General features: G+C 57.9%; 6 protein-coding genes across 14 annotated transcripts; 1 reads left to right on the top strand and 5 right to left on the bottom strand.

The window, feature by feature from the left end:
- Window positions 1–11,862: 11,862 nt before the first annotated feature.
- MRPL23 (mitochondrial ribosomal protein L23) lies at window positions 11,863–17,444 on the bottom strand. 3 transcript variants are annotated; one of them, XM_075545196.1, is made up of 5 exons: window positions 17,384–17,444; window positions 15,842–15,964; window positions 15,000–15,082; window positions 14,180–14,253; window positions 11,863–12,073 (listed from the first exon to the last, which is right to left on the bottom strand). In XM_075545196.1, exons 1-5 carry the CDS (start codon window positions 17,398–17,400, stop codon window positions 11,909–11,911), a joined length of 462 nt encoding a protein of 153 aa, XP_075401311.1. In that variant the 5' UTR covers window positions 17,401–17,444; the 3' UTR covers window positions 11,863–11,908. The 3 variants fall into 3 exon arrangements, with proteins under 3 accessions (XP_075401311.1, XP_075401312.1, XP_075401309.1); XM_075545197.1 differs by lacking the exon at window positions 17,384–17,444 and adding an exon at window positions 17,032–17,336; XM_075545194.1 differs by lacking the exon at window positions 17,384–17,444 and adding an exon at window positions 16,920–17,021.
- A 13,290-nt stretch (window positions 17,445–30,734) lies between these two features.
- TNNT3 (troponin T3, fast skeletal type) lies at window positions 30,735–35,480 on the bottom strand. 2 transcript variants are annotated; one of them, XM_075547954.1, is made up of 7 exons: window positions 35,364–35,480; window positions 35,134–35,211; window positions 34,740–34,853; window positions 34,522–34,631; window positions 34,205–34,295; window positions 33,168–33,208; window positions 30,735–30,815 (listed from the first exon to the last, which is right to left on the bottom strand). In XM_075547954.1, exons 1-7 carry the CDS (start codon window positions 35,445–35,447, stop codon window positions 30,761–30,763), a joined length of 573 nt encoding a protein of 190 aa, XP_075404069.1. In that variant the 5' UTR covers window positions 35,448–35,480; the 3' UTR covers window positions 30,735–30,760. The 2 variants fall into 2 exon arrangements, with proteins under 2 accessions (XP_075404069.1, XP_075404068.1); XM_075547953.1 differs by lacking the exon at window positions 33,168–33,208 and adding an exon at window positions 32,040–32,080.
- Window positions 35,481–52,695: 17,215 nt separating this feature from the next.
- Window positions 52,696–89,266, bottom strand: LSP1 (lymphocyte specific protein 1). 6 transcript variants are annotated; one of them, XM_075545191.1, is made up of 12 exons: window positions 71,795–71,932; window positions 71,213–71,239; window positions 62,262–62,369; window positions 61,414–61,572; window positions 59,291–59,447; window positions 58,856–58,948; window positions 58,063–58,106; window positions 57,849–57,927; window positions 57,122–57,256; window positions 56,780–56,857; window positions 56,554–56,656; window positions 52,696–53,056 (listed from the first exon to the last, which is right to left on the bottom strand). In XM_075545191.1, the coding sequence occupies exons 3-11, from the start codon at window positions 62,348–62,350 to the stop codon at window positions 56,567–56,569; spliced, it is 924 nt and encodes a 307-aa protein (XP_075401306.1). In that variant the 5' UTR covers window positions 62,351–62,369; window positions 71,213–71,239; window positions 71,795–71,932; the 3' UTR covers window positions 52,696–53,056; window positions 56,554–56,566. The 6 variants fall into 6 exon arrangements, with proteins under 6 accessions (XP_075401306.1, XP_075401304.1, XP_075401305.1 ...); XM_075545189.1 differs by lacking the exons at window positions 71,213–71,239; window positions 71,795–71,932 and adding an exon at window positions 89,173–89,266; XM_075545190.1 differs by lacking the exon at window positions 71,795–71,932 and having other exon boundaries at window positions 71,213–71,393.
- PRR33 (proline rich 33) lies at window positions 53,908–55,257 on the top strand. Its single transcript, XM_075546792.1, has 2 exons — window positions 53,908–54,879; window positions 54,940–55,257. The coding sequence occupies exons 1-2, from the start codon at window positions 53,908–53,910 to the stop codon at window positions 55,255–55,257; spliced, it is 1,290 nt and encodes a 429-aa protein (XP_075402907.1).
- Window positions 89,267–98,696: 9,430 nt separating the features above from the next.
- Window positions 98,697–100,580, bottom strand: TNNI2 (troponin I2, fast skeletal type). Its single transcript, XM_075546791.1, has 7 exons — window positions 100,573–100,580; window positions 100,428–100,434; window positions 99,992–100,033; window positions 99,642–99,770; window positions 99,463–99,552; window positions 99,180–99,356; window positions 98,697–98,850 (listed from the first exon to the last, which is right to left on the bottom strand). The coding sequence occupies exons 1-7, from the start codon at window positions 100,578–100,580 to the stop codon at window positions 98,755–98,757; spliced, it is 549 nt and encodes a 182-aa protein (XP_075402906.1). The 3' UTR covers window positions 98,697–98,754.
- A 1,932-nt stretch (window positions 100,581–102,512) lies between these two features.
- Window positions 102,513–105,750, bottom strand: SYT8 (synaptotagmin 8). The gene is made up of 9 exons (XM_075546765.1): window positions 105,745–105,750; window positions 104,568–104,652; window positions 104,303–104,478; window positions 103,888–103,986; window positions 103,599–103,766; window positions 103,344–103,511; window positions 103,119–103,227; window positions 102,877–103,013; window positions 102,513–102,746 (listed from the first exon to the last, which is right to left on the bottom strand). Exons 1-9 carry the CDS (start codon window positions 105,748–105,750, stop codon window positions 102,513–102,515), a joined length of 1,182 nt encoding a protein of 393 aa, XP_075402880.1.
- Window positions 105,751–138,747: the final 32,997 nt, after the last annotated feature.

Below are 138,747 nucleotides of genomic sequence, written 5' to 3'. Positions count from 1 at the left end.
CAAATACTCGCAAATCTATGATAAGATCGGTAACACGCACATCTCACTCACACTCTCACAGACATTCACTGTTCAGTGAAAAGATGTCCAATACCCAAATCTCACTCACAGGGTCTCACAGACACTCACAGGTCAATGAGAAAATATCTAGCACTCACTGTCTCACTCACAGTGTCTAATAGACACTCACAGACCAATGAGAAGACCTAACACACCCATCTCACTTACAGTGATTGACAGAAATCCAGAGATCAACGAGAAGACCCCTAACACCCACATCTAACACACAGCATCTCACAAACACTTAAAGATCACTGAGAAGATATCTAGCCCTTATTGACTTACTCACAGGTTCCCACAGGTCAACGAGATGATCTCTAACACTCATCTCACTCACAGGGTCTCACAGACACTCAAGGAACAATGAGAAGACCTAACACACCCATCTCACTTAGAGTGATTCACAGTAACCCAGAGATCAAGAAAACCTCTAACACACAGATTCTCACAAACACTCAAAGATCACTGAGAAGATATCTAGCAACCATTGACTCACTCCAAGGGTCTCACCCAGATCAATGCAAGGATCTCTAACACCAACATCTAATTCCAGGTGTCTCAAAAACACTCACAGACCAATGAAAATATCCAACACTCATATCTCAGTCACAGGGGCTCCCAGATACTGACAGATCAAGGGGAAGACCTTTCACACTCACATCTCACTCACAGGTTCTCACAGATTCTCATAAATCAATGAAAAGATATCTTACCCCCAAAATTCACTCTCAGGGTCTCATAGACACTCACTGATCAATGACAAGGTCTCTACGACCCACATCTCACTCACAGGGTCTCACACACACTCACAGATCAATGAGAGGACATATTAATACCCACATCTCACTCACAGGGTCTCACAACAATCACAGATCAGTGAGACGATATCTAACACCCATATCTCCTTCAGGATATCTCAGACATTGATAGAATAATGAGACTTTTCTAACACTCACTCTCTCACTCACAGTGTCTCAAAGACACTCACAGATCAATGAGAAAATATCTCACACCCGCATATCACGCACAGGATCTCATACACACCCGCAGATCATTGAGAAGCTATCTAGTATGCACTGACTCACTCACAGGGTCTCACAGACACAGTTCAATGATAAAATATCTCACACCCGCATATCACTCACAGGGTCTCACAGATCCTCACTGATCAATGAGAAGAACTCTGCCACCAACATCTCTCACACAGGGAAGCGCAGACACACCGAGATCAATGAGAAGAACTCTAACATGCACATCTATTCAATTGGTCTCTTCGACACTCACAGATCAATGAGAAGATCTCTAAGACTCACATCTCACTCAAAGGATCTTACAGACACTCGCAGATCAGAGAAGATGTCTGATACACACATCTCACTCACAGGGTATAACACACCCTCATAGATTAATGAGAAGATCTCTATCAACCACTGTCTCACTCACAAGGTCTCACAGACACTCTCAGATCAATGAGATGGTCTCTAACAGACACTGTCTCCATCACTGAGTATAACACACCCTCACACATCAATGCGAAGATCTCAAAAATCCATATCTCACTCATAGGGTCTCACAGGCACTCACAGATCAATGGGAATGTCAAACACCCACATCTCACCCACAGTATCTCACAGACACTCACAGATCAATGAGAAGATCTCTAACACCTTCATATCACTCACAGGGTATAACACACATTTACAGATCAATGAGAAGGTCTCTAACACCTTCATATCACTCACAGGGTATAACACACATTTACAGATCAATGAGAAGGTCTCTAATACTGACTGTGTCATTCACAGTGTTTCACAGACACTCACAGGTCATTGGGGAGATCTCTCAAACCCAGTGTCTCACTCACAGGGTCTGACCAACACATACAGATCAATGAGAAGTTGAAACACCCCTATATTGCCCACAGCATATCATAGACACACATAGATCAATGTGAAGACCTCTAACACACATGTCTCACAGAAGAGGTCTCATACACACTTGCAGATCAATGAGGAGATATCTATAACACACGGACTCCCTCACAGTGTCTTACAGACTCTCACAGGTCAATGAGACGATCTCTAACACCCACATCTTACTCACAGAGCCTCATAAACACTCACAGGTCAATGAAAAAATCTCTAAAAACCACATATTGAACACAGGGCCTCACAGACACACACAGATTAAAGAGAAGACCTCTATCCTGAACATTTCAATTACAGGATGTCACTGTCTCTCAGAGATCAATGAGAAGACCTCCAATACCCACATCTGACTCACAGTGTCTCAGAGACACTCACAGGTCAGTGAGAACATCACTGACGCCCATATTTTATTAACTGGATATCACAGACACTGATAGAACAATGAGAAGTTTTCTAACACTCACTGTCTCACTCACAGTGTCTCAAAGACACTCCCAGATCAATGAGACGATGTCTAACATCCACATTCCACTCTCTGGGACGCACAGACAATCTGAGATCAATGAGAACAACTCGAAAACAAACATCTTACACACAGGGTCTCTCCGACATTCACAGATCAATCAGACGATCTCTAACACTCAGTGTCTCACTAACAGGCTCTCACAGTCACTCACAGATCAATGAGAAGATCAGTAAGATCCACATATCACTTATAGTGTCTCACAGACACTCACAGATCAATGAGAAGATCTCTAACACACACATGTCACTAACACTGTGTCACAGACACTCACTGTTCAGTAAAAACATCTCTAACAACCAAATCTCACTCACAGGGTCTCACAGTCACTCAAAGTTCAATGAGAAATTATCCAGCACTCACTGTCTCACTGACAGTGTCTCATAGACACTAAAAGATCAATGAGAACACCTAACACACCCATCTCTCATTTACAGTGATTCTCAGAAACCCAGAGATGAATGAGAAGAAATCTAACACCCACATCTAACACGCAGCATCTCACAAACACTCAAAGATCACTGAGAAGATATCTAGCACCCATTGACTCACTCCCAGGGTCTCACCCAGATCAATGCAAGGATCTCTAACACCCACATCTCATTCAAAGGGTCTCACAAGCACTCACAGACCAATGACAAGGCCCCAACACTCATATCTCACTCACAGGGGCTCGCAGATACTGACAGATCAATGGGAAGACCGCTCACACTCACATCTCACTCAAAGGGACTAACAGACACTCAGAGATCAATGACAAGATCTCTAACACCGACTGTTTCACTGACATGGCCTCACAGATACTCACAAATCAATTAGAAGATGTCTTACACCCACATTTCAACCACAGGGTCTCACACACACTCACAGATCAATGGGAGGACATGTTAATAACCACGTCTCACTCACAGGGTCTCATACACACCCGCAGATCAATGAGAAGCTATCTAGTATGCACTGACTCACTCACAGGGTCTCACAGACACTCACAGTAATTATGAGAAAATATCTCACACCTGCATATCACTCACAGGGTCTCACAGATCCTCACTGATCAAGGAGAAGAACTCTGCCACCGACATCTCTCACACAGGGAAGTGCAGACACACCGAGATCAATGAGAAGAACTCCAACATGCACATCTCATTCAATGGGTCTCTTCGACACTCACAGATCAATGAGAAGATCTCTAACACTCACATCTCACTCAAAGGATCTTACAGACACTCACAGATCAGAGAAGATCTCTAATACACACATTTCACTCACAGGGTATAACACACCCGCACAGATCAATGAGAACATTTCTAAAACCCCCACGTCCCTCACTATATCTCACAGACTCTCAAAGATCAATGAGAAGAACTCTAACAACCACATCTCACTCACAGGGCTCCAGAGACGCTCACTGATCAATGAGAAGATCTCTAACTCGCACATTTTAATTACAGGGTCTCACAGACACTCAGCGATCAGTGAGAAGACTTCTAACACCCACATCTCACTCACAATTCTCACAGACACTCACAGGTCAGTGAGAAAATCACTAACACCCACCTGTCGTTAGGATATCACAGACACTGTTAGAATAATGAAAAATGTTCTAACACTCACTGTCGCACTCACAGTTTCTCAGGTACACTCACAGATCAATGAGAAAGTATCTCACACCCTATATCACTCACAGGGCCTCACTGAACAATGAGAAGAAGCCTAACTCACATCCCACTCACAGGGACCAACAGACACTCTGAGATCAATGAGAAGAATTCTAACATGCTATTCTCATTCAAAGGGTCTCTTCAATAACCCCGATCAATGAGAAGATCAATAAAACTCACTGTCTCACTAACACGGTCTCACAGACACTCACTGATCAATGACAACATCTCTAACACTCACATCTCATTCAACGGATCTTACAGAGGCTAACAGATCAATGACAACATCTCTAACACCCACATCTCACTCACACTGTCTCACAGACACTCACAGAACTATGAGAAGACCTAACACACCCATCTCACTTAGAGTGATTCACAGTAACCCAGAGATCAAGGAGAAGACCTCTAACACCCCCACCTGACACACAGCATCTCACAAACACTCAAAGATCACTGAGAAGGTATCTAGCCCTCATTGACTCACTCACAGGGTCTCACAGATCAATGAGAGGATCTCTAACACCCACATCTCATTCAAAGGGTCTCACAAACACTCACAGCCCAAAGACAAGATCCCAACACTCACATCTCACTCACAGGGGCTCCCAGATACTAACAGATCAATGGGAAGATCTCTAACACTCACATCTCACTCAAAAAGACTCACAGACACTCACAGATCAATGAGAAGATCTCTAAAACCGACTGTTTCACTCACAGTGTCTCACAGACAAAGATCAATGAGAAGAGCTCCAACACTCACTTCTCACTGACAGGGCCTCACAGATACTCACAAATCAATGAAAAGATGTCTTACACCCACAGCTCAATCACAGGGTCTCACATACACTCACTGTTCAGTGAAAAGATCTCTAAGACCCACATCTCAATCAGAAGATCTCGAACACTCAGTGTCTCACTAACAGGTTCTCACAGACACTCACAGATCAATGATAATATCAATAACACCACATCTCACTCACACTGTCTCACAGACACTCACTGTTCAGTGAAAAGATCTCTAACAAGCAAATCTCACTCAGAGGGTCTCACAGACACTCACAGGTCAATGAGAAAATATCTAGCACTCACTGTCTCACTCACAGTGTCTCATAGACTCTCACAGATCATGAGAACACCTAACACACCCATCTCACTTACAGGGATTCACAGAAACCCAGAGATCAAAGAGAAGACCCCTAACACCGACATCTAACACACAGCATCTCACAAACACTCAAAGATCACTGATAAGATGTCTAGCCCTGATTGACTCACTTACAGTGTCTCACAGATCAATGAGAGGATCTCTAACACCCACATTTCAATCACAGGGTCTCACACACATTCTCAGGTCAGACTCAAAGATCAATGAGAAGAACTCTAACAACCACATCTCACTCACAGGGTCTCATACACACTCATAGATCAATGAGAAGATCTGTAACATTCATGTCTCTCACTGGGTCTCACAGACACTCACAGATCAATGGAAAGATCTCTCAAACCCAGGGTCTCACAGAAACTTACAGATCAACGAGAAGTTGAAACACAGCCATCTCACCCACAGCATCTCCCAGACACTTACAGATCAATGCGAAGATGTCTAACACCCATATCTCACACAAACGGTCTCATACACACTCACAGATCAATGAGAAGAAATCTATCACACATGGACTCACTCACAGTGTCTTACAGACCCTGACAGGTCAATGAGGAGACCTTGATGCCCACACCTCACTCACCATATCTCACAGACCCTCACACATCAATGAGGAGATCTCTAACACCCACATCTCAATCACAGGGCCTCCCAGACACTCACAGATCAAGGAGAAGACCTCTAACACTCACTGTCTCACTCACAGTGTCTCCCAGACACTCAGAGATCAATGAGAAGATCTCTAACACCCACATCTCACTCACAGTATCTCACAGACACTCACAGCTCAGTGAGAAAATCATTGACACCCATGTCTCATTAACAGGATATCACAGACACTGGTAGAATAATGAGAAGTATTCTAACACTCATTGTCTCCCTCACAGTGTCTCAAAGACCATCACAGATCAATGAGGCGACCTCTAACACACACATATCACTCAAATGGTCTCATACACATCCGCAGATCAATCAGAAGATATCTAGTACTCACTGACTCACTCACAGGGTCTCACAGACACTCACAGTTCAATGAGAAGATTTCTAACACCCACACCTCCCTCACAGTATCTCACAGACACTCAGATCAAAGAGAAGATCTCTCACAACCACATCTGACTCACAGGGTCTCACAGACACTCGTTGATCAATGACAAGATCTCTAATACTCACTCTCTCACTAACAGGGACTCACAGACACATACTGATCAAGGAGAAGATCTCTAACACTCACATCTCCTTCAACAGATCTTACACTCATAGGTCAGTGAGAAGATCTCTAAACCACACATCTTACTCACAGGATATAACACACACTCACAGATCAATGAAAAGATCTCTAACACCAACATCTCACTCAGTGTATAATTCACACTCAAAGATCAATGAAAAGATCTCTAATACCCACATCTCACTTCACAGGGTATAAAACACACTCAAAGATCAATGAGAATATCTCTAACACACACATCTCACTCACAGGATCGGACAAACAGACACATCAATGAGAAGATCTCAAAAGTTCACGTCTTACTCACAGGGTCTCAGAAACACTCACTGATCAATGGTAAGATCTCTCAAACCCAGTTCTTCACGCACAGGATCTCGCCAACACTCACAGATCAAATACAAGTTCAAACACTCCCAACTCACGCACAGTGTCTCACAGACCCTCACAGATCAATTAGAAGATCTCTAACACTCACATCTCACACAAACTGTCTCATACACACTCTCAGATCAATGAGAAGATATCTAGCACACACTGACTCCCTCACTGTGTCTTACAGACCCTCACAAATCAATGAGAAGATCTCTAACATGCACGCTCTCAGGCGCAGGTGCTGATAGACACTCACAGATCAAGGAGAAGAACTCTAACACCCCTATCTCACTTACAGGGTTCAGGGACACTCACAGATCAAAGAGAAGACCTCTAAGATGCACATTTCAATTAAAGGATCTCACAGACACTCAGAACTCAGAGATCAATGAGAAGAACTCTAACACCCACATCTCACTCACAGTATCTCACACACAATCACACTTCAGTGAGAAGATCTCTAACACCCATGTCTCATTAACAGGATATCACAGACACTGATAGAATAATGAGAAGTTTTCTAACACTCACTGTCTCACTCACAGTGTCTCAAAGACACTCCCAGATCAATGAGAAAGTATCTCACACACCCATATCACTCACAGGGTCTCACAGACACTCACTGATCAATGAGATGACGTCTAACACCTACATTCCACTCTCTGGGACGCACAGACAATCTGAGATCAATGAGAACAACTCAAAGATGCACATCTCACTCACAGTGTCTCTCCGACATTCACAGATCAACCAGAAGATCTCTAACACTCAGTGTCTCACTAACAGGGTCTCACAGTCACTCACTGGTCAGTGAAAAGATCTCTAACACCCACATCTCACTCAGAGGGTCTCACAGACACCCACAGGTCAATGAGAAAATATCTAGCACTCACTGTCTCACTCACAGTGTCTCATAGACTCTCACAGATCAATGAGAAGATCTCTAACACCGACTGTCTCATTCACAGGGTCTCACAGACACAGATCAATGAGAAGACCTCTAACACTCACATCGCACTCACAGACACTCACGGATCAATGAGAAGATCTCTAACACCCACGTCTCACTCGCATGGTCTCACAGACACTCAGATCAATGAGAAGATCTCTAACACCCACGTCTCACTCAAGAGTGTGTCACAGACACACACCGGTCAATGGCAAGATATCTGGTACCCATTGTCTCACTCACAGGGTCTCACAGACACCCCCAGATCAATGAGACGATCTCTAACACGCACATCTCTCTGAAAGGATCTTACCGACAATCAGAGATCGACGAGATCTCGAGCACTCCCTTGTCACTCACAATGTGTCACAGACACCCCCAGATCAGTGATAAATCCAACACCCGCTCTCTCACGCACAGGGGCACAGAGACACTCCCACATCAGTGAGAAGACCTCTAACACCCACCGTCTCACTCACAGCTCCCAGAAAACATTCACAGATGCACTCACGCACCAGGTCTCACACAACTTCTTCACAATGTCTCACAACATTCACAGACTCACACTCAAGTCTGAAACACCTACAGGCTTACTAAAGGGTCTCACTCACATCGACTCACTCACAAGGTCTCAAACACCCTGAGCTCACTCACGGGGTCTCAACACACACCCACAGACTCACTCGCAGGGCTAACACAAGAACACGCTCAATACCCAAGGCTAACACTCATTCTAAGGCTCACTCACAGGCCCCCAAAATGCCCCAGCTCACTCGCAGGGTCTCACTCACATCCACAGACTCACCCACAGGCTCATTCATAATGGTCGCACACATTCAGACTCACGCTTAGATTCTCCAACATCCAGGTTCACACACAGGGTCTCACAAACACCCACGGACTCACTGCCAAGGTCTCAGACACCCACAGGCTTATTCATAATGGTTGCACACATTCCCAGGCTCAGTCCCAGGTTTCAAACACCCACAACTTAATACAGGGTCTTACACTCATTCACAGATTCACTCCAAAGTTTCAAGCACCCCCATATCATGCACAAAATCTAACACCCATTGAAAGACTCGGTCACAACTGAAGCTCAACTGAAGGCTCTCACACGCATTTAGACTCATTCACATGTGTAAACCATTAAAAAGTTGAGGTCAGAGGTCTAACACGTATTTTCACACTCACAAGGTCCCAAATACCCACAACTCACCTTCAGGGTCTCACAAATGTTTACAGACTCACTCACAAGGTCTCAAACACCCATGAGCTCACTCATAATGTGTTGCACACATTCACTGTCTCACTCCAAAGGTCTCAAACATTCCCAGACTCACTCACCAGGTTTCAGTCACAAGCTTACCCACAAGGTCCCACTCACATCCACACACTGACCCCAAAGCTCCCCAACACCCTTAATTTCACGCAAAAATCTCACACATATTGAAAAAACCCACTCACAAGGTCTCAAACACCCACAAGTTCACACACGGCCTCACACACGTTCACAGACTCACTCACAGGTCTCAAACCAGAGTAAGTCTTGTCCAAATGTCTACCATACTGACAGACACACCGACATTCTCAAGCACCCACAAGCTCAGTCTCTCACAGTACAAGATCCACTAAGTTTCAAACACCCACAGGCTCACACGTCAGGTCTTACATACATTCACAGGCTTACTGACAGGTCCAAACACACGCACGTCCACAGATAATGTCTCTCACACATTCATTGACTTACTCAGAGATCTCAAACACCCCGAATCTGACACACAGGAACCGAAAACTGTTCACAAATCACTCCCACGGCCTCAAACACCCTCAGGCTCACGCGCCATGTCTCACATACACTGACAGACTCCCTCACAAGGTCCCCTCCATCCAGAAGCTCACACCCAGTGTTGCACACATGCTCACAACTCCCTCACAAGGTCTCAAACACCCACAAGCTCACACACTTGGGCTCACACACTCACACACTCCCCCTTTCTCACACACATTCACTCACTCAGCGTATCACATATCCTCTCAGGCTCCCCCACCATCTCTCCATCTCACGGATTTACTTGCTAACACCTATCCACCTGCACACACCTGTCAGTACACTCACACAGACATTTCACAACACCCTCTCACAGGGTGTCACACCCAGACTGCTTGCTCTCACACCCACGTGTGCCTTCCCATACAGCACACACCATCGGATCACTCCAGGGTCTCACCCCAATCCCAAGCCCACTCACGGGGCTCACACCGCCCCTCGCCTCGCAGGGCTGCCACCCACCCACCCACAGACACACGCACAGCGCCTCACACGTGCCCACGCTCACTATCCCATGTCCACACCCATTCAGTCACACTAACAATTCACACTCACCCACACCTTCACCCACTCACACTCATGTTCCCTATGTACCACGACTCACACTCATGCATGTGCAGTGTGCACAGGCTCGCACATACATTCATGCGCCCTGTGTGCACAGGCACGTGCTCATTCACACTCACACACACATGCAGAACCCTGTATCAATGTTCTTGTCCTTGGGTGGACGGTCTGGCAGGCCACGCATGCGGGTAGCTCAGCGAGTCCCCAGTCCCCCGAGGGCACGACTCTGGTGGCCCTGGAGTAGCCCCCAAGCCCCTCTCCACTTCTAGGGGTGGCCCTGCACCCAAAGGGGCCGCACAGCCCCCTCCCCCTCCCACAGGGTGTTTTCTAGCCCAGAGGGGTCCCCAGCATATGTGCCTGCACCTCCACTAGGCCCTGTGGACCGGCCACGACCCCGCCGCAGCCGCGCCTGGCGCCACGGGGGCAGGGGCAGGGCTGGGCCCGGCGTCCTGGTGCCGGGACAAAAATCCCTCAGGAAGAAATCCGTCTTCCCTGTCCGCCCGCGGCCCCCCGGCCCCCTGGCTGTGGCTGCGCCTGAGGGGCCCTGTCCCCGGCCCAGCGGCCGCCAGAACCCTCTCTCCCACAGCCGACAAGCCCAAGCCTGCACTGCTCTCAGGCCGGGCTCTGCTGCGCCGCCGCCCGACTGGGAGGACCCCCACCCCCAGCTGGCAGGGCTCCCCAACCCACCTGGAGAGCTGTGGGACCACTGTGGTCTCGGGGAGGGGGTGTCTGAGCCCTCCCCAGCTGGGGGTGGGGCAGTGGGGGAGCCTCGGGACTCAAGGTGGCGGGAGAGGACCCAGTGCGCACTGTTCTGCTCCAGGGCCAGGAGAGTCTGGGAAAGACCAGGGCAGAGGGACAGAAGGACGTGGTCAGCAGGGCCAGGGGGCTGTTGGGGCCCCCCAGGCCGGCAGCAGGCAGTCGTGGCGCAAGGACGCCAGTTCATGATGATGTCCCGGTACCGTACCCGGCGGGTCCAGAGCGCCATGTGCTAGTGGCAGGGGGCACGAGCTCTGTCCTCCCGCAGTGCCGTTTCCCTGCAAACCCAAGTCTGCTTAAAAACCCAGCACCTGAAAGCCGACAAAGCAGAGCGAGCGGCGGCAGCAGGGATGGGCTGCGTGTGGAGGGGCTGGGACCCAGGTGGAGGGAGCAATGGGGCGGCCCACTCAGTCCCTTGAGAAAGCTGATGGGCACTTGGAGTGGGGGCGGGCCAGGTGATTGTGGGTGGCTCGCTGTCCCAGGGACCCCAGGAGGTGGCAATTCCACACACGGCCTGGCGGCTGGGGTGGCGGGTTGTGGCTCCCAGCAAGGTCCAGCTCCTCTGGGTGCAGGACCCGTGGACGTGTCCATCATGACAAAGCAGTATAGTGCTGGCCACACTCTCTGGCCTGGACAGTCAGGCCCCCACTGACCACTCCTCTCCAATAGATGCTGGAGCTCCACAGGGCCAGGATAGGTGCTGCCCCAAGCCCCCTTTGCTCTGCGAGCCAGGTGCTCATGCAGATCAGAACCCCCACGCTGGCCCTGGGCTCCGGGCGGGTACGGACGCTGGCCACAGAGAGGAGCTAGCCTTGGTCTGCACAGCACGGCTTTTATTGGGTCGAGGCACGCCGTGTCCCTCTCACAGGCTGAACCAGGAGGGGACCCCGCCGCGCCGAGGGTCACTGATCTGTCTCTGCTGCTCCTGCTCCAGGAGGTAGTCCTGGAGGTCCGAGTCCGCGCTGCCCTCGGTGTCCGGCGGCTTCTCAGGAAACAGGTCTGGGAACGTGAAGGTCTGTCCGTGAGCCTGTGGAGGAGACCGGCGACGCTCGGGCTGGGCCTTGGTGCTGACCCCGCAGTCCTGCCCGGGGCCCTCTGGGAATGCCCCCAGCCCCTGCTCCCAAGCCTTCAGGAACCCTCTATGGTGAGGCCGGTTGCCCCCCTGCCCACCCCCCATCCCTTTAGAAGTGCCCTGTGGGGCGGGGGTGGCCTGTCACCCTCTGATAACAACAGGCCAAAACACAGACAGACGGACAACACTGCTCTCCCTCGCCTCCGTTGCCAGGCAGCCGGCTGGGCCCGGCCCCTATCTGCCTGGGAAACAAACAGCTCAGCTCTTATCTGGAGGCAGGAAGAGGGGCCTCAACGCCACCCCACCACACGGACCACCGCAGTGCAGCCTGCTCAAGTCTCCAGAGGGCTGCCTCCCCCTCTCCCCCAGCGCCGAGGCCCCCACAGCCCGGGAGCCAGGAAGCTGATCGGCAAAGAGGTCCACAGCACCCATGTGGGTCTTGGCAGCAGCCTGGCCACCGGCCCTCACAGACACAAGTGGGCCCAGCCGCTCAGGCAACTGGCGTGGGGGCGAGCTGTGGCAGGGGAGACCTCGGGGGCTAGGGGTGTTCAATGAGTCCGCTGGACCACATGGCCGGCCCTTGGAGAACCCCCATCGGTGGGGAAGGGCGGGTAGCCATGGCCAAGGTAGCAGGGCCCAGGTGGGTGGGTAGGATCTGTCAAACCCTCCCCATGGCCAGGGGCCCCTGAAAGGCAAAGTCTGTGGGCTCAGGGGGGCTGACGAGGGATTGGGCACATGGGGGGGGGCCTGTCCTCCAGAAAATCAGACAGGCTCTCTGCACACATCACCGGGCTGCCCAGGCAGGGGTGCATTTACTGCAGGGAGCTGGCTCTTATCTGTGGACCTAGGGACAGGCTAAGCATGACAACCTGTGACAATGGGACTCTGGGGGGTTCGGGGAGGGCCTGGGCTTCTCGCTGCAGGGGGGAGTTGTTTGTGGCCACCTAGGGGCTCATGGCGACCCCTTGCTTCTGGCAAAAGAAACCTTGGCCCCAACACAACGGCACTCACTGTGCGCCCTCGGGCTGGGCCCCCCAGGAAAGGGCGGAAACACCCCGTGGAAACAGGCCCGTCTCTGCACCCCCGCCTCTGCACGGCCACCCGCGGCTGGGGGCCACCCGCGGTCGGGGGGTCAGAGCTTCAAGGTCCCCAGTGGAGGCGGCTCGGGCCGGAGATGTTTATCAGAAAGACTGGAGGCTTCCAGGGCCTGGGAGCCAGCTCAAAATAAACGCACTAATTGAGTGTGTGCCCCGATGGCCCCTGCATGTGGGAGACAGCAAGCTGTTGTTGGAAGCGCAGTTGGGGGGCAAGAGGGGCCTCCAGCCCGATGTCCCCTTTGTCAGCAGGGAAGGGACCAACCACTTGCTCCCCTGCTTGGAGACAAGTTTGGCAACTGTGGGGGCAGTTCAAAGGTGGTCGGGGCTGTGGGGGGCCCCCTCCAGCAGGCCAGCTTCCCCACGGTTGGGGGGAGGCTGAGCAAATGCAGGGGGTTCAGATAACTGAAAAGTGACTTGTCACTGTGGCCTGCCTCCTGCTAGGTCATAAGGGCCTCTCAAAAGCAGGGGCCATGCAGGGCGCCCCGATGGGCCCGCTGGATGCACAGCAAATATTAGGCCAGGCACTTAGGGGTCCCCGCTCGGAACAAGGGGCCTTTCTCTCGGAAAGGCGCCTTCCCCACGTCTTGCCCAAAAGCCGTTTCAGACCAGGTGGCCGCCTGAGGTTCCCAATAGCGCTACTGCCATCTAGTGGCCGCCCGCCGCCACCCGCACACGCAGGACCGCAGGCCCCGCCAGAGGGTCTTGGGGTCTGAGCACACGGAATTACTGGGTGTGGCACGGGGGTCTTTAGAGAGCAGAGGCATTTGTGTGGACACCCACTGGACCGCAGGGCCCCTACACAGGCTTGGTCATGCGTGTTGGCCACACCCATGGCTTCTCTGGGCTTCCATGAAGGTCGGCCCGTAGTGCCAGACCTATGCGGGGCAGAGACCACGGGGGGCTGAGGGCCTTGAGCTCTACCAGGGGGGCCCAGTCCTGCACGCGCCCCTGGCCCTGGGCTCACCAGCTGCACGTAGGCCACCTTGAAGTCAGGTTTCTTCACTCTCACATGTCTGTGATCCCGCTTCCTGTTCGAGCCTGGGATGGGAGACGGGAGGGAAGCCGACACTCAGCCCCCAGCACCCAGGTGGCAGCCCCCCTTCCAATAAACAGGACCCAGTGTGCCTAATGGGGGGGTCACCCGACCAGGAGCCTGGACACTGAGTTCTCAGGGCATCTCGTGGGACAGTCCTGCCTACTGTCTCTCAGCTTGGATTCCCGAGGACCCTGGGGCAGGGACGTGAGGTGCTCAGGTCACCAGGAGCCTGCTCCTAGGGGAGCCAGGGCCCCAGCCTGGAGAGGGGGCACAGGACACAGCGGGGTTTGGGGGGGTGGGGGAGGTTTGCTGGGAACCAGGAAGGAACAGGCTGAGCTGAGAGCTCAGCTGCTGGGCGGGCGGGCCCCCACCTCCTCCCCCTCGAGGCCCTGGGGCTGGCTGCCTGCCAGGGTTGCAGGCTGAGAAGGATGTCGGGATGTGGGGGCTGTGCAGGGAGGAGGGCTGGGGGCCGTGGGGGTTGTAGAGGACCAGGGGCTGTGTGAGAAACTGCAGGCTCCCAGGGGTGGGGGGCCAAGGGGTGCTTCCCAAGGGCAGAGCAGCACTTGCAAGTGAGGGGGGCAAAAATGACACAGCAGCAGGGTACTGGGTGTACAGGCACCAGGTGCTGTGCAAGGCCATGTGGGCACTGGGTCTGTGGGTCGGGGACGCGGGGGCTGGGGCCGTGCAGGGGCTGTACAAAGTGTCAGGGCCATGTGGGGGCCGCACAGGCAGGCAGCTGTGCACTTACCGTGCTGTACCCTGGTCCGCACGGCCGCCACAGGCACCCCGTAGATGCTCTGCAGGTAGTTCCTAAGGTCCAACCTGGTCATCCTAAGGAGAGAGGAGCCTGAGTCGGGATCAGACAGCACCTCCTTCCTTTCCCAAGGTCACTGGGACCACACAGCCACCCCCACCCCCCAACCCCATCATCTCAGCCTGGACCCTGTGAGGCTCAGGGCACCTGGAAAGAGGAGTGACCCTCCAGACCTGGCCCTGCCCAATGTCCCTGCCCATTGGAGCCCCAGTCATTGAGTCCATGCTGACTCAAGAGCGACCCAGTAGGACAGGGTAGAACTGCCTCCGTGGGCTTCCCAGACGAGCTCTGTACAGTAGAACGCCTGTCTTTTTCTCATGGAGTGGTGGGTGGTGTTTAACATCGCGGTTAGCGACCCATCATGCCCCCAGCCCTCATTAAATCTTGGGTCTCAACGGCTCTGGTCCTAGATGGACACAAGGCCTGGGCCCTCTTCTGCAGGCGATGCCACAGCACCCCTCCCTGGAGGAGGTTGGGGCTCCCTGTGGCCCTGCAATGCTGGCCCAGGTGGACAGCCGAGGACGTGGACTGGAGCCTGACAGGTCCATTGGAAGGACAGGTTCCCCCGGAAGCTGACCGGGATGCTGTGTGAGAGAGAAGTGGCTGGAAGGTTCCAGAAGACACGAATGCTTTGCTGGTTCTATGGGAATGCCCAAGGGGGTGCTCTGAGGCCACACCTAGTTGGGTCTGCTGAGCAGGCTGCTCCCAGCTCCCACCTGAGGAACCCACCCAGTGAATTGCACTACACACACACACACACACACACACACACTTACTGCATGGGAATTCGGAACTGCACTGTGTCCTCAGGCTGGGCCCTGCCGGGCCGCACCAGCTGGATGAAGAAGTTGGTCCGGAATACACGGAGCTGGGGGCCGCCCAGCTGGTACAGCGGGTACCTGTGAGTGCAGGTGTGCGTATGACACTCGGAGTGCTGTCCCCCATCAGCAGAGCTCTCACTGGGCACCAGTCTTGCTAGCTTGGGGCCCAAGGCCGTGACTAAGGGGGGGCACACCTTGGGGGTAGGCGGGGGCTCCCAGTGGGACTGAGCCTGATTTCTCCGGGACAGTGACAGTTCAGACCCAGGGGAAGGTGGCCATTAGGGACTCACACCTCCCCGCTGGTGACTGATTGCGACACTGCCGTGTCTGAAGCGGAAGGAACTGGGGGTCATTTGGGAAGTGGGCACAGAGTGGGGAGCCTCCCTGTCTCTGGACCGGGTGTTTGGGGCTCGGCAAGGGGCACACTCTGCTCCAGGTCTGGTGGCTGACCAAGGGGACTGAGCGGTCAGTAGAGGCAGCCTGGGAGGGGCACATCCTCCCTCACTGCCCACACTGATCCCTGACCCCAGGCCTGGCTCTGGACAGTCCCCCACTGCTCAGCTTCTCTCCTGGCCCTTCCTTCCTGGGGCTTGAAGATCCTATCCCACATGGGGAGTGGGGGGCAGGCCCTCTCAGTCGCTTCAGGGGAGCCCAAAGCCCATCCCGTGTCCCGGTGGGTCCACAGGCCACCTTGCCCATCTGCACGGCCCAAATAGCCCTAAGTATATCAAAAGCCCCTCAAACTCCACTTTTTCTCTAGATGCTGAATCCCTCCCCAGCCCTCCTCCCAACAGCAGGGCCTGGCTCCCTGCCAGCTCCCGGGCCCCACCAGTGACTCACCCCCACCCCAGCAAGTCCCATCAGCACCCCCCCAGAGCCGGGCTGGAACACAGGGTGTGTGTGGGGGGGCGAGGGGGGGCTGCCGCTCCACCTCCACGCCTCACTCCACTCTGAGTTTCGGTCCCCGGGGCAGAGGTGTCCTGATCCCAACTCACTCGGGGCCCCCACCCAGCCCCCCGCCAGCTGCGCGCACCTCCTCCTCCTGGGGAGGGAACCACTGTCCCTCCAAACCTCGGGGCAGCCGCCACCCACCACCCACTGTGCGACTCGTCGCAGGCGCCCCATGACACCCGGGAAGCACTGGCCTGCGGGACCCTTGCGCCCCACGACCCTCGGTCTTGCCCGGGGAGATCGGGGTGCCCGGAGCGGGGCCGGCTTTGGAGCTGGGGTGGGCCTCATCTGGTGCTCTCCGCAATGGCCGCACACTTGGGGGGCGTCCTTAGGGTGGGGGCCCTCTGTGCACGGGGCGAGTGTGTGTGGGGGGGTAAGCGGCCTCCGCGTCCCTGTGACAGCCACGTGTCTGCAGACGCTGCCACGTGTCCCCGGGGGCCAGCGCGACCCCCTGTGCGGCGGGACCCTCCCGCCGAGAGGCCGCGCGCGTCCGTGCCCCTGTGGGGTGCGGGCGGGGCGCGGGTGCGGTGGGGGGGGGGTACTCACAGCACGTTCCGCGCCATGGCCGCCGCTTCCGGTCCGCGCGAACAGAGCGGCCCCGCCCGGAGCGGGCACAGCGCCCCCCAGCGCCCGGGAGGCCGCGCCGCCCCGCCGCCCCGCCCGCCCCGCAGCCGGCGCGGGACCACGCACGCGGGGGGCCCCCCAGACCACGTGGGGTCCCCGCAGACCGCGCACCCCGGCAGCCCCCCCAGATCACGTGGGGACGCCCCAGACCGAGCACACTGCCACCTCCCCCGTCCCCCCAATACAAGGGAGTCCCCCAGACCATGCCTACCCCCCCACACTGTATGGCTCCCCCAGACCACACTGGTCTGCAGGCATCTCCCCCACTCCAGCCTCACCCAGTCTGCTGGAGCTCACATGCCTGGGCTCCCCTCAACACCACTCAGGGACCAACATCTGGCCTTACCCCAGGGCCCCCACCACCTGACCAGGTCCACGCACTATCAGAGCTTGTTGGGGTGCCCACTATCTCCCCCAACCCTCATCAGGAACCTCATGACATCCTTATCTTCCTGTCCCTCCTCCCCTAGGGTCCCCCCAACCCTATGTTTCTTAGGAGCCCCCAGGCAGTGGCCTTTACCAGGGGCTTCCCCAAACCGGGGACCCAGTGGAGGTCAAGCCTTGTCCTCAGGCTATTGCCATACAGATGGGTCCTGTCCTGCAGGACCCTCCTCCCAGCCCCTCACAGGCCACCTTGGGGCTACTGACCAGGCCCGTCTCTCCATACGCTGCTTCTTTCTCTGCACTGTTGAGCAGGGAGGCCAGGGAACAGGAGTCAGGGGAGCTGCAACAGGAGCAAGGGAGACATTTGGGGCCTTGGGGGTTGGAGCAGGATCCGGTGCTGGAGACAGAAAGAGTGGGTGGAGCTAGGAGACAGAACTTTGGGGATGTAGTACGTTGACAGAAGGTCAGAAGTTCAAAACTACCAGCTTCTCCATAGGAGAGAGAGGAGGCTTCCTGATCCTGCAAAGAGTTACACCCTCTGAAACCCACAGGTGCATTCTACCCTGTTGGATAGGGTCCCCGTGAGTCAGGAGTGGCTGGGTGAAAGTGAGGGGTGTACAGTTCTGGGGGTGTCTAAGGGCCTGTCGCTCCCGTAGCATTGCTGTGCGGAACCGGGGCGTGCTAGCACCCTGCTTACAGTGGGGGGGGGGGGTGTGTGCTGCTCAAGACCAGGCACTGCTGAGGGGTGGTCTGGGATGCTGGGGAACAGCATCTTCTCAATGCCCAGAGGGGCATCTGTTGAGCTCCTCCTCCCGGGTGTGGCACACCCAGGTGCTGAACTGCTGCACACAAGAGCCCAACTTGTCCCGTCTCCTGGACACACTGCTTACACAGAAAACCCTGTGACCACGGCAGTCGCAGACACCCCCATTCAATGGAGACACCCAGGTGGCCTCTCCACAGACTGTCTGTCCAGCTCTGCGCTCCTTTGGAGGTGGCCTGTCCACCTCCCTCCTCCAGCCCCCCTCTCAGATCGACACCCAGGGGAAAGGGCATCGGGCCCCCTCGAGGCACCCGAGGAGTGCCCCTTCCTGATGGTCTCAGACTTTGATGATCACGAGGTGCCTGAAGGAGCAGGGCCAGACTGAACGGGTAAGGTCTCCCAGCCCAAAGTCCTGCTCGAAGGGCCAGCAGGTGCGTGGCGTGATGGAGAAAAACGGTGCCTCCTTGGCCAGGCCTTCCTTGACCTGCCTCCCGTCAACATCCTTTTTGGAAAGGAAGCTGTTGCTTCCTAAGAAGCCCCCAGGACCATCTGGAACCCCCCACCCGCCCAGATGCAGTTTGTGTCAACCCGGGTGGCCTAGAGAAACCAATTCATAGACATTCCTATGTGCATACGAAAGAGCTTACTATCAGAGTCACTGTATATTCAGAACACATCCTAGCCCAGTCCAGATCAGGCCCATAAGTCAGAGATTAGCCCAGGTGTCTGATACCAGTCTATAAATTCCTCTTCAGACTCATGCAACACATGCAATGACACCAAGTGCAGGGAGATCATAGGCCACTGGGTGGAAAGTCTTGTGGATCCAGTGGCGGTAGAAGCATCTCAGCACTGGCGTGGGTCTCCATGTGGCTCCTCCAACTCCAGGGCTCTGGCTCCATCCACATAGCTCCATGTGACTTGTCAACTGGAATGTCTCACACAGAGAGCGTGTGTGTCCTGCCTTCAGGGAGGAAGACAGGAGTTCCCAGAATCCTTGGGCGAAGGCTACGCCCACACGGAAGCAGGTTTGGCTATGACCCGACTGACAGGCTAGCCTCCACCCCAATAATTTATTTAATAAGCTGACATGAGATTATGTAACTGCCACACATGTGCACCAACTAGCCGGGAGGCCCTCTGTGCCTTGAACATTAGCAGCAGAGCCCCCCGCAGAAGCCCCAGCAGGCTTTCACTGGACCCTTTCTGGTTTGTCTTGAAGGTACCCCCAGGAGACCAAGGAGCCCCAGTGGCACAGTGGTTACATGTTGGGCTGCGATCCACATGGTCCACAGTTGGAGACAACCAGCCGCTCTTTGGGTGAAAGGGCTCTCTACTCCCATGAAGGACTACCAGTTGGGAAACCCACAATGGCAGTTCTACCCCATCCTATGAGGTCCCCCCCGCCCACCACACAAGCCCCGAGGGAAGATCCCTTCCCAACATGCCCTGTTTGGAACAGAAACGACTTTTCCAGATTCAAACCAGAACCCCAGCTGCAAGAGTATGTCCTCTGTCCTGCTCTGAGGTACTTAGTTTATTGTGCCAACCTGGCCAATAAACACATGTGGGGTTAACTGAAGGGCAGAGGGATAAATGGCTCGGTGAGCCTCGCCTTTCTGGTTCTCGGGTCTCTTGTTTTGTGGTGGTTGGACCAGGGTGTAGCTGCCTTAGCCAGTTCCCTGCTTCAGCTGGCAAGGCTGACTTCCTGCAAGACATCCCCGAGGAGAAGCCACATGGACCTACCCTGATGCAGCCTTGGGTGCTGGAGACCCTGCCAGCGCTGAGATGCTTACACACTCACTGGCTCGGCTTTCCTCCTGCAGTTGGCATCATTGCGTCTGTTTTGTGAGATGGAGGAGGACTTTGTGGACTGGTGTTGGACATGGGTTCATGCTGCACTTGTGGGCTTGGGCAGCACTGAGTTGGGATTTATTCTTGATGTGCACTTAACCTTTATATAAAAGTCTCTCTTATACACGAGTTTCTGTGGATTTATTTCTCTAAAGTACCCAGACTCACACGTGCTCTGATGGTATGCGGGGTGTTTTACGACCGACCTTGGCCAAGGAGGACGTGGCGGTGCAGCTGTGCTGGACATCAAGGGTACGGAAACCCATCCCTAAGTCTGGGCCCCTCCTGCCTCCTCTTTGCCCCGTTCCCCCCCGCCCCCCGTGTGAGCCGCGCCGACAACCACGTAGATAAGCAGTTCCCCGGAACGGGGTCCTGGTTTCTTTTCTCACCCTTCCTGTTGGCCGACATGAACTCGGCTTCTGGAATTGCCCTCTGTAGGGAGTCCATTGGCTGCTGTCCGCCTGTGAGACTCGTTGGTAACCTGATGGGTTTCAGAGTCAAGCTGGGCGCCACAGAGCGACCTTGACCACCGCCCCTACCCCCGGTTGTATAACTTGCTGGAAGAATGTTACTTCCTATTTCACAAAACCTCGCCACTTTTATTAGTTTATTTTTAACGTTTCATAGTGAGGTGGGTGGAGGCTGCTCACAGAGGAGACTGCTGGTCTTCTGTTCACTCCCCAAAGCCCCCTCAAAGCCCCCCTCCAACCCCCTTCTCTCCTAACCCCTCTGAGCGCTGTCCATGGGGATGGCTGGCCTTCTTGAACTCAGATGGCCGATGGCTCTGAGAAGGTCGTGCCCTGGTGGTCGATGGTTCTCCTGATGGGCCTGTCTGTTGTCTGGCTGAATACTGAGCCACGGGCTGGTGGGGGGCGGTGGGGGGGGGAGTTCAGTCCCAGGCCTGATGGTTATAGAAGGTCTTGGGGTTCCACCAGTCTCTGTCCAATCAGGAAGCTGGACCTCTGTTAGGGCTTTAAGTTTTGTTCCGCACTTTATTCCCCACTCCATCCAGGAGCTTTTTACAGGACCCCTTTCAGCACAGGTGGTCGAGGCAGCCGGGAACCATCTAGGTCTTCTGACCTCAGGGCCTGAGGGACTGCTGTTCACGTGACCTCACCGGTCCACCCGGCTCGCTGCTCCCACGCACCTGCCATCACCCCCCCCACAGGAGATCTTAGAGCCCAGCTGCGACTCCCCTCAGTGGGGTCTAGGACACCTTCTTGGTGGACCCTCAGGTCATAGATCTCGGGGTCCTCCGAGATCATCACCCTCAGCCCCCCACACCTCCAGGCCCAGAGGTTCCTTCCCTCAAGGCGTCTGCTGATGCCCAAGCACTTTCCTTAACGTTGTCCCTGCACGCTCCACCACGTCGGGGTATGTCTTTGCCGCCAAGGTAAAGACCCGTAGACGGGTAGCCTCCATGCAGCCTGGGCACATTCATGGCTGCAGGCTTCCTCGCCCTCCCACACCTACTCAGCCGGGTGTTCAAGCAAGCCTCTGTTCAGGAGTCCCCACGGTGGCTAGCCTGTGTCTAACAGCATTGGTTTCTGGCGTCTGTAGTGCTTGCCACCCCCGCATGCTCCCCGCCCCCCCGGGGTCCCCAGGGCCGTCCTCTGTCTCCTTTCTTTAGGCCAACCTCTCCCTTCACGTCGATGGCCTTCCCTTCCTCCAAAGTCACACGTGTCTGTCCGCCCTCCGGCCAGTGTCTGGCCCTGCCTCCCCACCGCTGCCCCCCTCCCCCCCAGCTCCTGTGACCACCAGAGAATGCTGCTTTTCTTTGTTAAAATCCTATTATTGGGGGCTTGTATAGCTCTTATCACAATCCAGCCAGCCAGCCACCCATCCATTGTGTGGAACACATTTGTACATTTGTTGCCATCATCCTTCTCAAAACATTTTCTTTCCACTTGAGCCCTTCCTCATGAACCCTCCACAAGTTAGAAATTATTATTATTTTTTCCTGTCTTACACTGATGGATATCTCCCTTCACCCACTTTTCTGTTGTCCGTCCTCCTGGGAGAGGGTGGTCGGTAGACAGACGTTTCCTCGTGGGCGTGCAAACTTGTACTTGCGTCTCTGAGGATCTTCTAAGGGTGCTCATGCCAAGGGGAGGGATGGCCGGGCCCTTTCTTGGCGCAACTTTCTGGGGGAGCCCTAGTTGCTTCCACCACGGTTGCGCCATCTTCCAGTCCCACCAGCAGCAGCGTAGGGGGGTGGGGTCCGGCCCCTCGGAGCCCTCGCCAGCCTTGTTTGCTGTCAGTGCCAGCCGCGAGAGCCCGTGTGGGGTGCTGTCTCATTGCTGATGGGTGCCTCTCTCCCGCACAAAGGTGACCTTTCTTTATAGGTCAGTAGGCCGCCTCAGCATTCCCGGGTGAAGGCTCTGCTCAAGCCCTCTGCCCGTGTTTTAATTGGACCAGGTGCCTTCTCTGGGTCGAGGTGTTGAAGTTGTCTCGAAATTTCAGAGATTAGTCCTCAGTCTAATATGTCACCGCCAAAATATTCCTCCTCCTCCTCCACCACTCCCACCCCACCACCCCCTGACCACCCCTAGCCTGTGGGCTCTCGTTCAAATGCCCTGGGTGAGATCTTTGGGTGCAGACAGGCACCTGGTTTCTGGCAAGGCACTGCCTTTGCCTCTGCTGTGCTGTGGCTTCCATGGTGCTTGGGTGCATTTACGGTGTGCAGTGGGACCCGGAGTTGGGCTCTGGCTTGTTGGGGAGGACCCCGAGGGTCTGGGTCTCTGATCGATCTTTGAGCTCCCTTGTGTCCATGGTGGGAGGTGTGGGGCTCCTTCCCCTTCTGCACATGGCTGCCCGGCCTCCACAGGGTCTCCAGCGGCGGCCAAGTGGGTTTTGACCACCAGTCTTTGGGTCAGGGGGTCGAACACAACCATGTGTGCAATCCAGGGGCCTCCTGGAGTGAATTCCTGTGTTGGGGGCGACGTGAACCCCTCCTGGCCCTCCCCGCCCTCCCCTCTCAAGTGCATATCATGTTTGGATGTTCTCAGCCTCTTCAGCTAAGCCTCCCTTGGCCCCAGAGCAAGGCCAAGTTGCTCCCAGATTCCTACACGTACGTGGTGTCAGGCTGATAAATCGCAGAAAGCAAAAATGCATCCCACAAGGGGAGGGCGTGGGGGCTGTGAGTTATGGTCAGTGGTTGGGTCCACCGCTGAGCAGCTGCATGACCTTGGGGCTTCGCTTGGCCCTCTCAGAGCCTCAGCTCACTCCTCTGGAAAGTGGAGAAGATGAGAATGTCCCCCTCCCAAGGCCCAGGCCGGGGGGGAGAGCCATCTGGCAGGTCTGCGGGCCTGGGGAGTACTCGATACGCACCGCCCGTGGGCACTACCTGCGACTCGGGAGCTTCTTCTTCAGGTCCATATTTGTCCTTAAGCCGCCCTGACATATTTTTCCCTTCGAAGTGAAGTTTAGCGTCCTTTTTTATCGACAATTTCCCCCCGCTCCTCGGCCCCCACCTGTCCCCGCTTCTTCCTAATTTTGACTGAAAATCCAGCAGATCTAGAACGCCATTTGGACGTTGAGGTTGACCTTCTCACCCAGGAACCCAGGAATGTACTGTGTTTCAATCTCGCTTCCCCCCTCAGTTTCTCTCTCTCCCTCTCTGGCCGTTCACTTCGCAAAGGGGGATGGCGTGTTTCTCATGAGGGGTCTTGCTGGGGTCTTGGTTTCCAGCGAGGATGTGTTTTTGAAAGACCTGCTTTATCTGCTCAGGGGTTGCTGCTAGGAAAAGCACACACACGCGCTTTCCCCCCTTCTTTTCCAGGAACTGATTTCAGGTCTGTGTTTTGCGTCTGGCGGCTTTCCTGAGCTGTTGCGCTCATTCTGAGTGCTTTCCCTGGCCTCTCTAGAGGGCCCAGGAATGTGGGGCTTTGTTCTCCCTCTTTACACAAGTTATGCGTCTTGTTTCCGTTCCACGTCTCTCTCATTGTCTGCGGTTCCCAGACCCACGCTCGGCAGTAATGGCAAAAGCAGGCATCCTCACTGGGGTCCAGTTCCTGCCTGGTCCCGGGACGCCGGCTGGCCACGGCCGAGCCAGGCAGGCAGAGGAAGGACGGCTTACGGCTTCCTATGGCTCCTTCAGCATGTGCTTGTTTTGTTCTCAAGGATGAACCTGTCCTGGGAGCACACGCCCTTTCCCGTGAGGAGCTATTTACGATCTTGGGGGGGGGCGCGAGGGTGTAGGCCACGGGGACAGGAACAGCCCCGGGGGAGCCCCTCGCTGGTTTGCGCGGCTGTGGCCCTCGAAGCAGGGGTTCCTTCTCGGTCCCAGGCACACAGTCCATGTAGCATCGTGGTGTAAACCCACCATGCCCCGTCCCCCGACCCCCAACACTGGGTTTCAGGACCCATCCAGCAGGCCTCAGGGAGCTGTGCGCTGCTGGCTTGAACCGAGTCAGACACTTTACAGATGGCGGCAGCCCACCTCTCTGCAGTCCTTGCTGAATGTAGGTGTTTGTCTCCTGTGGGACAGGGACGGGCAGGGCTGCCATGTATACTGTGTGTGTGTGCACCCTGTGTGTATACTGTGCATGTACATTGTATATGGTGTGTGTACACAGTGTACAACAGCACATATATTGTACACAATGTATGGACACGCTACAATGTATGTGTACACTCTGTGTACACGGTATACACTGTGTGTATGCACTGTGTGTGCACTGTGTGTGTCATGTGGCTTTTCCAGTGTCCATTTTCGGCCCCTGCTTTCTGACCCTCCCGTCCCGGTGATGAGGCGCGTGTGGACCTCTCCGGCGTGGCCCAGCCCACTGCTGTCATTGCAGCATGGCCAGGTGCGGTCCAACCTGCTCTGTGATTTCTGCTCCGTGATGTCCTAAGGCCAAGGCCATGTGCTGCCTCGGCCACGTCACTCTGGTCCCCGTCCATCTAGAACAGCCTCCCCAGTGCCCTCTGCTTGTCTCTTAAGTCAGTGAAGGGCTCCGAGTCCAGTGGGCTGTTCTGGCCTCACTGAACGGCGGCATCGCGGTTCGATTTCCGGTTGGACTTGCAGTCCAGGGCACTCGCTGCGGATGACAATGGTCCTATTCCCAGCGGGCTGCAGGGCACCTTGGGCTTCACTACGGAAGAGCCAGGCCAGCACAGCGGGGCTGGCGCACGGCCGGGTGCCCTGTCCAGTGAGCAGCCATCCGGCCAGCTGCATAGCACAGCGGCAGAAGTGGGGCTGGCTCCCACGTGCTCTCCCACCGCCCTTTCTCGTGAATGTGCTGACCTTCAGGTTTGCTCTCTGTGGATGCCTTGCCCCTGCTGCTGCCCCTTTCCGTTTGGACGATTGCTCTCTTGGACGGAGCACCGGGTGCTCCTTCATGGGTGCCGACTTGCCCTCTGCTGGCAGAGCCAGAAGGCTTCTACCTTCAATCTGACCCACCAACAGCGGGGTGCAATGCTGCTCTCACACCAACAATGGGATACAACACTCCTCTCACACCAACAATGGGGTACAATGCTGCTCTGACACCATCAACGGGGTGCAACACTCCTCTCACACCAACAACGGGGTACAACACTCCTCTCACACCAACAACGGGGTACAGTGCTGCTCTCACACCAACCACGGGGTGCAACGCTGCTCTGATACCAACAACGGGTACAACGCTGCTCTGACACCAACGGCATGCTACGCTGGTACCTAGGCCCTCAGCCCCATCTTCCATCTTCTAGACACCCCGCCTGGTTTCGCCCACCCCGGGAAGCTGCGAGCATGGTGCGAGGCCAGCTTGGACTTCCCCGAGGACCCCAAGACAAGGGGCCTTTCCTGCTTTGGGGTGTGAGGACCATCTCTGTGGACAGGGGATCGCCAAGGGCTCTGGAAAGGAGCCTTGGAGACAGAGTGACTTCAGCATGGCCAGTGCTAACCCACCAGTCTCGTACCCCCTTTGCCCCCCACATCAGGACCACAGGCTCCTGAGGGTTGGAAGTGACTCCATGCTGGTGTAGCGGGCTGAGTGTGCACCTTCCAACCACTGCTCATTGGCTCCTTCACGGGACACAGTGCACGTCTCTGCTGGACTCGCCATGCTCAGATGTAGGAGCCATAGCAGGGTCAAGGTTAAACACCTGGCTGCACACAGAAGGGCTGGCGGACAAATACGCGGCCTTCCTCTCCCCCAGCCCGGTTTCCATAAACAACTCCCAGCGTGGGAACCCCAGTGGGCAGTTCTGCCTTTGCCGCAAGGTCGAGGTCATTCCTGGGACTGCACTTCAGCACGTCTCCCTGATCTCAGGTTTTACAGTTCCTGACAGGAGGCGGTGCCTGGTGTTCCTATATCGCACTCGCGTCCCACCACATTGCAATCTTATCAGCTCCAGTGACGTGCGGGAGGGCCTCTCCGGGGTCGGCGCACAATCACTCCTTTACGAGCAGCGGCATCTGTTCCTGCCTGTGTGTGCCTTCCCATCCCCGCCCGCCCTCCCGCCTTCCTGTCCCAGGGCTCTGGTCGCTCGGGTGGGGGCTGCTGGCGACATCAAGGCTCCATGGGTGGGGGGTGACCTTTGCTCCTTGTGCCCGGGGGTGGGTGATGGTTGGGGAGCACCTTCCTCCACACGTTTTGCCGCCGGGCGCTGCATTTTATCATGCCCTTGGTCTCAGGTGCCGTCAAGTGTGTTCGGACTCAAGTGACCCCTGAGTAAACCGAAACACGGCCTGGGCTTGCCCACCGTCCACCCTCACTGGGCCCAGCCGTCTGCCCAGGGGACGCACATGCTTCAGCCTCTCTGTCTATGTGGACAGGTTGGCACACAAGGAAAGCACCCATCAGTTCTCTGCCCTCCAAAGGTCTTTGCAAACGAGAAGGCCACGTTAGCATGAGGTCAGTGCTCCTGGCCTTCCCGGCCGCTTGTCTTGCTTTCCGTGGGAAGATTTTTTAACTCCTGGTTCAATGCCTTTCAAAACACCGGCCTGTTCCCTCTCTCAACTTCCCCTGACGTCAATGGGCATTTTACAGATCCCCAGCCTTCCTCTCTGGGAACACAGGCGCGGCGTGCATTCGGAAGGGGCTTCAGAAACAACGTGGAAAAAGGCAATGGGGGCCCTCCATGTACTTGCACTTGCAGGAGCCCTGCTCCCCCCTCGCGTGAGCCCCCCCCGGAAAGCAAGACAAGAACAATTCCCCCCACAGTTCGCCTTCCACGTCTTCTGCTGGGTTTATCCACGCTTATCTCCAACAGCCGTCAATTCCCCCTAAGTTCTGTTGTTTTCTTGCAGGAAGCCGCTGTTTGCTCCGGCTCTGGATTTATGGGCAGAAAGCTGTTTATGGTGTTCTCTGTCCTGCCCGTTGACACGCAGCCCGCCGTCCCCGCAGCTGGCCCTCGGCTACTCCCAGTCTTACTTGATCTGCATCTGTGCCCCCCACTCTCTGTGGAAGCTCATTCAAGCACTGGCTGGCTCACCAGCCCCTCACTGACGCGGCTTTTCACTCTGTGGATTGTCCCCGTCGGTGGGGTGCTTGCTTCAGTCCCCTCAGTGTTATCTGTCAGCGTCTTCTCTTTCCCTTCTCTCCTGCCCTTTGTTCCTGGTCTTGGCTTTTCTGGTTTTTGATGGGATATTGGACCTACTGAAATGTTTGGTGTCCCCCCAACCCCTGCCCACTCACTATTTTCTTTCCTAATGAACTACTCAGGCCCGAGGCTCCCCTTTCTGCCCTGGGCTGGCTGCACCCCAGCTTCTGATATGCGGCCCTTTCACGGCCTCTTGGTTCTAAGTCCTTCTCTGGTTTTCCTGACAGCTCTGGTCAGGGCCGAGAGTTACTTAGCATTTGAACATTTCTAAGCACGTACTGTAAGAGCTGTCCTTCAGGGGAGGCCTGGTCTGGCCACAGGGGGCTGGCACTTGGTGGCCAGGATGTGCTGGCCGCTTGGACTTTGAGAAGCTTGCTGCACTTCCTGGTCTCTGGTCAACGTCTGCAGGGAATCCCCTCCCTCCCCCATGCATTCTCTTGCTTTGGGGAGTGTGGTCTACAGACACCCCAATCAGGCTTCCATGCTTTGTCCAGACCCCACCCAGCCTTCCCGCCCTTTGTCTGAGGGTCCCTGTGATAGGCCTCAGCTCCCATGTGGGCTCTGGCCGCCCTGTTTTATGTGGCTCACTGCTGAGCTCCCTCGTATTCAGAACGGTGGTCCCCACCTGCCCATAGGGACTTCCTTGTCCCCACCCCCCATGCTCCCTGCATCCTGTTGGTGTCTCCCTGCTGCTCCAGGGCCTCATCTTGGAGCTTTGGAAGCTGTGAACCCCCGTCTGTGCTCCTCAGGTCTTCTGTTTGCAGGCCATGGGGGGCTTCTCCCCCATTCTGCTCCAAATTCACGAGGACATAGGCAGTTGGCACGTGCATGTGGGGGACTGTGTGTGATTGAGGCACGTGTGTGCGAGCAAGTGGGTGGATGTGTATGTGTGTCGGTGTTTGTCGGGGGCATGGTTGGGTCATATGTGTTTGTGGACACATAGGAGTGTGCATCTATGTGGGGACATACATTGGTGGGAACATGTGTGGGGTGCATGTGGGACCGTGCCCACATGTTTGGGGACTAAGATTGTGGGGAGTGGATCTTGTGTGTATGTGACTGTCCTGGGGGTATGTGTGTACACAGACGTGGGGGTAAGATTGCGGGGAGTGGATCGTGTGTGTGTCTGTGCCGGGGGCCTGTACACAGTTGTGGGTGCTAAGATTGTGGGAAGCGATCGTGTGTGTGTGTGTGACTGCAGGGTCCACGTACCCACATGTGAGGAATACCCTTTGTGGAGAACACGTGTGCATGAGGGTGTCTTTGGTACTGTGCACGCATGTGAGGGGGTTAAGAGCATGAGGATGAGCCGTGTGTGTTGGGCACACACACACACACACACACACACACACACACCTGGGAAGACACATTTGTGGAGAGCATGTGTGGGAGGACCTAGGCAGGTCTGTGTACACACGTGGGGATTATGATTCAGGATAGGATTTGCATGTCTATTGGGGCACATGTGTCACGGGGATTTATAATGGTGGGATACAGGTATTGTGAGCGTGTGTGTTGTGTGCTGGATGTGCACACACAGGTGATGGGTTATGGCGGTGTGTGTGTAATGGACTTGTGTGTGTATGCTTGTGGACTGAAGGGGTGTTCACGTGCGTGGGGGTTATGGCTGGGGAGGAATTAGGGGGCACATGTATGCTCATGTGGGGGGTGTTTGGCTGAGCACATGCGTGCATGTGTGCTGTGTTTGTGTACTCACATGAAGGTGTGCATGAGCCTCGGTGTGCACATTGACTCAGGGAAGTACAATGGTGAGGAGTGAGCTGTACACACGTCGTTCTTATATGTGTGTGCTTGTGTGTTCACACAGTGGTGGGGTGTGCAATAGTGTGTGTGTGTATCTGTGACTGTGGGGAGCAGGCTGTGTCTGTGTGGGGGGTGTCTGGGTGCACAAGTGGGTGCGGTGGGGGTTTGGGGGCAGGGTCCTGCCGGCCGGCCGGCTGCAGCACCTCCGGGAAGAGGCCCCGGCCCCCGCCTGCTGGCCGCCAGCCTGTGCGCAGCCCAGGCCCTGGGCCCCACATTTCCTGTGCCTGCCGTGCAGGGCTCCGCGTCTTGATCCAATTTTTGTGATTTATATTTTCCAGAATTCTATTTTGTCAGGAGTTTCAGATTTATGAGGGCAGCCTCACACTGCCCCCTCAGATGGGGAGCGGACGGGCTGGGGCTGCTTGTTCCCCCCCACCCCGCTCCCTCCACCTCCTGTGCCTGCAGTCTCAGCTCCACCCGGAGGCCTCCAAGAAGGGTCTCCAGTCTGGGGCCCCTCTGCCTGCATGTCCCTGGGTTGGGGGGAGAGCCTGGAAAGTCTGCGGCCAGTTCTCGGGCCTCGTGCCCCTGTGTGTGGGGGCACTCCCCTCCCCTCAGCAAAGATCTCTCAGGACCCACTGGATGTAGCCGGCAAAGTCGCGCTGGTGAGGAGATGCGGGTGCTGGCCTGGTGTGGAGGCTTTGGGTGCACAGAGCCCCTGGTGACTGTGTGCATCGTGCACTCAGCTCCGAGAAGGACTCCCCCTTTCCTGCTGAACCCTGAGTCCCAGAGCTTCCCCCTCCTGCCCAGCAAAGCACACTCCTGTTGGAGGGGGGTCTGCTCACTTTATTCCCAGGCCCCAGGGGTTGGTATGGTGTGGCCAGAGGTGCAGGGGGTACTCAGAAGGAGTCAAAGGCCCTGTTGGGGACTGCCCCAGAGTTCCAGAGGAAGCCTCACTCAGGGAGGGGCCCCCTGACTTGTGTGTCCACGTTGGCTTTGAGTCTTTACTTCCAGCGCCCGCCGACCTTGCCCTTGGCCGTGGCACCAGCCTTCTTGCTGCTGCAGATGGGAGACAAGGTGGCCTTGAGCTTCAGGGTGGTGGGAACCAAGCCAAGCTCCACTCCCCCACCCCCGGGGCCTCCAGAACCCCGGCCTTGGCAGCTTGACCGCGTGCATGGGCCGAGGGTCTGGCCTGGCTCTCCCAGTGAGCATGCACACATGGCCTCCAGTCCAGCAGTGCTGACTTACCTGGGCCTGGACCAGGACCTGAGCGTGGTGGCATGTTGCAAGGTGTCAGTGTGGTTAGGGGAACAGGGGCTGGTGTGAAGGGCTGAGCGGCACTCCCTGACCCTCCTTCATGGCCCAAGGGCTTTGGGCCTGGCCATCTTTTGTGTCTTCCTGAAGGTCTTTTGGGCAGGACTGGCTTCCCTGGAGTACCAAGGAGTGCCCAGGGGCACGGGGGCAGCACGCACCCTCAGCCTGGCCAGCAGGGGGTCTGGCTGCATGTAGGACCGGGGTCCCTGGGAGGCCTTTACCCTGTGGCCACTGACTGAGGCTGAACTCCCAAGGGATAAGGTTGGTGGGAACTTCCCTGGATGGACTCTTTTCACACCACAGCCCATGAGGAAGCTGGGGTTGTGGGGTAGAGGCTGAGGGAGGGGCACACGGCATCTCAGCCCCCCCCCAACCCCTCCCTCAGGGCTCCGGGCTCACCAGCGGCATGGCTAGGCTGGATGAGGATGGCACTGTTGGCCAGCCCCTTCTGCAGGAGTCAGCGAGTCGGCCCAGACAGCCTGTTACACCTCCACACACGCACGGCCCAGTTCTGACCCCCCAGGCAGAGACCAGGTGCTGGGTAGCCCTGAGGAGCCAAGGCAGTGGGGAGAAGGCAGAAAATACCCCAAATTTGCCCCCTGGATCCACCATGCTCCTTTGGGGCGTGAGACCCTGAGGCCAGGCCGCGCTGGGGGCAATCAAGATGGGCCTCGGGTGGTTGGGCCTTGGGGCCACTGCCTTGGGGCTACTTGCTACTGTCCCCTGACTTTTACTCCTCTCCCCCCCACCCCTCCCCCATGGAATTGGAGACTCCCCCTGGACTCTGTCCCCATCTGCGCTGAAACGCTGGCGAGTGTCTCCTCCGGAGAGAGGCATGGGCGACCCTGGTCCTCCTGGCCACTGCGCTGCTGGGTCTGGGCCGGCACACCTGCGGTTAGTAGAGTTAGGGCCTGCGGGGGCGCTGCCGCCACTGTCCTCAGTGGCGCATGCGCGGCACAGGCTACTCACTGCTTCTGGGCCTGGTCGATGCGGCTCCTGAGGGTGGTGATCTGAAAATGACAGGGCGACCTACTGTGTCGGCGGCGCGGCCTTCTCCGCAGGACAGCGTGGCCGGCGGCAGTGTCCCCATGGCGGCTGCTACCACTGACTGCTGCTCTGGCGCAGGCATCGCGGCCAGTGGGGCCACTGTCGGCACTGCCCTGTGCGCCACGCGGACGTCGCCACGTGTATGTCACCACGTGGGTACTGGCACTGTCCCGCGCGCCACTTGCGCATCGCTACATCCAAACTAGCACCGCACAGAGGACACGTGGACATCAGCACCGCTCTGTGCGCCACGCAGACCACACGCGGACATCGGCACCGCCCTGCTCCACCACGCAGAGGACACGTGGACATCGGCACCATCTGGCTCGCCATGCAGATGACACACAGACACTGACACCACCCTGCGTCGCCGCTTGGGTGGCGCTACATGGAAATCAGCACCACTCACCACGTGAGCGCGCCATTCAGCTGTCAGCGCCGCCCTGCGTGGACATCACTTGGATGTCACCGCACGATATTAGCATGGCCCTATGGGACGGGATGTCCCCCTCGGACGCCCTCTCGCGCATGCGCGCAAGCAAGCGACGCCCCTCACAGCGCGTGATCGGCGGGCGCCCTTACTGTTTTCTGGCCACTCCTGAAGGCCTCCTGTGATCCAGTGCCCGCTGCTGCCTCCCTGTTACTCACGGTGGCCTGTGCTGTGACCTGGGCCAGGGCGCACGACCGCTCTGAGTGACCACTTACCTGCAGCTGCGGCAGGACGCGGGCCGGGGGCAAGGCAAGGGGGCGGCCGCAGAGAGCTGGTGGGCCTGATGGAACATGCCGTCCTTGCCTGGGTGCTTCCTGAGCCCCCTGAGCCCTGGCTGGTGTTCCCAGCACGGGGCCACGCCCCTTTCCCATCCTCTCAGTCCTTGTCCAAGCCCATTTCTCCTGGGTGCCCCTAAGGGCTACAAGGGAGGGGGTAGGAGGAGCGGCAGAGGCTGCGCCCCGTCGGTGCCCACGGCCACGGCGTCCTGCACGACTGACGTGCCATGCACGAGCACCCCGTGCTGGGGAGGGCACCCAGGCGCTGGCTACTTGGCTACTTACAACCTGGCCAGCATCTCCACTCTGGCCCGCACGTTCATGATCTGGAAAGACCAGACGGTTATGGGGCTGGGTGGGGGCTGAACCCTCTGGTCTAACCTCACCTCTGCTTCCCTGGTGGGGGAAATCTAGGCTCCCCCAGCCCCAAGGTCCCCCTGGGCTGTGGGTGGGTGTGTATGACCACAAAAGAGTCGAGTGAGCCCAGCCCTGAGCATGCAGGGTAAACCTGTGACTGCAGGACCCCAGCAGGGGGTGTCCTGCCCACCCAGTAATGTCCGAGTTGAGGCAGCTTGCCAAAGGATACAGAGAAGCAAAGGGAGCCCCAGACCTGTGTCCAGCACCCCATTTACAGGGCTGAGGGGAGCACCAGCAGCAAATCCCCTGCCCCAACCCATCCCTTTGACTCAGCATTCAAGGACGTGGGACCCCTCACCAGCCCCCCAAGGATTCTTAAGAGCAGGCAACAGTCCTGCACCTCCACCCCACTTAGACCATCACGCCAGGCTGCCTTCCAGACCCAGCCTGACCCCAGGACCGTGCCTGCACCCCAAGAGAGGGGCACCCCCATGCTTGTGGTGAGACCTCAGGGATCTGTCAGCTCTGGGGTTTGGATGGCAGTGTAAGGAGACAGCACTCTGGGACCCTGGGCATCAGCTCTCCACACAGGTGCCCCAAAGCTGACTTCTCAGGGCCTGAGGTGCCGAAGACTCGGGTTTGCAGGGATGTCGAGATGGGGACATCTCAGCACAAGGAGCTAATGTCCTCCAAAGCTGAGCTCAGTAGCATGGGGACTCCTTGCCAGCTGGGGGGACCCTGTAGCCCTGGCCCCGTGGCTACTCCCTCACACCAGTCAGCCTGCGGTCAGCCTCGCTTGCACACAGGGCACAGGGCATCCTAGCGGCCTGCCTGATAGTGTGGCTGCACCCCAGCCTCTGGGGTCAGGGATGCTGCCTGGGCAGCGCCAGCAGGAGGGGGGATGAGAAGAGGTGCTGCCCATGCCGTCAGGACCGGCACCTGCGGGCCGGAAGTCCTTCACTTACATCATATTTCTGACGCTTCAGCTTCTCCCCGAACTCGTACTTGTCTGTCTCAAGCTGGTACAGGGTGTCCCAGAGCTCCTGGGCTTTGTCCCTGGGGAAGCCGACAAAGGGACAGGTGGCCAGTTAAGCTCTGGACAGGCAGGGCCAGGTTCAGCCCCTCCAGGGAGCTGAACTCAAGACACCTCCTGAAACCCCGGGAGGTGAGCTCAGGGAATGTTCTGGGAGCTTCTGTGTAGGCCACTTTGTGGCCGGCGGGTCATCAGCGCCCTATCGGCCAGCCTGCTGACCACCCCCGCCCCCGCAGGCGCCCCGATCACCTCAGCTTGTCATCGCTGAGGTGATCGATGTTGAGCGGCTTGCGCCTCTCAGCCAGGATCTTCTTCTTCATCTCACGTGCAGTCTGCTTCTTGCCTCTCTTCTGGTCGGCCTGAGGGGACCGGGTCGGGAGAGGGAGCACTGGGCTCTTAGGAGGCTGGGCCGCAGGCTGCCAGCAGGGGACGTGCCTCCGCCCAGAAGGAAGGAAGCCCACACTCACCTTGGCCAGGTAGCTGCTGTAGTTGGCGCCCATGGAGGACAGGGCCTTCTTCTTCTTCAGGTCGTCCTCTGCTCGCCTCTTGGCATCCTCCTCCTCCCTCCTGGCTTTCTCCTCCTGTGGACACCGGTCGCCGAGACCCTCAGGTGGGCATCGGGGCCACATCAGGCTCAACCAAGGCGCCAGGGCTCTGTCTTGGACCTGGAGTTCTCTGGAAGCTCCAGGGACTTGGGGCTTGGGGCCTGCCGCCTTGAAGGGAGTGCTACAGAGCCATGCAGACCACCATGGGAGCCTAACTGTGGCTGGGGGGAGGGGGGGGCTCTGCCCACCTGGGAGGAACGGAGGGTCAGGGCTCCCTGCCTGGTTCCCTTGGGTCTGGGAGGGGGTGGGGTCTCACCGCCAGTCTGTTCTGTCGCTCCCGCTCCTTCTCTGCACGAATCCGCTGCTGGTCGGCCCTCTCGGCTCGGCGCTTCTCCTGGGACCCAGGCGGCAGGTCAGTCCACCTCTCCTCCCTCCAAGAGTGGCCCCCAGTGCCCCCCATCACCTCGAGTCCCCCCATCACCCAGAGGCCAGACACACAGGCCAACTGGGAAACGAAGGGCTGGGGCCTGAGCTGCACCGACTTACGATTCTCTCCTTGAGAGCGATCAGCTCCTCCTCCTCCTTCTTCCGGGCCTCAAAGTGGTTGTCGATGAGGGCCTGCAGCTCCATGAGGTCCTTGTTCTGACGCTTCTTCTGGATGTCCTGTGCACCGAGGTGCCCGTCAGCCCCCGCGCCATCACTCACCCCGGGCTTCCTGCACAGCTTGCCTCAGGGACCCAGGAGAGCCGGGCCCCATGCCAATTGTGCCCAGCCACGACCCTTCCAGGGGCCAGGACTGACGGATCCCTGAGCCACACAGTGAGCTGTGAAGTCATCAGTCCCCTTGGGTGTCCTGACTCTGTGGTGGCCCTTTTTCTGTTCTTAGCCATGCCTCACAGGGACATGGCAGAGGGGAGTCTGTCCAGCGAGCTCATTTATTGGACAAAAAATAAGCAGGTAATGGGTGATGGATGAGTGAATGAGTAAGTGAGTGAATGAGTGGATGGGTGAACGAGTGGGGCTAAGGGCGTATGGGAGAATGGATAGATGATGAATGGGTAGATTGAAGTATGCATGAATGGGTGGGTGGGTGGGTGGGTGAATGAATAGATGGATAGGCGAATGAGTGGTTACATGGAAATGTGGATGGGTGGATATATGAATGGATGGCTACGTGGATGGATGATTGGGTGTGTGTGTAGCTGTGTGGATGGATGGGTGGTTAGGTGAATGGTTGGATGGATGGATAGGTGAATGGGTGGGTAGATGGAATTCTGGGTGGGTAGTTTAGTGGATTGCTGGATGGATGGATGAGTGGGTGGATGGGCGGATGGATGGATGGATGGATGGGCAGCTGGATGGGTGAGTAGATGGTTGGTTGGTTGGTTGGTTGGTTGGATGGATGGATGGATGGATGGATGGATGGATGAGTGGGTGGGGAGATGGACAGATGGTGGGTGGATGATAGGTAAATGATTGGGTAGATGGAATTGTAGGTGGGTGAATATATGAAGAGGTGGCTAAGTGGATGGATGAATGGGTGGATGAAGAGGTGATTTGATGGAAGTGTAGATGGGCAGATATATGAATGGGTGTGTGAATGGATGGCTGGGTGGATGGGTAGATGGATGTATGGATGATTGGATGGATGGGTAGGTACATGAAATTGTAGGTGGGTGGATATATGAATGGTGGATCATTGAGTGGATGGATGGGTGGTTGATGGATGGATGGGTAGGTGGATGAATGGATAGACAGTTGGTTGGATGGATGGATTGGTGGTTGGATGGGTGAATGGATGGGCAAAGGAGAGAGAAAGAAACAAGGTCTATCCTGGGAGGTGTTTCCTCCAGCCCAGGAAAGAGCTAAGGTGGAGTTGACTAGCCCAGGAAGCCCAGCTCTGGGTGCTCCACTTTACCATGTGGCTGTGGACTGGGGACAGAGAGTAGACCATGCTGACCCAAGTCCCACACACTCACATCGAAGTCTACTTTCTCCCCTTCTGGGATCTTGGGAGCAGTGAGTCTGAAGGAGAGAGAGAGAGAGAGAGAGAGAGAGAGAGAGAGAGAGAGAGAGAGAGAGAGAGAGAGAGAGAGAGAGGCTCAGGAGTGGAGCACTTGAGAGCCCAGAGGGGCCAGCCTGGCCCATCCCCACCCTGACCCCAGCCCAGGCCTGCCCTGGCACCCTCACAGCTGGCAGAGGGCACCATGCTGGTGGCACATTTGCTCTTGTCCAGAACACAAATGGCTTGACCCTCCCAAGAACATGTCGCCCTCTCTACCACCTCTGCCCTGCTGACTTCCGAACCCCTCTGATGTGCGAACCCGCATCCCACGGCAGGGTCCCAGGCTCCTTGCTCTCACGCACAGACAAGCAAAGGCAGCCCGTTTGGACAGGATTCAAGGGAGCTGCGTGGCCTCCAGGAGTGGACAGATGAGTGGGTGGACCCCGGTTTGGAGCCATCTTGTCTGAGGACCCCGGGGAAAGAGAGGAGGGCGCCGAGGGGAGTCTGAGGTCCTAGAGGCAGCACGGGCAGAGTGAGAAGGGTGACATCCCACCACAGAAGACAGCAGGCCCAATTGCCCATGACACCATTCAGTCCCAAGGTTCCAAGCAAGGGGACGAAGCCCCAAGGGCCAGCCGCCCTCTGAGGAAGCACCAGTTCTGTGTGTTCCGCAGGGTGCCAGGGCAGGGGAAGAGGCCAGCATTGACGTGGGCCCGTGGGGCGCCATGGGGGAGACTGGATACGTATTGGCAGCGAATGTGGACGAGACTTCGTAGCCCTGTGCAAGCGGGCGTCGTGGACGCCCACCCGTTAGACGAACGAGCTGGGGCACAAGCTGGCGATTCTCTGGGCAGACAGACGGCCAGTGAGCGAGGCGGCCAGGGAGCTCTTCCGTCCCGCGCTGTCAAAGGCGCGCCCAACGAAAACAGCCGTGCCGCCGGCCGTCGCCCCGGCACGGGGGGCTGAGGCCTGAAAGCGGGGTGCTGTCCTTGGAAGGGCGAGGCGGTGCACGGAGCCCCATCCTGCCACGTCGGAGGGAGGCCTTGGCAGCGTCTTCGGGGGAAAGCTATTTGGCAGCGGATGTCAAAAGCCTTAAGAATCGTCATGCTCTTTGACCCAGTAATTCCAGTTCTGGGCCGGCAGCCTAGGGAAACAACCTGACCGACGGACGGGCTCCCCACCCGCGTTATTTATGATAGTAAAACACGGGCCGCCGGGGTCCCACAGTCGAGGAATGCTTGCAGCCATTGTGGCCTGCCCGATGGACGGCCAGGAGGCGGCCATTCAAAATATTTAAGAAGACGATGGGAAAACATGGGAAAATACTTAGGAACAGAGCTAACTTGTAGGGAAGCAGAACCCAAGGGCCTATAGACAGGGCGATGTTTGACAAACGGCCATGCGGTTGAACGTCCCCCCCACCCCCCTTTTTTCCCCGAGCCCTGTGCATGGAAAACTTGTGGGAAGAAATAGAGTCTTTTTATTTCTCTCCACCCTGTTCCACCGGCGGGCGGGCGGCTGGGTGGGGAGAGGCAGGGTCCTTTGGCTTCCCCCGCTCTCTGTTTCTTTCTTTTTCCCGGCCGCCCCGGCCTCTTCGTTAGACATTTACGTATTTTCCAAATTTCCTCTAATGAAGTGTTTTGTTTGCATAGGGAGAGCACACGGCGTGCACTCGAGGGCGGACAGGGTCTCGTGACACGCACAGCTCCATATGGAAATGGGTGGGAAAAGGCGGGCCAGGGCAAGGGCGCCCACCGCGCCCCCATGGCTGTGATGCTGCCTCGCTAGCGGAGCGGGGGAGGTGGGTGCTGGCTGTGGGCACCCTGTGCCGTGCACCTCCACAGGACCAAGGGGAAGCCTGTGCCCGGGGCCTGCGGGAGTGTGCGCGGGAGGACACCGAGGGTAGCCGGGAGAGCTGCCCAGTGGGGGTGGGAGGCGAAAGACCCTACCCAGAAGGCCGCGCTGCGCAGCTCAGAGGGGCCCCCAGTCCCAGAATAGGGATGCCAACTAGACTTGGTCCTTTCGAGCTGCAGAGAGGAGACCCCACCCTTGCAGCCTCCAACCCCCTCTTATGTCTGTTTTTGCTGTGAGGGCCCTCAGAGGCCCCCACAGCACAGAGTGAGGTTCACCAAGGGAAGCAAGCCCCCCCCACCTCAGCACCCTTGGCCCCCAACACATTCTCCACAGCTGGCCACGCCCTGCCTTCCTCGGCCAGTAGCTCTGGGAAGTCACCTCCAGCAGGAAGGCCTCTCTGACCACTCTGAGTGGCCCACATTCTGACGGGGACCCCCAGAGTCTGGCCCCACCAATGCCTGGAGAACAGAACCCATGAGGACCCTGGCCCTGGCCTGCGGACGGCCCACATCATGATCTACCCAAGATCTCTGGGACTCGGGGCACAGAGTGAGAGCCTGAGAGACCATCACCGAGACCCTCTGGGTCCTGGGCCTACACAGCTGGGGGCTGTCCTTTAGGACCTTGTCCCCAGCCTGCCGGTCCCCTGCTCCCCCTCCAACCCTCCCCCGCCCCAGGCCCATGTCCCCACTCACTTGGGCCTTGGCTTCTCCTCTGGTCACCGCAAGGTTGGCGTGGAGAGGGCACAGAGAGAGACTAGGTGAGACCAGGGGACCCTAGGTGCCTCGCTGACTGAGCCCATAAACCCCACCCCAGGCCACCAGGAACACTTGGCCTTGTCCCCGCTGCAGGCTTGGGGCTGAGGACAGAGCAGTGCAGGCACCGGGGCTCGAGGGCTGGAGAGGAGGGAGGCGGACATGGGTCATAGAGGCCTCGGACAGCAGAGAGAGGGAAGATGGGGACAGAGACACGAGGTCCAAAGAAGGGGTCTCCCTGGTGGGGGGCGACGGGAGATAGGGAGGGCCACTGAGGAGGAGATGGGGGATGGTGAGACCCGGGGGGAGGGAGCCCCCTCCCCTTTCTCTGGACCTGGCCTGCCCTGGCCCCCGGCAGCAGCTGGGGGAAGGGGTGGGGGCAGGCGACATGTAGACTGGTGGACAGGCCAGCGGGGGAGCGAAGGAGGGTCCTATCCATGTCCTTGGTGGCTGTGGGGGACAGAGCCAGCAGAGCCCGGGGTGTGAGCGCAGCAGCAGGGGGTGGGTGGGGGTGGCAGCCCTTACCTTCCTCGTCCTCCCCCAGCTCCGCCTCAGTGTCTTCGGGGCCAAGCAGATATGCAAGAGAAAGGCCATGCAGAGGCGCCCCCCACACCCCGCGGTACCCCCCCTCGAGCCCCCAGCCCACTTGTGCCCCCAGAAGAGTCCAGGGAGGGCCTGCATGCAGGGCATTGTGTGGGGGCCTAGGCGTCTGTCCAGTGTCTGTCCCTGAGGGCAGGGCCCTTCTTGCACTGTGAGATCACCCCTCCCCTGGAGAACGTGGGCAGTGTGGGGACAGGCATGAGGGCCGCCGGAACGGGCCCTCTCACCGCCAGCACTACCCTGTGGGAGAGCATAGACCTGCACCCCTGTGGGTTTCTGGGGCTCAGCACCTCCCCTTCCTCCCGCAGAGCGGTTGGTAGTTTTGAACTGCTGACCTTGTGGTGAGCCTGCCTTGTACCCCACTGCTTCAGCAGTATGGCTGGGTTGAAGCTCAGTGGCTGGGCAGCAGCCCTTGGCCCCTCTCCCCGTGCAGGGTTTGGCTTAGCTTCTGGGAACCCTGACTGTCCCCTGCCCTGGCCTGGCCCTGGTTGGACCCCACAGACGGGGGCTGCTCTGCCCTAAGATTGGCCCTTCCTATCCACGAGCCAGGCTGACCTAGAGGCAGCTCTCTGGCCTCCTCGGGGCAGCTGAAGACCCCTTTCTCGGGGGCCAGCCTGGTCAGACCCTGGGCTGGCCAGCATGTGGTCTTGCCACAGCTTACAGACTGTGGTGTCAGGACCAACCGCCAGCCAACACCTCACTGGGGGCAAATGTTGCTCCCCAACATGTGGGGGCGGGGGCCAAGCTGTCTGTCTACATGGACCTGGCAGAGCCCAGCCAGGTCAGGGCTTACCAGAGGGGCTACTGGTGAGGGGCTCTGGCTCTGGGGGCTCCCCTTCCCTCCCACCTGTCTGCTGGCCCTATCTTTTGCCCTCTGCGGACCGCCATGGTCTCCGCCATTCTGCCAAGCAGATTATGGGTGTTGTGGACAGAAGTCAGCCCATGGAGACCCTGGCCTGGTGGTCTGGGCGCGTCTGGCCCTATGGTCCGGTATGTGAACCGGGACCGAGAAGAGCTCCCCTTTTGGGGCCCCAAGCTCTGACTGGCGTTTCACCCCTCCTCGGGGCCCCCCTGAGCCGCCTCCACCCAGGCGTGCCTGGCACCTGCCCAGCAAGGGGTGGGGCCCTCCTGATGGTTGTGTGCTTGCACGCATGGCCCCCGGCAGCTCCCAGCCCCCAGCCCCACCTCGGGCCCCAGCTTCTTTCTACTTCACCCCACTGGCCCCTCCACCCTCCCCACGGCCTCTCCCCACCCCTGGCTGGCTTAGCTGTGGCAGGGCAGAGGCCGCCTGCCCTGTCCCCCATCTCTGCTCTCCCCACTCCATCTTTGTGGACCAAGGGGTTTCCAGGGGACCCCAGTACCTCTGCCCAGAGTCCTGCTCTCACTAAAGCTAGCCACACATACCTGACTGGTGGTGGCCTGGGATGTGTGCCCCAGGTCCCCCACCCTCTCTGCCCAGGGTCAGACACAGTTCTGTCCCCAACAGCCTGACCCTCATCCCCACCTGGGGGCCAGTCCTGTATCCATCAGTTAGCCTGACCCTCACCCCCACCCCCACCCAGGGACCCTGTTGCTGTCGTCAGTGGTGGGGGAGGGAAAGCAGGAGGGAGGGGCAGCGGGAGGGTCCTCACAGTGCCCTTCTTAGACAGGCATACCTTCTTGGACTTCTTCTGCAGAAGCAGGCATCAGCGTGGGGCACGTGGGGAGAGAGGGTGAGGGAGAGAGAGACTGTGAAACTGTGTGGGGGGTGGGTGGGCGGGAGAGCTGGAGGCCGAGCAGGCAGGAGCAAGCGCAGCGGGTGGAGGCCTCTGGCCCCTCCTCTGCACACACCACGCAGGGGCCACACGTGTGCAAGGCACACGCAATGAAGTCATGTCACATACCTGGCTCATGAACTTCATGGGGGAAGAGGAGGGCCATGGAACAAGAGGCAAGTCAGAGGTCAGAGGTCAAAGGAGGAGGAATCCCAGGTTAAAGGAACAGCCCGTTGGCCACCCGGAGGGTCAGCGGAGAGGCGGGTCGGGCCGCATGCGGAAGGCCAGTGAGAGAGGGTCAGTGGTCGGTGCCACCTGCCCCGTTGCCCCAACCGTGCAGCCTGTCCTCAGAGTCCCCTGCCCACCTGGTCCTGCCTCGCTGAGGGGGAAACTGAGGCTCGAGGGTGCACTTTGGGTCCCCCTCTGTGCTGCTCCTGGGATGGGGCCTCTCCCTTGGGCCATGCTGCCCACCCTGGCTCAGCCCCCATGGAGGGGACTCTGGGCTGCCTGGAGGGATGCTGCAGGAGGCCAGCAGGTTGGCTGCCTGTGGGGGTGCTAAGCTGGGCCGCACACAGAGGAAGGCTCCCTGTGAAGCTGGCCCCTGGGCTCAGTGTCCCCTCCCATCTCACCCTCTCCCCTGACTTGAAGACTAGTTTCCCAGGGGGCTTGGCCATAGTGCCCCCATTCCCAAGCTCAAAGAGGCCCTCCCATTTGGGTTTTAACAGGCTGCCAGGGAGGTGGGTGTCTGGATGGTTCCACCCTCCCAGTTAAGCAGGGGTGATGGTTAGTGGGTTATTTTGGGGCCACATGTGGGGTCCCTTGGCTGGCTGGGCACCCTGCTTCCTCCTTACCCCTTCCCCCCACCCCACTCAGGTGCCAGCCAGGTTCCGAGCCCCACATGGGGTCAGAAGTCCTGCCTCATACCTTCTTCTTGGGCTTCTGTGAGAGGAGAGGTCAGGCAAGGAGGGGCATAACACAGGTTCTTAGAGACGAGGGGCTGCGGGTCACGGTGAACCGGGGGGAGGGAGGGGCAGCAGGCACACCGGGGGGACTGTGAGGAAGATTGGGGCAGAGGGGCTGAGAGGTGTGGGGGTGCGCTTGGGTCCAGATCCCCACTCACCTTCCTCCTGCGCCTCTTCTAGGGTGTCAGGAACAGGTGGAGGGGAGAGGGGACAAGGAGAGTCGTTAGCAGTGTCTGCCTGGGGCTGGTCCCAGGAGCGGAGACCAGTCGTCACCTGCTTGGGTCAGTGTGGGCCCAGGAAGGCCAGTCTGTGTGTCTGGGCCTAGGCCTGAGGGTGGCCACCTGGTACAGTGAGAAGGGGGAACATGGCCTGGGCCTCTGTGGGGGAGGTCTGGGGACCCATAGGGACCTTACGACCATGCTAAATGCCCCCCAACCTGCCCCCAAGACCTCCTTAAGCAGCTCTGGGGAATCAGAGGGGCCTCCTGGCTCCCCCATCTCTGATGGTCTCGGCCTCAGGGAGCAGGACCAAACAGGGACCCATGGCTTTCCTACTGTGGCCCCACTAGTAAGAAGGCGTCTTCACGGGTCCCACGTGTAACCCATCAGGCTGTGCGGCACCATTGGTAACAGTGTGTCCGCATTCGTCAGCCTGGTGTGGGGAGGGCCACCCTGCGGCTCTCTGGGGAGTCATCTTCCTGACACCGGTGTCACTCAAAGAAGTCCAGGCCGCCCATCTGAAAGGGCAACAACGGAGCCACCAGGGAGCCAGGCTCCTCAACCGCCCGCCACATCTTCCCCGGGGAGGAGGTCCACCAGGAGGTGGCGGCCGTGGCCCAAAGCAGTGGGACCCTGAGGGCCCTTAGGGCAGGCACCCTAGCACAGGAGGTCCTCCCATGACCCCCGCCCCCCTCCCCATGGTGGTTTCTGCCGGCGGGAAGGCTTGGCCTCCCCAAGACCACATTTCCCACCCAGAAAGGACACATCCACTTTCTGGCAGAGACAAGGCACGTTTTTTTGTTCATGTGGTTACGGTAGCTAAGTGTTTTCAAAATATTTTCAAAACATAGCTCCAGGGCTCCTCACAGGAGGCCCTGCCCCTCACAGAGGGTGAAGCCCTCAGCCTGAGTGGAGCCCGGCAGGGCGCCTGCACTCCCCAGCACAGAAGCCGAGAGCCATGGGGCTGGAGCGGCACTGGTTCCAGCCCCACGCTGGCCGAGGCACGCCTGCGGCTGCCCGTACATGCCACTCGTGGCCCTGTCACACCTGAAGGCCATGAGCTCGAGGGGCAGAGGTGGAGAGATACTGAAGAAGGGAGAAGCTGAGAAAGACACAGAGAGAGAGACTGATGGGAGGGAGAGACAGACAGGCTGAAGGGGGAGAGACGGAGCACAAAGCAACTGCTACTGAGAGAAACACAGAGAACGCTATTGAGGGGGAGAAACAGCTACTGAGGGAGGAGACAAAGCTCGTGAGAGATACTAGGACCACGATTATGAGGCAGGTAAAGGAGGGAGCTGAGGAGAGAGAGGGACAAAACCATGCTGAGAGAGAATGAGAGACAGATACTGATGGGGGACACACAGCAAGAGAGACAGAGACCCTGAAGCATCGTAAGAGATATAGAGAGATCAAGAGACAGAAAGAGGCACTGAGAGGGAGACATGGAGACTGAGACATAGAGATTGGTTGAGAGAGGTCGGTGGCATGCACAGCAAGGCACCTGATATTAACATGCTTCAGACTAGTAAGGGCCAAATGCCGGGTAACTCCAAATACCACAGCATGAGGGGCATAAGGTCGTAGTGGTCATGGGTGAAGGTGAGGGATTAGCGACCCCGGGTGATGAGTGTATGGTATTAGTGACCACAATCGATGGGGATGAGGAATTAATGGTCATGAAGGATGAAGATCGGGCATGCATGACCATGGGCTATGGGAATGAGGTGTTAGTGACCATGGATGATGAGGATGAAGAGGTCATGGTCATGGATGATGCGAGGGAGTATTCATAGTCAGTGACGGTGAGGAGGAGGCATTAGTGACCAAGGATGATGAGTAGAAAGTATTACTGACCACCCACGATGAGGATGAGTTACTTACTGGGAGCCATGGACGGTGAGGAGGAGGTATTAGTGACTAAAGGTCATGAAGGTGAAGTATTAGTGGTCATTGGTGATGAGGATGAGGGATTAGTGACCACACATGATGAACAGGAGTTACTAGGGGCCATGGACGATGAGGCTGAGGTATTAATGACCATGGATGATGAGTATAAAGTATTAATGACCTCGCATGATGAGCAGAAGTTACTAGGGGCCATGGACGATGAGGATGAAGTATTAATGATGATGGATGATGAGTATAAAGTATTAATGACCACGCACGATGAGCAGGAGTTACTAGGGGCCATGGACAATGAGGCTGAGGTATTAAAGACCATCGATGGTGAGGGTGAAGTGTTAGTGGCCAGGAAGGTGGGGACGAGGACTAAGTAGCCATGGATAAGAACGAAATAGTAATGACCATGGGTGATGGGGACAAAGTATTAGTGACCACTGGCCATGAAGATAAAGTATGAATGGCCATAGGTGATGAGAATGAAGTATTAACCGCTACGGGTGATGAGAGGTGGTGTTAGTGACCGTGGGTTAGGAAGGGAGATTTGGGGTGGGGGCACAGGATCATGGGGTAGGAGGACTGGCTGTTACTGGGGGAGCTCAAGGTGGCATGGAGGGGAGGCCTCCTGCGTGGGCTGAGCGGCTGAGAAGAGGGAGGCAGGGGCACTGGTGGGGGCTTCTAGAGGCTGCAGAATTACCTTCTTCTTCATACTGCTCTGCATTGGGATAGAGACAAAAGAGAGTGGCCATTAGCAAAGGTCCAGGGGCGGTCTGGGGGTACGGAGGAGGCTAAGGAGCAGAGAAGGGTCCCAAGGAGGCTGCCTTGCCAGAGCAGGAAGAGGTTCACAGGTAGGGCCGACACATGGAGGACACTGTCCTCCCAGGAAGCCCAGCGGAGTGACCCCACAGGCTCTCGTTCAGCCACACCTCCACGGGCACAGAAAAGCTGGCCCCATGGGGGAGGGACCTGCTGTCATGGGGAGGGGCCACTTTGAAACCCACCCTCTGAACCTGGCAGGTCTGGGGGCGCAGATGAACAGCACCCCCCACGAAGAAAGATAGGTGTACACAACCAAACGCCAAGCCTCCCTGAGAGTGGTCTTCTATGCCAGTGGATCAGAGATGGTGGGTGGGTGGGGAGAGGGACATCAGAGATGGTGGGTGGGCAGGGAGGGGGACAGCAGCTTTGATACTTACCCTCAACCTGTTCACTGTAGGAGAGAGCGAGAGAGAGAGAGAGAGAGAGAGAGAGAGAGAGAGAGAGAGAGAGAGAGAGAGAGAGAGAGAGAGAGAAGCATTAGTCCACACTGGTTCACAGCAAACACCAGCCATGCTCTCCCTGCTGCCCCCAACCCCCCAAGCCAGAAAGTGTGTCTTGAGTCTGAGGGTCCCAAGGCTGGGGTGGGGGACTGGCAACTGGGGCACCACTCACGCTTCCTCGTCAGACATGGCTACAGGGGATTGTTTCTGGAGAAGAGAGGAAAGAGAGAGAGAGTGAGACTTAGGAGTTGCCTTGGTTAGGAGGTGGCAGGAGTGGGGGTGGGAGGCTCTCAGAGCTGCGGGGCTGAGGAGACATCCACAGGCAGGGGTCCAGGACCCACTCTTCCTTTATGTGTGTGTGTGGGGGGACAGGTTTTCCAGTTCCTGTCTCCGGCCCCTCATCAGGCCCCTTGCTTCTTTGCAGGCCCCAGCTAGCCCCAACAGGGGATGGACTGGGTGGCTGCCCACCCCCACCCACCAGGCTGACACCCGTTCCCAGCACTGCCTGCTGGGGGTCATCCAGAATGCATGGGCTTGTGCCGGGCTGGGGACTGCCTGTGTCATCCCTGCTGGCTGATGTGGCATGTACCCTGCCTCTGGGTGGTCTTGCAGAGACCTAGGCAGGGTAGGTGGGAGTCTCCAGAAACCCCAAGATCCCTGGTTCCCATAGCATCTTCTCTAGCTTCCTGCCCCAAGCTCCCCAAGAGTACCCCCTCCTCTTTGTGAGTGTCTAAAGCCCCCTTCTACATCAGATAGCTCCCTCTGAATTAAGGAGGGGCGTTTCCTGCTTGTGTCCCTCCCCACCTCCCCCTAGCTCTCTGTGACCCCCACGCAGAATCACAGACAACAGGAGCTGCCAGACAGCTGCCCACAGGTAGGGGCACGGGGCATGGGGAAGGGGGCTTGATTTCTAAAGCCTTGTTCCTACCAGAGGCCCCATGAGCTGCAGGCCTGTACTCTGTGTCCGCCCCCCCCCCCCACTGTCTCACTCTAAGACCACTTTTCCAGGCCCTGGGATGATCTTGAATTTGTCAATGTCTGCTGGAAGAGCTAGGCCGGACGTGGCCAGGTGCGGCTTAGCGCTCAGGGACTGTCCGCCCATGGGCTGGCCATGGCCAGCGCGGCAGCCGGGGCCAGGGGGCCTCGCAGCTGCCTGGAAACGCTGGCTCTCCATCTCCAGGCCTGAGCCCCTGACAGCACATGATTGCTGCCTGAAGGGCCCCAGGGAGCTCTGCTTCAGAAAACAGGAGTTCATCGTCAAAAAACGCATCGACATCATATTTCTTAGGTGGGAACCGCTCTCCAAGCCCACTTGCAAGAATGTTCCCTTTCTTTCTTTTTTTTCCCCAAAGCAACATAAAGGCCACGCGGAATTAACCAGCAGCTGCCTGCTGACGGCTGCCTGGCGGCCACGTGGCCACCACCACTCCCCGGGACTCTGCTGCCCCCTTTAGCCAGAACCCGGTTTTTTCTCTCTGCCAGAGCTCTGCTCAGCCCCTCGGCCCAGCCCGTGCACTGTGCCCTGAGTGGGCAACCACTGCCACCCAGAGCCACCTGCCTCTCGGGGTCTGCCGTGTCCCTGCCCTGGCCCTCTGCCCTGCCACTGGCCCCTCCTGGTTCCCTGTGTTGGGCCGGAGGGGCAGTGGGAAGTCTGAGGACCTGGCTCCACAGAGCCCACCGTGGCCTGGCTGGGTGCTGGCACTCGCCTCTGCCCCATGAGGGTGGGGGTCCTGGCCTGGGCCCAGGGGCGGGTTATTTTTAAGGAGCTGGGAGCAGCTGGAGTATCAAGAATAGGTACCTAAGTCAGCCAAGACGCCTCGGCCAGAAACTCAAGATGGTGGAGCTGTTTGAGACACTGCCCCTCAGCACCCTGACCCCCCCGCCCCCCCCATCCCCTGTCACCTGTCTTTCTGAGCTGGAAGCAGTCTAAGAGGCTCCCCAGTGAAGATCCCACACTCCCTCCCCTAGGGGAGGCCGGTGCTGTTCCTGCCTCTGTCGTCTGACTGAGCTGTCTTGGTGGCATCTGCCCTCACTCGGGGGTCTCTGTGACCCCTGGTCCTTGGGGAAGGAGAGCGGTGTATGGGGGGGGGGTGTGGGCAGCTGAGAATGCAGCCAGTGGTCAGTGCTCCTCTCTGCCCTCCAAGCGGCAAGTCTGAGAATAGCCCCTGCGGTCAGCCTTCCTTGGGGACACGCCCTGCACCCCTTCTTCCTGGGTGCCAGCAGAGGGTGGAGGAGGGGGAGATCAGAGGCACTGACACTCACTAGCCATGGGACCCTGCCTCCCCTCCCCTTCCCATCCACGCTCCTGGCTCCTCCTGTCTCAGCCAGCTGGGAGTCTTAGAAAGGGCCAGAAGGGCTGGCCTTGGGCACTCTGGGGCGGGTGCTGACCGCTGAGCAGATGGGGGCATGAGTAGGGTGGGAACAGTGTTGGGGGGACCCACTGACACCCCCCTGGAAAGGATGGGGCCTCAGTCTTTCTGGGCAGACAAGGCAGCCCAGACCCTCACACCTCCCTCTGTGGCCCCTGCTCCCCCCACACTGCCCACACAGCCCCTTGGCCCCTGGGAGCTGCCCCTAAGGTACTGGCAGCCAGGGCCCACATGTGCCCTCTTCACTGCCCATGGTACTCTCCTGAGTGCTCACAGACTCGCCCGCCTCCCGGGTTTCCATTTGGATGGCGACATGAGAGGAGTCAGAGGAGATGTGGGGCTGGACTCATCCGCCCAGAGCTGTCCCCCCAATCCCCCATGCTGGTCCAGGGTGGGCTTGGATCTCCTGTGTGGACTTCCACCTTCCCAGCTCCAGCCTCCCACTGTGTCCCGCTCCGAGCACGTCTCCCTCATCTGTACCTCTCAGCCTCCCTGCTCGAAGCCCCCGACCTGAGAGGGGGCTCTTCCTTGTGCCCCACATCAATCACTCCTCCCACGGGTGTCCTGCCCCCAGCCCAGCTCCGGGGGCCCTGGCCTGGCCGATGCCCGGGGCACCAACCTTGGCAGCGAGTCTGGAGAGGACCGGGCTTCCCGAAGGCCAGCTGCAGCGATGCCCACTCAGCCTCCGGCCTGAGGGTTATAGGGACATCTGATCTTTGCCCGAAGCTCATTGGCCGGCAGCAGGGGACCAAGGCACGTGGCCAGCGGGGGAAGGGGCTGTGGCCACACAAACCCCTTACCAAGTATAGGAATGGCCGGCAGAGGAGGCGGCGAGGAGGGACGACATGCGGGAAGGAGGTAGCCGCCCTTGGCCCAGGCGTCAGCTTCTATTTTTACCTCCACCCCTGCAGGCACAGGCACATTCTCGAAGGAAGGGACAGGTGGCCCCAGGGACATGCTGAGGACGCTCCTTCGGCCAGGCCTCAGTGTGGATCCTCAAGCACCCTGCGCCCACCCCATCCCTTGCTGGTGGCTGGGAAAGGGTCACTTTGCCAGGGCAGGGTATCCTGCTTCTTACAATGTGCCAGGTCTTGGCCTCGCTGTCTGCAGAGGCAGCCCTGTCTGGAGGACACCCCCTTTTCCCCCCACCAGGGCTGAGACAGAGAGGAGGGCTGGCTGGGCAGGGGCACTGAGTGTACCTGTGGGGGTCCCAGCTGCTGGTGGCTAGGGAGGCTGCCCATAGCTGCCCTTGCTGCTAGCCTGGGCTCCCTGCCTGGGCCCATCGGTCCCAAGCTTCTCTCTCCCTGGATTGGTTGAGGTGTCCTGTTGGAAGGGGGCCCCCAGGGCCCACTGTTCCTTCTTCAGGGGCATCATGCACGTGATGGGCACCCCCCAGCTCAGCCTCAGAGGCACCTGCGTGCCTCAGTGCCACTGCCCCTTGGCTGAGGGTCATGGAGGCATGTAGTCTGGCCCTGCTCCCTGGCTTCCAACAGGCCCCACTAGCTGGCAGGGGGTGGGGGAGCATGGAAGGAACTGCCAAGGGTACAGAGGGGGCCAGCACCCGGATGGAGTGAGTGCCCATTGCCTGCTGGTCTTCTGGAGGCCCCCAGGTCTCTGATCCCTACGTGTGATGAAGCCAAGGATGCGGACAGCAGGGAGGAGAGCATTCATGTAACAGAACACTGACCCCAGACAGTTGGACAGAGCCAGCCCCAGCCCACCAAGTTCCAGAGCCCTCGGGGTCATGAGTCCTGCTGTCTTGTCCTCCTGTGGAGAGCCACCATGCCCATTCTTTCCCCTGTTCTTTCTCAAGCAGGGCCATACCACTGAACCCTGAGCCACCGAGATCGCTTTCCTGGGCTTGCAGACCACCCACAGGACACCCAGTGGGGGCACCCACGCCAAGCCAGCCCCGCGCACAGAGCCGGGGTGTGCTCTGTGGGCCGCAGCCACCTCACGTTCTGCCCACGCAGAGACTTCACCAAGGTCTCTGCCCGCCCTGCCCACATGTGGGCGCACGGGAGGCACTGGCGGCGCCTGGCCTGGTCCTGGGTGTCCTTGGGCTGAACAGGTGGCCTGGGCCCTGCAATGGTCCCGCTCGTCCAGCAGAGGAGGGTGACCGTCCACTCCACACTGGGCTGCTGGCAGGGGCTCCTGGTGAGAGTCAGCGGGTGGCCCTGGGGCAGGAGGGGAGGCTTTATTTGGACACCAGCAGCCTTCCCTGCGGGCCGCCTGGCCTTGAACGGGCACGGCTAGTCAGACCACCCACCGACAGGAAGACTGTGAACAGGTATGCACCACGCAGGACCCCAGGCCCAACTGGGCGGGTGAAGCCAAGGGTGGGAGAGAGGATGCAGGACAGGGGTGGCCTCGGGGTGGCTTGGGCACAGATGGACACGGGGAGTACTCTGTGCTGGGGCTGGGCAGGAGGGACAAGGGGTGGCCCTGCTTGGGTTGGGCCTGGGGCCTGACTGGAACCCCAGAGAGAGGTTGAGAACTGCCGGGCCAGGCCAAGGGTCTGTGGGCAGGGCGTACTTCTGTGTGTGGCTTTGGAGAAGAGGGAGGAGGTAGGGGTCACATCCCTGAGGCAGGACCAGCTGTCAGAGGTGACCCTCCACCTGGGGCCCTGGGCCCCAGTGTACATGGTTGGGGGTGATGGAGCCCAAGGACCCGGCTGTGCCTGAGAGCTCTGTGCTCACCGGTGCCAGAGTTGAGGTCAGCCGCAGGAGGCTCAGGTTCCCCACAGAGGTGGCAGCGGCTGACACAGCACTTGGTGGGGACCCAGCCTCCCCTGGCCTGGCACATGCTTCCTGATGCCCCAAGCGTGGTTTTGTAACGTGGTAGAGCCATCTGCTGCTTTGTGGGCACTTGGAGGTAGCTGCAGGGTCAGGGCCTGCCTCACTGGGCAGGTCTTGGCAGGGCTCCTTTGAGCCAGTGGAGGCCAGACTGAGGGAGGGAGGCAGGGAAGCAGGGGCTCTGACACCACTCAGCAGAGCTAGAGACCTCGCCAAGGGCAGGGGTCCCACTTGGACCCTAGTGTGATCCATGAGTTTCTGAGGACCTCACCAGGGGTGGGGGCCAGGGATTGGCTTTCATGCTGCCCACCCTGGTCCCTGGTGTGGCTTACCACTCGGCTGTCCCGAGTCTGTGTCCTCATTGCCCTTGTGCGCCCACCATAGGGTGGCCATGGAACCTGGGGGCAGAGTGGCTGAGCTAATGGCCGTGAGCGCTAGCATGGGGACCGTGAGTGCTCTGGGGGCTGCTCTCTGGAGGGGCTTCTCCAGACTGAGAGCTCACGGAGTCCTCCCCCAACTCTACATCCCATTCCATGCTCCTGTGCATACTGCCTATCACCCCACCCCTACTCCTATGCTGGAAACCATGTATGACCCCCCCCACCGCCCCTGTCACTGATCTGTACATATTTGCCCACATATGTGCTCTCATCACCTTCCTCGCTGATTCCTTCCTCGCAGATCACCCACCCACCCATCATACACTCCCCCACCCATTCACCCATCTGCTTACCCCTCTACTCACCTACCCATCTACTTGTTTACCTACCTGTCCATCCATCCACTCACTAATCCATCATCCATCCATCCATCCATCCATCCATCCATCCATCCATCCATCCATCCTTCCATCCACCTACTCATCTCCCTATCTGCCTATGCATGTGCTAATCCATCCACCATCCATCAATCCATCCATCCATCCACCATCCATCCATCCACCATCCATCCACCCATCCACTCACCTACCCATCCACCCATCCATTCAAGGACGCACCCACTCTCTGATGCACACCCCCACCATCCCTCCATCTTTCTCCTCACCACTCTCCACACAACCACTTCTCCACCTGGCTGGCTATCACCCTTCTGTCCACCCACCTGGCCCCACACAGCCCCTTCTGGGAGCTCAGGTGGGTGGTAAGCCTGACCTGGGTCTTACCCTCAGAGGCCCAGGGCCTGGGCATGTGGACTAACACACCTTGTTTTCAGGGCTGTGACATTTGTTCATCTGGGGCTAATCAGGGGGTCAGGCCTGGGAGTCATCTGAAGAGGGGGCCTGGGGCTGACCTGGCTCAGACCACCCACAGCTCAGGCCCCCTGGGCCTGCAGCGGAGGCCATGGGGAGGGCAGAGCATTCTGAACCGGGGCCCTCCGCCCCTGCCCGTGGGCTCTAGAGGCAGGACAAGGGACACAGGAGCTTTATTGCAGACAGCGGAGCACAGGAGCTGAGCGGAAGCAGGGGGGGCCACAGGGCCTGGGTGTCCAGCAGTCTATGTGGCTCTTGACCCGGTGAGCAGTTCCCTTGCTGTGCTCCACCTGGGTCTGGGTCTCCGGCCTCCTCCCTCACAGGGAGGCAGAGCAGCGGGCAAGGGGTGGGGAAGGGAGCAGGGAGGCCCAGGAATAGTAGGAGGTGGGGTCAGGGGTGCGGGTGGGCTGGCGTGGCTTGTGGGACTGGTGTCTTTGTGGGCCCAGGTGGACTCTGGTCGGAGTGTCCCCCTGGTGCACGGGGTGGCGCTGGCTGGCTGTATGCTGACCTGTGGAGGCTGAAACAGCATGGGCAGAGGGGACACAAGGCGTTAGGCTGGGTACTGAGTGGGGTCTGCTCCCTCCCAGCTCCTGATGTCCAGTCTACAAGCTTCTGATGGCAACCCCCCGCCCCGCGCCTGCCTCCCTATAGCCTCCCCTGGAAACCTACTCCCCGGCACTGCAGCCCCCCCACCCTGTCATGGCCTGGGTCAGAGTGCCTGGCTCTCTGCGCCTCCCCCTCCCTACCCTCCGCCCTCCCAGCAAATCCACTGGGCTCTGGCAGCTCCAGCCTAGGGCCCCCAGGCCTCCCAGCTTCCCTCCTCCCCCAAGCCAGAGAGCTTCCCTCTCAGCTCAGGCACCATTCGTCAATGTCCTTCCAGACACGTGGCGTCCAGAAAGCAGGGTGGGCGGCAGTTTGCACAGGACCACCCCAGCCCAGGTTCTGCGGGAATGTCCACTGAGGGCAGCTCAGCAGGATCTGCCCCCACCTTCCTGCCCCTCCACCTCTGCGGTGCCCTCGGCTTCCCGAGGGGCCCGCTGGCACCACCCCTACTGTGGGCTCCCAGCCTCGGCGCCTGTGGTCGGGCCGGCGGCGTCAAGGCGCCCGTGCGTGTCTGCGGCCAGCGGCCCGGCCCTCCCCTGGGCCCCACACTGGAGCCCACCCTTGGCCCCCACCCCTAGCTGGCCACCCACACTGTCTGGCTGACACACGCAGGCGGTGCCCACGCAGGGCTGGCCGGGGTGCCCAGAGGTGGGGGTGCAGCTGGGCTCTGGGCACCCACCGTTCCAGCCCAAGGTCATGGCAGGCCTCAGCAAACAGGGCAGGGGCCTGAGAATGGCCACACTGCGTCCACGGGGCCTCGGGAGCATGCCTCCTGACCTCTGTGCCTTCTTATCATGCAGGATGCTCTCTGCGGTGCCCCCTGAGGCAGGCAGCCCCCGCCCCCGGGGTCCCTCTGGTGCGCCCCCACCCCTGCTGCCCAAGCCGGGCAAGGAGAACCTCCTTCTGCGGAAGCTGCTGAAGAAAGCGGCCAGGAAGTCAACCAGCGGAGGGGTGCTGGCCCTGCCTGGAGCCTTCCGCGCGTCCCTGTCCCCCGTGAGTGAAGCAAGCCATGACCCAGAGGTCGCTGCCCCACGGCTGCACGCCCCGCACCCCAACACTCCCGGCCCCTTCACCCGGTGCCTGCCCAAGGGCCCCCAGCGGATGGCCGCCACGCCCTGCGCTCCACACACGGCTGTCATCCACCATGTGGCGTCACCTCTGCAGAAGGCCAGCGTGACCCTCAGCCGCCCCTCGAGCCACAGCCTGGCCGCCCACTTCAGGGCCACTGGGTCAGATGGGCTTGGCAGTGGGAACATGCACGTCAGCCAGGTTCAGATCCGACTGGCCCCGTGCACACCCTCTGGGACCCCAGAACCCCCCAGGACCAACAGAGAGGCAGCCCCACGTGCCCAGACCCTGATCCCTGTGGCTCACATCCGCCCACTTCCCACCGCGGCCCAGGTCTCCAGCCCCCCCCTCGAGGAAGCCCCCGTGCCCAGGCCTGTGCCTGGCTTCCAGGCCCCTGCACCCAGAGAGATGGGCACAAGGATTGTGGTGACCATAGCACCCACCTGTCACTCCCCAGGGCCCCCAGTTCCTGGCCTGGCCCTCCAAGTCGCAGTGACCCAGCCCCTGGAGGGACCAGATCAAGCAGCTAGCACAGGGGACCAGGTCAAGCCGGCCTTCAGTCCCCACAAGGCCCCTTCCCCAGCCACACTGCGGGGTCCCCATCCCTGTGAAGCACCCCGGGGGCCCCCCCGGCTCAGCGGCTGGATGCGTCTCAAGCAGCAGCTGGTGGTGCCCACCGATGAGCCCCCTGCCCCTGGCCCAGTGCCCAGCCCTGGGGCCACGCAGCAGCAGGAGCAGCAGCAGCAGGGCCAGGCTGCCACTGAGGGCCAGGTGCACCGGTCACCTGCCTCCCGAGCCATCGGCATGTGGGACGCGGTGCTATACCGCCTGTCCGTGGCTGAATCCCAGCACTGCAAGGCTAGACCCAGTGAGGGGCCACACTCCCTGGCCAGCCTGTCTCGACTGCCCTTCTTATGTCGGCCCCGCTTCAACGCCCGGAAACTGCAGGAGGTGGCCTCGCGGCCCCCGGCCTTTGCCCTCCCTGTGCTGGAGCTGAGCCCTCGGCCCAAGAACTTCAACCGGACCGCGGCTGGCTGGCACCTCTAGTGAGGGGGCCTGGGGCTTCTGGGGAGCCAGGGTTGAGGGCAATGGAAAGGAATCAGGGCGCTAGGGTGAGCAGTGGCAAAGGGGCACTAAGGAAGGAGCTGTGGGTGGTAAGAAGTTGGGGGTCTGAGAGGGGTGGGGAGGGCAGGTCAGGTGGGGTAAGGTTATGTGGGACTTAGGGCAGCAGGGTGGGGTGAAGGTGGACAAGTCAGGAATGAGCAGATCCAAGGGGCTGGGGGGGCTCTAAGGAAGAGCCCTGGAATGGGGCACATGGAGAGGCTCAGAGACAAGAGACCCCCACATTCTGCTCAGAGGCAGAATATCCAACCCTTGGCCTTGTTTGAGGTGGCTGGGCTGGGGTAGGGGCACACGGAGCAGCTCAGTTCTGCCCCCTGGTCCCCCTACTAAGGCTTGAGGGAGGGTGAGGGCAGGGCCCTGGGCCTCAGAGCTGCTGGCTTGCGGTGATTAACTCCTGGGCCCAGACTCTGCAGTACCCCCGCCCCTGGCCCGGCCATGAACGATTCGGGACAGATTTATGTTCACAGTGGGGGGCCGGAGCTCAGCACGGTCTGCCGCTCAGCAGTTTGGCGGGCCAGACAGATGGCGGGGCGCCAGGCAAGGGCTGGGGGGCGCAGGAAAGAGGCCCTGAGGGGAGACCAGAGGCTGCGCCACCGGGAGCCGGGAGGGCATGGAGAACTCAGCCTCCAGGCAGAAATGATGGGCCTCCACCTGAGGCCCAGCAGGGCTGAGGAGGGCTGCGGCCAGGTGCAAGGGCAGGTCATGGAACCCAGCTTCTTGCAACTTTGGGGAAGCCCTCCTGGAACCAGACAAGCTCCAAGGTGGGGGCAGTGAGGGGTGGGCAGCAGGGTGCAGGGAGGCAGTGGGGCTTGGGGAGAAGATATGGTTGGTGGGGGACATTGGTCCCATAGTACCCCCGGAGCTTGAGACCCAGGCCACAAATAAACACGCGTTCACTCAAAGACGTGGTGTTGCTTGCTGTCCTGTCCGCCATGGCAGGAGGATGCCCGTTCTGGCCCTGGCCCCTCTCCACCTTCAGCCCACCAAGGAGGAGCACAGGCCCAGGGGTCTCCCCATTGTTCTCTGCCCCTGGAAGGAACCCAGGTCAACTCTTCAGTTTGGGGCTGTGCTGACTGAGTTGTGGGGTGCCAGAAGAGCCATTGAGTCCAAGCACGGGGTGAGGGCCCAGGAGGGGTGTTGGGGTCTCTGACTGGCCCCTGCCTCTCCTGGAAGTGGGGAATCAGGTGACCACGCACTCCGGGGTGGCAGCCGCAGACTCACCGGCACCATCGAGCTAGGGGGCTGCTCCCTCACCCACGAGCACCTTCTCGTACTTCCCGTGCCCCGTGGCCACAAACTTGTACCGCTTCCCAGATGGGGTGCTCTGTTGAAAAAGGGGAGCAAGAGGATGGGGGTGCCTGTCAGGGAGGTGGCAGCCCGCCCCCCGGAAGCCCTCCTGGGTGCCTAGCCCCAGCCTGCTCCCACCACTGAGCACTGAGCACACTACCTTCACTGAGGACGCGGTCTTAGGGCCACCTCTCTGCTCCCAGAGGCTCCGCTTGCTCATGTCCCCGGCAACGATATCCTGGATACCGGAGACAGTCACGGTGTAGCCTGTGACCAGGGGGCTTGAAGCCTGTCCCCTCCCCTGGGATCTGCCCACCTTCCCTCTTTGCTCAAGAACACAGTGGACAAGCAATGAGGTCAACAAAGTCCCGCCCATCCTGTCAGTCTGTCTGCTTCTCCAAGTCCCAGTGCCCCCCCTGTCCATCACGCCTCCTCCTAGGGGGCCTTAAAGCCCCCAGCTCTGCCTTCTTCCTGCAGCCACGCCCAGGGGAGGAGGTCTTACCTTGCAGGAGGCACCCTTGGCTGTGGACTGGGCCTGCACCTCTCCCGTCTCCCACAGGTTCTTGGTACTGGCCACGGTCATGCTGGGCAACTCTACAGAGGGCTGCCGGGCTAGCTTGGAGGTCCGCCCGGCAGTCTGAGTAGAAGAAAGAGCCCCGGGAGTGCTTTGGTGAAGAGCCACCAAGGGGTAGGTCAGGAGGCCCCCCCAGAACACAAACAGGTCACTTCTGTCTTCCTGTTTGCACCGCAAATGCTTTTCTGAACCACGAGGCCCGGGGTTGTCCCCATCACAGGGGACATGCATGGGGCCAGCCCGTTACTGTCGGGGATGGGGAAGATGTGGGGCACCCTCGTGGGGCTCATGATATGGGGCTGGGGGAAAACGGGGCTGGGGGATATGGGTTAGCAGCAATGTGTGGCTGGTAGGGAAGTGCGGGTCAGAGGAAGACTGGGTTGTTGAAGGGGAATGAGGTGGGGGGTGAGCATCAACTGTGGAAGACTTGGGGTTGTGGGGAGGATAGACTGTGGAGGACTTGGGGTTGGGGAGGATAGACTGTGGAGGACCTGGGGTTGGGGAGGATAGACTGTGGAGGACCTGGGGTAGTGGGGGATGTGGGTCATGGAGAACCTTGGTCAGTAGGGGTGCAGTCAGTGTAGGGATACGGGCTGGTGGAGGCTGGGTTCATGACGATAACGGTATCTTGTCACACAGGAGCAGAGCACGGTACCTCAATAGCCTGTGTGTACTGCTCCAGACGTCCGTCAATCTTGGAGACAGGCAGGGCAGGCTCAGACTTCTCATTGTTGCTGGAAGGTGTCAAGGACAGTGTCAATGCCCCAGCCCCCTGGCTGTCCCCACCCAGGTCCACAGCCCCATCCTCCCAGGCCCTCTCAACCTCCTCATGGGGAAACCCTGGCTCGGAGCCCGTGGATCCGACCTACCTCTGCTTCAGGGAGCCACTCAGGGTCTCAGTCTGGTCGAGGAGCTGCGGAGAGTGGGTTAAGGGGTCAGTCTGGGCAGCCTGGCCCCTCAGAGCTGGGTGGGACAGACTGCTATTGTGAGCACCCCACTCTGAAGAAATCCAGTACCCAGCAAGCGGTCGTTTCCGCCACCTTGAACTCCAGGGAGTAAGAATCCTTATCCTAGTAGTTCTGTCCATCTTGGACAACTTCACCAGGTAGAGAATTTTCCTTCGTTTGAGCTGAGATCTGCTTCCTGATGACTTAAGCCCCTGGGTGAACCTTTGTCCCCTGTGTCCCAATTGCCAGCCATCTGTCCCTCTTCTCCTACCTCCCTTGACCCAGCCACCACCCTTTCCTTCCTTCCTCCCTCCCTCTCATCTGTCCATCCATCCATCCCTGTCCATTTGTCCATCCATCCATCCATCCATCCATCCATCCATCCATCCATCCATCCATCCATCCATTCTTTCTTCTCCCTCCCTCCCTGTCTTTCCCTTCTACCCATTCCATCCATCTGACTAGTCTCATTCCCTCCCATCCATCTGGCCACCCACCCACCCCCACCCATCCTTCTTTCTTTCCTTCCACCTATTTGCCCATCACCACAACCGCGGCCACAGGATTTGCTGACTTCCCGGCTCTGGGGGAAGAGCAGAGGGCACATGGACACGCTCCCTGTCCTCCCAGAGTGGAGCTGGGTCACTCTCTCGGTCATCACTTTGGCCATGAGCCAGAGAGAGCAAATGAGAGCTGGCTTTGGGGCCTCACCTACCTTGGTGGTGGGGCTCTGGGGAGGTGTGCTCTGCCCAGGACCCTTCTCCAAGGTCAAGGGGCTGGGGGTCCTGGGCTGTTGGCATCGTGGGAGCTATAGAGAGAAAGTTGGAGGTGATGGGGCCTGGATAACCGGCCACTCAGACCCTTCCTGGGGCTAGCTGGAGCAGAGCACTCCCCTGCCAGGGCCTCAGGCTTCTTCCATCCCTGACATGCTCTGGGTGGCATCTGTGATGCAGAGCCCAGGAGCCCGGGGTTAGAGGACAAACTCACCCCCAGGGCCCCCGTGCCCTGATGCACAGATCATGTGGGGTTCCACGGGACTGCAGAGTCTGAGGGCGTAGCCAGCCCCGTGACACACAGTGGGTACAGGCAGCAAAGACCCACTCAGCCCCTGGGGAGTATCCTAGAGTGTCCAGGGTGGGGCCACTGTTACCTCCTCCTCAGCCTCCTCAGCCTCCACTGGTTCCTGGGGGCCCTGGACAGGCTCCTCCGGACCCTCCCGCGGCTCCCCCTCTGGGCTGAGGCAGAGTTCTTCCAGGGGGACTGGGGCCTTGCCCGGCTCCACGTCTTCCTGCTGGCGCCTGTGAGGCCTGTGGGAAGGAGAGGGCGGCAGGGCTGAGTGAAGGGCATTGACTCCCTCGCCTGGTTTGAGCCCCTGTCCCTTTCTAAGACCCTGCTCGCCCTCCAGGCAGGCGGGCCATCAGACGGGTGGCCGGTCCTGACCAAGAGACCCCGGTGCCCAAGGAGGAGCCCTGGTGGTGCAGTGGACAAAGCGGCAGGCTGCTGACCACCTGGTCAGTGGGAGGAAGAGAGTGCTTCCATCTCAGGAATACATGGGCGCGGCTCTGTTCTGCCCTGGGGGGTCTCTGAGAGTGGGCACCCACTCCATGGTAGGAGCTGGTTTGGGGGGTGTCAGGAGGGCTCCCTGGTGGAGCCGTGAATTGAGAGCAGGGTTGCTACTGGCATGTCTTTCAAATTCACCCGGTGTCACTCAGGAGAGAGGTGCGGCTGCCTGCTTCTGGAGGTGCTGACCACCTCAGACACCCGGGCAGCTCCAACTCGGTCCTGCAGGCACAAGCAACTGGGCAGGGGGTGGGGGTGCAGTAGCTAGTGTCTTAGGAGAGGTAGGGCCGAGGGCCCCCATATCAGCCCCTCCCCAGGCATCTCACTGACCCCTCATGACAAGGAGCCCTCCATGTGTCCAGCAGGCCCCCCCCCCCTCTGGGAGCCTGCTCTCAGACTGTCCAGATGAGCTCCAGCCTGCGCCCAGCACTCCCACATCCACACTGTGGTGGCCTCGCCATCCCCTCTGGCCAGCACGGCATGGAGCCAACAGGCCCAGGGAGGAGGATGCTGGGCGGGAAGGCGGGGTGGGGTCTGTGGGTGGCCAGGCGGAGTGGGGGGATGCTGGGTAAGCAGCAGGACAGGGCCAGGCCGGGGCCCACGGGGAGAGGTGCCAGCCACACCGGCCACAGTGAGAGGAGGTGCCGGCCGGCAGCCAGCGTAGTTCTCGTTGGCGCGGAGTTGGGACTGGGTGGCGAAGAAGGGAACGCTGGTATTTTCCATAGTCTCAGGCCCTGCTGTACGTGCCGGCCACAGCCCAGACCCACCCACCCAAGGTGGGCTGGGGTCCGAGCCAGGGCAGCCACACAGAGCACCATTCAGGGCCCAGGAGGCAGGTGCAGGGGTGGGGGCCGCAGACCGCCAGCCTTCTTCAGAAGAGTACAAGTGCCCCCTGCTGTTGGGAACCAGTCGGCCTGGCCGGCCAGCAGGGTGTGAGGGAACCCAGAGCCTGTGGACAGGCCTGCCCTGCTGGCCCCAGCACCTCTCAGAGATGCAGTATGCGGTGGGGTAGGGTGGGGTGGGGGGACAGTGTTCCAACCGGCCTGGGGCAGACAGGGAAACTGAGACCTCATAGATGTGTGATGGGCAGAGGGCGGAGCCAGGACCAGCTGACCCCTGGGGTGTGGGATCCTGGGTCCAGATGGAGAGGGTGGGGGTTGGGGACCAAGAGAGGTGCTTAGGATGGTCTGGGGGTGACTGAGAGAAGGGAGGGCCCAGCAACCCTACACACAATGAGGGTCACTGGGGGCCAGGCTGGGGCCTGACAGCAGCCGAGACCCTGAATTATGGGGAGTTGGGGGCCTTGGGAGCAGCTCGTCTGGAAAGCTGTCTCCCGGACCACATCTGGAAATACCTGCTCCCCTCCTCCGTGGGAATGGAGGACAGCCAGGCCCGAGGGAGAGAGGGGCGGGCGGCCCCAGGGCCTTGGAGGCTCCATTACGTAAGTGGGCCTCAGAGGAGCGGACGTGGCCCACAGCCCCCGCCCGGCCGCAGCTGCGCTGGCTGGATAGGGCCCAGGAATGAGATGTTCTCACTGCCCCCCACCCCCAAACCCTCGGCCTCCCTCCTGGCTCATTCCTTCCTGCCTTGGCCCCTCTCCCCCACCCCAACGGCCACAAGGCCATCTTGGGCTGGCTGGGAGGGAGGCCACAGAGCTGGGCGAGGGTCAATGGTGGAGGGGAGGGGGGGCCAAGGAGGGTCTGCAGCACTCACAGGGTCTCCTCAGGCTCCAGTTCCTGGGACGTGGCCTCCTGAGTGACCTCCCGGCCGCTGTCCTCCGTGGGCAAGCCCCTCTGCCCTGGCCTCTGTGACCATTCTCCAAAGCCTTCATCCTCGTCCACTTCAGGCATCTCTGAGGACTTTGGGGAGAGCCTGGAAGAGGAGGGAGCCTCTGGGTGCTGGGTCACCAACCACCCCTTCTCTCTTCCTGGTCCGGGATTATACCTCCCTCCTCTGCCTGGGGCTCCCTGAGGACGGGCCTGTGTCTCCCCCGTCCATCTACACCCACCTGAGAGCAGGGCTGTGTCCCCCATCAGTCTACACCCCTCCTGAGGGCAGGACTGTGCCCCCCATCAGTCCTGCTCTTCAGTGTGCCCTCGTCTCAGGCCCCAAGCTCCCAGTCCCTATGCTCACTGGGAGTCCAGTGTCCCCTTGGGCTGAGGGCCTGCGAAGCCGGGTGGGCAGCAGGAAGGGAAGGCAGCCAGAGGGCACCCACCCATTGGCTTCAGCCCCTAGGGTCAGGACCAAGGTTGCCAGTGTCCTCCCTGAATCACAGCCCAGGGCTGGGACCATGTAGCTGGGTCCTGGGTAGCCCAAGAGGGATCAGCTTTGTTGCAGGATGGCCATAGCTCGAGTCCAAGTCCAAGTCCCTGGGGTGGCCTTACGGGCAGCACCACAGTGTCCAACTTGGGATCAGTTCGGGGTAACGGAAGACCCTCACCCTCACTGAGACACTCCTCCCCTGGCCATGGGACCCGCCTCTACAGCTCCCCCCTGCACTCTCTCTGCCTAGACTCTGAATCTACAGACTCAGGGTCCCTGGCGCCCTGTTGGGGACTCACAGCTTGTCCTGCTCCAGCTCTGGGGCCTGGGGGCTGCTGTCCTCCACCTGCAGCAGCCGCTCCCGGGCAGCCTCTTCCTCATTCTCCATGCTCCACTGGGTGTTGAGCCTTGGAGGGGAGGGGGTGGGGGAGCCAGCCATCAGCCCCCTCCCCTCCCCGTAGGAGACCATGCAAGGTCCTCACTTCTCCCTACCCCTTCGGGCTTTGGTTGGCCCACTCTGAAAACACAGGCCGTGTGGCAAAGACAGTAGTGGGAGAACATTGGAACCCAACGGGTGGGGCTGCAGACCCCTCCCCAGCTGCCCTGGCTGGGAGGACCCCCAACCCATGTGGGCAGGGCCACACAGACACTGGGGGGCTGGTCAGGGTCCCACCAGGGCAGATCCCTCAGGCTGCTCCACCCTGCCCCTCAAGAATGAGCCCAGTGGGGTGGGGGCTTCTAGACTCTGTGAAGACCTATGTGGGCCAAGCTGAGGGACCCGACATGGTTGGATCACCACTACCCCTGCACCCCACTACCACTGTCAGCTCTGACACAAGGGCCTCTGTGGGTGGGTGAGTGCCTGGGTGCCCTTTCAAAGACTTTGCCTTTAGCACCCCAGCCCCACTCACAGCTGCCCCAAGGGAGCCTGCTCACCACCCCACTGGCAGGCAGAGGCCGAGAGCAGTTTGAGGGTCTGCCTGGGACCCCAGGGCCACAGGCTGGCTGCCCCTGCCCGCCATAGCCAGGCGCAGGCCTGGGGTCTCAGGTCCAGGCCTGTCCTGTGCCTGTCCGCCGCGTGACCCGGGGCCCTGGGCTGGGAGAAGCCTGATTGGCGGGTCTGGCAACGCTCAAGGCCAGGCCATGATCTAATCTCTCCCCTAGGTCTTCCGAAGCAGCAGACGAAAGCCAGGCCCTCCTCAGGCCCAGGTTCAAGGCCCACTCCCCCCGCGGCCACGTGGGACCCCAGCCACGCACACCAGACCGCCAGCTCCGGCCTCGCACCCCCACAGGCCCTGAGGAAGCCGCGCATTCTCACACCTGGCTCCCATCAGCCCGGCAGATGAGGCCCACTTCCTGCTTGGCCGCCCTTGCGGGTGCGGGGGCTGAGCCCCCCTACCTGGGGAGGTAGAGGCCAGACGTGGTGCAGCTGTTGTCTGAGAGCAGGGCCAGGAGCAGGGGGAGCGGAGGGGGGGGGTAGGGAAGTGTCCTTGGAGAGGACTGGTCACCCCATTTGTGTCCCCCATTTCCATGTCTTGCTCTGCACACACACACAATCAAGCCTGCCTTGTACCTTGCTGTCAGGGGATAGGGTCTGGTCTAAATCTCTGCCTGTGTCCACACCTAGGTGGGTGTGAGTGTTCTCGGTGTGTGCCCTGATACCTGTGTGTGTGCCCTAGTGTGTGACTGCGTGATAGGGTGTGTGGTTGTGTGTCCCCAAGTGTACACCAGCTGTATGACTGTGCACATGCTCTGTGTGTGCTGTATGTGTGTACAAGCACTAGGGTGTGTCTGTGTGTGTGCCCCATTTCTGTGACAGTGTGTACTCTGGGGGGGGTGCTGTGTGTACAAATCCTAGTGTGTGGCTGTGTGTGTGGTGTTTGTCCAGCATGACTGTGTGTGGTGCATCAATGTGCATGTGACAGTGTGGTGTGAGTGTGTGTGACCAGGTGGATGGCCAGTGTGTGACAGTGTGTGTGGTGGGTATGTGACTGGGTGGAGGAATGTGTGGAGTACAACTGTGTGTGTATAGTACGTGACCAGGTGTGATGTGTGTCTCTGTGTGTGTGTGTGCGTGTGTGTGTGGCAGTGTGGGTCTATACACTATCCTGGCATCTCTTGGGCCCCCTTCCACAGCCGGACTGCCGCTAACCTCCCCCCCCCCATCCTCACCAGGAGCGTCCGGAGCCTCCCCCACAGTTGTGTGCACCGGACGCCCGTGGCCAAGAGCACCCAGCCGTAAGCGAGTACCTCTACTCATAGTCTGCAGTCTTAGGGGGACACAGGGCTGTGCCCATATGCACACAGGTGGCTGTGCCTGCACTTTCGATGGTGTCACACACACCTCCAAGGACAGGCAGAGCCATGCCAGGCACCCGACACCATGTACCTATCACCCGTACCCACTGATGGAGCTCCACGTGGGTGCAGCGTGCACACGCACGTGAGCTCACTCAGATTCAATCTATGAGCAGGGATGAGCCAGGCCCGCTCCAGCCCTGGGCCTCACTGCTGACTGCTCCCCACTGTCGCCCGGACAACGTGGATGGGGCAGACCCTGGCCCGAGGCCCGCCCAGGCCTCTGCTGAGGCCACCACTGCAGTGGCCTCACTGCCCATGCCTTCGCTGGGGTGTGGACAGGGGTCTCAGCATCTCCCCTAAAGCCACTGATCCTGGAACAAGGAGGTGAGCTGGGCCTCCCTCCCGCCCTTGCTCCCCCTGCCCAGGATGTGAGTAACGGGGCCCTGGGGCCCCCTCCCCATGACCTCACCGCGTTCTGCAGCTGGGCTCAGTTCTGGGAACTGGGAGGGGATGCTCTCCTGGGGTGGGGTGGGGGCCCCTGGCCTGGGCCCCTTGCCGCCTGCAGCTGGGTTTTTTCCTGAGAAAGGCAATTACCCGCTTCCCGTGTCTGCTTGGTCCAGCCCGGCCCAGGGTCAGCCAGAGGTTCTGCCGCGTGGCTCTGGCCTTTGCGCCCACCCCCTGTACCCCTACAGGCAGTCCTGGCTTTTCAAGCCACCAGTGCACACGGGGCTGTGACCAGGCCCAAGACAGCAGCCTGACCTCTGGCAGGTGGGGCTTGTCAACTTCAGGGTTTCCTTCTGCTGCCTCCCAAAACACTGTCCCTCTCCTCTTCACCGCCTCTCCCATGATATGGCCCCTCACCTCCCCACCACCCTGCCAGGATACACACCTGCCCTACCTGCCCTAATCACACACCCGCCCCCTTCCTCATGCCCATCTCTGATGAAGGTCTGAGTGTCCAAGTGTCCCAGGCTTGGTGCGGCCCAACGAGGTCCTGCAGTTCCTTGGTCCTACTGTGGCCTTGGGAAGAGCAGCTCCTTCCCCACGATGCTGCCCCCTGAAGGCTTCCCTGAAGTGCCCACCCAAGGCCCCGGGGCTGATGGGCTGGCTGAGGACAGAAAGCCTCCTGGTGAGTCTTAGGGGTCTCAGCAGCTTGGCTGGGGGTCCTCTAGGGGACCTGCCTGCCACACGGTCCCAGGTGCCCCCAAGAGTAGGGACACAGGCCCTGATGGAAGAGGCCTCTGGTCCCCGTGGCCCCCTCCCCTGGGGTCTCCCACCATGGATCCCAGCAGACACCTAGAGTGGACAGTGAAGGGTAGGGTGCTTCAGGAGGGAAACTGAGTCCAGGGAGGGGCACCAGCTACTCGCTAAGCAAGGGGGCCCACACCTCCACTCTGTAACATGTGCCCCTTCCCCAGACAGTCCTGCCATAGCCCCTCCCCAACCCAGAGCCTGGGAGAGTGGCTGGTGGGGGAGCCCAGGGGAGCAAATGGGTTTGGGTAGGGCAGGTAGAGGGGGGCCAGGGAGGCTTAAGTGCCAGGAACCGGAGGGAGGGCCACCCAGAGAATCTGGAAGTGGACCAGCCTGTCCTCCAGAGGCCATGCTCTCACAGAGGTCCTAGAGCCCCTGGGGTGTATCTCTGGCCTGGAGGCATCCTGCCCCCAAGAGCCAAAGCTGACTGGGGAGGCAGGGCCAGGCACTGGCAGGAGCTCAGCCAGTGCGGGGGCCCAGCCCAGAACTCCCTGGCTGGTGGAGGCCGGCTCAGGGATGAAATGGGGCATGGGGACTCTGGCATCTTGGGGGACCCCAAGTGAGGCCAGGGGCTGTGGGGAGGGGAAGAGGCTCCCCTGCAGCTGCTGGTGACCCCAGGAGAGGGAGGGGCTGGCCAGAGGAGGAGTGGACAGCTGCGGAGATGCTTAACTTAGGCTTTGTGACCCTCCCAGGCTCGATCCTCCCTGGCCTAGTACCCCATTCCCTGCAGAGAACAGACGAGGAAGGAGCCACCCTCTGGGTCCAGACCCTCCTCAGGGACCCTGAGACCACATCCACAACACTCTGCTTACCCCTCACCCCGTGTGGTCCCCTGGGGGGGTCTGGCCCTTGTCTGCCCCCTCCCATTCCACCCGGGGGGTGGCGGGGGTTGTGGGGTGCTCACCAGCTCTCATGTTGTGTGGTGGACACTGCTCCATCTTACAGGTGAAGGGGTGAGGATGGGGGTGAGGTGCCCCCCCTTGGGGTGATATTACCCCTGGACAGAGGTCTGCTGGGCAGTTCCAGGCCAGGCCCCTGGCCAAGGCCTCCTCAGCCAGGCTGGCCATCCAGTGGGAAGACCCCTACCCAGCCTCTCCTCACTCCCCACACCCTCTTCTCTGGGTGGGCTGCGGTCATAGAGCAGTGTGGCCTCTCTGTGTCCTCCCCAGAGGCTGCCCAGAGAGCCGGCTGACCTTATGCTTCACTCACGGACCACAGGGCAGACCCCTCAGAGGTTCTGTGGGTGGCCCCCCCGGGTGGGGAGGTCTTTGCTGAGCTCTGAGGGATATGGAGACATCATGGGGGACATGGCTGTAGAGGCTCATCAGAGGAAGCCATAGGGGGGCCATGGCCTTGGGGCATGTAGAACAGGGAGAGCCAGGACCTACAGATCCCTCACCCCACTTCCAGTCCTCCCCAGCCCGATGCATAGTCCTTCCTGGGTGGCCGCAAGCTCCCCAGTCCCAGCACCCCTGCCCGTTACCCTGAGTCAGGGTCACTTCCCTGGCTGTCCGGTGACCAGCCTCCACTCCCAATCTACCCTCCCACCACAACCTCTCCTGGGCCTGCTCTCCCAGCCCTGGCCTCGGGGAGAACAGACCTCACCCCCGAGTCTGCGCAGGGAGAGCAGAGCCTCTCCTGGGATGATTGTTGCCCCCAGAAACCCCCGTGGGGGTCCTGCACTGGCCAGGGTACAAGGAGGCCAGTGGGCAGCAGTGCAGAGGGCCCCAGTACACCTGATCATCAGCCAGCGGCGGCCCTGGGTGCAGAAGGGAGCCACCCTGGCCCATTCCCCAGCACAACACTCCCAGGACACCCCACAGACCCCCAACCAGTCTTCCAGGCCCATCTGGGACCACCCTCCTAATGGCACCCTGCAGACCCTTCCCAGAGGGGAGGGGACCAGAGGGGACCCAGTGCTGCAGTCCCAAAAGCAGCCCTCCTGTTGGCCTTTCTGACTCTGGGAGCACTTCTCTCAGTGGGAGGGGGTGGGGGGGCTGTGTCCATCACCCCTTACCCACATCCCCCAGCACATGGTTCTGGGCAGTACTCCAGGTGGTCAGCCCCAGGAATGCACTCCATTGGCGTGGACAGCCTGTGGCCGGGGGACTGGAATTCAGATCCTTTTGTCCCTCGGGCCACTGCCCGGAGATGCCACCTTCTGTGCAGTGTCAAGAACCTCTCTATTCTCCCCCAATCTGGCCACTGTTTCACGGGTGTCCCCCAAGTCTCCGGCAACACCCACCCCTTCTGTGCTGCCATGCTCAGTGCTGCTATTCCTGGCTCGCCACCCCCGCGTCCCCTGCACCCACTTGGGCACCATGCTAGGCTGCCCTGGGCTTCCATCAGCCTCCTCCCCGGACCCTTGACTGGACTGGGCACCCTGGCCGTGCTGTGCAGACTCCAGAGGCAGGCTTTGGGCAGGTCCGGTGGCATCAACTGGGCCTGGCACCTACTAGACCTCTGCCACGCTCTGTTCTGCCAGTCAGACTACCCGGCCGGCCTTATACCTCAAGGTGCCGCCCTGACCATGTCCACTGCCGGGCTCAGAGCCTCTCAGAGTCAGCCTGCACATGGCACCACACATGGAGACCCTGTGAACACTGACCTGGCATCCAGCCTCGGCCTGCGGGCCCTGGCTCTGGCCTCCTGGGGTGCCCCTGGCTTCCCCAGACTCAGCAGTATCTCCCTGCCTTGGGCTCATGGCTGAGCCCGAACCCTCTGCCCAGCTTCCTGGACCTGGGCCTGACTGGCACGCACTGATCTGGGAATGGATCCTTCAGGGGAAGGGTCGGGGACAGACCAGAAATACCAGTGGGGCATCTTCCTGTCTGCAGATGGCCCAGCGGCCTCTGGCTCGGGATTCCCGCATGCCACCCCACCCCACGTGGGTCCCCATCTCTGGGGTAAAGGCCGGAAATAGGGGTGGTGGTCTCTCACATGACAGGGCAGACTCCCACATACCACCAACACAGTGAAACCGCAGCCATCCCAGTTGGGAAACTGAGGTTCAGGGGGCACGGGACCACTGCAGTCAAGGGGTCTCTCTGAACCTTGGCCCCCTCATCTGTCAAATGGGCCTACCTCCTGTCTGGAATCCGTTGTCTCTGCACGCACCCGCACACTCTGCCCGCACATGACACCTCCAGCCTCCTGGCCATCTGGCCACCCCACCCTCATGCAACCTGCCGGCCACCATCTGCCCACCTGGCACCTCGCATCGGCCCCCACACACCCCCAGTTCGCATCCTGCCCCCTGGCATAATGACCCCCACATCCCACTGCTCCCCGGCATTCAGCCGGCGCACTGCATCCTGCTCCCCGGATTCCGCCAGCACCCCTGCACCTCGCACTGCGCCAGCCAGCAAGCCGGCGCCCACGTCTGGCTCTCTTTGGGTTGCCCCCCCCCCCGCACTCCTCTCTCCCAGGCTGGGCCCCCTCGCCCTCACCCTGATCTTCCCTCACTCTGCTCTCTTGCTCCATTCCCCCCATTACCAGGCAAGGTCATGTCCCCAGGAAAGTTCAGAGGCACCCCAGATGCCCCCAGCCCCCTGCCAGGCCTTGGCTCCATCTCCCACCAGCACCCTGCTCTCCCCTCCCACTCCACCTACTCATGCCTCCCTGGGGATGAGCCAGGCCCGGGGTGTCACCCACAGCATCCTCTGTGTCCAGCCCCCCTCTCCCTCTGCCAGAGCTCCAGCTGGGCAGAGTCCTAGTGCCAACCTGTCGTGAGTGGGTGGGGGGTGCTCCAGCCATCCACAGGAGTCCCCTCCCCCGGACACTGGGATGGGGGGTGGCGAGCCCAGGATTCCCACCATGGCCGCCTCAGCAGTGGGCAGGGTTGGCATATTCAGGCCCAAAGGACTGGCCCAGCCTAGCTGCTGCCAGCCCCAGTGTCCCCACTGCCCACATGAGCCAGGGAGGTGGGCCTGGGCACCTGGAGAAAAGTGGACACTTAGCTGCTTGGAGGGGCTGCTGGAGGTGCCAAAGCTGGAGGAAGTGGTCTGGGAGCAAGTGGCCGCTGGGGCCACGTGTCCACCCCTCCCCTCCCCGTCCCGAGATTTACACCTGTGTTTGGCTGGGGAGGTGGGGGAGCTTGCCTGCATTCGATGATGTATACCCTAGGGACAGGAAGGGCTCGCCCCACACCCAAACACGGCAGGCAGCAGGGTGGGCCCCGGAGTGGTCCCAGCTCCCTGCTATGCAGCCAAGGGCCAGCCGGCAGCCCGCTCACTCACTGGGAGGAGCTGACGAGGGGCGGCCGGGACCTCGGACCCTTGCTTGGGTGGAGAATGTCGGTCAGGGGACTTGGAGGTGTGCGCGTACCCTTTGTGCCCATGGATGGACTTGCTCATTTGCCCTGGACAGACGGTGCCTGGCTGGGCCCTGCCGGGCCTTCCTCACGGCCAGGACAAGTCCCATGCAGTGCTTCCTGGCCCTCCCGGTGCCCTGCTCAGGGAAGCCCCGGGCTCACTTTCCCCGCGTATTGTTAAGTGGAGTTACTGAGCCAGAGGGAAGGGCCCCCACCCTCCCTAAGATTCCATCTGCAGCCATGTGGGGACCCCCAGAATGTGCCAATGTCCCCCATGGGCCAGAAGGGCTTGTGGAGGCAACTACTTGGACCACTGCCGGGCCCTGCAGTCTCCTCCCCTGCCCATGGTGCCCCTCGCTGTCCAGGAGTCCGGGACGCTGAGGGTCCAGAAGCCGGAAGGACTCAGCAGAGGGCTACTCCAAGCCTGGGCCAGGCCCTGACCTGGACGGTGGCACAGGGCCTGTGCCGGCAATGCTCTGAAGAACCCTGCCTGCGGGCCTGGCACACGTACCACCGCGGTGAGGCCTGAACCTACCAGCTCCTCCCGCACCCCAGCCAGCCTGGATGGAGGCAATGGGAAGGCCCCAGCAGGTGCCACTCACCCCTGCCCTCTGAGAGTCCTGGCCACTAGGTCCCTCACCAGCAGAGGCTGGCGGGCAGGGGGTCTAGGCTCCCCAGCTAGAGACAGAGGGCAGTCAAGGGGGACTTCCTGTAGGGGGTGGCACTCCAGCTGAGCCTGAAAGGAAGGGTTGAGGAGGAGAAAGGGCTCAGAAGGGGACTCAGAGGAGGCACAGCTTGCAGTTCTCTGGGGTGCCGACACCCACCACCCTGAGCCCACCCCTGAGGCCGGCGGAGAGCAGGTCTGGTTCAGGGCCCAGGGCCCCAGAGGGAAGCCATAAACCAGGGTATGGGCCTGGTGGCTCCAGCGGTCACACAGGGCAAACTTGCTGAGGACAGGGGTGGCATACAGGGCTGGTCAGGCCTGCTCTCTGGCTGTAACACCAGGCAGTGCAGGAAACAACTCTCGGGGTGGGCAGGACCCAGGCACCAGCTCTGCCAGCCCCTCCGGGCCCTTACTGGCCATCAGAGAACAGCTTGGGAGGCACCCCTGGGTGGGAGGAGGACTGGGGGTGGCTGGCCGAGGCCCAGCTATGCCAGGAGGACATGGGTGGGGGGATGGTGGTGTCATGAGGACAAGGGCCCTTGTGCGTCCGTGTGTGCACACACCTGCACACACACATGCACACCCCTCGTGCTGCCCACAGCTCAGAGGCATCAGGCCCAGTGGGGCTGGGGACGGGTTCTTAGATCCATGGTGCCAGGTCACTGTGGGCACCCAGCCTGCTCCCCACGCAGCCTGGGTCAGTGGGAGGGGGGGACACCTACCTGAGGATCTTCTCCAGGCCCCGTGTGCTGGAAGTCCTCAGGAGAGCCGGGTCAGTCATTCTGTGCCCCCTGCCCGCTGGCCTGCCCCGGCCCTGGGGGTGCTGCCGCACCTTCACCGATGGCCTCCCTGCGTGCCCGCGTCTCTTCCGACTGCGGCTGGCCCCTCAGACCCCCCGGCCCACCCTCCCTCCTGTCCCCGTGTCCGTCCCCTTACTCTGTGGGTCTCCCTCTCCCCTTGCCTCCTCTGGAAGCTGAGCAGCTGCCTTCCTTTGGTTCCCCCCCACCCCCTTCGCCCCTCAGCTCCTCTACCGCCTCCTTCCAAGACTAGTAAAAATGTCACAGAAAACCCTCCCTGCCGGCCTGCTGCCTGGCTTGGCGACCGGGCGGCCCTCGAAGCTGGCCACCTCCTCCCTCGCCCTTCTCCTGACTCTTTCTGCCTCTGCACACCCCCACCTTGGGCTACCTGGGAGGCTGCCACCCTCTCTCTCCATGGGCTCCTGTGCCCGCCTGCCTGGGCACTGGGTGCCCATCCTCCCGTCCAGCCCACTCTCCTGCCTGGCAGCCCCTGGCCATTGCTCCTACTGTGGTCCCTGGCCGGCAAGATCTGGTCCAGCTCCCTCGGACCTGCTCCTCCTGCTTCGCCCGCCAGCCCCCCGGGGCCTGGGCCTTCTGCCCCCTCCTCTTCCGCCCACCCGTCTCCGCCCTGGTCCTTTTCTCTGGAGGCTGTGTCCCGTCCTGCCTGCCTCCCTCCCTCCTTGTCCTTCCCTCCCTCCTCTGCCTCCCTCCCTCCTTCCCTCCCTCCCTCCCTCCTTCCCTCCCTCCCCCTTGGCTCTCTTTTGTTTTTCCCTCTGCTCCTGTTGTCACCTCCAGGGGCAGGCCCAAGCTCCCCAGCCATCCATTCTGGTCCCCAAGAGGGACCACACAGCTTGTGCTGGGCGGGGGGGTGGGGTGGGGGGGACTCTCCGCAGAGGGACCCTGATGGGTTGGGCGGAGAGGGCCTGAGCCCAGCATCCCGCCCACCTCAAGGTGGCAAGGGTGTGCTCCTGAGAGGCACTGGTGGGCACAAGGTTGGTGCCCGTGCCCTGGCCAGTCTGGGCCCAGCCCAGTCGCCGCCTGGCATGGGCCCAGGGGAAACAGCCCAGCCCACTGCTTCCCTGGTTGGGCTTGGCCACCATGACTCACTGGACAACGCTTGAGGCTAGTGGCTAGACTCCTGGGGTGCGGCAGAGGGGGGGTGTGGGCGGGCGGGGGACTGGACCCATTTACAGGCATCTGATGCTTACCAGCCGAGTGGCCTGGAGCTCGCCCAGCTTACCAACACTCAGAGTGAGCAAGAGAGACAGAGCGGCAGATGCCACATACCCATGCCCCAGGCAGGGAAACTGAGGCCCATGGGGCCATGGCCACCCAGCAGGTTCCCTGGTGAGGCTACCCCCATGCTTAGCTCTCCTTGCCTCCCCCGATGGGCTGGCCCTGGGCCAGCGGGCAGTCAGGGCCAGTGGTCACGGGTGAGGTCAGTGGGTGAGCAGGGCCCTTCAGAATGAATCACTAAGGGGAGGGGTTCACTGAGGGGGGTGCCCGAGTCTGGTCTGCAGTGACTCAGGGGGCAGGCTGGCTGGAAGTCTGGCTCACAGCCCCGCCTCCACTCCCGAAACACACACAAGGCCAGGTCTCGTGGCCAGCCTGGAGGGGAGCCCACAGCTGCCCTTGAACTTTGAGATCATGAGCACAGCCTGCTGCCCATACCCAGCCTCCAGGCAGGGTCCTGGCATCACATCCTAGGGGACAGTAGGAGGAATGGGAAAGAGACCTCAGCTTGGAGAAGGCACGGGGGGTCCTGCCTGCAGCCCACCCTGCCCTTGTCCCAATGTCATCACAGACAGCTGGGAGCATGCAGCAGGAGTATTTTGGTTCAAATACAGGAATCATCTTCTCATGGGCAGGTGGGCTTCCGTGGGAGAATGTCAATAGAAGGTTGTGTCCAGTCAGAAATGCTACTGCCAGCTTCCGATAATGCTGGGCAAGAGGTGCAGTGGCCAGGCTGTGTGGTTTTACAGCTAGGGTGTTTCCTGAGACGGGTAACAGGCCAGGGCTCAGTCTTACTTGTCCATTCATCCATCCACCCACCCATCCATCCACCCAACCACCTACCCATCCATCCATCCATCCATCTATCCATTCATCCATCCATCCACACACCATCCATCCACCCATCCACCCACCCATCCATCCACATACCATCCACCCATCCATCTACCTACCCATCCAACCACACATCTACACACCCATCCATCTATCCATCCATCCATCCACCCATCCACCCATCCACCTACCCATCCATTCATCCATCCATCCATCCACACATCTACACATCCATTCACGCATCCCTCCATTCACCCCCACACCATTCACCCATCTATTCATCCATACATCCATAATCCCATCCATCCATTCATTTACCCATCCATCCACCCACCATCCATACATCCACACACCATCCACCCATCCATCCATCCATCCACCCACCCACCTATCCATCCATCCACACATCTACACACTCATCCATTCACGTATCCCTCCATTCACCCACACACCATCCATCCATCCATCCATCCATCCATCCATCCATCCATCCATCCATCTATCCATCCCACCCATCCATCCACACAGCCAGCCAGTCATCCACACAGTCATTCACCCACCCACCCATCCATCACCCATCCATGCATCCACCCATCTGTCCACCCACGTGTTTGCTCATCACCTCACTTTATTATCTCATTCAGCAAGCCAGGCACCCAGCTGTGTGCACATTAATGTATTTGTCCTTCCACACACAGGCACCCTGCTGTGTGCACCTTAATGTATTTGTCCTTCCGCACACATATTTGTCCATTAAGCCATCTGAACGAGTTAATACTTGGGGCATTTACTATATCATGGCAACCCTCAGTCCATCTTAGTTAATATTTTCCATCTTTCCATCAAGTCACTTATCCATATCTCACCCACCTACCCACCCGTTGATTAATGACTCCATTTATCTATTCATATAGTTAGCAATTTATACATTTCCCCCCAACAAATGTGTGTTGGACCATTACTGTGTTCTAATAGGTGCTGAGGCATGGGGTTCTACCTGGAAAACATTTCTGCTCTCAAGAGGTTGACCTGTTCACGAGCAAAACCAAACACGTGCGCTAACAGATGGGTTCAGTGCTATAGAAGCGATAAATCATGGTCAGAATGATATGTCAATAAAGCTATTCCAGAAAGGTGAGAAGATGGGAATCTGGCCTTCTGGAGGTGAATGGTCTGTGATAAGCTGTGCAGGGGAGGCTCGTGGTTATGGCCACATCCTCCCTGGACCCAATCTGAATGTGCCCTAGGCTCAAATATTCTGCCCTTGTTCCACGGCAGAAATTTCTTCTCTGGCTTTTGAAATATTGGTGGTGGTCTTGCCTTTCTCTCTCTTCACTTTTGCGTGTATCTTTAGATTCGCAGTATTGCTTTCTTCTCTCTTTGTCATTTTGAGTTTGTTTGTTTCCGTTGGGTTCCCCAATGTAGGAAGCACAGCAGGGGTGGGTGCTAAGGGACAGTGACTGATGCAGGGTTATGGGGAACCGGGTTGGGAGGGGGAGAGGAATTGGACAGCAATCAATGAATGTGGGAAGGGCAGGGAGCATCAGAACCAATGGTGGTGGTGTGGGTACAGCTCTTTTTAAACGTGATTCAACTATGGACATATGTGACATGTGAATATCAAATCCAGAAAACTACTTTAAAAAGAAACCAAACTTGCCCTATGGTTCTTGCGGGTGAAGGGGGCACTGAGTTCATTTTCATGGCAGTGAGACAATTGGAGAGGGATGTCAACGACGGTCGTGCCACACACAGAGTGTGATCAAGGGCCCTGGATTAGGCGTGTAGAAGGTGTAAGGAGGGCCAAGGGGAGGGCGTGCGTGGGCCAAGGACGGCGAGTGCCCGTGGTGAGACTGAAATGGCTTGGAAAGAGTATCACAGGACGCGCTGCACAGTCTCTGGAAGACAGAGGCAACAGCACTGGTTGCTACCGGCAGCAGAGTGGCGAGGGCGAAAGACAGAGCCGGAAGAGACAAGGGAGGGTGGGAAATGGATTCAAGGGAGAGAAAGCAAGCACAGAACTCCAGATTTGGGAGTGGTTGTTCGATAGTTCATCCAGCTCCCAGGCATCCATCAGCACCTGGGCATCTTTCTGCCCACCCATCCCTTGTGCTTGCTCATCTGTCCATGTTCACCGTGTGTCTGCCACCCATGGTCTGATTTTACTCTGTGTCCATCCATCCATCCATCCATCCATCCATTTATCATCCATCCATTTACCCATCATTCATCCATCCATTTACCCATCCATCCATCCATCCATCCATCCATCCATCCATTTACCCATCCATTTATCCATCCATCCATCCATCCATTTACCCATCCATCCATCCATCCATCCATCCATTTATCCATCATCCATCCATCCATCCATCCATCCATCCATCAATTTACCCATCATTCATTCATCCATCCATCCATCCATCCATTTACCCATCCATCCATCCATCCATTTATCCATCATCCATCCATCCATCAATTTACCCATCATTCATCCATTCATCCATCCATCCATCCATCCATCCATCCATCCATCCATCCATTTACCCATCCATTTATCCATCCATTCATCCATCCATCCATCTATCCATCCATCCATCCATCCATCCATCCATCGATCCACCCATCCATCCATCCATCCATTTACCCATCATTCATTCATCCATCCATCCATCCATCCATTTATCCATCCATCCATCCATCCATTTATCCATCCATTTATCCATCCATCCATCCATTTATCCATCATCCATCTATCCATCCATCCATCAATTTACCCATCATTCATCCATTCATCCATCCATCCATTTATCCACCATTCATCCATTCTTTTATCCATCCATCCCTCCATTTATGCACCATTCATCAATTTGTTCAACTCTCCATCCATCTCTTCCTTCACCTGCTTTCATCTGCCCAGGGTTGATAATAGGCAGAATAACTGATTAAAGCAATACTTCTGCTGCTGTGTTTTTATGGTCAGGCACCACCCACTTCATCTGAACTTCTGGCAAGCCATGGGGCAGAGCAGAACTGCTCTGGGAGGTTTCCTCGATGCCATCTTGATGGGAGCTGGGCTTTCTCCCAGGGAGCCTCTTGGTGGCTTTGAACACGCAGCCGTTGTTGTTAGCAGTTGCACATTTACCTCTCGTGCCTCCAGAGCTCCTCCTGTAGGTGCAATTGCACAGCTGAGTGAAGACAGTTCTGATAGCTGAGTGCTTATCACGCACCTGCCTCCAGCATTCTAAATAGTCCCCACCATCTCTCCATGCAGCCCACCTCCGTTCATCTGCTCACTGATGGGTCCACAGAGCCTGTTGTCCACACATCTTGTTAAGCATGTGTGTGTTTGCTGATTAGTTATTGCTCCTACTGTAATGAGTTCCTGTTGAGTTGAGTTGATTCCAAATCGTGGGGAGACCACATGGGCCAGAGCAAGACGGTGCTCCGGGGGTTTTCCACAGCTGTGACTTTCCCTGGGCAGATCAGATCCCCAGGTCTTTCCGAGGCACCCCTGGGTGGGCTGGGGCCACCGTCTTCTGTACTGCCTGGAACGTCCACTATTAGCTACTATGTATAAAGAAGTATGTCCCGGCAATTGTGTGTGTGTCTGGCAGCCCCTGGTGGCAGCCCATCTCACTGGGGGCCTTCCTCTCTTCCACGTTACCGGGCCTGATGCCCTTCTCCACGTGCAGGACCTGGGGTTCGAACACCCAGAAAGAAGAACACTCAGCCTGTCTCAAGATGACAGAACTGAAGAGAAAAATATCAAGCCTTGCAGGGAAATGTTGAAGGATTTCACGGACAAGATGCTCAACGACGAGAGAAGCACCAGAAGAAGATAGAAAGGATACACAGCACCTTTGCGGCAGAAAGAACTCGGAGACGTCCCATTATCTCCCCGATGGTACTGGCGGAAGACGTCCAAGCTGTGCTGTGGGCACCGGCAACAACAAGGCTCTGGGAAGGGGCAAAATAACAGTGGAAAGGCTTCCACCCGGCGAGGAAGCCCTGGAATACCAAGGCCCCTGGAAGACAGCACCACGGCCCATTGGCAGGCGCAGACCTGGGTTTAGACCATCCCGGAGCAAGGAGGCCCAATGGAGTGAGGATCATTGACCAATTCCATTCATGGCGCTTAAAATAAAGTTTGGCTGGAGGCAATTTGAGAACAAGTGGAGCAGCAGCACGTTCACAGCGAGCGGTCGGAAATTCAAGTTGGATTCTGAAGAGGAAGTGGATTGAGGGACATCCTTGCTTATTTCAGAGACCTTGATGGGAAGCAGAAGAGACCAGAGAGCTGTTGCCCTTCCGGTGTGCTGCTCACACAAAGGTCTTCGACACTCTATGGATGCCTTGGAGCAGAAGGCCATTCCCGGACCCGCCATTGGGCTCTTGTGGAAACTGTACAGGGAGTCAGAGACAGCTGTCCCAACAGAGCAAAGGGAGAGGTGTGCGTAGGGAGAGGTGTGCGTCAGGAGAGGTGTGGGTCAGGAGAGGTGTGCGTCAGGAGAGGTCAGCGTCAGGAGAGGTGTGCGTCAGGAGAGGTGTGCGTCAGGAGAGGTGTGCGTCAGGAGAGGTGTGGGTCAGGAGAGGTGTGCATCAGGAGAGGTCAGCGTCAGGAGAGGTGTGCGTCAGGAGAGCTGTGCGTCAGGAGAGGTGTGTGTCAGGAGAGGTGTGGGTCAGGAGAGGTGTGGGTCAGGAGAGGTATGCGTCAGGAGAGGTGTGCGTCAGGAGAGCTGTGCGTCAGGAGAGGTCAGCGTCAGGAGAGGTGTGTGTCAGGAGAGCTGTGCGTCATGAGAGGTGTGCGTCAGGAGAGGTCAGCGTCAGGAGAGCTGTGCGTCAGGAGAGGTGTGCGTCAGGAGAGGTGTGCGTCAGGAGAGGTGTGCGTCAGGAGAGGTGTGGGTCAGGAGAGCTGTGGGTAAGGAGAGGTGTGCGTCAGGAGAGGTCAGTGTCAGGAGAGGTGTGCGTCAGGAGAGGTGTGCGTCAGGAGAGGTGTGCGTCAGGAGAGCTGTGCGTCAGGAGAGCTGTGCGTCAGGAGAGCTGTGCGTCAGGAGAGCTGTGCGTCAGGAGAGGTGTGCGTCAGGAGAGGTGTGGGTCAGGAGAGGTGTGGGTCAGGAGAGGTGTGGGTCAGGAGAGGTATGCGTCAGGAGAGGTGTGCGTCAGGAGAGCTGTGCGTCAGGAGAGGTCAGCGTCAGGAGAGGTGTGTGTCAGGAGAGCTGTGCGTCAGGAGAGCTGTGCATCAGGAGAGCTGTGCGTCAGGAGAGCTGTGCGTCAGGAGAGGTGTACGTCAGGAGAGGTGTGGGTCAGGAGAGGTGTGGGTCAGGAGAGGTGTGGGTCAGGAGAGGTATGCGTCAGGAGAGGTGTGTGTCAGGAGAGCTGTGCGTCAGGAGAGGTCAGCGTCAGGAGAGGTGTGTGTCAGGAGAGCTGTGCGTCAGGAGAGCTGTGCGTCAGGAGAGGTGTGCGTCAGGAGAGGTGTGCGTCAGGAGAGGTGTGCGTCAGGAGAGGTGTGGGTCAGGAGAGGTGTGCATCAGGAGAGGTGTGCGTCAGGAGAGGTCAGTGTCAGGAGAGGTGTGCGTCAGGAGAGGTGTGCGTCAGGAGAGGTGTGCGTCAGGAGAGGTGTGCGTCAGAAGAGGTGTGCGTCAGGAGAGGTGTGCGTCAGGAGAGGTGAGCGTCAGGAGAGGTGTGCGTCAGGAGAGGTGTGCGTCAGGAGAGGTCAGCGTCAGGAGAGGTCAGCGTCAGGAGAGCTGTGCGTCAGGAGAGCTGTGCGTCAGGAGAGGTGTGCGTCAGGAGAGGTGTGCGTCAGGAGAGGTCAGTGTCAGGAGAGGTGTGCGTCAGGAGAGGTGTGCGTCAGGAGAGGTGTGCGTCAGGAGAGCTGTGCGTCAGGAGAGGTGTGCGTCAGGAGAGGTGTGCGTCAGGAGAGGTCAGCGTCAGGAGAGGTCAGCGTCAGGAGAGCTGTGCGTCAGGAGAGGTGTGCGTCAGGAGAGGTGTGCGTCAGGAGAGGTCAGTGTCAGGAGAGGTCAGCGTCAGGAGAGCTGTGCGTCAGGAGAGCTGTGCGTCAGGAGAGGTGTGCGTCAGGAGAGGTGTGCGTCAGGAGAGGTGTGCGTCAGGAGAGGTCAGCGTCAGGAGAGCTGTGCGTCAGGAGAGCTGTGCGTCAGGAGAGGTGTGCGTCAGGAGAGGTGTGCGTCAGGAGAGGTCAGTGTCAGGAGAGGTGTGCGTCAGGAGAGGTGTGCGTCAGGAGAGGTGTGCGTCAGGAGAGGTGTGCGTCAGGAGAGCTGTGCGTCAGGAGAGGTGTGCGTCAGGAGAGGTGTGCATCAGGAGAGCTGTGCGTCAGGAGAGGTGTGCGTCAGGAGAGGTGTGTGTCAGGAGAGGTGTGGGTCAGGAGAGGTATGCGTCAGGAGAGGCCAGTGTCAGGAGAGGTGTGGGTCAGGAGAGCTGTGCGTCAGGAGAGGTGTGTGTCAGGAGAGGTGTGGGTCAGGAGAGGTGTGGGTCAGGAGAGGTATGCGTCAGGAGAGGTGTGTGTCAGGAGAGCTGTGCGTTAGGAGAGGTCAGCGTCAGGAGAGGTGTGTGTCAGGAGAGCTGTGCGTCAGGAGAGGTGTGCGTCAGGAGAGGTCAGCGTCAGGAGAGCTGTGCGTCAGGAGAGGTGTGCGTCAGGAGAGGTGTGCGTCAGGAGAGGTGTGCGTCAGGAGAGGTGAGCGTCAGGAGAGGTGTGCGTCAGGAGAGGTCAGCGTCAGGAGAGGTGTGCGTCAGGAGAGGTGTGTGTCAGGAGAGGTGTGGGTCAGGAGAGGTATTCGTCAGGAGAGGTCAGCGTCAGGAGAGGTGTGCGTCAGGAGAGGTGTGCGTCAGGAGAGCTGTGCGTCAGGAGAGGTGTGCGTCAGGAGAGGTGTGCGTCAGGAGAGCTGTGCGTCAGGAGAGCTGTGCGTCAGGAGAGGTGTGCGTCAGGAAAGCTGTGCGTCAGGAGAGGTGTGCGTCAGGAGAGGTGTGCGTCAGGAGAGGTGTGTGTCAGGAGAGGTGTGCGTCAGGAGGGGTGTGCGTCAGGAGAGGTGTGCGTCAGGAGGGGTGTGCGTCAGGAGAGCTGTGCATCAGGAGAGGTGTGTGTCAGGAGAGCTGTGCATCAGGAGAGGTGTGCGTCAGGAGAGGTCAGCGTCAGGAGATGTCAGCGTCAGGAGAGGTGTGCGTCAGGAGAGGTGTGTGTCAGGAGAGGTGTGCGTCAGGAGAGGTGTGCGTCAGGAGAGGTGTGTGTCAGGAGAGGTGTGCGTCAGGAGAGGTGTGCGTCAGGAGAGGTGTGCGTCAGGAGAGGTGTGTGTCAGGAGAGGTGTGCATCAGGAGAGGTGTGTCTCTGGAGAGGTGTGTGTCAGGAGAGGTGTGTGTCAGGAGAGGTGAGCATCAGGAGAGGTGTGCGTCAGGAGAGGTGTGCGTCAGGAGAGGTGTGCGTCTGGAGAGGTGTGCATCAGGAGAGGTGTGCGTCAGGAGAGGTGTGTGTCAGGAGAGGTGTGCATCAGGAGAGGTGTGTGTCAGGAGAGGTGTGTGTCAGGAGAGGTGTGCATCAGGAGAGGTGTGCATCAGGAGAGGTCAGCGTCAGGAGAGGTCAGCGTCAGGAGAGGTGTGCATCAGGAGAGGTGTGGGTCAAGAGAGGTGTGCGTCCGAGCTGCGTCCGCTCCCCACCCTTACTCAGCCTGGATGCAGAGCAAATCGCCAGTGGAACTGCAATTTAAAGAACAGGACATCGGGATCCTAGGAAGGCTTCCTAACAGCCCGTGACCTGCAGATGACACAAGCTTGCTGGCTGACAGTGAGGAGGACTTGAAGCACTTGCTGAGGAGCATCGAGGATGGCAGCCTTCGGTACGGATTGCAATTCAGTGTAAAGAAGATGCAAACCCTCATCGCTGGCCTACAGGTAACCTCATGACAGGCGGCGAACAGAGTGAAGCTGTCAAGAAAGCGTTTTCTTGCTTGGATTCACAACCAGTGCTCACGGAGGCCGCAGTCAGGAGACCATGCGACATGCTGCGTTGGGGTGACCTGCCACACCAGGCCTCTGTGAAGTGCTGAGGAAGAACCATGTCACCTTGGGGACTACCTGCACCCAGTCCAAGCCACGGAGCTACCAGTCGCTTCATCTGCAGGTGAACCTTTGACCCGACTAAGAAAGACCAGAGAGGAATCGGCGTCCTGGAACGATGCTGTTGGCAAGACGCAGTGCAAGCCCCGTGGACCGTCAGAGAGCCACTGTCTCGGGAGGGCAGCCAGGAAGCTGCTTAGAAGCAAGGATGCAGAGACTTGCATCTCAAGCCCTTTGGACATGTCGTGGGGAGGGAGCGGTCCCAAGACAAGGACATCATGTTTGGTCAAATAAAGGGTCTTTTGGAAAGAAAGCCAGACCTTCAAAGAGTTGGATTTTCACCGCGGCTGAAGCACTGGCTCAAACACGACAGTGGTGATGGCGGGGCAGGACCGGCGGTGTCTGTTCTGTTGTGCAGAGGGTCACTGGGGGTTGGAGCTGACTCGATGACCCCAGAAAACAGACATGAGTTACAGGTGGCTATTTTTCATTCATTTAAAAAAATCAACCCCTATAGTCATTGCCTCTTCATCTGTGTGTATCCAACTGCTCCCCCGTCCGCTTGTCCGCTATAGAACCGGAAAAACACTCATATTGCTGGTTAAGTACTAGTCCATCTATCCATCTGCTCATCCCACCAGACATATACATCTGTACATGTGTGCGTCTGTCTTCCCATAGAGATGTCCATCCATGACCACACATGCACGCTTCTCTGCACCCATCTTGTCCATGTGCACACTCCTGTACTCAGTTATCTGTACACCTCTCATCTTTCCTTCTACCTGCTTTCTTAAGATCCTTCATGTCATGATCATTCCCCTATCCAGTTACCTGTTCCTTCATTTGTCTTTCCGTCCATCCATCCACCCATTCATCCATTATCCATCCACCCACCCATCCACTCATCCATCCATCCATCCATCCACCCATCCACTCATCCATCCATCCATCCATCCATCCATCCATCCATCCATCCATCCACCCATGCATCCATCCATCCATCTGTCTGTCCGTCCGTCCGTCCGTCCATCCATCCATCCATCCATCCACCTATGCATGCATCCATCCATCCACTCATCCATCCATCCATCCACTCATCCATCCATCCATCCATCCATCCATCCATCTATCCATCCATCTACTCATCCATCCACTCATCCATCCACCAATCTGCCCATTCATTCATTATCCATCCACCCACCTACCCACCCACCCGTCCACCCACCCACCAATCCATCCATCCATCCATCCACCTATGCATGCATCCATCCATCCACTCATCCATCCATCCATCCATCCACTCATCCATCCATCCATCCACTCATCCATCCATCCATCCATCCATCCATCCATCCATCCATCCATCTATCCATCCATCTACTCATCCATCCACTCATCCATCCACCAATCTGCCCATTCATTCATTATCCATCCACCCACCTACCCACCCACCCGTCCACCCACCCACCAATCCATCCATCCATCCATCCATCCATCCATCCAATTGTTCATTTACTTTCTCCATCCACTTTTCCATACATTCAAACTTTTCCTTCATCATTAATTCTTTATTTTCTATCAAAACACAAGTTTCATCCCCTCATGAGCTCCTAGTGAAACAAGACAAGAGAGCAGATCCTGTGGTACCACAACAGAACCTGAACAGGGCCTGGAGAAACAGGTCCCTGTCTTTTCCATATCCCCCCCCCCCATCACTCCCTAAGACACACAGAGAGGTGTGCCTCCACAGGCATGCTGGCACAGCCACATCCCAGGGAAAGGCACCCAAGCAGTGGCAGAGCCATGGCCATGCAGGACACCTGAGCTGGTGGCCTCGGTGACTCGTAGTGACTTATGACAGGGCAGGGTTCCTGACCGGAGCCCGCATCTGTTTGAATCTCCCTCTGTCTGAGCAGCAACGCCAACCAAAGAGGGAATCAACCAGAGCCAAGGGCACGGGTTGGGCTGGGGTGGGGGTGGGAGTGGGAGCTGGGGGCTGGGCTGATGAAGCTGGTATTCTAGTTGGAGCTGGGCTCGAGGCAAACCCTCTCTAGATCTCTCCGAAATGAACTGATTTGACATCTCCTGTTGGGCGTCGGCAGGTGCACACCTGGGGGCACCATGGTGGAGTGTGGCTGGTTACCAATGCTGTACAGAGCGGGGCTGTGCCACCCCAAGCGGGCTCAGAACGCCTAGCACTCCCTGGGAGGGCGGAGAGGGGAGAGGAGGAAGGCACAGCCTGCCCCGCCCCCCGGGAAGCTAAAGGTGGAATGCGAGCTCTCCCCTAGGACAAGGAAGGACAGGTTGGCCACCCCCTTGCATGTCCTCCTGTCCCAGGTGCTGGCAGCTGTAGGAGGGGGACTCTGGGAGGGGTAGTGAGTGGGCTACAGTGAGGCTATTGCCCAAAGGCACCCTCATCCTGGGAGGCCCAGGCCTCTGTGTGTGCGTGCATGTGTGTGCATGTGAATATACGTGCATGTGTGTGAGTGTGTATAAGGGCCCTTGTAACTGTGCCCCCAGCACCCAGAAAACAGAGCAACTCAGGCCCCAGAAGAGCTAGTGGGGCCATGCTATCCAAGTGTTGGTGGAGGGCGGCCACCCTGGTAAGCCCACCCCCACCCTCACCCTCCCTGGGGCCGCCCTGCTCCGGCTCTGCAGCTGGAGGGCCAGGTCCACCACATTCCTTTGGAGGAACAAGGCGGGCCCTGAGTTCTCAGGCAGCACCTCCCTACAGCCATGAGAGCAGCCTGTCCCCCCTCAGCCCCCACAGTATTTGACAGCACTGGCCCAGGCCCAAGAATGGTCAGGGGCCTTCCTCCCTCCACCCACACTTATCAGCCGTGTCTGGCACCATCTGGGCGGGCTGGGCAGGGGGGAAGGATGGGTGTTCTCCACCCCTGATCTCCAAGGAATCCGGCAGGCTCCCCGCCCCGGGCTCGGAGCCCTCGGCCCCATCTCCAGATTCGTGGGTGTTGGGGGGTGGGGGGGCGGCCTGGAGGAGGGGCATGGAGAGCCTTGCGGCCCTGCTGGCTGCTGCTCTCTACTTCACCCCATGTTTGTGCTCCCTCAAGTCCACACCCTTCAAGCCTGAGCGCCCTCAAGTCTTCAAACTCTCGAATCTGGTAACCCCCAATCCATACACTCCCAAAGTCCACCTACCCCCAAATCCACACATGCAGAAGTCTGATCACCCCCAAGTTCACACATCCCCAGATTCACCCCCAAAGCCTAAGCACCCATAAGACTGCATACCCCAAGCTCATGCACGCCAAGACTGCACCCTGGATATGTACACTGCAAGTCTAGGGCCCCTTCACTTGTGTACCCCAAGTCCACACCCCCAAAGCCCCCAAGACTCCAAGAACATGTTGTGCCAGGTCAAAGCATACTTGCAGTGACTGGAGCCCCTGTATCTCAAGTCTGGGTGCCCCCATGCCCGTTCACCACTACATCCGTGCATGTTCAAGTCCAGGGTCTCCAGGGTTGTGACACAAGCCCGGCACCCCAAGCCTGCCCACCCCTATGTCCTACTGCCCCCTCAGTTGGACTCCAATGGCCTCAAGTGTGTGACAGCCGGACCCTGTTCTCGACTGGGATGTAGGCCTCAGCTCCCAGAGTGTTTCCCAGGCCCGGGGGCAGGGGGGAACTGGGCTGAGTTGGGGCCACAGAGAGAAGCAGAGGGCCTTCTAAACACCCGGAAGCATCGGCTTGGTCAGTCAGCGGGGCAAAGTCCCCTTTCTGCTTTCAGGGCTGGGAGTACAGCCCCTGAGGGTACAGGGGAGCCTGAGCAGGAGCTCACTTCCTGTTTGGAGGAGCTGGCTGCGGGGTGGGGGGTGGGCTCCCTGGGCCAGTGTGAGCCCCTCTCAGTGTCCACCTGGAATAATGGAGGCCCTGGACCTTGTGGGGAGAAGATGAGGGACACAGGGAAAGGAACCAGGTGAAGGGAGCTTCCCCTTAGGTGTGTAGAGGGGAGACTGAGGCCCATAGAGCCACTGTGGGCACTGGAGCTGCCGGGGGCTCTGTGCACCCCCTGCCCACCCCTGCATGTCCACCATGCTGCTCACCCCAGGGCTCAGAGGACACGGCTCACAGGCACCCCGGCACCTACTGTGAAGCTCCTCTTCTCCCCGGAGCTGCTCCCCCATGAAACCCCTTTCCAGAGCTGCCCCCCTCCACCACATTGAGAAGCCCCTCTGTGCCCCTCCGCTGCACCCCGCCCCCAGCCCCCACCCCCAACAGGCTGTAGATTGATGAGCTGTCCCGAGACTCCCTGGCAGGAAGCAGGCAGGGTGGGGGTGAGCTCTGTTTCCAGAGTCGTGGGTGGGACTGCCACAGCCCCCGCCCGCCCAGGAGGGAGCATGAAGGGGTCCAGCTGGGCGGGCACGGCAGGAAGGCGTCCATCATGGGCCCTGCTTGGGGCTGCCCCTCCTCCAAGGGAATTCCAGCTCCAAGACCCGGGCCTGGCACCCATCTGTTGCCTCGGGCTGGGACTCTCTGCGGGGTGGGGTGGGGTGGGGAGTGGAGGGGAGAGGCTCCATCCTCACTAGCCATCATGCTCCCAAGAGGCCTGCCCCTGTCCACCACCTAGTGCTTTGGATCCAGGCTGTACCAGGCTGCCCCCTCTGCCCACTCATGGCTTCCCCAGCCCTCCATCCCCAGCTCCTCCCTGCTGCGGGGCTGTCCAGGGCCAGATGGTACATAAGGGGTCCTGACTGCCCACCACCCCAGGTGAGGGGGTGACTGGGGGCCCGTTGTCATGGGCTACAGTGTGGGCACAGGGCATAAGGGAGGACAGCGGGGAGCCGGTCTGTGAATGGGCTGCTGAGGTCCAGGGGCCCCAGGTCCTCTGCCAACACTGGGTGACCGCTTGTCCCTGGCCTCCCTCACCTCAGCCTGGCCCTCACCTCTATGCCTCGCAGAGACAGCATGGCCCCAGGTGGGAGGGACCAGGTCACAAGGACCACTCAGGGGCTCCCAGAGAGGGGACTCCTGCGGAGCCTTCTACACAAAGGCCTGTGCAGGGACCTGGCCGAGAACAGGGGCACCTCCCAGAGGGAATCTTCCAGCTCTTGGAGGGCAGAGCGAGGGGGCTTCTCGATGGCTCCTTCCCTCCCGGGAAAGCCACCCCGGCCATCCCCTCTTGGGCAGCGGTGAGTCCCCTCACCAAGCCAAGCTGGAAAGCCCCCTTGGGCAGTAGCTGAGTCACCAGGAAAAGGAGAACTCACAGGGTGGGAGGGGGGCAGTTTCATTCTGAACAGGCGTCGAGGCTCAGAGGTGTCCAAGGTAAACCCCCTGGGGGCTGGAGAGTTCTCCCACTGGCCCCACCCACCGAGGACTGGCCCTCTGGGCCCTGGCACCCTGCCGAGCTTCCATCCAGGATCTGAGGATGCAGGGCAGCCGGGCAGGGCACTGAGGAGGGCCAAGGGGGAGGTCCCTTGGGTGTACCTGTCCTTCTAGGGGCATGAAGAGGCTGGAGGCCGCCCGCGGCGCGCTGACGCGAGAGCCGTTTCTACTCAGAACAGCTGCCCAAGGCTCAGGCTGTGGCCTGACCACCTGTCTGCCACGGACAGTCACGCCCACACCCAGCTTGCCTCCAAAGGCCCCTGTGGACACTGGTTTATGAACCCCAACCCTTTGAGGAGGGAAGGTACCACTGCTCGCTCATCACCCTGACGCTCACTCACACTCACACACACACATTCTCACGCATGCGCACAACCGTGCAAGTACACATATACTCATCCCCACACGTACTCACGCACACATATACTCAAGTTCACACTCACACACATGCTCACACTCACACACATATAGGCTCACGCTCACATGCAAGTATATGTACTCGCCCATATGCATACACTCACACACACACACATAGTCAACTCACAATCACACCCACTCCCACACAATACATATTACTCACACACATGCATGTGCTCATATGCACACACATACTCATGTTCACTCACATTCATGCCTTCCACCTCACACTTTCCACACATACTCACAAGCACTCAGACATAGGATACACACGCACCAACTCCAGTCTCCTCACACACTCCACTCATTCCATACACTCACATGCACACACACACTCGTACTCACACACACACCATCATATACACACACCTGCTCACATACACACACATATTCACTCACATGTGCGCCGACCTACACTCACATCTGCTCACACGCACACACATTCACACACTGACACACCTTCACATCTTCGCCTCCTTTCACGTGAGTACACATACACAACTAATGCACCAGCTCAAATGCATGCACAGTGAGACAGCACCCACATGCACACTCACACCCTCCCACTCAACTCCCCCTGGCTTATATGCGACATGCATGCACACACTCACACATGTTCACACCTGCACCCACTCTCACTGCAATCACACATAGCCTGACACTCAAATCCACACACTCCCTCACATGCACATGGAGCACATGTACACACTCTCACGCCACATCTACTCACACACGCACACACTCCCACTCATTCACGCTTGCTCACAGCACACACTCATGAAATAATCACATGTACTCTCACTCTCGCATGGGACACACATGTGCATGCATACACACCCTCTCATGTATGCATATATACTCACACGCACACACGGTCTCACACTGGCACACGCCGACAATCACGTATGTCCCCTCACACCTGTACAGACTGTGCTCACTTCCTTGCTTACATATGAGGGGTGTTGCCCCCGAGTCAGGTACAAGCTGGCCGTGGAACCTCAAGGACCCCCATGACTTAGGGTCCCCACCTTAGCCCCAGGTGGACACCAGGGTGACCATGTACCTTAGATGGAAGCAGTCTGCACAGCTACAGAGGACTCTCAGTTCAGGGGTCCTGTCCCCCAGATGCACACACAGTTGGCCCCCTGGCCCCACTTATCTCTCCTGTGCTGGGCCTCCAGGCACATTCAAGGCCCCTCATCCCACTGAGGACCAGACACCAATCTGAAACCCCACCCAGATTGGCCCCAGGTGCCCAGCCCTGATCCCCAATCCGGCAGCCCCATGGAGCTCTGCTGTGTCCAGAGGTGGCAGAGACTGGGGCTTGCTGCATGGCTCTACCCCTCCCTCCCTGCCACAGAGCCAATGCCGACTCACAGAGGCCATTGGACAGAGCAGACCTGCCCCTGTGGGCTCCCGAGACCGTGACTCTCTACCGGAGTAGAAAGCTCCTCTTTCTCCCATGAAGCCACTGGTGGTTTTGAACTGCTGACCTTGCAGTTAGCAGCCCAAATAGTAACCACTGTGCCCCAGGGCTCCTCTGTCCAGCTCTGTTGGACAACACAAATCAACACACAGTGCACAAGTCTAGACCAGAGTGAGAGAGAGCTCCCCTCCACCAAGTCAGCCATTGTCAACCAAGAAGGGACAATTCCAGGTGCTGGAGAGGGGGTCCAGCCATTCAGGTCCTCATCATTGCGGGGGGCTGGGGTTACGGTGGTCGTAAAATGGTGGCTCCTTCCACCCCAGCCTCTGGGCCCCCCAAGAAGACCAAGCTCCGATGCCCCTGCCCAGATTCTGCCCAGTGCTCAGGCCCAGGCCCTGACCAGAAGCCTGCAGAACCCAAGCCCGCTCTTCCCTTAGTGGAGCTCATCCCTTCCAGCCCAGGCACCCAGCTCCTGATTGCCAGCCCCTACCCTCTGCCGGCCCCCGGCCCTCCACCCAGCCCTCCCTGAGCTGGACGGGAGCAGAAGCAGCACACGGCCCCTTACCCCGCGGCCTCGTCCACCAGCAGCTCCTCCCGCTCCTCGGAGCCAGGCTCAGTAGGCACAGCCTCGGCCATGGCCTCTCTGTCGTCTGTGCCCAGTGACTCCTGGGCGCTTCTAGCTGGGTAGCCGTCGGCCCTGCCCCCACCCAGCCCAGTTTCAGTTCCCCCTTCCTTCCGGCCTGCAGGTTGAGGTTTGGGGCTCGCTCTGCAGGGTGCTGTCTTGCGTGTGTTGCTGTAAGAGGAAGGGAAACCGCCCGCAGGGAGTGTGAAGCAAGTTGCAGGGGCCTGCTGTGACCGGTGACTGGAGCGGGCGTCCGGCCAGGCAGCCCCTCACACTCTGATGGGGCCGGTTAGGACACCTCATGGGTGTGGGGACCCCCAGGCCCCTGCAGCCACCCCACCCCAGTTCTTGTTGTATAGGCTGCCTTCCCGGTGACCCTCTGGGCCCTGACATGGCCACACAGTTCTCAGGGTACACTGGTGTGTGAGGCTGAGATTGTGCTGACAAGCACAGGCTCACTGAGCCCCAAGCACCTACCCCACTGTCTGAGCTCACACGGGGACAGGGTCTCCGAGAGCAGCCTGCTCGGGGTTCATGAAGCCAGACTGTGGGGGGGGGGGGCGGGGGGGTGCTCTGAAGATGGCAGGGGATCTTTGAGGCTTAAGGTTTAACGATTTTTCTGAGGATGTGTCCTGGGTGTATGTGTGTGTTAAGTGTTTTCAGTGGGAGTGGGGAGGGCTCTTTGGTGGGGCTCTGTCCACTCCCGTGACCTTTCTGAAACCTGGAGTACTTACCCGGGAGCCTGGCCTTCTTTACCCCGGATGACACTTAGTAGGCTGCCCTCTGGAAAGGGCTTCAAGGCTAAGCTCAGATGCCTGGGGAGAGGTCAACCCCCCCCCCCCACTAAACATTATAGCTTGGAAGTTTGGGGATGTTTCCAAGAAGAAGGAAGACAGGGAGTCCCCAAAGGTTCAACCTCCCCCGCCCATGGTAATTCCCCGAAGGCCCGCCAATGACCGCCTTCATGGGGCCCAGCACAGAACGAAAACACGGGTTCTTGGTTTCATAGGTCTGGAGGAGAAGATCCCCCAGGGAAGGCGGGCACCAGGGAGGGTGTTTGAGTGACACATGGCTGACAAGAAGGCAGAGAGAGGATGGAGTACCCAGACTGTGTGCTCCCATGCAAGAAAAGATGCTCACATCACCAGCCACCCGGGAGATACAGGCCGGCACCATTATGAGCTGCCACCTCACCCTGACTGTCACGGCCAGGAGCAGAAAACCCGGGGACCGGCATGTGCTGGCAGGGCAGGCAGGCCTGGAACCCTCATCTGTGGCTGGTGGAAGCTACTAGAGACCCCTCAGCAAGTTCAACGTGTAACTCCCGTAGCGATGCTTCCAGAAGCTTTGATCCTTAGCCACCCTGCACACAATGGGGTGGGGTGAGGGGAGTGTGACCATCGCATCCTCGACTAGAACAGGGTCCTCTCCCACTGCCATCCAGTCCACTCTACAGCCTGGCTGTCCTGCAGAACAGGCTAGACCTGGCCTTTCAGTTTCCAGGGTCATAACTCTCCCCAGGAGTAGAAAAGCTTCCTGTTTCCGGTGGCTTTGAACTTCCAGCCTTGTGGCTCACAGCCCAGGACCCACAGGACTAGTCCACCGAAAAGGAGGGAGAGCGGGGACTCAAACAGAAGCTCCACCACCAAGGTCCAGGACAGCACCTTCGTCAAGAGCTGGACATAACTCAAAGTGACCGTCCGCAGGGAAGCAAATAAGCAAAATGTGGACCATCCACACAACGGCCTAGGGCTCGCCCTGCTGCACGCCACCACCACTGCTGGAGTCATCAAGCTGAGCGCTGCAAGACCGGTCCACAAGGACAGATACAGGCCCATCTCATGCCAAAGAAGTGAGGGTTACTCTGGTGTGTAGGCCCTGGAGGGAGGCGAAGGAAAGGGGAGTTTTTGCTGGCGCGGGAGGAGCAGGCAGGCCCTTTAAGGTGGTGGCCGTAGGAAGATTTGGGAAACTGTGGTCGGATGGTGCATGTGGCAATTGTTTGTGTTTTAAAAGAGCCAGAATGGGGAAGTGATCTCTTCTCAGGGGCAGGTCAAACAGGAAGGGGCGGTCACGTGTCCCACTTGGTGGTGACATCATCGTGGCCTTGGTCCAGCTGTGGCCAGGTGTCAGGGAGAGTCTGCTAGGGAGCTCACAGAGCCCCAGCAGCCACCATCTTTGGGAGCAGGGGAGCTACGCCCCACTGCGGCACCCTGTGGGTGTGCTCCACATGAAGGGGAGCCCCAGAAAGACAAAGTGAGGAGGGAGCTGGTGGGCTTGCACTTTTAGGTTCGCAGGTGTGAGTCCAGGTAGACTAGAGAAACAAATTCATAGACACTCACGTGTGTATAAGAAAGAGCTGATACACAAGAGCAGTTGAATATTGAGACATCCCAGCCCAGCCCAGATCAAGTCCATAAGTCCAATATTAGCCCATATGTCTGATACCAGTCTATAAAGTCCTCTTCAGACTCACAAAACACATGCAATGATGCCGAATGCAGGAAGATCACAGGCCAGTGGCGGTGTAAGCATCTCAGTGCTGGCAGGGGTCTCCATGTGGCTCCTCCAGCTCAGGGCACTAGGGCATTCCATGTGTCTTGTCAGCTGCAATGTCTTCCAAGGAGTGAGCATGTGTGTCCTGCCTCCAGTGAGCTATTTATCTCCTCAGCGCCTCCAGATGAGGTCATCAAGCTGCGACCTGATTGACAGGCTAAGCTCCACCCCTTCGCTCTTAAGTCTCAAATTGACCACAGATGATGTCACACCACCACAGAAGGGGTGGTGAGGGAGGCAGAGAGACAACTTGAAGAGGGCTTGGGGGGTCAGGAGTTGCAGGGTGGGAGGTGGCATGGCGGCTGTATCTGTCAGGTGACCAGCTGTGTCCAGGCAGGCCCAGCTCACAGAGCCGGTACTGGAAAACTTACTTCTCTCTCTCATTCCCGTCAAGATCTCCTGAGACCCCAGGGGCCTCCTGGCCATTGAGCCTGTCCTCGGGGCCCCCCAAGGACCTCTGTCTGTGTCCTGGCCATTCCTCTGTAGCCAGTGGGCAGGGACCATGGCAGGGCCCTGGTCTCAGCCCCCCCACCCCCGCTAGACCCCTGAGCCCTGTGAGCATGACCCACCTCTTCTTCCAGCTTGCCTGCTCCACCTGCCCACCTGTCCACCTACCCATACCATCCACCCGCCCATCCAGGCGAGGGAGGGGCTTTCACAAAACTCAGCTTAAAAACAAACCAACTGTGATTTGCTGACTCCACTTTTCACGAATTTTCTCAAGTCCCCCTGGACCCATACACCCATCCACTCCCTGCAGGTCTCCCCCTTATCATCCCTCAGGGTCCCACCTCTGTGTCCCCTCCTCTAGGAAGCCCATTGCTTTTTGTTTAGTGTCTGCTCATCCCCCCCCCCCCGCCCCCCAGGCCCCCAGTGGGCAGGTCAGCTCCTGGAAGCCAGCAGAGGCTCGTGCCTGGCTGGTTAAATCTTCTCAGGACCCGAAGGCCACCCGTTGAATGGGAGACCTGGTTGTGTGAGCGCATAGGTGTTACATGCCGGGCTGCTAACCTTGAGGTCAGCAGTTTGAAATCACCAGTTGCTCCTCAGGAGAAAGACGAGGCTTTGTACTCCTGCCAGGATCAGCAGCCTCGGCCACTCCCAGGGGCAGCTCCACTCTGCCTGATGGGATCACCGTGTGATAGAAATCCATTTGAGGGCTGTGAGTTTGGTTTGGGTTTATGAATGGGAACACGCATCTGCAGGGTCCACACCAACAGAGCCCCTGGTGGTCCAGCCGCACCCGGGACGTGGCCCCAGCATCCTGGGCAGTTCTCCCTGCCCCAGCCACTCCCTGCCCTGACCCTCTGCCACATGGCCACCCTCAACCTTGTCTCCAAGTCAGGCCCACCTAATGTTTCTCTGTGGGTGTCTGTGTATCTATTTACCTAATGCAGTGGTTCTTGACCTTCCAAATGCTGTGACCCTTTAATACAGTTCCTCATGTGGTGGTGAACCCCCCCAACCATAAAATTATGTTCCTTGCTACTTCATCACTATCATTTTGCTATTGTTATGAACCAGGTGATCCCTGTGAAAGGGTCATTTGACTCCAAAAGGGTCATGACCCACAGGTTGGGAACCGCTGACCTAATGTTTCTATGTATCTATTTCTCTACCTACCTCATCTATCTATCTATCTATCCATCCATCCATCATCAATCTGTCTATGCATGTATCTATCATCTATCTAATGTTTCTATACATGAACACATCGATACCATTCTTCCTTCGTTTTTCTTTCTGTCTATCATCTCTCTGTCTTCTGTCTTGTTTATCTATATTTCTCTTTAGCTACCTGCTTGTCTGTCTATATCTACCTGCCTCTCTGTATCTACCTACTACAGACAGACAGACAGACAGACAGCTATGCAGCTAGGTAGGTATGTAGTTACTCCACCCACTTACTATTCTATCTATGCACTCATTCAGTATCTATGGACCCACCCACCTTCCCATCCATCCATCTATCCATCCATCCATCCACCCATCCACTCAGCCATCCAACCAACCACCCATCCATCTATCCATCCATCCATCCACCCATCCACTCACCCATCCAACCATTCATCCATCCATCCATCCATCCATCCATCCATCCATCCATCCATCCATCCATCCATCCATCCACCCATCCACTCAGCCATCCAACCATCCATCCATCCATCCATCCATCCATCCATCCATCCACCCATCCACTCAGCCATCCAACCATCTAACCATCCATCCATCCATCCATCCATCCATCCATCCATCCATCCACCCATCCACTCAGCCATCCAACCATCCATCCATCCATCCATCCATCCATCCATCCATCCATCCATCCACTCGTCCATCCATTCACCTACCCATCCACCCACCAATCCACCCCTCTAATATTTCTATATGTCAATGTCTGTACATATCTATACATTTATATCTTTGTTTCATTCTTTCTCTCTGTCATCTCAATTTCTCTGGTTCTTTCTATCTCCTTTGGTCTCTTGTTTTGGTTGACAGCCATCTGTCTGTCTCTCTGTCCCCGTCTCTCCATCCTGGTTCCTCTTCCTCTCTGTGGCCATGCTCACACTCCCTCACTCTCGTTTGAACTGAAACACAACCATGCCCCTTCCTTACTTCTTGGTGTTTCCTGAGCACGGACCTGCTCTCGGGCCAGTGGACACTGACAGGCTGATTTCTTTAACTCCCCAGCCCTACCTGGGGTCTTCTCTCCCCGTTGCTGCCTTGAGCACACGCTTCCTTTCTGCTTTCTAAGGATGCTCCAGCCCCCTCTCTGCACGTCCCGCCCTGAGGAGCCAGGCTCGCCATGGGGAAAAATGGGGGTTAGAGACCACGACCCAGGCACTGTGCGCTCAGTGCTCTGGGGGTGTCATTGCTCCTCCACCCTCCAGGAACTGTGCTGGCACAGAGAAGCACACTCGGGGGGCTTCAAAAGTTCATGGACAAATGCCATGACCCTCTTAGAAACTCTGAAACCCCCTTGTCTGCAACCAGCCACACAGGCATGGGCAGGCACCTATGCACATGGGCTGGGTGTGCACTACAGCCAGAGGTTCAGTGCTGTCTCCACAGGCCCCAGCTTCCTGTCCCTGGACATAGCCCTCCTTCACTGCATGGCCACAGCCCTGCCAAGGCCACTGGGGACTTCTCCTCTGCCTGACCCCACTGTTGTCCACAGCGCTGGCCACTTCCCCCTGACCCTCTGCTGGACTCTAGATGTGGCACCCCTAACCTGTGAAAACCGCTCTCCCTGCATCCACGGGTCCCTCAGACCCCAGCCCCAGAACACACTCCCCACCACCTCCCCAACCAGCCTCCCCACTGGGCCTCCACACCCGGACCCCCCTGTTGACCTAGGTCCCCTAATTCTCTCAAAGTCTCTCCTTCAACCTACTTCTTGCACCCCCACCCCCAGGAGCCAACCAGAGTTCCTCTCCCCTCCCCACCTCTCCCACTGCCTCTTACTTCCTTGTCTGCGGCCATAGGACTTTTTCTAGAATGTGATTCTGACAAAGACAGGGTGCTCTCCAGAACCCCCACCCCCACCCCCGCACTCCTGACTATCTACTCCACCACGTCCTCAGTCCTCACCGTGTCTTTGTCTGCGACCTGACCCCAGCCCAGGAACCCCAGCTCCCCGAGGCCGGGAGGCAGAGGTTTGAGTGTTGTCCTCGTTCACTTTGTTTGTGGGCCTCATTGACACCCTTGGTGGTGATGGTTTTAATACTTGAAAAATAGAAGTTTCAATTTTTAGCGCACTTTGAGGTTTGCCGGGAAATGTCATAGAGTTTTCCCATAGAGCCCCTACTTCCCCTTCAGGGTTCTCTTGTAGGTGACAGGTCGCCTCGTGCAGTGCCATGGCTTTGTTACAATGTGTTTGCTACATTGTGCTTGTACTGTGGATGATGCCTTGGTGACAGTGTGTTTGTTACTGTGGGTGATGAGTTTGCTACAATGTCTCTGTTATAGAGAATAATGTGTCTGATCCAATGTGTTTGGTCCAATGGATAATGTGTGCGATAGTTAGGTTTATTGTGCCAACTAGGCTCCTGTAGGAACATGTTGTCGGAGTTTAATCAGGCCTCACCTTGATTGGAGGGTGACCAAGATAAACGGCTCTCTGAGGCCAGCCCCCTTCTCCCTTTCTCCCTGGTGAGCATACCAGTGCACTGCTACCTGAGCTTGTCCTTTGCCTCAATTGTGTGCTGAGCTACCTGTGGGCCGAGCCAACCTGTGGATCGCATCCCTAGAGTTTGAGGCTCCTTTGGGACCTGCTTCTCCACACTGCTAGTGGATCCTGTCCCTCCATCAAGACCTGCTCGCTCCTGGCCACGGATCCACCTCCACTTCCCACCATCCTGCCCTTGCTGTCCCACCCTGCTGCGTCTGCTGCCCTCGGGCCACCTGCTCCTCTTGCCCAAGGGAAGATCCCTCTGTCGGCTTCTTTACTTTGGACCAACAGCCAGTATGAGTTGAGGGACCTTGGTATCTTAACAAATCCATGAAAGTGAGTTGAACTGAGCCCTCTGTACTGTTATGTGGACTAGTTACTTGTATTTCTTCTTGCTAAGTAAATCTATCCTTTTATAGAAATATATATATGTATATATATATATATATAATCATAAGTGTCCTGGTTTTGTTTCTCTAGAGGACCTTGCCCAACACAATGTTTTTGTTACAATGTGTTTGTTTCAACGTGTTAGTTACAAAGGACAATGTGTGTGTTACAATGTGTCTGTTCCCATGGATAATGTGTTACAATGTGTTTGTTACAATGGATAAACCCAAACGGAAACCTTGTCCATTCCCCTCCTCAGTTCCCCAAGGGCTCACTCTGGTGTCGCCTCCTTCTGAGCTATAACGTCATGGGTCCCCTACCAAGTTCTCACAGCAGTGTTTCACGGCCCCAGGCCGCCGGCTTCCTCTCTTCTGCCCCTACGACCAGCCCTCCTAGGGACCACCCATCTTCTTGGCTGTGGCTGGAGCCTTTTCCAGAATGTTCTGTGCTGGGAACCACATAGCTTGGAGCTTCCCCAGGCTGACTTCTTTGGTGGGCTTTCTTTATCATTCATTTTCCCATGATCCTCCTTGACTGAATTCTTTCCTCCCTCCCTCCCTCCCTCCTCACTCATCCATCCATCCACGGATGGCACAGTTGTCACGATGATCATGCTGCATCTAATAGTTTGCATGATCCTCTCTGGCTTCATTCATTCTCAGAGGGGCCATCTCTAGCACCATGACTGAGAACTTCCGCCAAATCTGCACCCACTCTGTGGCCTCTGCCCATCTCTCGCTGCTGCCCAGGTCCTTGCTCTCTGGCCTTTCATATCTGGCACACCCTGGCCTGTAAATAGCCTTTTCCTGTTGTGAGCTGGCCGCATGCAGGTCAGCTCAGCCTATCCACCTGCTCCAGACACAGCCACCTGCTGTTCCCCTGGGGTCCTTTCCACTGGCCTGCTGTGCTGGGTTTCTCGATGGGCTGCCCTCTTTAAAGCCCGAAGGTCCTCGGCTCTGCAGACCAATGCCTTGACTCTGGACATTCCACAGCCCCAAGACCCGACTGTCTTCCTTGTCCACGCCTCACCGGAAGCCCCACAGTCCACAGACTGAGCCAGGCTGGCCAGAGCCCCATCTCTGTGTCCACAGGCACATGATGTGTGTGTGTGCCCCTGTCTTGGTCCAGGCCCTCCACAACACTGAGGCCCTGCTGTGAAGCCTGACATGAGCAATGAGGGAGGGGCTCACCCCTTCCCCAGAGGAGCTAACGGGTGTTTGAGATGCCAGGCACAATGCCTGGGCAGGGGTCTCCAAACGAGGGGCCTGGCAGGCTGAACCCCCGATGATGCCTGTCCTTCCAGGAAGCCTCAAGATGGGGCTGTGGCTGCCCTCCCTGGCCCCTGAAGACCAATCGCTGCATCCTCTGGGGGCAAGAATGGGCTGGCACCCCTCCTTCCTGAGGCCTGGGGGACTTGGCTCACCAGAGATCTGAGCGGGGACCTTGGCAGGACACTGCATCTGCCCTCCCCCAGGAGGGGCTGACAGCACCACCTTGACCAGGACAATGCTATCCGAGCCCATAGGGGCAGTGTCGGTGCAACATGAGTCTAAGGGCTAAGCAGAAGCCAGACACAGCTCCCAGGAGCCTGGGGGCAGGGGTAGCCTCTCCTCAGACCCAGGCCCTGGAGTATGGACTCCAGGCAGGTCTGCCCATGACCAGGTGTATCCTGCTCCAGGTGTGCCTCTGCCCAGGTGTGCCCTGCCCCAGAAACACCAATCCCAGATAGAAGCTGACAGCCTGGATCCCTGATGACCCCCGGGGAGGCTCTGGGGCCTGAGGTTCCCCTGTGCCCTAGCCAGCCCCTGCCTCTGTCCCTCTGTGTACAACTTAGGTGGGTTGCTGTAAGCTTTGCAAGGGGGCAGAAAGGGTTGGAGACCCCTAGCCTAGTCTGGGTGAACTCAGCACCCAGCCCCTGACTGTGGCTGGGCCTCTGTGCCCAGGCCAGCTCCCAGATCTGGTGTCCAGGGATTGGGACACAGAAAGCACTGCCCCAAGGGAGGAGTGAGATAGATGGAGAGGGGGGGTCCAGGGTATTCTGGGGCAGGGCTGTCCAGCTGCAATGCATTGTGGGTACCTCCAGCCTAGGCTGGAGTGGGTGGAGCATCTTTCTGGAGGGCACGACCCCCAAGCTGGGGGCGTTACCAACACCCAGGACCCGCCCCTTGGGTGGGGGTGGGCTCTGACAGCCACAGGGCCCTTTCAGTTCCACTCCAACCCACAAACTCGCCATATCCCCTCCCTCCACCCCAGGAACACAAGTGACAGCCTAGCCCACCCGGAAGGGCCAGCATGAGACCAAAGCCTTGTGGGGTCCCACAGCCTTTATTGGCTTTCTGAGGGGCCGGGCGGGCCTGGGGGCGGCCCCACAGGGCGAGGTCCTCGAGGTGGGGGGTCCGCTGGCTGAGGGCTTAGGACTCGGACTCAAACATCTTCTTGCGGCCTTCCATGCCCGACTTCTCCTCGATGTTCTTCCGCCAGTCGCCCACGTCCCGCAGGTCCCGCTCCTGCACGAGGGGCAGGACGGGCTCAGGGCCAGCCCAGGGGGCAGGGCTGTGGCTCTGCTCAGAACGTGGGGGTGGGGGTGACTCCGGTGGAGAGGTGTGTCCGTGTGCCTATGTGTCTGTCTCCGGGCCCGGGATGGAGGTGGGCGGGGCTCCGTGTGTGTCCATGTATCTGTGTCCTACCCCTGGGCCCTGGAATGAGTGAGTGGGGGTCCGTGTATGTACATGTGACTGTGTGTCTGGCCTCCGGCCCCGGGGTGGAGGTGGGCAGGGGTCTGTGGGTGTTCAAGTGTTCGTGTGTCCAACCCCAGGCCCGGCGGCAGTCTGGGTACCTTCTCGGTGTCCTCCTTCTTGACCTGCTTCAGGTTGGCCCTCAGGTCCATGCACACCTTGTGCTTGGAGCCCAGCAGGGCCTTCAGCATGGCGTCAGCCGACATGCGCACACGCCGCAGGGGCGGCCGCTTGAACTTGCCCCTCAGGTCGAAGAGCTTCTGGTTCATGTCCTCCAGCTGCGCAGGGCAGACCCGGGGGTAGGGGGGGGCAGTAAGGGCCCGGGAGAGGGTCCGAGGCCTCAGCTCCCCCCACCCCCTGACACACCCAGTCCGGCTCGCTCACCTCTTTGGAGCTCTTCTGAACCTTCACCTCCATGTCGTACTTCTCCTCCTCGGCCACGTCCACCTTGGCGTGCAGCTGTTTGCACAGCTCCTGCAGAGGCAGGGTCGGAGTTAGGCAGCGAGACCGGCCCCGGCCCCTCCTCTCCCTCCCAGCCCCCCAGAGCCGGCCACAGAACTCACCTGCACTTCAGACATGGAGCCGGGGATGTGCAGGGGGGGGCAGTGCTCCTGCAGGTACGTCTGCTTCTCCGTCTGCTTGCGACTCTCCTCCTGCTCCAGCTCCGTGGCAGCGATCTGCAGCATGACGCTCTGCAGGCGGTTGCGAGGGGCTGCCTGAGTGTCCATCTTCCCCCCACCTCAAGTCCCTGGGTGCCCCCCCAAACCCCCAAAGATCCCGGTGTTCCCCCCCATCCAAGACCCTGATGTACCTTCCACAGATCCTGATTCCCACCCCCATCAGAAAACCCTGCTCCCTCCATCTGTGACTCCCCCCACCCATGGTCCTGCTCCCCGGGGAAAGGCCACTATACCTTGAGGTGCTGCCTGCGGGCCGTGATGGCCCTGTTGCGTTTCTGTGGGGCAGGAGAGAGGCAGTGGGTAAGGGAACCGAGGTCCAGCCACCCAATCCCATCCCACCCCTCGGGACCAGGAGAGGTAGGTTCAGGGACACAGTACTAGGTGGGGACATAGGCCAGCAGCAGGTGGGGGAGGTCTCCAGGCAGGATCGTAAGGAGGGAGGAACTGTCCCCTGTGAGGGCCAGGCCTCAGCCCCACTTCTCAGCAGATACTGGGCCAGGCTTCCTGTTTCCTCAATGTCTCAGCAAGGTGGTGGGGGTGGGGTGGGGAGGGTCATGTCCCCACAGAGGAAGGGGCCTCTGGCCATCTCCTGGGCTTCCAGTCTCCAACCTCTGACCCTTTCATGCCTTGCTCCACCCCTACCTCCCCCAGTCCCCCAGAAGTACTCACCTCTTCACTGTTCGGGGGGAGGGGAAAGAGAAGAGAGCAGTTAAGATCATGGTGAGTGGGCAAGAGCTGGGGTGGTCGGAGGGGCCGGGAGGGGTAGGAGGTGGGGGGCTTCAGGGGGCAGGTGGGACTGAGGATCGACACTTACTCTCCCATGGTGAAGTCTTGAGCTCAGAGCCTGTGGGACGGAGAGGACAGGGGTCAAGTGTGGCCACCCCAGCCGGCTAGTGGGCAGCAGGCTGGCGCCGCCCTGTCCCTCCAGCCCCAACACCCACGCCCAGGGAGGGGGGACATCTTGGAATTCCCAGGGGGGGGGGAGGCTGTCCCTAAGTGTCCAGGCTGAGACTGGAGGAGGTGCAGCTGTCTCCGGGGGAGGGGGCAATGCCGGACGGGCCAGCGCAGGTGGCCGCGGGGCCACAGGGCTATTTTTAACCCTGCTCCATTGGCTCTGGGATGAAGTGGACAGAAATTGCTCCTTCACTTGGTTTGGGGCACTTTCTCCTGGGGTGCTCAGGACCCCCAAACCTCCCTCTGGTATCCCTGGCCAGGAGGCCTGGTCATCAGGGCCCTGTCTAGCCTGCCCCTCACGTGTCTCCCCATCTCCTATGCCCAGATCCCTGGGGGCCCAGGGAGGACTGTGGGCATCCATGCCCGACCCCCAACCCCTGTGACCCCCACTCCAGGAAGTCTGCCTTGGAGCTTGCTGTGGACCACCTGCACCCCGGTCCCTCTGGGGTCTCACCTAGCGCCTGTGTGTGAGAGCTGAGCCGGTCAACGGGTGACGGGTCAGGCTGGTGGGCCAGGGGAGGGGTATAAATGGCCTCCTCTGGGCTGGGCCCCCGCTCAGTAAGGGCATGGAGCCCTCTCAGACCAATGGGGGCCCAGCAGCCAGCGGGAGGCTCCCACCTGCCCAAGCAGCCTGGCCCAGCCCTGCCGAGACCAGTGCTATCCCTCTTCCAAGAAGCCTTGGGGCGGGGGGGGGGGGGGACGGGGGGGTGACTGCTCTATTTAGGGCTCGCGATGAGTTTGAGATGCCTTCCCTGTTCTTCCAAGGAGCTTGTGACAACCCCACGTGGCCTTTCTTGATGGCACATGGGGAGCGGGGTGGCAGGGCTGGGCAGCTGGGTGAGCCGGCTGCAGAGGGCCAGACTGACCAGTCCAGCCACGATTGATGTTGGCTGGTACCTTGGTGCAGGCCCTCTTTCGGGGGGCCGCTGTTGCCATCACCAGGATCCCGTTTCCACCCTGGGTCGGTGACTTTCAAGCCTCTGTGGATGCTGTGCCTCCCCTGTTCCAAGCCCAGTCCCCACGTGAAGTCTAGGAGCGCCGCCCCCCCCCCACCACACACCCAGTTCAGCCTCAGGGCCCTGCTGCCTAGGTTGCACAGTACACGGGGCCCCTCTCCCAGCCTGGTGGGGCCCTGTGCTCCCCCCGCCCCCTGCTCCAGCTTCACCTGGGGACTCGGAACACGTCCTTCAAGCAGCATGGGGCCTCACCCTGGGAACCTCTCCCCGACCTGCGGGCGGTGCCCCTGGCTGCCCGGGCAGGCCCGAGCCCCCTCCCAGCCCTGCCTGGCTCCTTGGCCCGCTGTGACTTGGCAACCTCCCATGGGGGGCCCGTTCCCAGCATGGGGAGGACAGGGAGACTGCGGATGCAGAAGGCTTTGTTGACTAAAGCCCTCCAGATGGCGGGATTAAGAGGCACCCCAAGGACAGAGGTTTCCGAAGGGGTCTGCTGCCCCCTGCTGTTCACACGAGGCGGCTCCGCCTGCCCTGCTGAATGGGGGTCGGACACTGGGCTTGGGGGCTTTCCTCGCTCCACCATACCCACCAAAGGACTCTCCCTGTACAAGTCCCCAGCCTCTTCCTGAATCTCAGCCCCCTTTCCCCACCTCCACGGGGTCCCTCTCCATCTTTCCCCATGGCCCTAGAGCAGAGGAGCTATTCCGGCTGAGGGTCCCAGTCAGGCCCTGGCCAGACACCCCCCCCTCAGCCCCCCCCCCCACCACCTCAGTGAGCAAAAAGTCTGCATGGGGAGGCTGCACGGGGTCTGAGACAAGCATTTATTCCAGGTCTCTCCCGGTGGCTCTCAGGAGTGGGGCAGGGGCAGACGCCAGCGGGGCTGCCGGCCCAGAGCCCGGTCCACCTCCCCGGCAGGCCACAGGTGGTGCCACTGGGTGACAGACCGTCGGGTGTGGGCCAGCATGTCTGCCCAGTGCTGCAGGGGCTGGCCAGAGGCCCGGGGGCCTAGTAGCACCTTCCCGACGGGGCAAGCCCGGAGCTGTGGGCCTCGGGTCCAGATGGCCAGTACCAGGTCCACGCTCTGGCCAGTGAGAGAGAGAGAGAGAGAGAGAGAGAGAGAGAGAGAGAGAGAGAGAGAGAGAGAGAGAGAGAGAGAGAGAGATCAGTGTGACTCTCATAGGCAACCTCATCCCTGCTCTGCCAGGGCCCACCTGGATCTGGCTGAGGGGCACGTGGAAGGTGAAGGCTTCATTGAAGTAGGGGCTGCCTGTGGTCTTCCCCCACACAGAACTCTTCCGTTTTTTCCACTTCCTTTGGTGAAGCAGGAGCTGGACCTTCACATAGGGCTCTGGATGCACAGGGTCGGAGCAGACCAGCTCAGGGCCCCGCCTGGGGCCACCTTCCATCCTCCAGCCCAAGAGGGAACAGGGGACAGATAGAGGCCAGTGCTCACCTGCCAGCTCCGGGGCCAGGCCTCGGGCCTCCAACACCACCACCGTCAGCCGGCCAGAGCCGGGCACATAGCGCAAGGAACAGCACACCTCACCCAGCGTCGCCTCGGCCTGGCACAGGAGGAACCTCAGCCCTGCCATGTTGGTCCAGAAGCCCACAGAGGGACCCCTCCTGGGGCGTGGACTCTGTGGACCTGGACCGGGGGGGCTGCAGGTAGAAGCCTCACCTGGGCTGAGCCAGGCGGGCCCAGCTCCCGCCAAGTCTCCAGGACATGCTGCAGGTCCACGGTGCCCAGTGGCAGGTGCAGCTCGCCGAGCAGAGCGTGTGGAGAGAAGCGGCTGAAGTCCAGCAGCTGCACCCACAGGATGGCCTGAGGCAGCTCAGAGCGTGGGACCTGGGGGGACGGGACGAGCTGTGAGCTGCTCTCTCCCCCTCCCCTGGCTGCCCACTGGCCCAGACCCACGCTGCCACCCTGACCCACCTGGAAGCAGCAGGTCTCCTCAAACAGGGGGCTGAGAGTGCCCCGGTGCACCTTGGTCTCATGCTTCTGCCCGGGCTGCGTGGAGATGCTGACGCGGGCGTAGGGGTCAGCCGAGTGACCGGGTGCTGGGGTCCTCAGCTCGGCCGCCTGCTTTAGGCCCACTCTGATCTAGGGAAGTGGGGAGGGCGTGACTTGGTCTGTCACCCCTCCCCCAGCCCCCCTGAGTTGTCCCCCCCACCCTGCCCTGTCCCATTCCATAGACAGGGCCAGGCAGTGGGTAGCCCCTCACCTCCTCCCTCCCAGAGATGTATTCCAGGGAGAGCAGCAGGCGTCCCCAGAGATGAGGGCCCCCCACGCTGCTCCCCAGTTCATCCACATCGGGCTGCACCTGTGGGGGATGGGGGGCAGGACCTAGTGACAGGTGCTGCTGAGGCCCCGCCCACCGATCCCTGGGCATCCTGGGAGCAGCGTCAAGGCCTGGGTCCACCAAGCCACCTCAGGCAGCACCTGGCCTGAATCTTCCTCAGGAGTGGCTGTGCCCCAGGACTCCCGGCTGGCACTTGCCCCTCCGCCCCTGGCTCCTGCTCCAGCCTGTGTCAGACCTCGGGAAGGCTGCCCTCTCCTCAGGCACCCTGAGGGCTGCAGAGTGTCCCCACTGTCCCTGAAGCTCTGCATGGGCACAGAGAGACCATCCCGCTCCTCACCATGTGGCTACTGGTGGGGCCCCGGGCACTGGCCAGGCCCACGGTCTCCTGGCTTCTTGGCTTGTGGGGGTTGTGGTGGCAGCGGCGGCAGCAGCAGCACCAGAAAGCCCACAGAAGGCAGGCGGTAACCAGGATGCTGGCAGATACAGCGATGGTGACCAACATCCAGCGGGGCCCTGGAGCAGAGGGGGCCAGGTGCTACATGGACGGCACCGCCCCCACAGCCAGGCCACCCCCCACCCCTTTCAGGGCTCCCCCCACTCACAGAGCGTGCTGGCGATGGGGTCGGCAGTGAATCTGGGCAGAGCCGTGGTGCCAGGTGCCGCCGGGGCATGGCTGGGGTCTGGGGGCTGCTGGTTCAGATGAGGGGGTCACTGGTGAGGTGGCCCCGTTCTGACCGCCAGGCCATTAGCACAGCAGCCGTGCCTGCACTGACCCACCCAGACTAGGAGGCAGCCTGGGGTGGCCAGAGCTGAAGGCTCCAGGCTGGACACTGGTCAGGCCTCCTGGCCCCTCCTGCCAGGCTCTCCTGCCCTCCCTGCCGGCCCAGCAGGTGACCAGAGCTGCCTCCTCCAGGAAGTCTCCCAGATCCCTGACCCTCCTGGACCCAGTCTAGTCCACTACAATAAAGGAAGGAGGTGTCTCATTCCCGGCTCTGCCCCTTAGCCACCCCCCCTTTTGTTTGCAGCCCAATGTTCACTGTGGCCCAGGAAAGGTTTAGAATCATAGGGGTCATGGGGGCTGGGGATCAGAGAGAGGCCCCATAGAAGCCCGCTCCTGTAAGCCTGGGCCCCAGGCCCTGCCCTGACATGGGTGGGCACAGGGCCGGCAACCCCTGGGGATGAGGGTGAGGTAGGGACAGGTAGGGGCAGGGTGCGGCCAGAACATTCCGAGGTGCTGACTCAGCTGCCCTGACTGGTCCCCGCCTGCTCAGCCACCCTCTGCTGTGTGGGTGGGAGGAGGGAGGGGCTGGTGGGGTGGTTTGCCTGGCCCCTGCACCCCTGGGGCCTGGGGCAGGAGTGCACCTGGCTGGGCTGGCCCCTCCCACCCTCCTGCAAGAGGCCATGGCTCTGAGCAGGGGGCTGGGGGTAACAGAAGGGCACTCATGGAACCAGGTCCACAGGTACTGCTTCCTCCTTGACCCCCTGTTGGGGCCACCGGCTGCAGCCCCAGCCCTGCCCCCCATGCACTGTCACCTGCATTTCCCTTCAGGTCCCCAGCCAGGAGGCTCGGGCCCCTAGGAGACGGCACTGAACATCAGGAGAGGCAGAAAACTCCAGAAATGATCCTCAGGCACAAGAAGACCCCACTCGCTCAGCAGACCCGGGTTCATTCAGACAGGAGGGGCCTGGCCGGCCCCCAGCAAGTCCACGCACCAGGCCCCTGGGGTCCTGCCCCCGATCCTGTCTCTGTCCACCTCCGGGCGAGGTAGTTTCACTTACGCTCATGGTCCCTGCAAACTGTGGGCCCCCCTTCTAGGGACAAGTCAATGGTGAGGGTGGCGTGGGATCAGGCCTTGTGTCCTGCTATTGTGGGTTGTGATGGGTCACAACTAAGTCTCCTCCCCAGCAGCTGATAGCAACAACGGGAGGCCCTGCGCAGCGAGGCCGGTGGGCGAACGGGCTCAGCTGCTGCCCCGAGGGTGGGTCTTGGAGTGCTCTTGGGGAGCTTGGGCTGCAGCCCCCAAGGCCAGCCATTCAAACCCACCAGGTTTCCCGAGACGGAGACTCTTGACTGGAGCAGAAAGCCCCATCTCTCCCTGTCAGAGCGGCTGGTGGTTTCGAACTGCTGACCGTTAGAATCCCAGTCGAATGAGTAACCAGTGTACCCCCAGGATCCTCAAGCAGGGTCCCAGGAACTGGGCTTAAACATCTACCGCAAACACACACCTGCACACAATTCCACGATGTCATCATTTAGTCTCATTAACCCACGTTTGGCATCTTGGAATACCTGGGGTTACAGGTTTCCTGAAATTAAACCAGCCTCCTAAACATAGCTGAGAGTCGGGGTTCTGCATGCGTATTGGGGGAAGATGGGGGAGGGGCGCTCAAGGGAATGAGAGCATCCTGGTTTTTTCCTGAGGGCGGTTAGGTGTGTTCCTGTGAGCTCAAGTGTGTGTGCGTGCCCTGCGGACGTCCCCAGGCTTGGTCCAGTCTGAGAAGAGACAGGCATGGGGACAGGGGCTCCCTGAGGTGTGGACAGCCACCGGGATTGTGGGGCCAGCCAGGAGGGGTCCCCGCATCTCATTGTGGGGTCCAGGAGTGACTAAGGTCCCTTGGGCCCACAGGGTCCTCACGGTGGTAAAGGTGCAGGGGGTGACGCAGCCACCAGGTGGCGCCGCCCGCTCCTGCAGGCTCCCCAGGAAATGGCAGACCCCCAGCAGGACCCAGTACTGGGGTCATCCTGCCCGACCCTGGTTTCTGTCACTCATCTCTGTGGGGGGCTGCCTCCTGGGCCATTTCCAGCACACCCCACTCCCCGAGGGCAGGAAGTCCTCCCTGCTCCCTTACTGGCTGCCCACATCCTGAGTTCTGGGGACTGAGGCTGTTGGTCTCAGTGATGTGAGATAGGCCACTTCCTCTAGGAAGGCTCCCCCAGAACCCCCAAGCTCTGCTTTCTCTCCTCTGTGGAGGCAGCCTCCTCACCACCCCTGCCCCCCACCCGGCTGTGCATGGGCCAATCCTGCATCTACTAAGCTCAGCCTGAAATGCATGCCCACACTCCCCCCGGCACACCGCACTCCCCACTTCTGCTCACCTTCCAAGGCCCGTCTCAGGCCTGTCCCCTCCAGGAAGCCATCCCTGAGTTCAGCCACCTGGCACCTGCCCTAAATTTTCCTGCAGACCCTACCCTGCCTTCCTACCGAGAGAGAGAGAGAGAGAGAGAGAGAGAGAGAGAGAGAGAGAGAGAGAGAGAGAGAGAGAGAGAGAGAGAGAGAGAGAGAGAGAGAGAGAGAGAGACCAGCTCCCCCGGGAGCCTAGGAGGCCAGCTCCCACCTTCAGGCTGCCTCCCCAGCTCACAGCTGCCACTCTGGAAAGCATGTTCATTAATTCCTTCTTGGGAAGTCCCACCTTGAGTCTAACTGATATTGCTACTGGAGCAAGTTCCTGCAGACCCTAGCAAAGGCTGGTGCAGAAGGCTCACCTGACGCCCACCGTTTCCTGCAGCCAGCCTGGCTTTGCGCTCAGCCCTGGGCACCCAGGGGCCAGCCTGATTCAGAGAGGACGCTGGGAGCCCGTGCCTGGAGCCAGGTGCTGCTCAGCCTCTGGTCTTGGAGAAGAGGGGGTGGGGTGTGGGAGGCAGGGCTTTGGGGAGCCCCACCTCATGGCCGGAACTGCTGGCCCTAGGGAGCAGGGAAACTCCCTTGGGGAGGTAGTGCCCAGGAGCCATGTCCCAGGCTGGGTCCATTTCCTGGGGACCCTGGATGGGAGTGGGGCTTCAGGATGTGCACCCCAGGATTGTGTCCTGAGTCAACAGAACATCTGGGCTTGGTGTGGGGGCATGGGGTTCCTCTCTGAGGCCATCAGACCCAATGACCATCCCGGAAGGCCAGCTGAACTGGGGCAAGGGTGGCTGCCCTGGGCGGGGGCAACCTGGGAGGGCCCTGCTGGGCTGGCAGCAAGCCCTGGAGCAGGCCCCGGAGTGGTAGGCCGTGCTGCTGCCCAGTTGACAGGAGCAGAGAACTATCTGAGGGTCTGCCTTGTCTATTCCTTTGCCACGGCTGGGCAGCTAGCCTCCGGGGGCCCAGCTCTCTTGCCCGGGCAGCCCAGGAGTGCCCCAAAGTCAGGGGCCAAAAGTCCCCACGGGGCTTCCAGCTACACCCTCTCCCTCTCTCCACTCTGGCAAGTTTCTCCAGATTCCAAGGAAGTGGGTCCTAGCGTATGGGGTCAGCTCCACCCCAGCTCTCTCCTAAGCCCGGGTATCTATCTCACTGGGCATCGTTGCTGCCCAGCTGAGAGACAACGTGACCCTGGCTAATGCTTAACCACAGAGCCCCGTAGGGCTGGGCTGTGGGACTGCTAAGAGGTTGGGCTTGTCGGAGCCCAGGTAGTGCAGTGTTTATGAGTTGGTTGCTGGCTACAAGGTCAGTAGTTCAGAACCGGCAGCTGCTCCGGGGGAGAAAGATGAGGCTTTCTACTCCCGTCAAGAACCAGCCTAGGAAGCCCAGGGGCTGTTCCAGCCTGTCTGAAAGGGTCACTCCGAGTTGGAATCGACTTATTGGCAGTGAGGTTGGAGCCCCTGCGTGTACCCGAACTGGTCAGCTCACCCAGGGGGCCGCCTGGTTATGCATCCATCTAGTGCGCCTTGGGGTCCACCATGTGGTCCCTTGTCTCCTGCCTGGTGGGCCTGAGAGGAGAGGGCAGCCCAAGGAGCCAGGTGCTGCCCCATGTGGCTCCTTGTGGCTGTGCCCACGTGGCTACCTGCCCAGCCGGGCAGGAGCCGTGACTTACGTGTGTGCCGGGCGCTTGCCGTCTGTGTAGGACCATTGTGCCTGGGAGTTGAGGGGCGCCGGCCTGGCGGGATACAGCCCAGATTCCCGGGCGGGAAGGGAAAACCAAACAGAGCCTGCAGCCTGCGGACGCCCCTGGCTGGGGCCGCTTCCTGTGAGGTGGCCGGGAACTGAGCTCAGCCCCTGGCTCTGTGCAGGGGCTGCTGGCACCCACCCTGGGAGGTGGATGTGCCTCTGGCCCATCTGACCAGGGCCTGGGCTGCCAGTCCGCTAGGGCTGGGGGCTCATCAGGGGTGACCTCCACTGGGTCCTCACCTGCCCGTGCCCCACACCCTGAGTTCAGGGGCCCATGCTTTGTCCTCCTGGGAGCCTGCACCCCACCACCCGAGATTCAGGGGTTCTACACTTCACTGTCTATGCTTTGTGGGCCCCATGCATCATCACCTGAGCACAGAGGGCACCACACCCACAACCCAAGTTTCAGGGAGCTTGACCTCAGCCCCGAGGAGGCCTTCCCTCATCCCCTGAGTTTGGGGTCCCCACACACCATCCCCTGTGCACCAGAGAGCCTATGACCCTGCACTCAAGTTTTGGGGATCCCCACCCCACTCCTGGCAAGGCCTTCCTCCATAGCTTGAGCTTTGGGGATCCTACACCCCAGCACCTGAGCTTTGAGAAGCCTGAATGACATCACTGGAAAGCATAAACCCCACCACCTGAGCTTTGGGGACCCGGTGCCCTGCCACGCACCCTACTCCATGGGCACAAGCCTGGCAGCACTTCTGGCTGAGAGTCTGTGTGTGTGCCTGGCTTCTGGTTTTCTGTGTGGTCCATAGCTGGGGCCCTAGCCACCTGCCCAAAGGCTTCTGCCCCGTGCACCCCTGGTCTCTGCTGACGGCCCATCCACCTGTCTTAGAGCTCCTGCTGGGGTGGGGTGGGGAGAGCATCTTTCCCCTACCTGGGCACACCTGGGGACCCTACTCTGAGCCCCCTACACCTGAGCTGCCTTCCTCGCCCGGGCAGACAGCACACAGTCCCGTGGGCCTGGAAGAGGATTCGCCGGCACCTGTGCTGTCTGCTCTCCGCCCACCAGGCCCCCTTCCTGCCCGCCCCCCCCCCCCAGTACCTCTGAAGGCGGCCTGTGTTGGGCCAGCCTGGCAGTTGGGCCATGCTCCTGCGGTTTGGGGCTCGGCCCGTCCTCTGGCTGAGCCTGTGTGAGGCTCATTCACGCCTGACTCGGACTCTCTATGGGCTACGCATTCAAGCGCTAGCCACTGCCCACCCCAGGTGCTGGAGCCCTGGAGCCGGGGCCCCGCCGCCTGACACTGGGTGCCTGTCCTCTGGCTGGCTGTCCACTCTCCTGTCCCTCACCCCACCCCCTGCTGCTGTCTCAGAATCCCCCAAGTCATCAGTGCTCAGAACTCTGGTCAGGATCTGCACCCCCTTCCTGATTGAATAGGGGCTCTGTGTCAGGGAGCCCCCCTCCCGCAGCCGTACTGGCCTGAACTCTGCTCCCCAAGTTCCTGGATAGCACAGACTCCACTATGCTGAGAAACCAGGAAGCTGGCAGCCCAGCTGGCTGAGTGCAGGGCAGCACAAGTGCCCCGCGCCCCGCTGCAGACTGAAACAGAGGTCGAGTCAGAGCCGCCCCCCCCCAGTAGAAAGTCCTGGCCATTGATTTCAGAACATGCAGAACACAGGTCCACAGACACTCATGAGGGGCTCTGACAACTGGCCGCTGGGGGCAGGGCGTCCAGTGCAGGTGATGGGGGCTCAGCCCTCTGCTGGCACCATCTGTACCCATCCTTGAATGTGAATATCGAGGTACCCAGCTCCCCTTGGCTGTGAATGCTGGTGCCTAGAGCCCACTCTTCACTATGTCTGGTTGGTGGGTCATGGGCTCCCAGTCCATTTGAGTGCCAGGGTGACAGCCATGCCCCCACCATGGCTGGGGTGTCGGAATCTCAGCCACACCCCCAGCTGGTGGGGTCTCAGCTCCGTGGGCTCGACGTCCTGGCCACATTGTTGTCCAGCAATGTCCTCTGCTCCCCTGCTCAGCCCCGAGAGCAGCAGCTCAGCCAGCGGGTACTCTGGGCCTGCCCGTTACTGAGGCAAACCCTGTGGGGCAGGCAGGGGTGTAGAGGAGCAAGGGGTGGCAGCTTTGAGGTGCACTGACTGCACACAGTCCTGGGGGACCTGGGTTCCCAGTTCTGAGGCAGAGCCTGCGGGCTGCCCTGGAGGTGGCCCCAGGCAACATCCCAGGTTGGAGAACCCCTATCCCCACTCTGTCCTGGTCCTGGTCCCCACCTCTGCTCAGGAGCCTGACCCTGTCCCACCCCCCAAGACCACCGTGCCCCCCCCCGAGGCCCTAGGTCCAGGACACCCTGAGTTGAGGTAGCCTGGCTACAGGAGCACCCTTGTATCTGGCCAGACGCACAGGGGACCTGTTTTAAGCTAGCTGGGGGGAGGGGGGGGTGACCATAGCCCATGCCCTGGGGACTGAGGGCCACATCGGACCCCCGACCTCAGATGCTGGGCTTCCCCTGCCCTCCCTTCGAATTCACTGCTGTCAGATCAGTTCTGACTCACAGTGCCCTTCCAGCCCCCCACAATCCACGCTGGGTAGGGGCTGCCCCTGGCCCTCATCCCAGCATGCACTTGGAGGGTATGAATGCTCCTGGGAACAGCTGCCCTTGAGGCCACAGGTGAGGGTGGCTCGGTCTGGCATGGAAGGTGGGATTGCCCGAGGGCACCTGCCCCTCTAACAGGGGACCCCAGGCCAGCTGGCCACCAGTGTGAAAGCCCTGGACCAGAATGAGGTCTCCAGGCTCAGGGTGATCAGGGCAGGCCAGTGCATCCACCGAGCTCCTAGCTCCCCCTGCCGTCTGCTGGCTGCTGCTGGCTCTGGCCCACCTGGGCCCCTGCCGACCCCTGCTCCCTCCCTGCCCTGCTGCCCCACACCACAGGCTCTGCCCAGCCGCCTGGCCCAGCCGGCCAGCTGCAGGTCAGGCTTCGGGCGCCCCCTCCTGTACACAGCCTGTCGTCTGCACAGGAAATCTGCTGCCCTTCCACCTTCCACAGGGCTGTGTGGCCAGGCCCGCTCCCCACACTCACCTCTGAACACATGTGGGGCCCCTGTGCTCCTGCAGAAGGAAGTCTCCCTCTGAGGCAGCATGGCCCCCCAGCATCCTGAGTGGAGCCCTATGCCAACTGAACAGTGGTCACTCTGGGGCCCTCTCCAGCCCCCAAAGAGACCTGCAGGGCTGGGAAGGGGCTTCTGCCTCCTGACCTCAGACCCTCCACCCAAACACTTCACAAAGAGGGTCACAGTGAATTCTGCGGGCCACACAATGTGTGTCTGGCTGTGTGTGCACCCCTGTGTCTGTCCGTATGAGGGGTACCCCCCTAAAAAACAGAATTACGTGGGGCAGAGCTTTTGTATTATGCATCCCCCCCCACACTAGGCAAGCATCGAGCAACTTACTGAGTTGGTGCACCCAGTGGCGTTGCCTGGGAAGGTTCTCTCTGGTCACAGTGAATTCTTTCATAAGAGCAGTTTCACTTGAACCTTGTTTTCTGTGATGGCTGGTTTAAGAGAACAGCATGCGGCTGTGAAATTTTGTTTCTGCTCAGGAAAAATGTTGCAGAAACGGTTGTGATGTTGAACACAGCTTACGAGGACAGTGCTATGGGAAAAACTCAAGTGTATGAGTGGTTTTCTCATTTCAAAAAAGGTGGAATGTCGATTGATGACAAACCTTGTTCACTTCCGGAATGGATGGAAATGTCGACTCACAGTGCATTGGGAGTCGTTTCCGCCAGGCCAGACTGCTCGTCAAGCTTTCTGTTTCGAGGTTCTGAAAGATTGCGTAACAACAAAGGTCTGATTTGTGGCCGACGGGGGACTGGTTTTGCCACCACGACAATGCACCTGCTCATGCAGCCATCTCGTGTGACAGTTTTGGGGAACAAAAACAGCATGCCTCTCGTGCCCCATGCACCTGGCTCACCTGACCTCACTCCATGCGACTTCTTTTTGTTTCCTCCAATGAAGGGAGACCTGAAAGGACAGTGATTTGATGATGTAGAAGGGGTGAAGAAAAAAAAGAGGGAGGTGCTGTCAGCCATCCAGACAGATGAGTTTGAAAAATGTTTCCAACAATGGAATTGCAGATTTGACAAATGTATTACGTGTCATGGAGAGTACTTTGAAGGTGATAAAGCTTGTTTTGTTTAAAAAAATTTAAAAAATACATGACTTTGAAAAAAGATTCCATTGGAAGGGTACCCCCTCATACTTCATCCTCTGTGGGGTCTTGTCCGGCCATCAGTCACCTCTCTCTGTCTCTGTGCATATGTCCAACACCTACCCATCCTCTCTGTGGAGCTGTTTGCCTCCCCACTGCCTGTATGAATCCACATCTCAATGCATCTGTAGCCATCCAGTCACAGCTATGATACATTGTAGCCTCCACCCATCTATTCAAGTGTCCGTCTACTAAAGCTCCCACCCACATAGACTCACGTATGCCCATGTCTACCCATCTCTCCTCACGGTTCTCCACTGAGCAAGTATTCATTCGTCAGTTTACCCTTCAATCGATCCACTCATCACCTGTCTGTCCTGCCTTCCATCCATCTTTCTGCACATCCTTCCTTCCTGCCACCCACCCACCCATCCATCCATCACTCTGTCATGCACATCCCTTCCCCCTTCCATATGTGACTCTCATGTGTCCCCAACCCAGGGCCTCATGCTATCTTATGCCCTGAGACCACACAGGTTGTGCACCATGTATGACCAGGTGCAGCGTGGGGCCCAGGGCACAAGGACCATCCTGAGTCTCGCCAGGGCCCTGCACCCACAGAGGAGCGATTGGTGGTTTCGTCCACAGTTGGCCCCTGGCCTGATTTTAGCTGCTGCTATTGAGCCTCTCCATCACTCCTTACACAGATGTGCTCGACCTGGTCTCTGCGGATGGAAGCCATCCGGGAAAGTCCGTGTCTACATGCGCCCTTTGTGTTGTTGCAAAGAGCTGTTTTGCAAAATTCTGTCACGGACTCTGCAGCTTCCTTTCTCTCATCAGGACCGTGTTTCCCAACGACTGTTTCTCCGTCTTTGCTCCCAGTTGGCCGTCATTACCAATATGCCTTAATCACACATTTGATCAATTTCCTACTGAAGCTGATCACAGCTTCTGAGTCACTAGCCCGCATCCATTGGAGTGCTAGCTGTATTGATCGGATTTCCTTGGATGTTGTGTCAGTCTGGGCACTTTAGAGAAACAAATCCACAGAAACTCATGTATCAGAGAGAGTTTCATATAAAGGGTAAGTGCGCATCAAGAAAACATCCCAACCCAGTGCTGCCCAAGCCCACAAGTCCAACATGAACCCATATGTCCGACACCAAGCCACAAAGGCCTCCTCCATCTCACAAAACACAAACATTGATGCCAACTGCAGGAGGAAAGCCGAATCAGAGAATGTGTAAGCATCTCAGCCCTGGCAGCAGCCTCCACACGGCTGCTCCAGCACCCAGGGCTGCATCGAGGTAGGTCCATGTGGCTTCTCCTCAGGGATGTCTTGCAGGAAGTGAGCCTTGCCAGCTGAAGCAGGGAACTGGCTAAGGCAGCTGCATGCTGGTCCGACCCTCAGAAAGCAAGAGACCCAAGAACTAGAAAGGCGAGGCTCCCTGAGCCATTTATCCCTCCACCCTTCAATTAACCCCACATGTGTTTATCAGCCAGGTTGGCACAATAAACTAACCACCTCAGATGTGGATAGATACGAACCTACCACAGACAGCCTTGTACTTCAAGACAGACCTTGAAGTGTCCTTTGTGACGACGTCAATGGCAAGGCCACTCATTCCTGTGGATTGTCCCATTCCCACCCAATGGTTCCTGATTCAAACCGGCTCATACCAATTCAGTTCAGCCCGCTAACGCCCGGGATGGATCTCCATGCACTCCGTCTCGTGTGTGACAGCGTCCAGAGGTCCCGGACTCATCCTTCGTACATTCCAAGTTCGGAACAGTGGATTTTTCCAGCGGTCTCTTGGCATTTCGAGTTGTGCCTATGAGCAAATAAAGATCCCACCGGCTTTATGCCCCCGGGCTTCCCTCAGCTCTATATTGAACATTCATTCAGCTCCTCTTCAGTCTCCTTCCAAGTGTCTTCCAACGTGAGGGGCCGTCCTCCGGCCCGAGCGCGGGCAGTGCCCTGCTCCTCTCAGGAGGCCCGCAGGAGCCAACGGGGTTTGGAGGCCGGCCGTCGGGTTCCATGGGTTCCCTCTGAAGTGGAGAGCCGGGTCGTTCCTCCCTGTATGCTCTTGGTCTGGAAGCTCCACGGAAGCCTGTTTGCTGGGGTGACCCCGTGCCTCGGAAACCCCAGGGACACGCTGCCAGCGTCCCAGCAGCCGCGGTAGGGCACCCTGACAGGCAAGGGGTGGATTTTGCCCAGAGAAAGCCAGAAAGGAAGAAACGATTTGGTCTTACTCAAGCTGAAAGCACGGGTGGGGAAACGCCAAGCCTCCATTCTCAATGTTGGAGGTTTCCTTTTGCCCTCGGGGCCCTTCAACATTGCGAATGGAGGCTAGAATGTGGGTGTTTTCTCTTGTTCTTTCAGCTTGAACAACCGATACTCTAACATTCGCTCCCCTTTGGGGCTTTGACTTCTTGGTCTTTTGACATTTCTTGATGATAGCCTGGTCTTCTTGGCCTACCCTTTGAAAATGTGTCGATCCAGCTCGTTTATTTAAACATTTCTTACATTCGCTTTGTGTCATGTTTTAGAAAAGTTTTATTGGCAGGTCGTCCACACAGCATACAGTCCAGCCGTTCAGTCGCACCAAGAAGGGCCGTGCGGCCACCGCCACGCTCGGTGTTAGGACATTTCCGTCTTCCTTGGGCTCACGGCTATTGGTGAGACTGTTGCTTTTTAGATCGTGGCATAAAGTGCACACAATGAAACAGTCTCTGATTCAACTCCTAGATGTATTGCTCAGGGCCATTGATTACACTCTTCTTGCTGTGTGGCCACTATTGGCCGCCTTCTCCATGTTACCCCACCCCGTGAGCATCCACTCAGTGCCCCTCAGCGCAGTCTCTTCCTCCTTCACCCATGGTGACCACTGGTCAGCGCTGGCTTCTTTCTTCCATTCCTTCCTTCACTTTCATGTTCAAGAGTGGGTCTCCGAGTCTCTGCTGACATCACTTGGCCTTTTCTTTCCTGTCTTCTTGCGTCCTTCACGTGTGATGTCCCGGATGGCCTCTCACAACTTGTCTCCTCTTTGGTCTTTAGCATTGAAGGCATCCAGTCTCTTCCTGAGATGGTCTGTACATGCAGGTAGGATGTCCTTGTGGCAGTGACATCATCTGGTGTCAACTGGAGACCATTTAGAGGGAAGGGGTGGCGTTTAGCCCGTCAATCAGGTCACCGTTTGATGATGCCATTTGGAGGTGCTAGGGAGAGAAATAGCTCACTGGAGGCCAGACCCACACTCTCTGCTTCTTCTTCCTGCCGACAAGACACATGGAGCTGCGCTGATGGAGCCAGAGCCTGGAGCTGGAGGAGCCACGTGGAGACCCACGCCAGAGCTGAGATGCTTCCACCACCACTGGATCCACAAGACTCTCCACCCACTGGCCTGTGATCTTCCTGCATTCGGTATCATTGCATGTCTTGTGTGAGTCTGAAGAGGGATTTATAGACTGGTTTCGGCCATATGGGCTGAATGCAGGCAGATCACAGGCCAATGGGTGGAAAGCCTTGTGGATCCAGTGGCGGTGGGAGTGTCTTAGTGCTGGCGTGGGTCCCCATGTGGCTCCTCCAGCTCCAGGGCTCCGACTGCCACCAGGATAGCTCCGTGTGGCCTGTCAACAGGAATGGCTTCCAGGGAGTGACTGTGTCTCCTGCCTCCAGCGAGCTAGTCATCTCCACGGTGCCTCCAGATGCGGTCACCGAGCTACTTACTCTTAGCTGTCTCAGGTTGACTCCAGATTATGTAACCACCACACTGCCTTTCCCTTGTCTGCTTGGCGAGTCGCCTAGAGCTTGGCATCTATCTTCCGCATCTCGGCTTTCTTTCATTCATTCTTCTCCTTCTTCTTAACAGAAATCTCTTTCTCAAACCCTGGACATTACAAAACCCAAACACAACACAGACTGACTGCCGACCAGCCGATTCTGACCCCTAGAGACCCCGTCGGACAGAGGAGAACGGCCCCTGTGGGCTTCCGAGACTGGAACTCTTTTTGGTAGGAAGCCGTATCTTTCTGCTGTGAAGCCGCTGGTGGCTTCGAACTGCTGAACTTGCAGGTCGCAGCCCAATGCATACCCACATGACAAAGACTAACCATCTAGATGAGGCAGCCATTCGCCCGCGGCCATCATGGCGAGCAGAGAGCCCACAGCCGAGTGGCTCACTCTTACAACAAACAAGCAAAGGACATTGTGTCCACCCACGAGGGCAGCAGGTCGGGCCGCTCCACCACAGGCAGGATGGTGGGCCGGGACTGGCATGCGTGACAGATGGGACAGCAGCCGTACCCTCTGCTTTCCCCACCTGCTCCTCGCTGCTCTCAGAGAGCCCGGCCGGCACGCATGACACTCTCCCTGCCTCGTGGCCCTGACCAACTGTTCACAGAGGGTCTTGCATTAGTCAGGCCTGCCCAAGCCCTATAGCATCTCCAACAGCCACTCTGCCACACCGCCTGCAGGAAGCACCAGTTTAATGACCACATAGCTCTCTGGTTACAAGTAACACGAGCCGGCTCATGGCAGACAGGGAAGGATAGAAGCATTAGGAGGAGCAGGCAAAGGAGCAGCCTGTGTAGAAGAGAAGGCTAGAGCCTGAGCCGGTGGGAGCCTGAGCCATGCACAGTGCTTGGCTGTAGAATGAACTCATGGTCCATTCTGGGTCGGCCTGTGTGGCCCTTACATCATTTCATGTCAGCTTGAAACATAGAGTGATGGGGTGGAGGCCAGCTTGTCAATCAGGCACAGCCTGATGATGCCTCCTGGTGGGCGTGGCCTTCTCATGAGGATTCTGCGAACTCCCTCTCTTTCTCCCTGGAGGTGGCCCACACTCTCTTTCTGCTCCACCTTCCTGTTGACAAGCCACATGGAGCCATGCTGATGGCAGCCAGAGTCCTGGAGATGTGTCCACGGCCATTGGATCCACAGGACGTTCCACCCACCAGCCTGTGATCGTCTTGCATTCAGCATCATTGCAAGCACTGTGTGAATCTGAAGAGGAATTTATGGGCTAGTATGGGACGTATGGGCTAATATTGGACTTATGGACTTGATCTGGACTGGGCTGGGATGGTTTCTCACTGTGCAATTGCTCTTTAATATAAAAATCTCTCATATCCACATCCGAGTGTCCTGGATTTGTTTATCTACTCAACCCAGACTAACACAGCCTGTCTTCATGCATCGTCCACAGGAGACATGGCCTGGCCAGTGATGGGCAGCCGCTGCCCCGGGACGGTGGGCTGAGGAGGAGAGCTGTTTCTCAAGGAGCAACGAGGACTGGAATCTGAGGAGCAGGCGAGGGGTGTGGGGCAGCCCCACTGACGCTGCTTGCTCAGCAATGGTTCCTCCTGCCCCAGAACCTCCTGCAGTTCGAAGCATCTAGAAGGTTGTTGGTCTGCTTCCGGGAGGACTGCAGCTCTGCTCTGCCTTACAGGGTGCCTATGAGTTAGACTCCACGCAGTGACAGTGAGTACAGGTGTGTGTTGAAGGCTGGTTGCTCCCAGGGGTCACCGCCCACGTGCCCCAAGGCCCTGCTCAATGCCAGCCCTCCTGGTCTTAACAAGGATGTCTCCTGGGGGCTGTGCCAGGGCAGGGGGACAAAACTGCTGGCCGGTCTGTTCCTGACCTTGCAGCCCTCAAGGAGGGTGTCAACTGAGCGTTCCGTTCTGGAAGAGGAAACGAAGGCAGGAGTTGGGCGTTCAACCAGACTTCTTGTCTATGGCTCCTGCTGCCATCAACCTCGGGGTGAACTCTTGCTTCCTCTTAACCTTCACTGGCCGCCTCCAGGGGCTGGAGGGCTGGGCTGCGGTGGCGTGGGAGCTGGGTGCATGCTCTCTAAGAAGCAGGGTTTAAGACAGATGGACTGTGCAAGAGACTTTTTTGGGGGGGCGGCTGGCGGCCATGGCTGTGAAGGACAGGGTGGAGGAGGTGGGAGGGGGTGGGGTGGAGAATCTTCAGATCATGATGCAGATGGCTCCCCACGCAGGGGAGGGAGGGAAGGAGATCAGGGGAGGACACGTTCCAGACAGACTCAGGTTTCTGAGAGTGGGCCTGGTGGCACAATGGTGAAGCACTCGGCCAGCCCCCAAGTTAGCAGTTCTGACTCCACCATCCATGAAGGAGGAGGGGAAGGAGGAAGAGGAAGGGGAGGAGGAGGAGGAGGAAGAGGCAGTCTCCATCACTGGCCTCCATGTAGCTGACATCTGGGAGGAGTCTGAGGGGGAGTTGTTCCTTGTCACCCAGGGCCACGATGTGTCCAAATGAACTCAGGGACACACAGCCACAGTGACAAGCCCGGGTCGTGTCCTGCTCATGAGCAGGTTCCAACCTCCTTGAGAGAGAGATTCAAATCCACCCCCCACCACACCACACTCCCCCCACATGCCTGTGAGTGTGAGCTCGTTTGGAAATCAAGTTCGGTTGGTGTCTCTGTCCTTCCTGACCCGCTGATCCAAAGGCATAAGGAGCCCAAGTGTCCACTGCCACCAAGTCAATTCTGCCTCATAGGGCTCCTAAAGACACAATAACTGTGCCGGCTAGGGGAAACACCTTGCAGGGCTGGAGCAATGTTCTCCAGGAAGCTGTATACGCTCTAAACCAGCGGCCAATATATGGTGCTGTGTCTCCAATAGCCAGAATTCATGGGTCCAGGAACCAAGGGGTGGAAGCTGGAGTGGCACCACTCACTATAACTCCTAGTGATCCCCTTGCAGCATTTTTGCTTCCTGTCCCAGCAACCCTGTGTTCCTCAGGCTTGGAGGTCCTGGTCCCGAAGAAAGGAACTCTCCCACCTGGAAACACAGCACGGATTCCACTGAACTGGCAGCTGAGAATGCCCCCTGGGCACTTTGGACTTCTTATGCCTTTGGATCAACAGGTCAGGAAGGGTATCACTGTACTAAGTGGTGTGATTGATCCTGATTACCAAGGAGAAATTGGACTGGTACTACATACTGGAGGTGAAGAAGAATATGTCTGGAATCCAGGAGATCCCATAGGCCGACTCTTAGTGTTACCATGCCCTGTGATTACAGTAAATGGTAAATTACAGCAACCCAATCCTGACAGGACTTATAATGACCCAGGCCCCTCAGGAATGAAGGTCTGGGTCACCCCACCAGGCACAAACCACAGCCAGCTGAGGTGCTTGCTGAGGGCAAAGGTAATGCAGAACGGGTAGTAGTAGAAGGTAGTTCTACCTATCAATTACAACCACGTGATCAATGGCAAAAGTGAGGTTTGTAATTGTCGGTATTTCTTCTTTACATGTGCCTATTGAATATCCTTCCTTTATTCATGTAAAATATACCACATGCAATTAGATTCAGTGTGTTTCCATTTACATTAATGATGGATGTATGATGTTAGGTATAAGTGTGATTTCATTAATATCTGGAAATTATATATGGCTAAAGAATTGTGTACAGGAGAAAAAAATGATTAGGGCAAAGACTGTACAGATGTGCTTTATACAATTGATGTATGTATATGTATGAACTGTGAAAAGAATTGTATCAGCCCCAATAATTTGTTAAAAAATAAAAAATAATTTAAAAAAAGAAAAAAAAAAAAGAAATAAACAACTGAATTACTTTTTTCCTTAAAAAAAAAAAAAAAGAATTGTGTACAGGTGCCAAGTTGGAAAGGGGTGGCCTGTGATAGGTAGGTTTATTGTGCCAACCTTTCCAATAGGAACATGTGGGATTAATCAGGTTGCAGTTTGATTAGAGGGCCAAGAGATAAAGGGTTTGCAAACCCGGCCCCTCTCTTTCCTGCTCTCTGGTGAGCGGACCAGCCTGCCGCTGTGTTAGCTAGTTCTCTGCCTCAACTTTTGAGCTACACTACCTGTGGGACAAGCCAACCCATGGATCATGTCACTAGAGCTTGAGGTTCCTTTGAGATCTGCTTCTCCACGCTGCTGGTGTGCACATCTCTTGAGCTTGAGGCTGGTGGATTCTGTCCCCTTGCATTGCTTGAGTTCAATATCCCATCCAGGCCTGCTTCGCTAAGCTCCTGAGCTGCTGACTGTTGGTGACCCACCCTTCTCCGCTTGCTGCCTGTGCGCAGACTCTGCCTGCAATGGCCCAAGGGAAGATTCAGCTGTCTGCTTCCTTGACCTTGGACCCAGCAGCCCTCGTGAGTTGAAGAACACCAGTCTATTAACTGTTCCACGAAAGGGAGTTGGACTGAGCCCTCTGTGCTGCTGTGTGGACTAATTAGCTGTTATATTCCTTCATGCTGTATCTATCTATCTATCTATCTATCTATCTATCTATCTATCTATCTATCTATCTATCTATAAGTGTCCTGGTTTTGTTTCTCTAGAGAACCCTGCCTAACACAGTGAGCTTGCACACAGATGCCAAGATGGCAAACCTCTCTGGGAGGATCAGCTGGCCAATTTAAACCACCAATCTTGAAGATAGCAGCCCAATGTCCATCCTGCAGCACCCCCATGGGTTCTTGCCATCCCTGAGGCCAGCTCCAGGAGTCCTCTGTGCCCCACAGGGAATGCAGTGCCCTGTTCTGTGATCAGGGATACAGGCAAACCTTGACATCACCAGGAAGAAAGGGCTACTGCCTACAGAGGGCAGCAACAGCAGATTATGGTGGACTCTGTGCCCCTGTCTGCCTTGTACTGTGCTGGTTTGCTTGTTGCTGTAGTGCTGGGAGCTACACCACCAGTATTTCAACTCCCAGCAGGGTTACCACTGATGGACGGGTTTCAGCAGAAACTCCAGAATAAGACAGAAGAGCAAGAAAGACCTGGTGCTCTACTTATAAGACTAAGCCAGTGGAAACCCAAGGACCACAGTGGAATATTACCTGCGATGCAGCTGGAAGATAAGCCTTCTCAGTTGGAAGGTTCCCCCAAAACACACAGTGGCCCCAACTATGGACTCAGCCTGCCAGCGACTGTGAAGATGGCATGAGACAACGTCTTTGCTCTATTGCTCACGGGGCTGCTTGAGTGACAGCCACTGTGTGGTCACTGTGGCAGTGACATCATCCCCTGTGAAGGGGTGGAGTCTAGCCTGTCAATCATGTTATAGCCAAAGAGGCCTTTGTGTGGGCATGGACTTCCCCTGAGGATTCTGGGAACTCCTATATTCTCCCTGGAGGTGGGACACAGGCATACGCTCTGCTTTGTATTCTTGATGACAAGGCACATGGAGCTACACTAGAGCCCTGGAGCTGGAGGAGCCACGGGGAGACCCACGCCAGTGCTGAGATGCTTCCACCACCACTGGATCCACAAGACTTCCACCCACTGGTCTGTGATCTTCCTGCATTTGGGTGTCATGGCATGTGTTGCGTGAGTCTGAAGAGGACTTTATAGATTGATATCGGACATACGGGCTATTATTGGACTTAGGGACTTGAGCTAGACTGGACCGTGATGTTTTCTCAATACTTGATTGCTCTTATGTGTAAACCTCTTTCTTAGACACAGATGAGTGTCAATGAATTTGTTTCTCTAGTCGACCCAGACTAACGCAATAACTAACACCATTCATCTGAAACAATGGCTGTCAGAAGGCAGTGGAACACAACATCTCTGAGTGCAAGGACACACAGCAGGACTTCCGTACTGGGTGAAATGGCCTTCACAAACAAAAGCGAGAGGGACATTGTGAGATACGCGGTGCGAGGTCGGACTGCCGGGAGACCTGCACTACAAGAAGCACTCTGAGACTTCTCAGGTTGAAGACAAACGGCTCCACGAGGAGCCTCAGATCTACGGGAAGGAAAGAACACTGGACACTATCCCCAGGGACAGAAAGGACACCGGGGGGGGGGGCGGTGCCTGGGAATGGATGGCGGGGGAAACGATCCCACAAAGGCACCGGAAGCGGATGGTAAGGGTTTCCGCTTTGCCAGAGTGAACAGGACAAGTCACCACAGTCCTGCCCTTGCCTGGTCACCATTCTGCATGTCCTTTACCCATGGCACCTCCCTTCCAAATGCAGACGTCCGCAAAGACACACAGCCGCTGCCCTGGCAGCTGAACCATGCCCTGCCTGTGGTGCCCATAGCTCTAATCAAGACAGGGAAGAGTAAACCTTATTCATACATCTATGTTCAATCACAGGGTAGGGAAGAAGTGGGGGACAGAGCTCAAGGAGAATCTGGGAGTGACGGATGTGTGACCATGCTTACGTGTACCAAAAGCAAAGCAAACTCATCGGCACTGAGTCGATGCCGGCTCGCAGTGACCCTGTAAGACAGTGTAGACCTGTGCCCAGCCACGCACAAACCCACCAAATGGCACCCATTGGGCACCTGCAGTTTGTACTATGCCAGCTACACCCGAATAAATGTCCTTAGAAAATAATAAAACAGCCCAGGAAGTTTTCTCCCCCACTCCCCACAGGAAGGTGATGAGTTTGACAGTGCATGCTGACCCTGACATTATAAAAGAGGAAATTGTATCAAATATCATTGAAAAGAATAAACAAACGAAACAGGACAGCCCAGTGCATATCACTATATATTCACTATAGTAGCGAATTCTTACATGTTCCTCAGATCCGCTGTGGGGCCATCTAAGTGAGGCGTCATCTAAGTCCACTCAGAAGAAGCAATCCAGCCTGTGTGATCCAAGGATCACACACAGTCAAATCCAAATCCAGAGGAGGGAACAGTGGCAGAGCTTAAATTCCGGACATCCAGTTTGCAGATGGATATGGAAGACAGTGGAGGCCCAAATCCATTGGCAGGGTCCCCACGAGGATTACGCCTGTGACGGTAGTCCGGAGTCATGACTACCTTGCTATCAGACAGGGAGCAATGTAAAGTCGATGATGCCAACGTTGGAAAGTAACGTCTTGCCATTTGATGATCCCTTTTGACCCATTTTCCATCTGTTCCCATTTTTAATATTTTATGCTTTCTTTTCCATTGAGATTTGTCCTCTGTTTTATTTTGTCTTTGCTGTTGGGGATTTTGTTGTTGTTGTTGGCTTGTTTTCATTTCTTTGATTTTGTTTTGTATGTTTTGTTAACATAATGAAGTCCAGGAGAGGCAAATCTTTGGAACCAGTAGCTGAATCAGCCATTTCCTGGGGGCATGGCGGGACAGGTGGGAAGGGAATGTGGGGCTGACAACAATGGGTGTGAGAAAGCTCACTGCAGTGGTGAGTGTGCAACTCTTAATACGATCGCACTGTTGGATCATAGGAGAGGCGCATTACATACTATTAACAGTTAATTAATGAAAAACAATCCGAGAGGGAAAAAAAACAAAATAAATCAAAACTACTGGGTAGCAGGAAAAATGAGAAAGCTCCTTGAATCAAATGAGGATAAAAGCATAACATGCCCAAACTTTGGGACACACACATATAACATACATAAGGCCCCAGGACCCCAGAGCCCGTGTGTGTGTGTGTGTGTGTGTGTGTGTGTGTGTGTGTGTGTGTGTAAGAGAGAGAGAGAGAGATGCTCCCCCACAGCTGGTCAGAGTGTTAACAGGCACGTGGTATAGCACTGTTCAGATGGCTGCTGGCACATCATAAACATGCGTTGATGGCAGACATTTTTTCCATATTGTCACGGGCTGTACCCAGCTTAGGGCGACCCCAGGAACAAGGACACACAGATGATGCTCCGATGAGGGGTTTTCACTGTTTGACCATCTTGTGCTGGGTCCCTCGGAGAAGGAGACCTGGTGGGCATTAAATGGCATAGGGGAGGGCGCAGCGTTGGCCATAGCTGACCATGTCTGGCTCCTCTACTGCCATCCTTCAAACACCAGCCGTCCCTCCCACGATGCTCTGCTTCCATGCTATGTTCAGTAGACCCTGGCAATGGCCACACAGAACTCACCGGCAATGCTCACGATCGAGGGGGCTGATTGGGGAGGTAAATAGGTGACGGCAGGTGAGGACCGTGAAGAGTCAGGATACAGTGACTGGTCCCCGGCCACACCTCTCCTCAGTCAGCCATGCAATCTCTCTCTGCTCCTCAACCTCTCTGTCACGTGGCTCCCCAGACTCTGCTTCTGCGGACCAGGAAGTCGGGGTGACAGGCACCCTGTCCCACAGTTCCAGAGCCTTAGGCCAGATGAGTGGAAGGCACCCTCATAGCCTGGGCGCAGCTCCTTGAGCCCCCATGCCACCATCCCTGGTATCTCTGGTCTCGGCCTCCGGCACCACCGACAGACAGCCAAACGTGCTCCTCCCATGACCCTGGGCTGTTTCGCTGCGTCTAAGGTGGCCTCTAGTACACCACGGCACAGCTTTGATGGAAGTGTGGCTTTGCCTTTTGGCCAACCATGCCCCCAAGGGAAGTGAGCGAGGCTGTCCCGCACCCTAGTAGAGTGTGAAGACACCCCCGTGGAGGCAAAGGGTATGCTTTGGTTCACACGCACTGCTAAAGTCAGGCCTTCACGCCACCTGAATCCTGTCTATGGGCAGAGCACAGAACTCCCTTCAAAATGGGCCCGTCGCCGCAGTCTCAGAACCCGTCGCCGCAGTACATCACATGAGGAGTTCCAGCCAGAAGGATCCATTAATCGACTGCACATCCCAGGGACACTTTTATATCTAGGGAATGGCTCACACACCTGAAAGGGTGCACAAGCCCAAGGGGACAAGTTTCCAAGTCTGTGGGTCCGATGTCATGCCGGAGGCTACTCTGGCTCCCATAGTTGGGGGGTGGGGCGCTGATGAAACAGGACCAGCATGAAGGCTACAGGCTGGTGGCTGCAGAGGTGACTGAATCCACGACCAGGGGGTCAGAGGGCAGGCCACTGACAACTCCCAAGCTTGGCAGGCAACATGGCAGGCCACAGTAGTCAAGTCTGCAGAACCAGACAGAGGTGGATCGAGATGCAGGATCCAGACCCAGAAAGGGCCAAGTGAACTTTCCCATGGCGTCCAAGGGAATGACCTTTCAGGCTGTGATCTGAGAAAGGCCCCACATCGCACCCTGATCTTACAAGAGATTGGCTGCTCCTGGTAGATCGGACCATGGAGTTGATCCCACGGCGTTAGGTCGCATCTTGGGGGAGTGTCATTGTTAGGCCCCGCTGAGTGGGTCCCACTTCACAGCGACCCTATGTCTGACCGAGCCGAGCGCTGCCCAGTGCCGCACCATCCCAACTGTAACTGCTGTTTCAGCCTGTGGTTGCAGCCCCTGCGTCCATCCATGTCGCCAGGGGTCATCCTCTTGTTCTGCTGCCCCCTGGCTTCAGGGGGCACAATGTGCTCCTCTAGAGACTGGTCTCTCCTGGCAACATGCCCCGGATGTGTGAGACGCGTCTTTCCACGCTTGCTTCTCCGGAGCATCCTGGCTGTACTTCTTCCAAGGCAGCTTTGTGGGTTCTTTGGAGCCCACGGCACACGCAGCATTTCTCACCAGCACCACAATTCACACGCCTCGGTTCTTCTTCAGCAAAACACCGTGGCTGGAGTCAGGGGCCCCGTAGTCCTCCAAGTGCCCCCCTTGCTTTCCAACCCTTTAAGGAGGTCTTGGGCAGCAGGTGTCTCCAGGGACATACGTCATCTGATCTCTCCACTGCCGCTGCCCTGAACATTGTGGATCCCAGCAAGATGCGCTCCGTCACAGCTTCCGGCGCGTCTCCCCGGCTCCAGCTGTGAGAGTTTCCGTTTTCGTGATGTTGAGGGAGAAGAGTCTTTGACCTTCGTCGGCGAGTGCCTCCAGGCCCCCTTGCTGTCCACAAGCAAAGTCGCCTCAGCAGCACAAGCCTTCCTCCGGCCCTGAAGCAGCCTTCTCTCCCTGTAGCCCAGCGTCTTGGATGATCTGCTGGCTTACAAATGGACTGACCGCGGTGACAGGATGCAGCCCCGACGCACACTTTCCCCGACGTTAAACCACACACTGTCCCCTTATGTCCTCACTGCCCTCGCATGACCACCTCTTGGTCTGTGCAGATGCCACCTGAGCACAGGTAAGAGATCTGGAATCCCCATGTTCTGCAACGGGATCTGTGATCCACACTACCGAATGCTCTTGCCTCGCCAAAGGAACACAGCAAGCCAGCTTTCCGGGACCCTTGCTTTCTGCCAAGTGCCTCCCGCAGTCGTCTCCTCGTCCAACGGGCTTTGCAAGGCGTGCGCCTGGCATCCGAAGTGTGCTTCGGTTTTATCCCCAGTAAAGGAATGCCCTTCCTGAGATGGACGGGGCAGCGGCTGCAGCGGTGGGCTCAGGCATCGAAACATCAGTGAGGATGGTGCAGGACTGGGCGCGCCCCTTCTGTGGTACATGGGGTCGCCATGGATCACCATCAGCTCGGGGCACCTAACCACCACAACTGTGGGGCACCGGCCCCCAAAACCACATGGCCCAAGGGGTGGATGTGCCATTGAGGAGTAGAATTAAAGCGACATCAGACAAGATAAGGCATGTAACTGATCACCTCCGGGACCTCCGTGACTTCAGCAGCCAGAGAGAGAGAGAGAGAGAGAGAGAGAAAGGATTTCCCAGCCATGGTTTATATACACTCGGGGTGTATGCAAGCCCCCCTAATTATAGGTAACCACATGCGTAACAGGAAGGGGTTGAGGTAGGGGTATACATGCAAACATGCAATAGGAGGGGGAGGCTCTAGAGGCACACATGTGACCGGAAGACATACCAGATGGGCGGGCTCTAGAGTCAAGGTGGCAGCTCAACCTTGGTGGCCCCTGAGTAGGCTTGACCTGGTGGCTTTGGGGTCCCAGGGGCCCCTACTAAGTGGGACAGCCTAGAGGTCTGAGTGCTCTGGCAGGCTGATAACCTTCAGGCAGACAACCTTTAAGCACTTGACCTCCAAGTGTGTAGTCACTGCCTAGGTTTGGCACATATGGGGGGACAACCTGGGAATGCCCTTTCTGTTTCCCCACAAACAACACATTTGACTTTCCTGCATTCCATTCTGCGAGGCTTGAAAAAGGCCACAGAGCTGTGTCACCACCACCCAAAACAGGATGCAGGGAATCTGTCCCCGCAAGGAGCTCCCCCTACCCCCAGTGTCCTTCTTGGGGTCCAGCCCCACACACCCCTGCACCTCCAGCCTGACCCTCTTCAGTCCAGCACTCACCTTCGGTCTCCCTCTCGGTGCTGGGCACCTGGGTCCAGTGGGTCCTCTGGAGCCCACCCACCACGTGTGGCGTTCGTGGATGGGCATCGCGTGGCGTGGTCACAGCTCAGTGTGTAACCGCTCGCATGTCTCAGGAGGCCGGGTCACCTCCCTGGGGGTCAGTGCTGGCAGGTGCCAGGCGCCCAGGTGCCAGCTCAAGAGAAGGGAAGCCTGTCCAGTCCCATGCCATCCTGGGCCCTTTGCCGACATACTCAGCGGTGTGAATAGTGCTGCCTGGGGGCCAGCTTCTGGGAGGAGCCTGAGTCCTCCTTTGTGGGAGGGGGGCGATCAACACAGTGGAAGCTGTCAGATGCCGCTAGACATAGACGTGGACCCCGGGCTCCCACATGCTTACCTACCGGGGATAGCGCCTGGGTTCAGTCTCTTTTTCACTGTGTTCTTGCTATAGGATTGCCTTTTATTCTCGATTTTAAGATGTCTCCCTTGATTGGTCTGGCTGGAGGTGTATCAGTTTGCTAATTCGTCTCTATTGCCCCTCTGTTACTTCTCTTAGGGATGGTCTTCGTTACCTAGTGCTATTGGGACAGAAATGCTACAGGTCCAAGGTTCAAGTCTCCCCGCGGCCCCAGGAGAAAGGAGTGCCGTCGTGCATGGAGGCTGCTGTCAGGTGTCGCCCCAGAATACCACCCTGTCCTGTGCCAGCCTCTCAGCGCTTCCTCTCCCCGGCCCATGGCTGCAGCCAGGGTGTCCATCTGCTCCGTGAGGGCGCCCCCCTTCCTCACCACCCCTCCGCTCTACCAAGCCCAAGGGCCCTCTCCAGGGGCTGGTCCTGTGGTGGGATTCAGCCGGGTCGCACTGGTTCAGCAGAACCAGTACCTGATTTTCGGTTGAGTTGGGTGACCCCGTTGTTAAGATGGCACTTGGAATCCGGCCTCTCTCTAAGGTGGGCGGCTGGGTGCCCACCCAAGTTGGAAAGCACAGATTCACAGTGCCCACTCTTTCTTAACGTTCACCTGCTCCACAGAGTATTCTCGGTGCCCATCCACAGTTACAAGAATTCCGACGGGACTACGCTTGTCATGGGCGCCCTGGAGGTGTAGTGGTGACGTTGGCTGGCTAATTGCAAAGCTAGAAGTTCAAAACCACCGGCTGCTTCTCGGGAGGAGATGAGGCTTTCGACTCCCATAAAGACTTACAGGAGGGAGCACTGGAACTGATGGTGACCACACACTAATTTTATTTACTTATTTAATTTTTAATTTTTGAGGAGAGGAATAGCTTTTATTACGTAGTATTTAATAGTCATGCTTAATCAACAAGGTCAACAGAAATTTGTAAATATTCTGCTAAATAATCTTAATACACTAAATATATTTTTCCCCTCTATGGTAACATTAAAAATAATCTCTGTCTCCTATATTTGCACAACATCACAAACTGGAAGTGAATAAATAAAGATACACAAAACCTTTTCTGAAAGCAGCTAAGATCAACAGAAGTTAAAATTATATTCATTGATAAGCTAAAGACTAACCCTTGCCCTTAGAAACACCAAACTGCAAAGGAGCCCTGGGTGGGAAAGTAGGGACGAGGGTGCCGGTGAAGGTAAAACCCTGGCCTTGTCCATCTCCTCAGTGGTTTACTTAAATACACAGCTCATTTTCAAAGCTATTCAACCATGAAAAAATGTTCAGAAAATGATTGGAGCAATGATTGTACAATTCTTCATGATACGATTGAACTATTGAGCTGGATGGCATTTGCATTATATGTCAATAAAGCTGTTAAACATTTTTTTTTTTAATAAGAGAGAGAGTAACAGTCTCAAAACCACAGGGCAATTCTCTCCTGTCCTGCCAGGTTCCGATGAGCCAGAATTTACTCAACGGCCATGAGGTATGCTTGTAATATTTATGAGGTTATTTCATAAATCCTGTTATGTTTTTTATGATACCCTCTATTTTTTCCGCCCTGGTGTTTGTGATGTCAGTAGACAGACAGAACGTCAAGAGCAAAAGTGCTCACAAGCAGAGGGTGACAGGCTGCCATCCTCTCAGCTTTGTGTCACCCCCCAAATTCCCTCAAGACCTTGAGTGAATGATGCGATTCCTGAAGTGTTCAAAGAGCCAACAATACCGTCAGGACAGTTGCGCGGAGTTCAGCAGAAGCAGAAAGGGCTTTCTCAAAGATGAACACACTGTGTGTCTAGTCTATCGAGCACCACGGCTCTGACCTCGAAAGGGGTGCAGGACCCTACTCCTATGGTGCAAAGCGATTGAGGATAAATCACTCAGCCCGGAGGCTCAGGTAAGAGCAAAGACCATTTCAGGGAGGACACCACTCAAGGGGCAATCTGGAAATATCTTAAATAACTGCTTTATTATTTTTCCAAGTATGATTTAATGATTATTCATTAATATTTTGTATAACATAATCTAGTACTTTTTCTATTGTTCATATTTAAGTATTAACTATACAGCATAATAAACTACTTTTCAGTATATTGTTTTTCATACTTAACATGGTCTTTAGGACAGTGAACTGGTTATTAACGTATCCGAATCCCATCCTTGGACTGGTCCCTCCTGGGGGCATGTCCAACGTACGTGAGGTAATGTCTCAGCATCCTTGCCTCTAAGGAGCACCTGGCCTGGCTTCTTCCAAGACAGATTTGCTTGTTCTTTTGGAAGTCCATGGTATTTTCTTTTTAAATACTTTTATTGGGGCCTCTTAGATCTCTTATCACAATCCATCCATTCTTCCAGGGTGTCAAGCACATTTGCACATATGCCGCCATCATCATTTTCAAAGCATTCTCTTCCCTCTTGAGCCCCTGATATCAGCTCCCCATTTCTTCCCCCTCCCTCCCCCACCTGCCCTCCCTCACAAACCCTTGATGAGTTATAGATTATTATTTGCATATCTTACATCATCCTAAGTCACCCCTCACCCACTTTTCCATTATTCATCCACCTGGGAGGGGGTTGTAGATTGATCCTTGTTATTGATTCTCTCCGCCCCTGCCCTGGTATCTCTACCCTCCTTGTTGGCCCTGAGGGGTTTATCTATCCTGGGTCCCCTGTGTTGTGGGCTCTTATCTATAGCGGTGTGCATGCTCTGGTCTAATCTGATTTGTAAGGTAGAATTGAGTTTGTGATCTTGGAGGGAAGGAAGCACCAATTTGAACTAGAGCAAAGTTCTGTGTTTCATCAGTGCTATACTGGTTCATCTCATCCCTGTAACCCCTCTGTGAGGGGATGCCCACTTGACGATGCCCATTGGTATTGTCAACAGTCCTCGCCACCACCATGATGCAAATGCTCCAGTTCTTCTTCCGTCTTCCTTAGCCGATGTTCAACTTTCGCATGACGTTGACATTACTTTGGCTTGAGCCAGGCCCACCTTCGCCCTCAAAGTTACATCCTTGCCTTTCAAGACTCAAAAGAGGTCTTGTGCAGCCCATTTACCCAAGGCAACTTGTCTTTGATCTCTTCACTGTCGCTCCCACGGGCCTTGGGTGTGGATCCGAGCAGGATGAATCCTTGACAAACTCGCCTCATCTCCACTGGTCACGAGGCTGCCCCTGGTCCAGTTGGGAAGACCTTGGGTCCTTCCTCACATCCAGTCGTAATCCACACCGACGGCTTCAAGGCTGGCTCTTCCTCAGCAAGTGCTTCAAGTCCTCCTCACTCTCAGCAAGCCAGCTCCAGTCATCTGCATATGTTAATAAGCCTTTTCTCCGCTCCCTCGGCTCCCCCCACATTCTCAGCTTGTTTGCTTGTTCCATTCCCGAGTTCCCTCCTGTCAGCACATAGACTTACCGATAGGCGAGGGCAGGCAGTCTCCTGCTAAAATCTGTCTTGGAAAACCCTATGGACCACAATGGCTTGATCTGCAACCGCTCCAGGGAATGGCTGGGCCAGGGCAGCATGCCAGTCCCTGTGCACCAGGCTCCCAGCGGGAGTCGGGATGAGCAGGGAGGAGACCTACAGCCACAGCCACATGGAAGAGATGCAGGAGCTGAGTTTAAGACTGTGCTCGCTGCAATTGCTCTTCAGAATCAGCTTGTCTGTTCCTTTCAGAGCCTCGGTCTTGACAGGGTCATCCATGGGAATTAGACGGAAACCCACCCTCCTCTGCTTTCCTTGGTCACTAACTGCCGCCGCTCTCCACTGCACCCCCCTCCATGTCCCACATGTGCCCCAAACATGTTTGCTAGATGTACCCCTGCCAACTCTTTGTGGTTTTTCCAAATTATACATTTTTTTAACTTCTGATTTGTTTTGAGTAACATATTTTTGCTTGTTTCTATGACTTCAAAAAATCGTTTTATTAGGGGCTCATACAACTCTTATCACTATCCATACATGCATCAATTGTGTATAATAATATTTCACAATCCATACATACATCACTTGTGTGTAATAACGTTTTTATTGGCATATCCTACTCATTCCAATATATCCCTTCATATATCCCTTCCCATCCCATACAGTGCTGTCGTTCGGTCCCATTGGGTGGGGCTATCCAATCCTCGATGCTAGCAACTCAAATTAGATGTTTTTTAAAGTGTAGTAGTGCTGTTGTGTGTGTGTGCGCGTGTGTACGTGTGTGCGCGTGTGTGCGTGCATGTGTGTGTGTGGAGAGATAGAGAGACCTCGCATAAGGGTTAAGCAATGGTTAAGTGTGGGAGGTTGGGACTCACCCAGGACACCTGTGATGGCCAGGTGAAAAAACCTGGCGATTTCCTTTTATCAAACCTGCAGCCTATGACATCCTACGGGACAACTCCACTCCACCGAGAGCGCGTGGGCGGGCTGGCTGTGAGTCAGAATCTGCTCGTCGGCATCCAACCACGACAAAGGGTAGGTAGGTAGGTGTGTGCAGTGAGAGAGAGAGAGAGAGAGAGAGAGAGAGAGAGAGAGAGAGAGAGAGAGAGAGAGAGAGAGAGAGAGATTCCTGAACAGTGCTCTTGTTGCTGCTGAGTGGCCCCGCAGCCAGGTGTCCGCCCACGCAGGGCTTTCCTCTTGCGCACTGATCATCTGCTTTCCCCAGGGTGATGGTTAGGTTTGCTGGGCCAATAGGGCTGCCGCAGGAACATGTGGGCAGAGTTTCGCCTGCCAATCAGGTCGCAGCTTGATGGGGGCAAGCGAGATGGATAGAACTGGAAAGTGGATTATTGCGGGTGTAGTTGGGCTGGAATTTAACACCTTACCATTTGACCCATTGTCAGGCTACTCTGTTTTTCAGTATTTTCTACTTCCTTGTCCATGGAGGGTTTCTTTATTTGATTTTGCTGCTATTGCTGGGGTGTTTAAGGTGTGTTTGTCTGTCTTTGTGTGTGTGTGTGTTTTCCTGTTTATGAAATCCAGGATAGGTGAATCTGTAGATAGTAGCTGGAGGGGTAGTTTCTTGGGGGTATGGTAGGGGAGATTGGGGGATGTGGAGGCACTGATTAACAATGAGTACAGACAGAAGAAAGTGTCCTGAAATTGATTGTGGTGATGACTGTACAACTCTTCTCGATACAATTGAGCTATTGAATTATGATGTGGAGATTAAGTGCCAATGGAACTGCTTTAAAACATATATTCAAATCTGTGAGTCTGGGTTGACTAGAGAAGCAAGTCCATGGATGCTCATATGTGTATAAGAAAGCTTACTATAAAAGTGCCAGGGAGGGGAAGGGAGGACTGGTAGGGAGAAACCAAGGGCTAGATAACTGAGAGGAATTACTGAAACCAGAATGAAGGCTGAACATGGTAGTGGGACAGGAGGAAAGCGTAAGGAATCAGAGGAAAGGAGTAGGAGGCAAAGGGCATACTTACAGGCCTAAAGACAGACATGTACATATGTAAATATATTTATGATTATGGGGGAAATAGACCTATGTGCATATATTTATAGGTTCAGTAGTAAGGTAGCAGGTGGACATTGGGCCTCCTTGCACACACTCCCTCAATACAATAGCACCTCGCCCAGCCAAACGGTCATTCCATGATACCCACCTTCCCAACATGATCACTGAAGACAGACGTGTGCATAAGCAAACGTGGTGAAGAAAGCTGATGGTGCCCAGCTATCAAAAAGATATAGCATCTGGGGTCTTAAAGGCTTGAAGGAAAACAAGCGGCCATCTAGCTCGGAAGCAACAAAGCCCACAGAGAAGAAGCACACAGCCTAAGTGAACATAAGGTGTTGAACAGACCAGGTAGCAGACACCAAGGGGGGGGGGGTGAGGAGCAATTGTATATTGAGAAAATTCCCTACCCCAGCCCCATCCAGATCAAGTCCATACATCCAAAATTAGCCCACATGTCCAATACCAGTCTATAAATTCCTCTTCAGACTCATGCAACACAGACAATGATGCTGGAAGCAGGAAGACCACAGGCCAGTGGGTGGAAAGTCCCGTGGATCCAGTGGTGGTGGAAGCATCTCAGTGCTGGTGTGGGTCTCCACGTGGCTTCTTCAGCTCCAGGCTCTGGCTCCATCAGGGTCGCTCCATGTGTCTTGTCAGCAGGAAGACCAAGCAGAGAGTGTGGGGCCGGCCTCTGGCGAGCTATTTATATCAGTAGTGCCTCCAAATGAGGTTCGTCAAGCTGCGACCTGATTGACAGGCTAGACTCCACCCTTTCCCTCTTAAAAGCCTCAAGTTGATGCCACATTATGCAAGTACCACAAAATCCTACCACGAAAGACCCCAGATTGTATATGATTGCATCTTTAATAATAATAAAAACATAATGGACTATGTCAGTGTCTAAAAACATTCTAGGTTCTTCCCATGCCCACCTGGTGACGATAATCATATTTTAAATGCCCTTGTATTTTCAGCTCTGCTGTTGAGGCAATACACGGCCGCAACTGAACCGACCCAGAGGTTGCTGCAATGGAAGCATGCCATTGGTTAAGGGCAGGGCTGCGCAGCCAATGAATGCGCCTTCTGCCAGCAAGTCGTACTCCGGCATAAAGGTCATTGGACCAAAGCCCAGTGACTAGTGGAGCAGGGCTGCTCACAGAAGGTCAAAGGCTCCCATATGTTGCTCCCCAGGAGGAAGATAAGGTCGCCTACTCTGACCTGTAGGGCAGCTATGAGTTTGAACCCACTCACAGGCAGTGGTAGGTGTGTGTGTGTGTGTGTGTGTGTGTGTGTGTGTGAGAGAGAGAGAGAGAGAGAGAGAGAGAGAGAGAGAGAGAGAGCGAGAGAGCGAGAGAGAGGAACGAGCATCGGCGTTTTTGTTTGGATTGTTTTGTCTTGAGTCACTCACCCAAGGTGAATTCTCAGAGGAATGGTGATACAGCCCATGAGAAGGTCTTTGTCTTTATTTCTTTGGTCTGCATGTTTCTTTCTTTTAACTTCGTATCGTGAATTGGGTGGAGGCTTATATTTCAGGTCCTGTGCTTTGTATTCAACAACGTAAGCAGTGCTTCGAGCCTCCCCACAGCTGGCTCGGCTACTCTGCTCTCTCTCAGCTTTTCCCCTCCTGCAGGGGCCTGTCATCCCTCCGGCCACGGTGCGGAGCCCTCCCGGGTTAGAGGGCTGCAGGCGGGGTTGCCAACCACCAGGTCAGCAGCTCACACTCACCAGCTGCTGAGGCTGACCGCTCCTGTAAAGGCAGAACGTCTCCGGAACCCAAGGGGGAAGTCCTGCCTTGTCCTCCCGGGGGTGGGGGTGGAGGGGGGCTCTGAGCGAGAACCAGCCGGTGGCCACGAGTCCTGTTTTCCGTTTCCTGACTTAAGACCTGTGCACCTTCCAGCCATTGCTTGCCTGCCCTGCCCTTCCCCCACCCGGGGTCACCACCGGATCTGCCCCGTTTGGGATGAAAACGTTTATCTTGATTTTGTGTTGTTGTTCCTTGTATAATGGTGGTCTCAAACAACCCTTGCCCTTTGGTGACTAACTTCACTCCGCATAACGCCCTCCAAATCCACCCTTGCCACAAGGTGCGTCAGTCACACATGGACGTCCCCTGTGTGTGTGTACCAAAGTCTGTCTAGCCTACTCCCAGGGGCATTTCGGTTGCCCGGAGGGCTTTCCCTAAGCGTGCTTAATTTACTCAATTGTTCTGGACAAATGTGTGCATTCACATAGCTTGACATTTAAAAAGAGCAGACAGCGAGCACAGCTCCGTTCTGCCTCCGCCACAAGACCCTCCTGGGGCCCCGCAACTCCCACGTTCACCCAGGCCACCCAAGCTGTTCCACATCTAAAGAAAAGTTGAGACACATGATCTTAACCTCCGCCTGCACAGGTTGTGCCTTAATGCTGCCGCCACGGCCGGGCGCTGCCCAGTCCACTCTGACCCACAGCACCCACTCCCACGATGCCAGCAGGGCCCCTTAGTTGCGTCATCCGTTCCACTGTTCCGTGCCCTGTGCCCACCCCCTCTCCACCACACAATGCCTCTGACGGTCCCTTTGTCTATTGTCCTGCAGTGGCTCGCCTGTGGCCATGACTCTGGAAGTGATGCCGCTGGCATCTCATTTACCAGCAAGGTCCTCCATAGTGGATAGGCTTCAGCGGTGCTTCCGGGCTAGACAGACTTGGAAGAAAAGCTTGGCAGAAACGGCTTGGAAGAAAGTGGTGGTGGGTGGTGATGGATGGTGGTGGATGGTGGATGGTGGTGGATGGTGGTGGATGGTGGTGATGGATGGTGGTGGTGGATGGTGGATGGTGGTGGATGGTGGTGGTGGTGGATGGTGGTGGATGGTGGTGGATGTGATGGATGGTGGATGGTGGTGGTGGTGGATGGTGGTGGTGGATGGTGGTGGATGGTGGATGGTGGTGGTGGATGGTGGTGGGTGGTGGTGGATGGTGGATGGTGGATGGTGGTGGATGGTGGTGGATGGTGGATGGTGGTGGTGGTGGATGGTGGTGGATGGTGGTGGATGGTGGATGGTGGTGGTGGATGGTGGTGGGTGGTGGTGGATGGTGGATGGTGGTAGATGATAGAGGTAGTGGTGGTGGATGGTGGTGGTGGTGGTGGTGGATGGTGGTGGTGGTGGATGGTGGTGGATGGTGGTAGATGATAGAGGTGGTGGTGGTGGATGGTGGTGGTGGTGGTGGTAGAGGAGGTGGTGGATGGTGGATGGTGGTGGCTGTGGTGGTGTGCTGTTGATTCTGACTCCTGGTGGCCACGTAGGACAGAGAAGTGTCCTAAAGACTGCTCTGGCCTGGAACCTGGGAGAGCTTGTGACCAGGCCTTTTCTTCCGTGGAAAAGGTGCCCTGGTGACGTAGTGGGTACACACGGGCTGCTAACCCCAGTCAGCAGCTCAAAACCGCCAGCCGCTTCATGGGAGAAAGAGGAGGAGTTCTATTCCTGTAGAGTCACCGTCTCAGAACCCCCGGGCAGTTTGGCTCTGACTCTGGGGTGGCTGTGAGTCAGAATCAACAAGGCGGCAGGGTGTTGGGTTGGAATGTCCCGTGGAGCCACCAGTGTGTTCCAACCGCTGGTCTTTCTGTGAGCAGCCTGGTGTCAGGAGGGCTCCCCCATCAGCCGTGAGGCCCCTCCGGATCAGAGCAGAACCTTGTCCAGTGGGGTGCTGGAGGTGATGCGCAGGGGGCGGGGGACATGCCCAGCACACAGTAGCCACCATGTGGAGGTCAAGCACCACTTGTGAGGGGGCAGGGCTGGGTCACACTTCACCCTGCTGTGGGAAGTGGGCTCAGAGGCACCAGAGAGCACTTGGAGGTTGCCCCATGTGGTCTCTGCAGTTCTTGCCTGCCTGCCATGTGAGCGTGTGTGTGTGTGTGTGTGTGTGTTACCACGACACCTCTTGCTGTGAGTGGGTGGGGAAGGGCTCTGGGGCACAGTGTTGGGGGGCTGGCCTGGAGTGCAGACTGCACAGCAGGTCTTTCTTCGCAGGGACCTGTGGGGGGACACAAGCCTCCAGCCACCAGCTGAGCTCTTAAACCTGGGCACCACCAGAAGCTTCTGCCGGGATGGGAATGAGCCCAAGGCAGCCTGTGTCCTGGCCCCCTCACCACCCGCTCTGGCCCCATGCTGGTTCTGACTGTCACCCCAGAGTTTTGAGGAGAGGGCCCCAGGGCTCTGTGAATGCTGCTGTCCTGCTTTGCCTTTGCCCCCCCCCCCCCATCCACCCCCCCCACCCCCTTAGCTGCCCGGGCAGAACGTGCTGGGAGAGAAGCGTGCTCTGTGCCGCTGCCGCCCACTCGTCAAACCAGGAAGGGTGTCCATCGTTAGACCCACCGCCCCTGCGCTTCCTTTGTTGCCCCGCCCCCACTGTGGCTCCTTTGTGTTAGCTTTTTCCTTCTTCTTTTGCTGTCTTTCCCTTGATGATCGTGGGCCGCGCGCACTGACCTTTCGTGGTCTCCAACTTTGCCCACGTCGTAAGGTGCCGCAGACTGGTCGCAGCCTGTGGAGGACGCAGCCCACTCCGCCGTCTGACTGTCCGGAGTTTGTTGGTCTCTCTCCCATCCTTTGGCTAGTCCACAAGCCGCCGAGCGGCCGGCGACGTCTGCACGTCCTGAGAGCGCATGCCCAGCCGCGTTCTCACGCGGGGCCATCGGGAGCCGGTGTGTGCGTTTGTTTAAGGACACGCAGTGCTGCTTTCCATAGGGAGCTACTACCCCACCGGCAACATATGAGCATCCCAGTTTCTCCACGTCCTCTCCAGATTGGTGATTTTCTGGGGTTGTTTTCCCTTTAATTTTGCTAA

The sequence above is a fragment of the Tenrec ecaudatus genome, chromosome 4 (genome assembly GCF_050624435.1).
Source record: "Tenrec ecaudatus isolate mTenEca1 chromosome 4, mTenEca1.hap1, whole genome shotgun sequence".
In the NCBI taxonomy this organism is placed as follows: domain Eukaryota; kingdom Metazoa; phylum Chordata; class Mammalia; order Afrosoricida; family Tenrecidae; genus Tenrec; species Tenrec ecaudatus.
Note: the sequence above shows the minus strand (reverse complement) of the source record. Positions and strands in the feature narration are given on the sequence as shown.

What these genes read in the sequence shown, in the direction of transcription:
- TNNI2 (XM_075546791.1), bottom strand. An exon ending in TTCAGAAGAGCTCCAAAGAG is followed by an intron (nt 99,357 to 99,462) that starts GTGAGCGAGCCG and finishes TGCCCTGCGCAG; the next exon opens with CTGGAGGACATGAACCAGAA. An exon ending in AGAAGGAGGACACCGAGAAG is followed by an intron (nt 98,851 to 99,179) that starts GTACCCAGACTG and finishes CCCCTCGTGCAG; the next exon opens with GAGCGGGACCTGCGGGACGT.
- TNNT3 (XM_075547954.1), bottom strand. Translation starts at nt 35,447, where the DNA reads ATGGAGCTGCAGGCCCTCATCGACAACCACTTTGAGGCCCGGAAGAAG. An exon ending in TGAAGCGTCAGAAATATGAT is followed by an intron (nt 33,209 to 34,204) that starts GTAAGTGAAGGA and finishes TGGTCTTTCCAG; the next exon opens with ATCATGAACGTGCGGGCCAG. An exon ending in GTGGAGATGCTGGCCAGGTT is followed by an intron (nt 30,816 to 33,167) that starts GTAAGTAGCCAA and finishes TCCCATCTGCAG; the next exon opens with CAGCAAGAAGGCTGGTGCCA.
- LSP1 (XM_075545188.1), bottom strand. Translation starts at nt 69,362, where the DNA reads ATGCCAACCCTGCCCACTGCTGAGGCGGCCATGGTGGGAATCCTGGGC. An exon ending in CCCAGAGCCCCACCACCAAG is followed by an intron (nt 58,107 to 58,855) that starts GTAGGTGAGGCC and finishes CACTCTCCGCAG; the next exon opens with CTCCTCGACCAGACTGAGAC. An exon ending in CCAAGGGTGCCTCCTGCAAG is followed by an intron (nt 56,858 to 57,121) that starts GTAAGACCTCCT and finishes TCCGGTATCCAG; the next exon opens with GATATCGTTGCCGGGGACAT.
- SYT8 (XM_075546765.1), bottom strand. An exon ending in CCCCATCGCCAGCACGCTCT is followed by an intron (nt 104,479 to 104,567) that starts GTGAGTGGGGGG and finishes CCTCTGCTCCAG; the next exon opens with GGCCCCGCTGGATGTTGGTC. An exon ending in CCTGGCCCCGGAGCTGGCAG is followed by an intron (nt 103,014 to 103,118) that starts GTGAGCACTGGC and finishes CTGTGCATCCAG; the next exon opens with AGCCCTATGTGAAGGTCCAG.
- PRR33 (XM_075546792.1), top strand. Translation starts at nt 53,908, where the DNA reads ATGCCTCCTGACCTCTGTGCCTTCTTATCATGCAGGATGCTCTCTGCG. An exon ending in GTCTCAAGCAGCAGCTGGTG is followed by an intron (nt 54,880 to 54,939) that starts GTGCCCACCGAT and finishes GCCACGCAGCAG; the next exon opens with CAGGAGCAGCAGCAGCAGGG.
- MRPL23 (XM_075545194.1), bottom strand. Translation starts at nt 17,011, where the DNA reads ATGGGGCGCCTGCGACGAGTCGCACAGTGGGTGGTGGGTGGCGGCTGC. An exon ending in TCCCTCCCCAGGAGGAGGAG is followed by an intron (nt 15,965 to 16,919) that starts GTGCGCGCAGCT and finishes CTGCACTCACAG; the next exon opens with GTACCCGCTGTACCAGCTGG. An exon ending in AGGTGGCCTACGTGCAGCTG is followed by an intron (nt 12,074 to 14,179) that starts GTGAGCCCAGGG and finishes TCTCCTCCACAG; the next exon opens with GCTCACGGACAGACCTTCAC.